The sequence below is a fragment of the Cydia splendana genome, chromosome 10 (assembly GCF_910591565.1).
Source record: "Cydia splendana chromosome 10, ilCydSple1.2, whole genome shotgun sequence".
Lineage (NCBI taxonomy): Eukaryota > Metazoa > Arthropoda > Insecta > Lepidoptera > Tortricidae > Cydia > Cydia splendana.
The window spans coordinates 12,817,004-12,935,246 of NC_085969.1; the positions used below are offsets into that span (position 1 = coordinate 12,817,004).

General features: G+C 40.0%; 4 protein-coding genes and 1 non-coding gene across 7 annotated transcripts; 2 read left to right on the forward strand and 3 right to left on the reverse strand.

Annotated features, from left to right (window-relative positions):
- The first annotated feature begins 1,916 nt into the window (after positions 1–1,916).
- On the forward strand, positions 1,917–7,004 carry LOC134794314 (coiled-coil domain-containing protein 149). The gene is made up of 7 exons (XM_063766079.1): positions 1,917–2,069; positions 2,155–2,397; positions 2,605–2,784; positions 3,305–3,577; positions 4,153–4,231; positions 4,754–4,892; positions 5,948–7,004. Exons 1-7 carry the CDS (start codon positions 2,001–2,003, stop codon positions 6,348–6,350), a joined length of 1,386 nt encoding a protein of 461 aa, XP_063622149.1. The 5' UTR covers positions 1,917–2,000; the 3' UTR covers positions 6,351–7,004.
- A 4,701-nt stretch (positions 7,005–11,705) lies between these two features.
- Positions 11,706–39,418, reverse strand: LOC134794345 (armadillo-like helical domain-containing protein 3). The gene is made up of 13 exons (XM_063766138.1): positions 38,929–39,418; positions 37,944–38,101; positions 36,721–36,888; positions 35,463–35,574; positions 33,502–33,669; positions 32,556–32,691; positions 30,728–30,807; positions 30,334–30,466; positions 29,673–29,757; positions 27,076–27,308; positions 24,838–24,964; positions 23,901–24,055; positions 11,706–12,698 (listed from the first exon to the last, which is right to left on the reverse strand). The coding sequence occupies exons 1-13, from the start codon at positions 39,201–39,203 to the stop codon at positions 12,486–12,488; spliced, it is 2,043 nt and encodes a 680-aa protein (XP_063622208.1). The 5' UTR covers positions 39,204–39,418; the 3' UTR covers positions 11,706–12,485.
- A 253-nt stretch (positions 39,419–39,671) lies between these two features.
- Positions 39,672–51,937, forward strand: LOC134794315 (smad nuclear-interacting protein 1). Of its 3 annotated transcripts, XM_063766080.1 has the most exons (12): positions 39,674–40,185; positions 40,273–40,366; positions 40,551–40,679; positions 42,218–42,319; positions 43,139–43,230; positions 43,312–43,390; positions 46,040–46,126; positions 48,793–48,858; positions 49,412–49,555; positions 49,813–50,007; positions 50,191–50,405; positions 50,832–51,937. In XM_063766080.1, exons 1-12 carry the CDS (start codon positions 39,798–39,800, stop codon positions 51,071–51,073), a joined length of 1,833 nt encoding a protein of 610 aa, XP_063622150.1. In that variant the 5' UTR covers positions 39,674–39,797; the 3' UTR covers positions 51,074–51,937. The 3 variants fall into 3 exon arrangements, with proteins under 3 accessions (XP_063622152.1, XP_063622150.1, XP_063622151.1); XM_063766081.1 differs by lacking the exon at positions 42,218–42,319 and having other exon boundaries at positions 39,675–40,185; XM_063766082.1 differs by lacking the exons at positions 40,551–40,679; positions 42,218–42,319 and having other exon boundaries at positions 39,672–40,185.
- Positions 51,938–55,664: 3,727 nt separating this feature from the next.
- Positions 55,665–117,124, reverse strand: LOC134794344 (proto-oncogene tyrosine-protein kinase ROS). Its single transcript, XM_063766137.1, has 38 exons — positions 116,576–117,124; positions 107,109–107,168; positions 80,011–80,070; positions 79,812–79,902; positions 79,294–79,514; positions 78,556–78,810; positions 77,338–77,485; positions 77,071–77,196; positions 76,655–76,970; positions 76,300–76,509; positions 75,635–76,030; positions 75,398–75,492; positions 75,137–75,275; positions 74,825–75,026; positions 74,329–74,518; positions 73,820–73,938; positions 73,366–73,561; positions 72,807–72,973; positions 72,404–72,591; positions 71,682–71,883; positions 71,006–71,275; positions 70,355–70,563; positions 68,626–69,452; positions 68,337–68,474; positions 67,992–68,226; positions 67,316–67,518; positions 66,601–66,745; positions 65,487–65,617; positions 64,295–64,510; positions 63,997–64,136; positions 63,191–63,355; positions 62,722–62,916; positions 61,742–61,961; positions 61,253–61,350; positions 61,020–61,129; positions 60,121–60,281; positions 56,684–56,737; positions 55,665–56,381 (listed from the first exon to the last, which is right to left on the reverse strand). Exons 1-38 carry the CDS (start codon positions 116,738–116,740, stop codon positions 56,020–56,022), a joined length of 7,425 nt encoding a protein of 2,474 aa, XP_063622207.1. The 5' UTR covers positions 116,741–117,124; the 3' UTR covers positions 55,665–56,019.
- Positions 63,596–63,667, reverse strand: Trnae-cuc (transfer RNA glutamic acid (anticodon CUC)). Its single transcript has one exon. It is a non-coding gene; the product is annotated as a tRNA-Glu (tRNA).
- Positions 117,125–118,243: the final 1,119 nt, after the last annotated feature.

A 118,243-nucleotide genomic window follows, 5' to 3' on the forward strand; every position in this document is an offset into this window, starting at 1 on the left:
CCCGTGGTTGACTGACACTTAATTTTTTTTTTTGGATTTTATGGCCTGGTTACACTGATACTTCATGCCAACCATTAATGTTGCCAGTATCTGCACATAAGCTGCATCTTATAGTGGTAACAGACTATCGCACCGCACCAAGGTCATTGTGCGACGCACCCATAAGTAAGAGCGAGAAAACGATATCTCTTTCTCGCTCTTACTTATCGGTGCGTCGCACAATGACCTTGGTGCGGTGCGATAGTGTGTTACGGCCTTTAGAATCAAGATTTACTAAAATGGAAATGTCATGAATCTAGTATTAAACTGGATTGGGCATGAGTGGTGGGGATAACTGACAGAACGGGATAGTTTTACGTATCTTTCAGTAGGAGTAGCAGAGAAAGCGCTATTATTGTTTGTCCTTATCACAGTCTCAAATATTTTTTGTTCCCCACCATTTTTTTTGTATGGATAATGGTGGGCAACAAATAAATTTCGACCAATCACAGTGTCGCATTTGCGTATGTTTTGTCTCTCACGGAGGCACGCGTATACCACTTCTACAGGATGATTCAGGAGACGTGAGCAGGACTTACACTGCGCATATCGTTAATTTTATTATAAGCAACTGTTTCGTATCAGTATTAGTGAGGTTAACGTTAATTTTCTAGTCGTGTTGAAAAAAAAAGTTATTAATTTTTTTACGACATGCATGGTCACCCCAAAATTAGAATACTAAACTACCGATATTCTGTGTCAAATTGAATGTCATTACTGTCATCACGGTCTGGCTCCAATTTCACCACGGTGACAGGTGCGACAATTGTAAAAGATCACTGTTGCTGACGTCACAGGCATCCATGGGCTACGGTTACCGCTTACCATCGGGCGGGCCGTATTCCTGTTTGCCACCATCATTGTTTTATTAAAAAAAACTTTATTATATCGGAAAAAAACAGATATTTCTCTTGCTAAGTTTATGACAATTGTCACAAGAAACACTACAATTGTCGCGAAATTCCGACATATAACTCATTACCTGTCAAGAATTACCTACAATTCTTCTAAATCTTGACAATTGTCAGAAACTTCGCAAAAGAAATATCTGTTTATTTCCGATATAATAAAGTTTTTTTAAATAATACAATGATGGTGGCAAACAGGAATACGGCCCGCCCGATGGTAAGTGGTAACCGTAGCCCATGGATGCCTGTGACGTCAGCAACAGTGATTTTACAATTGTCGCACCTGTCACCGTGGTGAAATTGGGGCCTGGTTACTTTTGAAAACTCGTATCTCACTCAAGTTTGACAGTTTATTTTCTTCGTAATCAAATGCCATTACGGTTAAAGAGGTTTTATGTTTATTAATTAGGTCCTGTAGGGTGACCATGATTGTTGAGAATTAAATTTGCCCTCACCAAAAAGTTAAAAAATAGGAAAAAGTGTGGTTGTTTCACCTAAATACGACGGTGATCGATCAATTATCAGTTACTGAGTGTGCAGGATTAGTCCTGCTCACGTCTCATGAGTCATTCTGTATACGATCCTACCTTCTATGGGAAATATAGACTAGTATTTTATAGACAATATAATTATGCAGGCGTTATTGAATTTTTGCGAATTTGCGATCATTTTATGAATCTATGCTAATTTTTTTCAAGGTCGCGGTGCGGTGCGGTAGTGTGTTACGGCTTTAACCACTTGGCAAGATGCGCTGAATTTGACGTTTGAATCCAACAATCTTTGAAGTTAGTCTGTGGACTCTATGGTCAAACGCAAGCCGAGCGCGAACTTAAAAAATGCAATTCGATTCGCGGGAAAGTTTTTAATCAATTTAATATTAAATTAGTCGCGATACGTGAAAATACACACGATTGGGTGTCATTAATTATAACATATTATTTTACAAAGGAAGGTGATTCAGAAAAAAGTGTGAGAACTAAATACCTACCTACTCGAACCAACTATCGATTTTGTGTACGTCAGGCTTTCTACCAAAAATCAGATAAACATACGATGTTTACTAAAGCAGCGAATTCCAAAGTCAAGTTCCAAGACCAACAACTGGATGATTACATCTTAGAGGTATTCTTTATCGACACTTTCATATAATCATGCAAATAGTAGAAATATGTTTGTGTAATCCAGTAAAAAAACGTATTTATTTCAGAATTCTGTTCTGAAAAGCAAACTGCAAAGTAAAATCGATGCACTTTCAATATTGGGTAAAGAGTTGGACAAGTGCAGTATGGAGAGGGATAAATACAAAGTGTTGGTAGAGCAGCTGAAGTGCGTACGAAGCACGACGCACCAGCAGAGCAGTACCATGTGCAGGCTCACCCCCACATACACAATCAGTGGTGGCGAGCTACTCGCCAAGACACGAGATCTCAATGACATGCTCAAACTAGAGGTAATTACTGGTTTTTAGTAATTTAATCATAAAGATCCAAGCCCTCATTTTAATTTTTTTCTTATCCTTTTTGGCCGCCAGACTAAGACTCCAAATGCTGCACTCCTTATGCAAGGGAAAAATTCAAAACTGGGAATCCAAAACTGTGATTCATGCTATGATAATACTTCATTGATACTTCAGGAGTACTTATTATAAATATTTCAGGTGGAAACCCTCAGAAGTAAACTGGAAGAAGCCTCAGGGGATATAATTGCATTGAGAAAACAACTACAAAAGACAGACTCCACTGAGAACATAGGTAATAGAAAACAGTCTACTGCTCTATCTTACACTCCAGATGATTATGAACAATTAGTCCAAGATCTGGAAAAAATTCAGAAAAAGGTAAATATTCTTAATAAAAATCATTTAGATATCTAGGCAATTTGTGCAGAAACTTATGTTACGTTTTTATAACCCTAAGTCTTAGGTAGTATTTGCACTTAACCCCTCGAGCCCAGGCATAAAAAAAAAACAAAATCCCAGGGGTTTTTGAATTTTCAAAGGTTTTTATCAATCTGCATGTGGACTCGCAATACTAACACTTATGTTGATCATTACATTATTTTCATACCCTTCCTATCTATAACATGTAACATTGTCATTATAATATTTTACTTTACAACAAGTTTAGATTTTATTTTTCAAATTTTAACTTTTAAATTTTTTCATGTAAATATTTTGATTTATATTTATTTCTAACTATAGATGGTCAAGCAAATCTTGGCAGTAGAAAAAGGCGGCAAAATTAAAAAATGTAGGCGCGAAGGGTTATCGTCCCATAGAAAATTTAAATTATGCGCCTTTTTCTACTGACAAGATTTGCTTGACCAACTATATAATCAAAATTGTTTATCTAAAACAGTATCAACAAATCCACCTCGACTATCGGGCCACTTTAGACGAAAAAGAAGAGCTGGTTGCTGACAGAGATTACTACAAAAACAAAGTGCAAAGATTGAACCACCAGATCAGCTTCATTCTAGCTAACAGAGTCAAGGCTCAACAAGACAACAGTGCACCAAAACCAGTGGTGGATTTAGACGCCCTGGTGATGGAAAACAAATACCTCCACGAGAGAATAACCCAGCTGCAAGTTGAAAAGGAAATTATTAAAAGGACACTAACAAAATATAAGGTGAAAATACTTTTATTGGCTTTAAGATAATTCTGAGGCCAAACCGCAATAAAACACGGAATATCTTTATCTGCCGGAACTTAGGCAGATATAAGGACGTTTACTTTTTCGCGGTAGGGCCTCTGATGGTACATTTACAAGCATGCAATGACAACTAACATGGACACACTTGGAATAAGACAAAGGTCATCATCATTCGCTTGCCCTTATCCCATTCATTTGGGGCCAGCGCAGCATGTCTTTTTATTCCATACCTCTCTCTCGCCGTTCATCTCATCATTCAGTCTGAATAAGACAAAGGAATTCGCACATTTAGCTTGACGAAGTTGGGTAAGCGGAGAAATGCACCATCAATAAACACTCTGTTGGATCTTCCAATAGCTGCTGCTGGTTGTGCAGAGTAGTTTTGATAAAAAATTTGCAGTAAATCATGAAATCTCAGCCTTATACGCACAATTTTATAGTTGATTTTCCAAAATTAGATTTGAATTGTATAACGGCCATTAGTGGCAAACTGATGGTTTTATCTGCAGGAAGTACCTAATGTTGGATTTCATGTTATCATTTGTTTGCAGGCATTGCTTGAAAACAGGAATAACAGTAATTCATTTAGCTTATCGAAAGGATTTGCGGATGTTATGACTCAAAAACAAGGTATGGTATACTCAATTTTATTGTTAGACAGACAGACATCCCTGCTAAATACAAAATTTAAATTCACTAAATAATTCGTCTGTACCTTTATGTACGTTCCTACAAGGTCAATTGCTCAAGAAGTTTGTGATTTACAGATGGTTTTTATTTTACCTACATTCGATTTTGTACTTTATCGTTATAGTTATTAAGTTTATAATATACCAGCAGAAACATTTTATTGGCCGGTTAATTTTAAATCTCGACTTTATATTGATTGTGATATGGTCGAAAATCACATGTATAAAAACCATTTATCAATCAGCCGGCCTAGCCAAGGTGACAATCGCTATCGCTTCGACAACGAAACGCTTTGTGTCTCTCTATCACTCCTTCATATTAGTGCGACAGTGACAGTTGCGTTTCGATCGCTACGAAGCGTAAACGATTGGCATGTTGGCTACGCGGCCTGGATATACATTGTTCATTGTATCTATGATGTTATTGCGATGGATAATTTTAAATATAACTTATTTTCTTCAGTTCGAGAATACCTGGAAGTGAACTCAAAAACTGGCCTCAAAAGAACTTCAGCGGCAGAACTAAAGTCTATTTGTTTAGGCCTTTTTGAGGCCCTCAATGATAAGTCTATAGCTCTACAGCATCAGAGGAAAACTAATCAGTGAGTTCAAAATAATTGATAATTATTTTAGTTTGGTAAGTAAGGTGTATCGCGCAACAAAGGCGTTCGCAGGACCTAAGCCTTATAAAGTGTTTGTTACCGCTCTTAGTAGAGCCGAGTCACTCCGATGGCTCGGCCACGACATTGCGTGACTTGCTACGGCGGCGGCGGCAACCATAGGTTGGAGCGAGACACAGCGATCGGACCTTTCGTTCCCCTACGGTTGCCGCCGTTGCCTGTCGCGCAATGTCGTGGCCGAGCCATAACAGTCGTCGGGTCGGGACAAGCTGAATTTCTTGCTGGATCTCAATGCTAGGCTTTAGATGTAACGAACCAGCAACAAAAATCCCATTAGATCGATTCCCTCACGACACCCAGATCAAGTTGAGCCGCTCAACTGATCTCGCTGGAGCGCAAATTCTGTAAGGGTACCTATTCCACGTGTTGGAATATACTCAGGAATCCTTCCCCCCACACAGTTTTATCGCTCTACTGCCCCACAGGTATTGAGTCCAAGTCAGGTTGAAAAAGACTTCGCGTTTCGTCTTTTCATATGTATGTACAGTCTGCGTTGGAGACTCATGTAATTTAAGCCTTGTCACCGGCTTTGTGCATGCTCCCGCCAATCGCCACAAAATGAGTCCAGGCGGCGTAGCTCGGTCGCGTTTTTATCGCTTGTCACCATGCCTGTCACGTTCTAACAACTCTAACAAGTATGTAAGTGCGAAAGGGACGCGCATAGTGATAGGCGATAAAAATGGAACCGTGCTGCGCCCGCAAGTCGTCTCGCCATGGTTGTGCTTTATAGAGCAGAAAATCTCTAAAAAAAAATGCAAAAAGTTAACTAAAAATTCGGTCATGATTCTAATCACACACAGACAAGAGGTTATAAGTTCATCAAAACTCAGCGCTTCCTGTTTGCCGTAGAGTAGAGACAGCAAGCAACAAAATGCTCCTACAGATTTGAAGCATAAAAAATGCGCTTGTTCGGGCGCCACTGTAGTGTAATAAAAATGTGTCATCATAATAATCATATTACGTTTTCCATTTTGCAGGATACTAGCAAATCGTATTACAGAATTGGAAAAGACATTGGAAAACTGGTGCGATGGACAGAAATACATACCCATATTTCCATCACAGATGTTACTTGACGAATTCTGCGCAGATGCCGACACCGCATCCGTAAAATCTCAGGACTCTAAAGAAAAATATAATGACGATGAGAGAGGAGATGTGGAAAATAAAGCGTCAGACAGTGACAATGATGCTAAATGTACTGATAGCTCTTCTGATGACGCAGGGAGCAACTATGAATTTGATGTTGGTGAAGATAGAAAGATGACTTCCAAAACTGTTTTGCCAATAGAATTAGAGGAGCTAGTTAAAGAAGCGTTGGCTGAAATTAAAGCTTCTAGTAATAGTGATAATATTGCAGAAATTCCAACTCTTTCATAAAATCATCTAATGGATTAGTTACATAAATTATACCGTGGAAAACGGATTGAACTATGCAATTATGCATAACCCTTGCCCAAGGCCTTGCCTTGTATCTTTACAAGGAAAACATTAAGTAACGGTTCAATCAAAATGGTGATAATGAAATAGTTATGGTACTTACACTTAACACATTCGACACCGCGTACCCGACTCTCGGGCACTCGTAAACTTTACTCAGATGCCGGACAACCCGCCCAGCGGGTTGTTTTGTACGCAGATATAGACGACCGGTTTCTGGGGTAGTGCGCCGTTTTTTGCCCGGTTGCGAAAGTGTTAACCCTGTTGATCGTCACGCCTATTATATGTATACAACGCGCCATTGTAAACCTTATCGTAATACACGAAGGTTGATATTGCACTGTAACCGAGCGCCGTCAAAGGGTTAAAAAAAACCTTCACCTTAGTATATTATGACAAGATTGAAAATAATTCTAGTCAAATTATAAAATATGAGCCTTTACGATACGCCAAAGATCGGAATATTAGGTAGGTATTATAGTTTTGTTAAAATTTTATTATATCATTAACATTCCTTATCTGTATATCTAGTCCAATTTTATTCTTAGTATAAGATTTTTGTTGTGTATTAAAATAAATATATTGAAATGGGCAGCCCTAGTTTTAATAAAACACTTTAGGTAAAATAATGTATTATGTATAATCATAATCAATATTAGTACAACCTATAAAAGAATATAATAAGATACACTTGGATAAGGTAACGTTTCAGTAATACGGCTCTTATTGCCATGATACATAAATTCTTATTATAGCAAATCATCATCATTATAGCAAATAGGGTTGTAGGATCAACATATTCTAAATACTTGTTGAAAATTTTATAAATGAAATATAAGGATAAAATAATTGTAAATACTTAGTGACGCATACAATATTTCGTCCTAGTGAAATATTCTGCTTTAGCATTCAGTCTTAATAATAATTTAAACAACAAATTAATTAACTCATATAGGTACTGAATAACAAATTTGAGGTTATCCCGACATATATGGCGGCCAATTCATAATTATACCACCAATCAAGATATTACTATATAAATCAGCTATAAATAATTAACCCGTTGAACGCCCATCAATCACACTTATAAGATGAGTTGAAACTGTTAAGAGTTCAAAATTCGAAAAAAGTTATCGGGACATCGTATTCTTTTAAGTATAACTATTGCTTAAGATTATTATAAAAATAGTTCCTTTACAATACATTTGTATAGTATATAATAAACTCTGGATATTTTTAAACAAGATTACACTTTGGTTTAATCTCTTTATATTGCTTCGATTTACGAAATGGAACTTGTTAGGATGGAAATAACAATGGATTTGGTATATTTTTCCAAAGCGAATAAATAAGCACACAATTTTATCTGGAGTAATATTACTATATTACTCCAGATAAAATTGTGTGCTTATTTATTCGCATGAAAAACGGTACCCCACTCGTACAGATAAAGTAATAGTGAGGATATAAAGTTCACATTTCTGGTTGTTGGCTGGTATCAAAGTAATATACTGCCTGTATGAGTTACAATATAATAGTGATTATTTCGTCTAGGACTCTAGGTGGTGATTTCATGTGGACATCCCGGATATTTAATAAAAAAACCAGGCAAGTGCGAGTCGGACTCGCGCACGAAGGGTTCCGTACAATAATGCAAAAAACGGCAAAAAAACGGTCACCCCTCCAAGTACTGACCCCGCCCGACGTTGCTTAACTTCGGTCAAAAATCACGTTTGTTGTATGGGAGCCCCACTTAAGAGCGCTCTTACAAGAAAAGTCGAAATAATGCAAAATTGATGATACTAGTCGACGAAATTCAGGACTTTGCGCTCATTATTAGAAACAATGAGTACTTGTTCCAGTAAAAGCGTCTTCTTATCTTTATAAATATCGTTGTAAATATTAGAAAAAGGACTTATTAAATTAGTAATGATTTTTTTTCTGATGGTCGTTTCCGAAAAACCCCGTGAAGCACTGAATGGCGAGCTCTTATTTGGAAATGTTGAGAATTTTACTCTGCTAAACCTGGCTATTTTGTATTACTAATACCCTGTACTTTAGGCATATCAAACTATATTTTTCCTACATACCTTTGAGAAAGAGAAAATCAAAGTAAAACGAACTCGATTTTCTCTCCGAAACAAGTGTCAATTCCTACGAAAATCTAATTAATATCGAAGTCATTTTCATACCCAAGCAATCTGCAACGTTTGCTTATACTGTTGGTATACATTAGTGTTTATGAAATTCTACTATAATTTTTTGGCAATTTTTTGAAAACTACTCTATATTACCGATGACGCGCGCTGCGCCAGCTCAGTGCCGCGGCAGAGCTTGTAGAGGCAGGACGTGTGTCGGTCGGCTCCGCACATTTTCAACGGCGACGACGAGGTTTTTTATCATTGTGTGCGGCGGGCGCCGTGTAAAACGCTATACTGTGTGCGTGTAAACCGCAACGAGAGACTTTGATCCTAGCACTGTTTTTATAGTATTATAATTTATAATGGTACAGTTTAATAAACTACCGGACAGGATTAAAAATATTTGAAACGACCTGACATTCTATATGTATTTATTTGACTCAAGATACTCAGGGTCTGATGATGGAGCCGGAAGGTGGTCACCGGTACCAATCAACCATGCAACTAAACCACATCGTGTTTAGGCTCGTTTTATTCATCTCAACAAGATCTTTGACACAAGATAGTACTCAGGGTCTGATGATGGAGCCGGAAGGTGGTCACCGGTACCAATCAACCATGCAACTAAACCACTTCGTGTTTGGGCTCGTTTGATTCGGCTCAACAAGATCTTTGACTTAAGATAGTACTCAGGGTCTGATGATGGAGCCGGAAGGTGGTCACCAGTACCAATCAACAATGCAACTAAACCACTTCGTGTTTAGGCTCGTTTTATTCGTCTCAACAAGATCTTTGACTTAAGATAGTACTCAGGGTCTGATGATGGAGCCGGAAGGTGGTCACCGGTACCAATCAACCATGCAACTAAACCACTTCGTGTTTGGGCTCGTTTGATTCATCTCAACAAGATCTTTGGCACAAGATAATACTCAGGGTCTGATGATGGAGCCGGAAGGTGGTCACCGGTACCAATCAACCATGCAACTAAACCACTTCGTGTTTAGGCTCGTTTGATTCGTCTCAACAAGATCTTTGACACAAGTTAGTACTCAGGGTCTGATGATGGAGCCGGAAGGTGGTCACCGGTACCAATCAACCATGCAACTAAACCACTTCGTGTTTAGGCTCGTTTTATTCATCTCAACAAGATCTTTGACACAAGATAGTACTCAGGGTCTGATGATGGAGCCGGCAGGTGGTCACCGGTACCAATCAACCATGCCACTAAACCACTTCGTGTTTAGGCTCGTTTTATTCGTTTCTATAAGATCTTTGACACAAGATAGTACTCAGGGTCTGATGTTGGAGCCGGAAGGTGGTCACCGGTACCAATCAACCATGCAACTAAACCACTTCGTGTTTAGGCTCGTTTGATTCGTCTCAACAAGACCTTGGACACAAGATAGTACTCAGGATCTGATGATGGAGCTGGAAGGTGGCCACGGGTACCAGTCTACCATGTAACTGAACCACTTCGTGTTTGGGCTCGTTTGATTTGTCGCAACAAGATCTTTGACACAAGGTAGTACTGAGGGTCTGATGATGGATCCGGAAGGTGGTGACCGGTACCAATCAACCATGCAACTAAACCACTTCGTGTTTGGCTTCGTTCGATTCGTCGCAACAAGATCTTTGACACAAGTTAGTACTCAGGGTCTGATGATGGAGCTGGACTGTGGCCACGGGTACCAGTCTACCATGTAACTGAACCACTTCGTGTTTGGGCTCGTTTGATTTGTCGCAACAAGATGTTTGACACAAGGTAGTACTGAGGGTCTGATGATGGATCCGGAAGGTGGTCACCGGTACCAATCAACCATGCAACTAAACCACTTCTTGTTTGGCTTCGTTCGATTCGTCGCAACAAGATCTTTGACACAAGTTAGTACTCAGGGTCTGATGATGGAGCTGGACTGTGGCCACGGGTACCAGTCTACCATGTAACTGAACTACTTCGTGTTTGGGCTCGTTTGATTCGTCGCAATAAGATATTTGACACAAGATACTACTCAGGGTCTGATGTTGGAGCAACAGAAATACATCATCTGTGAAAATTTCAACTGTCTAGCTATCACGGTTCGTGAGATACAGCCTGGTGACAGACGGACGGATGGACGGACGGACAGCGGAGTCTTAGTAATAGGGTCCCGTTTTACCCTTTGGGTACGGAACCCTAAAAACGCCATCTGAACTATGACAAATTTAAATTAAAGGTTCTTCAAGCGCCATAGGTGCCTTTAGGAAGTCTTATGGCGCATTCACAAAATCCTGACGCTTATTAAGGCTTCGTCACACCGCAGCGGGCCGCGAGCGCGGGGTTATCTGCACTTAGGCGCATCACGCTCGCACACGGCTTAGATTTGCTGCACTGCCCCGCTGCAGTGATTCGAAGAATATATTGTAACTCTTTCCTTTCTTGTTGTGTATTATAATAACTCAGTACTTATAGGCAAAGAGAATAGAGTGTATAGAGTTATTGTCATAGTAAATTTTGTAGTCACAGTAAATTTACTGCCATCTTTCGACACTTTTAGAAGGCCATTTGACTTTGATCCTATATTCGAGTAGATGGCGATGCTTTTTGATACTTAACAAATTAACACATATCTGTGAAAGGATATGGATCAAAATCAAATGGCGTTCTAAAAGTTTTGATCATCTGTCGAAAGATGGCAGTAAAACTGACTATAAAATTTCATTTGACAGTACGCCTCTATTTAAATTATCTTTGCTATAGGTAATTTTCACTGTATAGCGGTGTAGTGCACTAGCGCCGCGGCAGTGTGCCGGTGCAGCTGCGCGGCGTCGCTGGAGTGTCGCGCGTGCGCGGCCGCCACGGGCAGCAGGCGCGCCAGCAGCGCGCGGTGCGACCGCTCGCAGTAGCGCGTGTAGCACTCCAACCCCTCCTGCAGTTTCACTGTATAGCGGTGTAGTGCACTAGCGCCGCGGCAGTGTGCCGGTGCAGCTGCGCGGCGTCGCTGGAGTGTCGCGCGTGCGCGGCCGCCACGGGCAGCAGGCGCGCCAGCAGCGCGCGGTGCGACCGCTCGCAGTAGCGCGTGTAGCACTCCAACCCCTCCTGCAGTTTCACTGTATAGCGGTGTAGTGCACTAGCGCCGCGGCAGTGTGCCGGTGCAGCTGCGCAGCGTCGCTGGAGTGTCGCGCGTGCGCGGCCGCCACGGGCAGCAGGCGCGCCAGCAGCGCGCGGTGCGACCGCTCGCAGTAGCGCGTGTAGCACTCCAACCCCTCCTGCAGTTTCACTGTATAGCGGTGTAGTGCACTAGCGCCGCGGCAGTGTGCCGGTGCAGCTGCGCGGCGTCGCTGGAGTGTCGCGCGTGCGCGGCCGCCACGGGCAGCAGGCGCGCCAGCAGCGCGCGGTGCGACCGCTCGCAGTAGCGCGTGTAGCACTCCAACCCCTCCTGCAGTTTCACTGTATAGCGGTGTAGTGCACTAGCGCCGCGGCAGTGTGCCGGTGCAGCTGCGCGGCGTCGCTGGAGTGTCGCGCGTGCGCGGCCGCCACGGGCAGCAGGCGCGCCAGCAGCGCGCGGTGCGACCGCTCGCAGTAGCGCGTGTAGCACTCCAACCCCTCCTGCAGTTTCACTGTATAGCGGTGTAGTGCACTAGCGCCGCGGCAGTGTGCCGGTGCAGCTGCGCGGCGTCGCTGGAGTGTCGCGCGTGCGCGGCCGCCACGGGCAGCAGGCGCGCCAGCAGCGCGCGGTGCGACCGCTCGCAGTAGCGCGTGTAGCACTCCAACCCCTCCTGCAGTTTCACTGTATAGCGGTGTAGTGCACTAGCGCCGCGGCAGTGTGCCGGTGCAGCTGCGCGGCGTCGCTGGAGTGTCGCGCGTGCGCGGCCGCCACGGGCAGCAGGCGCGCCAGCAGCGCGCGGTGCGACCGCTCGCAGTAGCGCGTGTAGCACTCCAACCCCTCCTGCAGTTTCACTGTATAGCGGTGTAGTGCACTAGCGCCGCGGCAGTGTGCCGGTGCAGCTGCGCGGCGTCGCTGGAGTGTCGCGCGTGCGCGGCCGCCACGGGCAGCAGGCGCGCCAGCAGCGCGCGGTGCGACCGCTCGCAGTAGCGCGTGTAGCACTCCAACCCCTCTTGCAGTTTGAGGATTAGGCTGTCGTAGTTCTTGCGGACCACTTCTAGGATCTGCGGAATTATATTAAAATTGGTTGAATACAGGGCTTGTTAACGTTACCAATTCACATTATAAATTAACGTTACGTAACGGTAAAATCATAAAAATACCTAAATACCGGTAGTAAATTGTAACGTTACTTGATAACTTAACATTACATTATTATAACGTTACCTAGTTAACGTTAATTTTATCGGTAATTTTACTTTTTATTGCAGGGCTTGTTAACGTTACCCAATTCACATTAATAATAATGTTACCAATGTAACGTTAACACTATCACGGATCCCATAACTTATTAATTAAGGCTGATATTTGCTTGTAATTTCATACACAATTTTAAGGCCAGTAGACCTTATTGACTTAAATACGGTAGGGCTTCTGTCAAATTGAAATAGAATCAGTTAAAATACATTAAAGATATGTATGTTATAACATTTAAAGAAAAATAATATAAATTTAAATTGTTCACGGCTGCCTTCATTTTCTGGTCTTCGTCAGCAGTTCTACTTCAACAAATAACGGTTTGCGAGAACAAATGCACGAGATAGTATACTATTTTTTGACATAAAATAACCAACTTCATAATACAGTCTAACATTATTTTATGGTTTTCATCAACATCAGCTTTTCCATACGTCATCATCAAATCGTGGTTTCCAAAAATGAATGCATCGAGTTACTATAAAAAATACCCAAATCACTACAACTGTGCCTATAATATAATATGCAAAGAATTCCATCGTTTTCTCTAAGATCCCAGTGCTTTCAAACAAACAAAAAAAAAACAGATGTTAGGGTAGCCGTTTTCGAGAAATCAGGAATAAAGTTAAAAAGTAACATACATTAAAAAAACCCAGATTTAAAAACCTCTTTGAAGTCTGTTAAAACCCAGATGATAAACGTATCAACTGTTAACCGGACCGTTCTACTCCTAAGCGCCACTTGCACCTTCCCACTAACCTTGGGTTAACCGGTTAAACCTGAAGTTACCATGGTTACCAATACAATTTGACACTGGGTTAACGGCTTAACCGCTTAGGGTCACTTGCACCATCCCATTAACCCGGGGTTAATCGGTGCTCCGAATACCCTGGACGGCACGCCGCACTAATGTATCCATATTATAAGGTTCATTTAAATTGTTGTACTAGGATTAGGCACTATTGTATTAGGATCTACCTGTAAGAATAGTTGCTGTACTTAATAATAATAATAATAAGCTTGTGGCGAGCTGTTGGGAAGTAACGACCCCACGGACCCGAGTGCTCCCGAGAGTCGGTCAGGGTCTCCGTCTCCGGCGTGTCTTCGTCGGTCGGAGTGGACCCCAAGGGAACCCGCAGGACTCTCAGCTCTGGCTTGCCTTAATTGGCCGTCCAGAGAGGAGTCGTTAGAGCTATATGCTCCAGGGGTGGAAGTGAAAGATGCATAAGACGCGAGTTGGCACAGTGGCTGCTAACAGCCACTGGGTAGAAAGCGGCGCACACCTCTCGACACCCCTGAGCCGCTCACACCGATGTTGCTCCTGGTCGTCTTCGCGACGGCAGTTTCAGGGGCCCATCTAGTGCGCGGCAAGTCACCACCTGCCTCGATAACTTGTGTGAACATTGTTATGGCAGGTGTCCGTACGTCTTTGTAATAACCCAGTCTCATAGTCCACCCAAACTTCAATCCATAGACCGGTATACTGTTCTCTTTTTCTACAATAGTCCCAATGCCTGCTGAGACCGGTTCATGGGTGTCTATTGTAGCACCTGTGAACGGGTTCCAGCAGGCGTTCTACATGACATAAAAGCTCTCCAAGGGGCCTCTACGTGTTGGATCTGTGTCCCCACGCAAGCCTATCAAAAAGCCGGGATTATAGGCCCGTGATATCCAAGGAGATACAAATAATAATAAAGGGCGGGCGGGCGGTTCTACAAGGCCCTCATGGGACCCGATGTAGACCTACCCGCGTCGGTGAACTGGCTACGATTCGGGGACCTCTTCGGAGAAACCGAGGGTTTTGCCTGTGCAATTGCGGACGAAGTTATCATGACGAATAACTACCGGAGATATATCCTGAAGGACGGTACGGTTGACATTTGTCGGGCATGCCGCCGTCCCGGAGAGTCACTCAGGCATATTATCTCCGGTTGTTCTCATCTTGCTAACGGCGAGTACTTGCACAGACATAACCTCGTAGCCAGAATTATTCACCAGCAGCTTGCCCTCCTATACGGCCTTGTGGACCGCGAAGTGCCGTACTACAAGTACTCACCTGCGCCAGTTCTCGAAAATGGTCGTGCCACGCTCTATTGGGATCGATCTATCATCACTGACAGGACTATTGTAGCCAATAAGCCTGACATCGTGCTGATAGATCGATCGCAGCGCCGGACCGTGCTCGTCGACGTCACCATCCCCCATGATGAGAATCTCGTGAAGGCCGAGAAGGACAAGTCCAGCAAGTACCTAGACTTAGCCCACGAGATAACCGCTATGTGGGATGTTGACTCGACGATCATTGTTCCTATAGTCGCGTCAGCGAACGGTCTCATAGCGAAGAGTCTCGACCAACACCTAGAGAGACTCTCGCTGGGTGGTTGGATCAAGGGTCAGATGCAGTAGGCAGTAATTTTGGACACGGCGCGTATAGTACGTCGATTCCTCACTCTGCGGCCCTGACCACCGGCAGCTTGGACCCTGCCCCGCTGCCGGCGGCACCCTAGGTTAGGTTTTTTATAATGTGTTTATATATTTTTGTTATGTTTTGTAAGTGTTTTTATATTTTACTTTTATACTCACATTGTAAAACCCTAACCTAAGACCCTAATTGAATAAAGAGAATAATAATAAAAAAATAAAAAATAAATAAAAAAACCGCTCTGACAATGACAGACGTCTCGTAAATTTTATGTGTTATAATTATATTTTTATACGTTTTTATTGTTAAAACTATTGTGTATTTTGCCATCAAATGACCCTTCGACCTGGCTGAATATGTGGAAACATAAAATATCGGAGTATAATACGTGTAACTCAAATTTTATACACACGCCACGGACATGACATTTGTTTGACAAAACGGTCAACACAATATTACGGTAAAACGTATATATATCGTATGAAAACAATGATTACGAGGAGTCAAAGACGTGCAGCGGAGTCGACTAACAACGCACGACCACCACCCCCGCCCGCCCCGTCCAGTTCCTCGTCCACATCGTCGTCAGGCGACGAGTTCGCAACGCCGCCTGACACAGACGGGTTCAGTGACGAGGGCGAGCCGCCGCCGCCGCCGCCACGACCACCTGCGCGACGAGGGCGGCCACCGCTGCCGGCACGCTTGGGGCCTGCGGGACATCCTGCCCCGCCCACGGCTCCCGCTACCGGTGGTATAGTGCGACGCATGCGATGGACTCGAACCATGAACGAGAATGTCATGCGCGCCTATTATGGGGCTACAGAGGGAGGACACAGCTATCCCCCTATCGTTCAAGAATACTGCCTCTGTTTCAGGCTCTTGAACCCACCATCACCGTGTCGGAGCAGCGATTATCGGATCAGGTGCGCGTCATTCAGCGGCTAAAGCGCTTGGATGACGCGACACTTGATCGGCTTCGCCAGGAGGCTCTCTCTGCTCGCGCGGACTCCACCTCGGTGCGAGATCTACCCGCCACGTCGCCGGATCCGGTGCTCGCACCCGACCTGGCACCGGCGGCGCCACGGGTTGATTTCTGTACCGACGAGGGGGACTTCGCGAGTCAGAATGTGAGTACGACTGCTAATGAGCAACTGAGGAGGACTTTGGAAGAGGCGATTACGCAGTATCGCGCCACAACCAACTCTAGGCCTCGATTACCACGTCTGCCTATGAATAGACGCAATCTAGCGCTATTGGGAGCCCTAAACGCTTTACTAGAACCACATTTGCGGACTAGTAAAGATTTAGATGATACGCACTCGATCATGTACTGCGGAGCCATCGCGGCGTGCCGTGTTGCTCGCGTCAAGTTTCCGGACGCTGAACGTGCACCTAGGATCGTCGGAGGTGTCCCTGCATGGCAAACGCGGATCGAGCGACGTATCAGCTCGTTTAGGACTCTCATCGCAAAGCTGATCTGCTTCAGGGGGGGCAACAATCGCCCCCGAGTAATGCGCTTTGTGAACCAGGCGTTCGCGGGGACGGATATCAGGCCCCGCGACTACATGGCCAATGTCACAGAGCGCATCGACTTTCTAAAGCAGAAAGTCTATGCATGGGCAAACCGTATTCGCCGCTACAGAGAGCGTGTGGATCGATTCCAGCAGAATCGCCTTTTTCAAAGCGACCAAAGGAAGGTGTACCGAAAGTGGGAGGAAACCAACCTTCGTACGCCCGACACGCAGCCGCCGGATGCTACTGCCATGACTGACTTCTGGCGTAGCATCTGGTCGGTGCCTGTCGGACACACCGAGGGGAGTTGGATGAGTGTTGTCGAGCGTGAATGCGAGTCCATCGAACCTATGGGGGCAGTCACCATCAGCCCCGATGACGTGAGTTGTGCCATCCGCACGGCCCAGAACTGGAAAAGTCCTGGGCCGGATGGATTGCACAACTTCTGGCTAAAGTGGTTCCGATGCTCGCACTCGCGCTTGGCAGCACAATTTCAACAAGCCCTCGAGCTTGGTTCTCTCCCACCTTCCTTAACAACTGGTGTCACCTTCCTGCTCTATAAGTCCGGTAGTACCACGGAAGCGAAGAACTACAGACCCATCACATGCTTGCCTACACTATACAAGCTCCTTACATCCATCTTGAGAGCAAAAATCAACGCGCACATTGTTGCAAACAATATTCTGGCTTCCGCCCAAAATGGATGTAGGGTTGGGTCCCGTGGTACTAAAGAGCTCCTCCTCATAGACATGACCATCTGCCAACAAATCCGGCGGAACAAGGGGGCCCTCTCAGCCGCTTGGATTGACTACAAGAAGGCCTATGATTCGGTGCCTCATTCATGGTTGGGGAGGGTCTTAGAGTTGTATAAAGTTGATGCAGCTTTGAGAGCCTTCCTAAGCACGTGTATGGGGCAGTGGACCACAGTCCTTCGTCAACCAGGAGGCGGGGATGACCGCCTTGGTCCGCAGGATTTTATAAGGATTGAGCGAGGAATCTTTCAGGGCGACAGTCTGAGTCCCCTGTGGTTCTGCCTAGCTCTGAATCCCCTCAGCACCCTGCTGAAGGATTTGGGACTAGGTTGCCGGCTTCAGAGAGAGTGTGAAGTCATTTCTCACCTTCTGTACATGGATGACCTCAAATTATTTGCACCAAATAGCCAAGACTTGTTGGAGCTACTGAAAACCACCGAAGTCTTCAGTAGTGCCATCAACATGGAATTTGGTGTCGATAAATGTGCGGTTATGCATGTACAGCGGGGGAGGGTTGTAAATTCAAGAAATTTACAACTCTCTGAGACAATGTCTTTCAGATCTATCTCTGAATCAGAAACCTATAAATACCTTGGTATGTCACAGTCGTTGGGTATTGAGGACGAGGGTATTAGACGGTCGGTGAAGGAGCGCTTTTTCAGTCGGCTCACAAAAGTCCTTAACAGTCTTTTGTCAGGAGGCAACAAAGTGCGCGCCTTCAACGCCTGGGTAATGCCCCTACTCACATACTCCTTTGGCATACTAAGGTGGACTCAGACCGAGCTGGACGCCCTGGATCGGAGGGTCCGATCACTGCTCACCACACATCGCATGCTACACCCACGCTCGTCAGTTATGAGATTGTACATCCCACGGAAGTGTGGAGGCCGAGGCTTCCTAAATGCCAAGGATCTCCACAACCGCGAGGTGTACAATCTCAGGAATTATTTCCTTAACAACGAGTGTGGGATGCATCGTGATGTGGTGGCAGTAGACAGGAACCTTACGCCGCTCTCCTTGGCAAACGAGAACTGGCGCAAACCTGTGGTACTAAGTACTGCGGATCGCAAGGCGGCATGGGAGAGTAAGGTGCTACACGGGCGGTTCTACAAGGCCCTCACGGGACCCGACGTGGACCTGCTCGCGTCGGTGAACTGGTTACGATTCGGGGACCTCTTCGGAGAAACCGAGGGTTTTGCCTGTGCAATTGCGGACGAAGTGATGATGACGAACAACTATCGGAAATATATCCTGAAGGACGGTACGGTCGACATTCATCATTTCCGGTTGTTCTCATCTTGCTAACGGTACTCACTCACTTGCACAGACATAATCTCGTAGCCAGGATTATTCACCAGCAACTTGCTCTTCTATACGGCCTTGTGGACCGCGAAGTACCGTACTACAAGTACTTACCTGCGCCTGTTCTCGAGAATGGTCGTGCCACGCTCTATTGGGATCGATCTATCATCACTGACAGGACTATTGTAGCCAATAAGCCTGACATCGTGATAATAGATCGATCGCAACGTCGGGCCGTGCTCGTTGACATCACCATCCCCCATGATGAGAATCTCGTGAAAGCCGAGAAGGACAAGTCCAGTAAGTACCTAGACTTGGCTCACGAGATAACCGCCATGTGGGATGTTGATTCGACGATCATTGTCCCGATAGTCGTTTCAGTGAACGGTCTAATAGCGAAGAGTCTCGACCAACATCTTGAGAGACTCTCGCTAGGTGGTTGGATCAAGGGTCAGATGCAGAAGGCGGTGATCTTGGACACGGCGCGGATAGTCCGCCGGTTCCTCTCTCTGCGGCCCTGACCACCGGTAGCTTGGGCCCTGCCCCGCTGCTGGCGGCACCCTAGGTTAGGTTTTTTATAATGTGTTTTTATGTTTTTTTTATGTGTTTTTGTATTTTACTTTTATATTCATGTTATAAAGAGCCTAACTTATGAAGGAAAATAAATAAAGATATAATAATAAGCCCGCAGGGCAGCTTGTGGCGAGCTGTTGGGGAGTAACGACCCCACGGACCCGAGTGCTCCCGAGAGTCGGTCAGGGTCTCCGTCTCCGGCGTGTCTTCGTCGGTCGGAGTGGACCCGCAGGACTCTCAGCTCTGGCTTGCCTTCATTGGCCGTCCAGAGAGGAGTCGCTAGAGCTATATGCTCCAGGGGTGGAAGTGAAAGATGCATAAGACGCGAGTTGGCACAGTGGCTGTTAACAGCCACTGTCTAATAAAACATGGTCTTCCATTCCCAGAGTGATACGGGCCTACGTCACAACAACATGGCCGCTATATATAGCGCTATCGCATATTATCATATAGCGCTGTCGCATGATGACGTAGGCCCGTGTCAGTTAGGTGACCTAGAAAAGACGGGAATGGAGTACCAGGCGGAGTATATTATTATACCATGCTTAGACCGGTTCATGGGTGTCTATTGTTGCGCCTGTGAACGGGTTCCAGCAGGCGTTCTACATGATATTAAAGCTCTCCAAGGGGCCTCTACGTGTTGGATCTATATCCCCACGCAAGCCTATCAAAAGACCGGGATTTATAGGCCCGTGAAATCCAAAAGGAGACACAAAATAATAATAATAATTAAAAAATAATAATATTAGCGCAGCTCAAATAGTCCGGTGGCCGGCTGCATGAAACAAACCTCATCAAAAAATAGAATATACCTACCCTGTAGAGGTACCTGACATTTAGTAGCTTCCAACGCACTTGGTCGGCCTAGGCTTAACCTGGCAGATTTTGTACAAATGGCAAAAACGTTGGACAAAAATTCATCAAAAAAAACCTCATCGAAAAATAGAATGAAACTTGTATGGTAGTATACCTGACCTTGAGGACAGTAAAAAAAAAGTGGTCGGCCTCACCTTAGCCTGGCAGTTTTTGCAGTCCGACCAGATTTATTGGGTCACGTGAGAGCTACAATTTACCTCATCGAAAAATAGAATGAAACAAACGGATTATAATAGCTAAAATAAGCCTGTTGACGTATGTCTTGGTCGGCCTCACCTTAACCTGGCAGTTTTTGCAGTCCGACCAAATTTATAAAAAAATCATCAAAATTTTTTTATCGAAAAATCGTATCAAACTGGTATGGTACGATGGCTGCCTTTGAGGACAGTAAAAAAAAAAGTGGTCGGCCAAATCCTGTGTTGGCAGGTTCCTGTGTCCGACCAATTTTGTGGTACCACGTGGGAGCTACAATTTTACCTCATCGAAAAATAGAATGAAACAAACGGATTATAATAGCTAAAATAAGCCTGTTGACGTATGTCTTGGTCGGCCTCACCTTAACCTAGCAGTTTTTGCAGTCCGACCAAATTTATAAAAAAAACATCAAAATTTTTTTATCGAAAAATCGTATGAAACTTGTATGGTACGATAGCTGCCTTTGAGGACAGTAAAAAAAAAGTGGTCGGCCAAATCCTGTGTTGGCAGGTTCCTGTGTCCGACCAATTTTGTGGTACCACGTGAGAGCTACAATTTACCTCATCGAAAAATAGAATGAAACAAACGGATTATAATAGCTAAAATAAGCCTGTTGACGTATGTCTTGGTCGGCCTCACCGTAGCCAGGCAGTTTTTGCAGTCCGACCACATTTATAAAGAATAATAATTTCTATATTGAAAATATGGTTTCTTCGCAGCTTGAACTTAACTTAATAATGCTAACTGAAAAAAGTCATAAGTAAATGAGTCCATGGAGGTCTTAGAGGGCTTTAAAAAAAAAGAAAACATTCAGTTCAAATTTTATTCATAAATCTATCTAATATCTAAATAACGTTTTCTAACTACTGACGTGGTTTCAGAGTAACACTTACGTTGAGATGATGTCTCACAGATGTCAAAAATAAAAAGGTTTTCATCGATTTTTGACAAGTTTTGAATCGTATATCCTACTTTTCCACTACAGATAGAATGAGGAGGCATAACTGACATTTTATCACGCCAGGTGGCGCCTCCATAGTGGAGTTGCTGTCACTGTCAAATCACATACATTGTTTCCAATAAATTGTAAACATTCTCCTTTTTTAACCGACTTCCAAATCCCAAAGGAGGAGGTTATCAATTCGGTTGTATGTTTTCTTTTTCTCCACATACTGCAATAGTGTGCGACAAATTGTGGAAATATACCTATAGGATCTCCCTTTTTTCCCAAGGACCCGATATGCATAAATCGGTGAGAAAAAGCTTTGAGTACCAAAAACTAAGGCAAATGACAAAGACCGTTTGTGTAGGCTGCATTTTAATGAAGATAAATATTTTGGAAAGAGTAAATACACAGGTAAGCTAAGTTTTAACGAAGTCGTACATAATTTAGGGCATAATGGCTTGGCCACACATGCTGTATTCCATACGCATCATGACTTTGTGTACCTATCTGATGGGCGGGCGTATATGAAACGCCTTCTTGTACATGCAGGTGATCCAGGTATACACCAAAGCTTAGTTTTCAATCGAACACTTGTAATATAAGAGGAAAAACTGCACGTGAGCCTTCCAAAATTTTAATAAACGGTAAAATACACAAGATAACCTCACATATATTAAGTGATTATCTTTGCATCAAATCAGCCTTTTTTCCATCAACTGTAGCATATCTCCTTCGAAGCTCGGTTTGTAGAAAAGAAATTCCCACCTTTTACCAGTGGTAACTACTGGGAATAAAAATTCCCAGTAGGTACCACCAAACCGAGTTGGTGGTAACTACTAGGATTTTCTTTTCCCAGTAGTTACCAGTGGTAAAAGGTGGGAAAATAATTCCCAGTAGTTACCACTGATAAGAACTTGGTGGTAACTAGTGGGAATAACCCTTTTATTGTTAATAATTACTGTTAATCATAATCATCTTCGGAGTCGAAGTCTGACGAACTTTCCCCAGACTCCGACTTATCTATTGTTATTTCTTCGACTCGCAAAGGCGTTATGTGTCCTTCAAACCATTTGATCTTATACATTTCATCTCTTAATGTCCAGCCACAATGTGTTGCATCAAATTTGATGCAAGTGGATCTGCCGCACACTGCCACATTGAATTTATGAAAGCCGTCCGTAACAAGCCATACGTCAACAGGTTTATTTTAGCTATTATAATCCGTTTTTTTTTCATCCTATTTTCGATGAGGTAAATTGTAGCTGTCACGTGGTACCACAAATTTGGTTGGACTGCAAAAACTGCCAGGCTACGGTGAGGCCGACCAAGCCATACGTCAACAGGTTTATTTTAGGTATTATAATCCGTTTGTTACATTCTATTTTTCGATGAGGTAAATTGTAGCTCTCACGTGGTACCACAAAATTGGTCGGACACAGGAACCTGCCAACACAGGATTTGGCCGACCACTTTTTTTTTACTGTCCTCAAAGGCAGCTATCGTACCATACAAGTTTCATACGATTTTTCGATAAAAAAATTTTTGATGATTTTTTTATAAATTTGGTCGGACTGCAAAAACTGCCAGGTTAAGGTGAGGCCGACCAAGACATACGTAAACAGGCTTATTTTAGCTATTATAATCCGTTTGTTACATTCTATTTTTCGATGAGGTAAATTGTAGCTCTCACGTGACCCAATAAATCTGGTCGGACTGCAAAAACTGCCAGGCTAAGGTGAGGCCGACCAATTTTTTTTTACTGTCCTCAAGGTCAGGTATCCTACCATACAAGTTTCATTCTATTTTTCGATGAGGTTTTTTTTGATGAATTTTTGTCCAACGTTTTTGCCATTTGTACAAAATCTGCCAGGTTAAGCCTAGGCCGACCAAGTGCGTTGGAAGCTACTAAATGTCAGGTACCTCTACAGGGTAGGTATATTCTATGTTTTGATGAGGTTTGTTTCATGCAGCCGGCCACCGGACTAAAATTGGAAAAGGAATCTAGACTATCCACCATCTGTCTTCAACGAGTACTAAGATACTTCGGTCACATAGCTCGCAGAGACCCTGACAACTTGGAGAGACTTGTGGTGATGGGAAAGGTGGACGGCAGACGGCCTAGAGGACCAAGTCCAACGAGATGGTGTGACCAAATATCCGTCCAGATGGACATCACACTAAGCAACGCTTTCCACAAAGCAACCGACAGGGAGAAGTGGAGAGCTGCCATAGGAAAAATTAGTAAGCGGAGTCACGATCCTCAGCAGTGAGGGACCGACTTAGAAGAAGAAGAATCGGTTAAACCTGGAGTTACCATGGTTACCAGTACAATTTGACACTGGGTTAACGGTTTAACCGCTTTACCCCGGGTTTGTGGAATGGTACAAGTGGCGCTTAGTGGGCCTAAGAATGTTAGACAATCTTCGTTTACCTGATCCTCGGTAGGCGTGGACAGGCTCTGCGAGTTGAGCCAAGACTCGATCTTGGGCGAGAAGTGTTGTATGATGGCGCGGACGTTCACTAGACAGTTGGCCAGCCGTAGGGCTTCCGCCTTGAACTCGCCGTCGCCGGTCGAGTAGCGAAGTGCTGACGTACAAAAATAAACAATTTATTTCATAAAATAATTTGATTTGTTCCAATGGGACAAAAAAACTGTTAGAGTAATTCGCCAGTGACTGGCCGGTTTTTGTAACTGGCCGCCCTAAACTAAAAAATAATTCTATTCACTTATAAACAGAATTAATTTTAGTATAAGGCGGCTAGTTATTAAAGGCTGGCCAGTTATTGAAACCTTAAACTAAAATGAATTCTGTTTAGGTGGTGCATAGAATTCATTTGGTGGTCAATTACTAACAGTGGCCAGTTACTCGCGAATTACCCTCCCTATATGTGATGGAACGAAAGCACGGACTCGTTTTGTTATATCCAAACTTGGATAGGCTACGGTACTCAAATGATTAAACGCAGCAGAGGTAGCTGAACTAGTGTTGTGATCAAAATGATCTGCACATGCTCTTACTCCCTTAGCGCCACTTGCACCATTCCACTAACCCAGGGTTAACCGGTTAAACCGTTAAACCAGTGTCAAACCGGTTAACCCCGGGTTAGTTATTGGTGCAAGTGGCCCTTAGAAATTAAGTTGCACTGAAATCTTTTTCCAACTCCTCGTCTGTTTAAAGTAAGGACACTAAGCTCGAAGAAATTCGTACATTGACCAGCCATTTATTATCTCTATCGCACGCGCATAATTATATTGCTATCTCGCTGATGATGTCGATGAATGTCACTGTACGAGCAGGACAAAAAAGGTCGTTGAAAAAAACAAATTTTTTTTTCATGTTAACGTAGGTATACGAATGGCGATATACCCATGAAAAACAGGTTGTCGAAAACTTGGTGCATCCTAATAAGCTCGTAGTATAGTTGATCGTAGGAAGCTGGCGTTGGCAGGAATGTGTCACCGAATGTGATGAATAGATTGAAGATGTTCACCACCTGCAATAAATATCTCAGCATTAGTAAAGGCGAAGGTAGAAAAGGCGGTAAATTTAAAAAAATGTAGGCACGAAGGGTTATCGTCCCATAGAAAATTTGAAATTCGCGCCTTTTTCTACTGACAAGATTTGCTTGACCAAGTATACATATTATTCCAAAATCCAATAGTCAAATAGAAACCGGATATCGCAAGTGGATGGTTTTAATAGGTATAATAATATGTTTATGTGAGGGTTCTAATAAAAAATAAATGTTTTTCATCACAATTGCGAGTAAATGAATATGTATTTTTAAACAATGTGAACCCCTTAATCCCAAACACGTCAACTGACACGCGCGGCTACAGCCCAATATCAACCTTCGTGCATTCCGACAAGGTTCACAATGACGCGCCGCACACGATAGGTGCAATGTGGCGTTGAAAGGGTTAAAAATTATACCTCAACATTGGTTAATTTTGACGTAAAGTATGAATGTCAATTTAGGTACTAGCAAACAACTTACTTGTTGTGCCATGATGAAGATATGGTTCTGGTGAGAACCTGTAATTGGCTTTTTGCATAGCTGGGCATTAACTCGTTAATCCGTTAATCGTTAATTAACGAAGTTAAGTTTTCGAGTAACGGATTAACTTTTAAGTTAACTTTAAAAACCTGTAACAGACTTGTTAACTTCCGTTAACTTTTCTTAAGTACGTTAATCGTTAATACCTAAGTACCTACTCACACCAAGGCCGCGCGCTGCCTCAAATATAACACTAGTATACCATCGAGTGCTGCTGTGGGACGCCTGTTTTCGGCGGGAAAAGATAGTTTTTCTCCAAAACGGGCGTCGCTATCAGACGACAATTTGAATATGCTCATGTTCATGAAGGGGCACACATGCACCTTATGGCAGATGCTAGCGAATGATATTTTTATTGGCTATGCTATTATTAATTAGTAATGATTACCATGTTAATTAGTAGATTAGTCTTTAATAAAAATCAAAATTTATGATTATTTCTCCTAGTTTTATTTCTTATTGCGTATATTTACGATTTCGAGTTAACGATTAACTTTAACTTCCGTTAAAACTTTTGAAAAGTAACGTTTTAACGTTTAACGAAGTTAACTTTTTATTTAACGGATTAACGATTAACGAAGTTAACTTTTTGATTAACGGTGCCCAGCTCTGGCTTTTTGTATCACATTTATAAAACCTATTAACATGTTAACAGCTGTTGGATCTCCGAATAGTAATAAATAAATAAATAAATATTGTGTCTCCTAAGAAGCGTGCTCTCATGGTCACTAGAAACTTCAAGAGCTCTATAAGAGCCGCCCATAGAGGCCTCCATGTCTCTCGCTAAGCGTACTCGACACATTTTCTGGTAGCTAAATGCTCGACATACCACCGTAACTAAATTAAAAACTTACTTTTTTGTGCCATGAAAAAGATAATATGTCTCCTAAGCAACGTGCTTTCATTGGTCACAAGACTCTTTAAATGCGCTATAAGGTCTGCCCGCAGAGGCCTCCCAATTTCTCGATAAGCGGACTTGACACCGCTTCTGGTAGCTAAGTAACCACTGTAATTCTACTGAAAACTTACTTGTTGTGCTATGATAAGATATTGTGTCTCCTAAGCAGCGTGCTCTCATTGGTCACTAGGAACTTCAAGAGCGCTATTAGGGCCGCCCATAGAGGCCTCCAATCTCTCGCTAAGCGGACTCGACACCGCTTCTGGTAGCTAAGTAACCACTGTAATTCTACTGAAAACTTACTTGTTGTGCTATGATGAAGATATTGTGTCTCCTAAGCAGCGTGCTCTCATTGGTCACTAGGAACTTCAAGAGCGCTATTAGGGCCGCCCATAGAGCCCTCCAATCTCTCGCTAAGCGGACTCGACATCGCTTCTGGTAGCTAAGTAGCCACTGTAATTCTACTGAAAACTTACTTGTTGTGCCATGATGAAGATGTTGTGTCTCCTAAGCAGCGTGCTCTCATTGGTCACTAGGAACTTCAAGAGCACTATTAGGGCCGCCCATAGAGGCCTCCAATCTCTCGCTAAGCGGACTCGACATCGTTTCTGGTAGCTAAGTAACCACTGTAATTCTACTGAAAACTTACTTGTTGTGCCATGATGAAGATATTGTGTCTCCTAAGCAGCGTGCTCTCATTGGTCACTAGGAACTTCAACAGCGCTATAAGAGCCGCCCATAGAGGCCTCCAATCTCTCGCTAAGCGGACTCGACATCGCTTCTGGTAGCTAAGTAGCCGCAGTAGCACACCGACGCAGAGCTCGTAGAGTTCGCCGGGGAATTTCTTTAATAGGTGGCACATCATGAATTCTACAAGAAGATCTGGAAAATTGATTATGAATTTTAATGATAACAAAATTAGATACTTAATTTAAAAAACCGGCCAAGTGCGAGTCGGACTCGCACACACACGAAGGGTTCCGTACCATTATCTATAAAAACGGTCACCCATCCAAGTACTGACCCCGCCCGACGTTGCTTAACTTCGGTCAATAATCACGTTTGTTGTATGGGAGCCCCACTTAAATCTTTATTTTATTCTGTTTTTAGTAGGTATTTGTTGTTATAGCGGCAACAGAAATACATCATCTGTGAAAATTTCAGCTGTCTAGCTATCACAGATCACGAGATACAGCCTGGTGACAGACGGACGGACGGACGGACGGACGGACAGCGGAGTCTTAGTAATAGGGTCCCGTTTTACCCTTTGGGTACGGAACTAGACGTGCGCGCCGTTCGAAAAAAATCGGGCGGCGGCGCGCCACGAAAAAATCCGCGGCGGCGGCGTGGGGTTTTTCAACTTTTCAATATTAAGACGTATAATGAAAAGTTACGCTTAACCCTTCAGGGGCTACCCCACGCCAATGACCTTCGATCTGTATCCCTTAGTTTTCTAATGTTTTTTGTAGCTTATTATATTAATAGCAAGGCTTTAAGCAATATAGTATCCCATATTTACTTCAAAGTTCATTGTCTTCGAGATATTTGGCATCAAAGTTGAACAATTTTAGGCTAAAAAACTGGTTTTTCGAGACGTCAAAGACGAACCCAAATATGTAGATTTCGTACATGTAAGATCCTTCAAACTAGATACGAAAAAATTGTTTTTTTTTAGACAATGTTTAAAAAATTCATAAAAAAATAAGTATTAATTTTTTCAAAATCCGGTGGACAAAACCGGAGATAAAATATTGAAAAACCGATGACCGTTTGTCTTATAATTCTATCTGTAGTGCAAAAAAAGGAGATACGATTCTAAACTTGTCTAAAATCGAAGAAAACCTCGGGTAGACCCTCGACAAGGGAAAAAAATGTAAAAAAACTGTGTTAGTATCATTTTTTTGGTGTTATTATGTTATTATGTGGTTGTTTATTGTAGAAAAATCATGAAAAAAATCTATTTATAATAGTTTCGAAAAAAAACATACGTATGTTAAATATGTTGGATGTTGCCAGGTTCGGTGTAAATAAAAAGATACGCCGCATAATGAAAAGACGTCTAGTATTTTGGACGTTGCCGAGTATACATACAGTACTTGTCAAATTCATGTTTTTTTAGTAAATATAGAATAATTGCATTTTTTAATTACAAATACACTTACTGATAATGTCAACTTATGTTATGAATTAAAGTCAAAACTATTATTTTTATATTTTTCCAAATACTTAATAGCTCGAAGGTGGTAAAATTTTACCAGTCATTGACGTCATTTATGAAACTTAGCGGGGTATCGTAGGAGGACTAGGAGGCAGCAACATCTGAGCAATGGTTTTTACAATAATGCATGCAATTTCAATGCAACAATAATGTTCGTAAGAAATTTCTCAAATGATATCGGGTCTGTCTCTGGATGTCTTGATGAACGCACAGGAAAAAAAATCCGTAAAAATATTTTTTTATCTATTTGGTTTATTAGTTCATTACGTTGTAAACCGACAAGTAATGACTTTTTAAAACGTTTTGAAACACCTAACATCCCTCTGTTTAATTTATTTACAATAAAAACTACCAGAAAATTTGATAATTTTACTCTTCCCATACTTGGTAATGTCCAACATACTGGACTTAGCAAAAGTGCCGTGTAATCGATAACGGTTAAAACCCTGGACACTGGAAACACTGGACATTATACTTTGTAAATGTGTTTTTCCCATACATACAACACGTTTTTATGTAAATCATACTGCCACATAAGAAATAGTTAGTATTGTGTTGGTGCGACATAAAATAGTAGAAATTAAATTATACAATAACCAAAAAAATTCTGTACTAAATTATATCCATGTAAGTAAGTATTTTACGTCAAAAATGTGAGAGTTACGTAGGAAGTGACGCCCGCAATAATTTTCAACTATTTCTTATCGGTCTATAACCTATTACATATTTTAACGCTGCATAATACTGTCTTATAAAAAAATATTCGGCGCGAATTTTAAACTACCGGCGGCGGCGGCGGCGCGCTGACTCTTTATGGCGGCGGCGCGCCGCGGCGGCGCGCACGTCTATACGGAACCCTAACAACGCATTAAACCGATTTGCAAGACCAAAGTGCTCCCATAAGTGTTCCGTGAACAAAGTTTTGTACGGAAGCACTAAAAAAGTGCATTGTGAGAGATCAGTTAGTCTTGATTGTCAGTGTTAATTGAAGAATTTAAATATTGAGAACAATAATTGTAATTAGTTACCTATTAAAGTAGAAGCTAGTGGTTGGGACGGTGCCTCCTCTGGAACTATTTTCCTATGACGCATAGGCAGTCTATATAATTGTACCTGAAAAATATGTTCCATTACAAAACGTAGGTACATTATAAATCTATAATAGATGTCATATGCATATACTTACTAAAGGGGCCCACTGATTAACAGTCCGCCGGACGGTATCGGCCTGTCAGTTAGAACAAAATTTTGACAGTTCCGAACAACTGACAGGCCGATACCGTCCGGAGGACTTTTAATCAGTGGGCACCTTTAGGAGGATGTGATGTGAGAAATAGTGAATAATTTTATATAGTTTGTCAAATGACTGTCTCATTTCAATCATAGACAGAGAGAATCATACTATCTTTGTCTTACGTACGTACTTACGTACTAGCACCCAAAAGAAAAGGATGAGTATAGTTTTCCTGGTTCTTACTCACTGACAAATTGGTTTGACCAACTATAGGTATGTATACATGAAAGTGCTGGTTCAAATCCAGCTTCGGTCGCCGGTTTTTGGTGATCATGGGACCAGAACTAATTCCACAACGTAGATTTCGTCCAAAGTGCACAAAGACTAAAAGAAAGAAACTATGTAACCTAATAATCCATCTCAGATTTGTTTATCCCTTTACTTTAGTCCCTTACCTTAAAAGTAAGATTCTGGTCGTGCATGATGGAGTTTGCGAACTGTTCCTCGACGATGCAAGTGAGCGTGATGAAGCAAAGACTGCATTTGTTGACACTGCTCTCAGTCTTCGTGTCCGCCATCACTATTGAACTGTGCACAAATTAAAATAATTAAAGCAATAAACAATAATCGCGTCGGCAGAAAAGTTACCTGTGTCCTCTGACTCCCACCGTGAGTATATCGACACGTGATTTTATAGAAAATGTATAAATAATCAATAAGAGAAGTTAGAAGTTTTTGTCGTTTCGAATTGCTGAAAGTTGTGAACGAAAATATGGTTCTAAGTGTTCTAACACTTCAAACTTTCCTCAGTGTATAAAAAATGGTCTTGATACATGACTGTTTACATACCAATATTGGAAGAAAGTGACGAGCAGGTTTGTTGGCTGCTCGTTGTCTAGCGCCTGGATTTGGGCCGGATTAGGTGGACTCTGAAAATAAACATTTTAGATGGAGCAAAAATAAAAGGGAAAAAATATCATGTGAATCTCATGCGGTATTTTGGTACCACGCACAATAGGTATGTTTCGTCCACTTAAAATAAATTACATATATTTATTTCACATCGTGCACGAAATAAAGCACCAGATAATTATTAGAAAAACATATATAGCATTTATTTTAAAATACAATTTATATTTAATAAATTGGATTGAAATATAAAAAACAGGTGAGTTGACCGTGACATCACTTACTCGTTTTCATATAGGTAAATGGGGTTGGCCGGTCGAATTATTTAGCAGATGGCACCAGCATAGCTTGCCCTGTCAATCCCTAGAATAGTGTCAAATTTTTGATTTATAAAGGAATTTTATGCCCTGGATGCAGCCCTTTAAGCCAAATCTCATGGCAAGTTATGATGGCGCCATCTATGCAAACCTTTGACAGTTGCCAACACCATTCCATATAAGCAAATCGCTTTGACAGTTCTAAAAAAGAAGCTGATTTGACTAGAATGAAAGTAGCCTATAGCACAAACCAGGAAAAGTTCCGATCCCGCTGCCTCTATTTTTTTAAAGAAGTGGCCAAGAGTGGCCGGGGGTGAGGGCGTCATGAAGTTGCGGTTGATGCTGCTTCGTAGAGCATGCCTTCATAGTACCTGTTGCGGAGGTAGAGTAGCCGGGGGTGAGGGCGGCGCGGAGGCGGCGGCGGACGAGTGCGCGAGCGTCGTCATGAAGTTGCGGTTCAGGTGCGCCGCTTCGTAGAGCATGCCTTCATAGTACCTGTTGCGGAGGTAGAGTGGCCGGGGGTGAGGGCGGCGCGGAGGCGGCGGCGGACGAGTGCGCGAGCGTCGTCATGAAGTTGCGGTTGATGCTGCTTCGTAGAGCATGCCTTCATAGTACCTGTTGCGGAGGTAGAGTGGCCGGGGGTGAGGGCGGCGCGGAGGCGGCGGCGGACGAGTGCGCGAGCGTCGTCATGAAGTTGCGGTTGATGCTCCTTCGTAGAGCATGCCTTCATAGTACCTGTTGCGGAGGTAGAGTGGCCGGGGGTGAGGGCGGCACGGAGGCGGCGGCGGACGAGTGCGCGAGCGTCGTCATGAAGTTGCGGTTGATGCTGCTTCATAGAGCATGCCTTCATAGTACCTGTTGCGGAGGTAGAGTGGCCGGGGGTGAGGGCGGCGCGGAGGCGGCGGCGGACGAGTGCGCGAGCGTCGTCATGAAGTTGCGGTTGATGCTGCTTCTTAGAGGATGCCTTCATAGTACCTGTTGCGGAGGTAGAGTGGCCGGGGGTGAGGGCGGCGCGGAGGCGGCGGCGGACGAGTGCGCGAGCATCGTCATGAAGTTGCGGTTGATGCTGCTTCTTAGAGGATGCCTTCATAGTACCTGTTGCGGAGGTAGAGTGGCCGGGGTGAGGGCGGCGCGGAGGCGGCAGCGGATGAGTGCGCGAGCGTCGTCATGAAGTTGCGGTTGATGCTGCTTCGTAGAGCATGCCTTCATAGTACCTGTTGCGGAGGTAGAGTGGCGGGGGGTGAGGGCGGCGCGGAGGCGGCGGACGAGTGCGCGAGGGTTGTCATGAAGTTGCGGTTGATGCTACTTCGTAGAGCATGCCTTCTTAGTACCTGTTGCGGAGGTAGAGTGGCCGGGGGTGAGGGCGGCGCGGAGGCGGCGGCGGACGAGTGCGCGAGCATCGTCATGAAGTTGCGGTTGATGCTGCTTCTTAGAGGATGCCTTCATAGTACCTGTTGCGGAGGTAGAGTGGCCGGGGGTGAGGGCGGCGCGGAGGCGGCGGCGGACGAGTGCGCGAGGGTCGTCATGAAGTTGCGGTTCAGGTGCGCCGCTTCGTAGAGGGCGAGGAGCATGCCTTCTTCGCCGCCGCTATTGTTAATAATGCTACTAGTTAATCATATAATGAGACAACCATACGCAATTCTACAGGATCTAAGCTAAAGCTAAGCTGTGTTGAGCTCAGTCCACAAACATATGACCGTATACCGGAATTTGAGCCAGAGCCAAGAACTGTCCCAGCTGGTTTTTTTGAAGTGAAAACTTCTTTAGCGGCGCTGTGCACTTTTTGAGGTGGAGAAAAAATGATAAACTCGAGACAGCGTAAGGCGTACCGCGTAAGGCGTCTCTCCTCTCTTTCTACCGCACGGCGAAAATGTATGCCTGAGCCTGCTGTTTCATGTAGGCGGCGCAGGGCGCTTGCATGACTTATGTTATGTGTGACGGACAATGTCATTGTTTTTTATTTAAATGCCATCTAGTGAGTTTCCCTCAAACTGGTATTAATATAACGGTAGTACCAGTAGTACTCACTAGTGCTTAGGGGTTTCAAGTAATGCGACGATACAACGCTAGATGGCGTTAACCTCAAATATACATAGTGCTGCAGACATTTTGCACTATATGGCCCTGTTATTAATATTTTGAGTTACAATGTCGTTGAGTTTTCACTTCTGCCGGCACTCCCGGAGTGCAACCCGTTGTTTTTTTTGTAAGTTTTGGCGAATGTCTACAGATCCGCAATCTTATAACACGGTTTCAAAATAAGTAATATGAATGGAGTTGGTCATGTGCGCAAAATAGCTAGTGATCAAATGAAATAAGGGTTTTTCATGTAAATGAATTGAACACCGCTTACAAATATAAGAATTTATGGAACTGATTAAAACTATAAGTACGTACCTATTTCTTTGTCCCCTCACGACCGGCTGAGTATCGTCACTGGTGAGGAATATCCCGCCCACCATACTGGTAAGGGAAGAAAGCCATCCGCCGCCTGTATTGCCCTGCATGCCGCCGAACACCGACATTACGAAATCGTTCAGCGCTGCCGTTATTACTTGGCCGTAGCTGCAACAATAGTTATTTGTTTTACAAGGGGGCAAAGTTGTTGTTTAACCGCTCGTGCTAATATTGATACCCGAGCAAGCGAAAGATTCCAAAATTGAACCACGAGCGTAGCGAGTGGTTCGAAAAATGGAATCTTGTGCGTTGCGAGGGTTTCAAAGCACGACGGTTAAACAAAATTTGCCCCCGCGTGAAACACAAGATTTTTCACCACACCAACCCGAAGCAAATATTAAATATAAAATATCAAACAAAATCAAACCAAATCAAATCCAAATGAATGTTATTAAATATTTATCATCCAAAATCATCATTTAAAAGTCAATTCTACCAGCAAACATAAGAAAACAACTCAGAATTTGCATTTGATTACTTTGCCTCACATGTGAATAAAATGCAACTTTGCTATCAGTTTTTGAAGTGCAAAGTAAGCCTTTCCGAGCTGATGTGGTGAAAAAATATATGATTAGCTACACCACAGTCTTAGGGTCGGTGTCGGTTGCTCCAAACAGTCTGTCACCGTTAAAGTGTTCGCTAAAGTTTATTGTATGATAATTTTGAGTGACGTTGATCAGTCTGTCAATTGTGGTTGGTGCAACCTGCCCTAACACGTGGCCTTACTCTAACTTATGAGGTAAAATTACCTACGTAAGTCATACTGAACATCTTTTACTAATAAGGTGATGGTACACCACCCTAAATATTTTCGTGATTTTAGGGTTGATCTTGCATTGATGACAATGATGACTAATTGCTAAACAGGCTGTACTAAATAAGTCTTAGTTTCCCTTCTGGGTTAGTAAGTACTAAGTACCAGTAATAGCACAGTACAAGAACAGTAGGGAATCTTCATAGAAATGTGCCGCTGCCGGCTTGAATGTGTGCGTGCGCGCCGGGCGCCGTGTACGCACGCGCTGCCACGCACACATTAGCATAATATACGGGGGAATACGGTGGCGGCAGTGTGGGCCGTACCGCAACTGTGATCGCGCGCATTCGAGTACGCTGCACGCCCGCTCGCATTTTTTTTATCATAATGATAATATGTATGTTGATGACCATAAACACTGTGAATTTTTAAAAGTTTACGTCGATGTTAATCAACGTTCTTGCAATTTATAGGTGCAGAAACTAGGTACATTAATTACAGGAATTATGGCACAGATCGAAATTTCCTCAGTATTCATTTATTTGTTGCTTCCATGGTACATTTTTGGGTGGTATATACATTTCTTATGGTATCACATGGACCCTGAATAGAGTGTAGCAAACACACTTACCACCCACCCACCCGATAAAGGATGGATGGAGCAGGTATATCGCAAAGCGTTTGAAAAGGACCACATCAACATCGGCACGTCAATTTACGAAAAATTAAAAGACAGAATTTACGATGCCCTGCCCATGCTTCCCTAAAACCTTTTTACTAAAGTTATACGTAAGGATGAGAATTTACTTTACTTTAACCGCTAACAAGAAAGCGTTCCGAACATGCAGAAACCGGAGGATTTTTTTTTCTGTATGTTTTATTTATACCTCTTTTAGGAATTGTTAGAATATTTCATTATATTATATAAATAGAAACATAGTGCTACTCATAATACGCAAATAATATTTAACTAAAAATAAAAGTGACAACCCTAAGCGCCAACGCAAGAGTAGGCAAATAACTTGCCGAGCGGCCTTAGATTCACTACTGTTCTTAGTGTACTGTGGTAATAGTGAATCCAGCTATTGATTTTCTTTACTGAAATCGGCCGCAACATAATATAATCGTACACCTGCGGTATTCTTACCCATTTAGTGCCAGTTCATCATCAAGTATTGACAGTTTGACTACATAGGGATTAGTAGACTCCTGCTTTTTGTAGCTCACCAAAAACATGAGTAGCATTACCACATCGTATCCTGTAATAAAAGTAGATATTTGAACTCAATAACAACAACAAACATGATAAATGTTGCTCTAAATATTTTAGTATGTTGTCATAACAAAAACAAAGAAGCGTATGACGGCGTATTAATCCAGTAACTTTGTCGAATTTTGTAACCTGGCTCTTTTGCGTCAAATCCGGTAGTTCTGATTTTTTGCAGACTTGTTTATGATGTTGGCCCAATGAGTAATCCAAGTTTGTGACTTCGAGCGCCGAACGCAACTTTGTCAACCCTGTTTTGGGGGGGTACGATCTTGTGGCTACCGGGCCAAATCAGCTTTGATTGACCTTAGAAACAATTGTGCCAACCGGCATCGCCTGAGACAAAAGTGTATACTCACTGCACTTACTTAGCCTACGTACTATTATACATTTTGAAAGGCTTTAAAAAGGCTCTTAAAATATTAGATGTACAGAGACAATTCTAGTCTCTTATTGTAGCAAATTTAGTCTACTTTAAAAACGCCCTAGGAAGTTACTATCAAAAACTAGTACTTTAGGGTTATAATCGCCCAAATCTAAAAAAAATTGCGGTTTATTCCATTTTTGACAAAGTTGCGTTCGGCGCTCGAGGTCACAAACTTGGATTATTCATTGGGCCAACATCATAAACAAGTCTGCAAAAAATCTGAACTACCGGATTTGACGCAAACGCAAAATGTATAATTATTACTGTATTATATGTGGATATCCAGAGGGCCTACCACTTACACCGAATATTCGAAAAACGATCTCTGCCTTTGTCGCTCGAATATGCAAGAGCGATACAGAGGCAGATTACGATTTTCGATTTTTTAATGTTGGCGGTAGGCCTTCAGGCCTTATTAAGCGGGTCTACACAGAACGAACCGTGCCCCGATAAAAAATCTCCTGCTTCATTGCTGCGGACGAGTTTACACAAACTGCGCAATTCCTCACGAGGCGACTCTTTCAGTGAGGGCCAGCCTAATTGAGCAGACATCCAAATTTTTTATAAAAAATGGTTCACGGTTTCTCTGTGAAAATCTAACAGACCGATAGCTGGGATTCATTTCGCATTTTTAGTATTAGTCCTGAAGTAAAAGGTCAAAGAAGAGTAAAAGTTAAGTTGAATGAACAAATAACATAAGTATATAGTCACCGTGTTGTTGCCTCTCAGTAGAAGTGCACAGCAACTGCATCAGAGGCTCAAATAATGAATTTGTCATCACATACTCCACCAGAGGGTTGTCATCTATGTTATCTATGCCTGTCGCGACTATTAGCAGCAGCTTTAAAACCATAGACTTCAAACTTTCTGGGACATCACCTAAAATATAATCAATTAATATGAAATTATTTATAAACAGTTATTTCTGAATCACATACATAAGCACCTGGTGGTTACTGGCAGCATGATTTCTATAGAATTCTCCTATGTTTACTATATTACTGGTAATAATACCTACATACAGAATACTCTCTGTTTGTACAGTCACGTGCAATAATATGTTACACAATGAAGGACACGATTTTATTTGTAGAGTCGAGCATGTCACATATTTTTACGGGCATCAAAGAGTAACATACAGTTGTGACTTGCTAAAGAACTCAAAATCGATTTGGAAGTGGATTTGTATAATATTAAGTTTCATTAATCATTATTGTTAATTTCCGGAAAAAACCCCTGTTGCGCCATCTTGTAAAGCCCTAAATTGATGCAAATTGATTATAGGGGTGAGGACAGGTGTGATCTAGCCAGGAAAACGGATTATAAGTAGAATAAGAACACTAGGTTCTTATCTTAACTTGGTTATAGTAGTAACTGATTGCACTACACGTGAATTACTTTTTGATATGCCTCACAAAGTATGTATGTGATAAATGTGATAACAAGTATTGATTATTTTATACTAAGTCTATGAAGTATTAGTACACTTATACAGTTTGAGTATTACAGCTATTAAGGTTTTTTTATTGCTTCATATCAAATGAAATAATACTACTTAATGATATTCATAATGAATTTCATAAATCTATGCATTTTAATCACTGTAAACCTGAATTCCTTATCATACAGTAAAGAGAAATAAGTATGAGAATTCCCTTTTAAACACAGTAGATTTCCAGTAATTAAATATATGTTTTAATAGTCTTACAAGATTTATAAGATAAAATTATGAAATACTTTATGTAAGATAAAATACTTGTAACTTAATTACTCATAACTACAAGGGAGGTTTACAAAAAGGATACTTAAAAATGGTACATATATTCTTATTTTTGTTTTATCGCAAGAATTTATCTTTCTCATATCGATTAGTTAATCTTCTTGACCTGATATTAGTTTTTCTGTATTTTAAATTGCTATAAATGATAATTTACCTGACAGTGTTGAACTACAATGTTCCAGCAGCTTTTGCATCTTGGCATCTGCATTTTCTGACCCAATCAGAATAGTTTTCACATTGTTAGGCTCTGCGCCCAGCCGCTGATACATGGTCATCAACAGAGCACTTAGTGTCTGAAGTGCATACACTAACCTGAATTTGAGAAAAAGATGATGTATAACAATATTCGTGCAATAAATATAAATGATTGGGATTGAAAGGCCTCAGAATTTCAAATAGAGTCATAGTAATAATAAAGATGTTCATTCAATAAGTTTATAAAAGTAATAAAAAATGTGATAAATAATGTTAACAAACTGAGTGAGGAGGAAAGTGGCTTAGAATCTATCTGCACCAGGAGGCCCTAAGGCACTCGTCTGTGTATGATAAGGATCTTGACCAAATTTAAGCATTTTTTTTTCAAAAACGATTTTTTAAGCTCTACACAGCACAACTGAGGTTTGAACCTACGACTTTGCCCACCACACACATATGAGGGTCATTCTCTGAGAATCTGAGAGTCTGCATTTGTGTCTAATGGCCACAACTCTTTTCATACATTTTGTATGGGAATTAGACCGCACACATATTTTTTGAGAATGACCCATGAAAGGTTAATAAAAGCACAAAACCTTTGAAATTAAGGCTGGATTATCTAAAAACAGCAATCTATATGGTCCCAGTGCTTTCTCCTTGGAGGCCCTAGACCTGCATTACCTTTCAATCTAACCTCGAATTTAACTGTGCTTATTATAATTCAAGAGACAAGACTCAATAAATATTTAACTGCCCTGAAATTTCTATTTAACATTTCATACCTGTTGGCTCCCTAGGTGCTTATAATATTTATGGTCTTTTTCAAAATGACATCACAGCTTCCGCTGGGATCCAGCGGCTCCCGAAAGACTAATGTTTTAGTATTATATGCTCATAAATTGTGTAGGTTTGATAATTAGATTAGTACTGCGAACTGCATTTACCTTATATGGTGCTCTTGACCCAACATTTCAATACACTGAGCCACAAGCAGGTTCATGTTGTCCTTCATATTGAGCAGCTGCTCCACCGACAGTTTGTTTATCTCGGCTTCCAGCTGCGGAATTTTCGGCTTCAAAAGGAAGAATTCATCCCAAAAAGTTGGATTATCGCTCGTCAGGTCTTCTCCTCTGAAGAACGATTCGTATATCTGTACCACCTTCTCTTTCAAGTGCCTTTTAGAGCCAGAACCGCTACGTTTTCTCATAGCCATAGCCATTGTACAGCTTGTACTTGATAAGTTGACAAGTACGAGTTTTAAAACAATGTTGTACCTTCAAGTTACTTTATGATGTTAAAATACTATTCACAATGTTTATGTTCTTAAAATACTTATGCTTTGTTTACATAAGCTACAATTAATGAACATTTATACAAATTTACATATCTGCGGCATAAAACGCTGCCCGAGAAAATATTTTGAAGTGACACCGACATATGCGATTGTGACATGGCATGACATTGACAGTTGCCAACTGTATTTACACATGATTTTCAGTATTCCAAATCATAATGAACTTAAATAAGAATTTAGTATCAAACTCTTGCAGAAGAATAATTCTACACATTTCGTTGATATGTTAATTTAATAAAAAAGTATTCAAAAGATGAACAATGTAAAATTAATCGTTCATTCGTGTCCACTCCCTCCCCCTCCAACTTCCGTTCCGATTGTCTTTTTTTTCGTTCACTCATTTTCTTATCTGTTTCTGTAATGGCTGGCTAGTGACTATTTTGCGTGGTGGGATTTGTGATTTGTTTGATAGCATTTGATTGTCGTTTTTCATTACAATCCGTACTGAATTCACATAAAATGAAGTCTAAAAAGCGACACCAGTCATCATCAGAAGAGTCGGAGGAATCTGAAGCTAGCGTGGAATCAAAGAGTTCGTCTGAGAGCGACAGTGAAGAATCCTCGGCGTCAGAACACCGGCACAAGAAAAAAAGAAAACGTGCTGACTCCTCAGATTCAGAGAGCGATTCCGACGACCAGAGGCGTTCAAAGAAACGGAAACATAAGAAAAAGAAAAAGAAACATGGTAAAAAGAAAAGGCGTTCAGAGTCTCCCGAGGAAAATCAGTCTGTAGAGGAAGTTTCTTCCGTCAGCGAAGGTGAAATCTCTCCAAAAAAAAAGAGAAAACACAAGCATAAGCACAAACATTCTAAAAGAGCGCGCAGCTCCTCTGCTAGTGTAATAATTGGTTAGTAAAAACATACTGTGATTTTCGTTTTGTTTAAATAAGCATCTAACAAGTTTCTTAACGAATTGTAATATTTAATTGTCACAGAAGAAGAGGAGCCAACGGAACGGCGTCTGCATAGCGTCGTTAAGGAGCGCCGTGAATCGTCAGAAGAACGCGGCCAGCCTCGAACTTATTACCCGTAAGTTTATTTGTAACATTCTTCCTAAGAGTACTTTCCACCGCATATTTTAGTGCTATAAATTAATGTAATTGTTACGTCAGCACTTAAAAAAGTTATTTTTTTATCAGTTTCTCTCAGTTATATGTAATAGGTTTGTCATTAAAAGTTATTGGGCTCGTTACAAAGCTGAAATCTCTTGTAGGCGAGACTATCATCAGTCAACAGCGGAAAGTGTTGAGAGGGATCGGGAAGTGCAGCGGTTTTATCGGGGCTCCAGCAAAGAGCGCAGATACCAGGAGCACTACCGCTATACCCATGAACGCAATGACAGGTAGATCCTACAATATTTCTTTCCAGAGATATTATGTACTGCCTAGGCTTGTGCCTGCTCGGTCACTACAAAGAGCGCTCCGCTCTCGGTCAATCGGTCAAATGAACTAGTTCGGTCTTTTAGTTCCTTTAGTTCAGTCGGTCTTTGAGAGCTGGGAATGTATGAATCGATTTTACAGTAGTTTTTTTCTAAATCTTTGGCAACTGAATTACGATTCAAGTTGTATGATACTATATGACAATTAAACATCAAAAAGCTAGACACAATAAAATAAAATAAAAAACATGGAAAAATATTTGATTTTTCTTCATACTTTTCAGGTTTAGGACCGTTTGTCACTCTTTTATCTCGTTCGCACTCGTGCCAGCGCCATTGTGAACCATTTCGTTCAGTCTATTTTCTGTTTCACTCATGTCAAGCGCTCACCAATCCCACTGAACTAAAGGACCTAAAGACCGATTAAGAGTGTGCAAAAAGATTTAGTTCCTTTCGGTCCTTGATGGGATTTCATTCTTAACAGTTCTTAGTTCATGACCGACACAAGCCTAGTACTGCCCTCATATTACTATGGTGCTTTTCTGCTGACAACTGCCCATATATGAATATCCTATCACTCTTTTCCTGCTCTGCCTTTCTGGTGAAAAACATCATTTGGTTATAGCCGTTTTCCAAAGCAGATTATGATATTACTTGGTTTTCCTGTATGCTAGCTACCATGGTGCTGCCATGATCCAGTAAACATCAATTTGTGATCATTCTCTTTTCCTTATACTGTTTATGTCATAATTCATATACATAATACATACACAAGCACAAGCAATCCTAGGAAGCACTTTCTATCAAACCGCGTCGTACGCGAGTGGAATAAATTGCCAGAAACAGTGATATGTGCTCCTTCAGTGAATAGTTTCAAAAACAGACTTGACAAACACTTAAACAAAAAAAATGAACACTAATCGTTAAAAAAACAAGTGCAGTGATATACACGCATCAGCTTTCAGCTGCTAGTGTATTAAACAATATAATAATATAATAATAATACACATAGTTTAACTCTATACATAATAGATAACCCCAAGGTGGTTCAACTAGTTATTTCCATTCTGCCTGTTTCTACGAATGGAACGGCAGGCAGGCAGTAACTTCAGACAGGAGCACAACCAATTTTGCCGAGACTGTTCACCATGCCAACTATCGGACAGGCAGCTCCCATAGAGACATACCCATTGCAAGCAGCACAAATTATTTCTTGCGTATGGTATTTTCATGTCGTATTCAATGTCGTATGCATGTGCAAATTGGATTATTATTTCTCCTCTCTCGCTTCTTACGCTGGATACCATGGTTTCCCAACTCTTTGTTCTCATGATTTAGTTTGGTTTTCCAATTAAAGCATAGGCATATTGTATCATCATAATAGTTTATTTTATTTCACCCATCAAAACACTGCATTCACTAGTCATCCTAAAGTTTTGAATCATCAATATTAGCTCACGCACAATTTTAAACATCAGAGTTTATTTGTAAACTCATTGCAGATTCCAATATGACAAACATAAATATAGTGAGAAATATGACCAGACTCATTCCAATGAGGAGGATTACAGTCAAAGGCAGAGACATTATGATGAATATAAAAGGTATTTTAATTCAATCAAATAAATCTCAATGTTGTTTTATAAAAGATTGGCATTATATTATAGTAAAAGAATCAGCAAAAGAAAACAGTAGTGCACTAATGAGTGCATGCCAATTGAGTCCAGCATTTTTTTTAATTTCTTATTTTTTTGGTCAAGCTAACCAATGTTACAAACGTTATATTGAAATTATTGAAATTCTGAAATCCTGTCAAATAATACTTACAAAATATCTGAAGCGTATTTTTAAGTGGGTCGAGCAGGATTGTCTGTCTGTACTGACAAAGACTGGTAGCATTCTTCTTAGAAATAATGAGACTATCTATACTTGCACAAGTTTAAAAAATATCCAATAAGTTAATTTTAAATGATCTCAGAAAGTTCTGAAAAAGAAACTTGTTAAAAAAACTTCTGGAATGTTTCAAACTCCATAAAAAAGGGTCTCTATTGTTTCCCAAATAGTTTTAAGTCATAAATGTCATAATATATTGTTTGTCCGAATTTTCGTTAGTCATAATTGGTTTTTCTCAGAAACGCGTAACTTGTCAGGATTGCTATAAAACAAACCTAACCTAACCTATCTATAGAATAACCTTACGAAAATCCTGAAAAGTTAACGGTTTCAGTTTTATGACTAACGATAATATGACAAACAATACATTATGACTTAAAACTTTATGGGAAACAAACATAAAAAATATGAGAAGTTTCGGAAATTTTCCTTTGTTTAAATTGTGTCATTTTGGAAACATGTGTGTAATGAATGACACTTTATTAGCTATTTGAGTAAGAAGTATATTTTACCCATAAAAATGTTTTTAGGAACCAAAGGTATGAAGAACATCGGTCACCTGTAGAAGAATACCAGAAACGTCCCAGAGATGATAATTACCATTCCAGGGAGGACCCTAGAGGTAAATTAATATTTTTAGTATGAAAGAATATTCAAATGTCTAGTTTTCTAAAACATTTTGTTGATTCCCTTGTTTTTCTAGGGTTCAACCGTTACAACCAACATGAGGACAGAAGGCCTAAGCGACCCGACTACGACAATGGCAGGGATTACAGGGAAAGGTAAATAAAACTTGCAAGTGGGATCCATGATAAGACCTGCAAACTTCAACCATTTTAGACCGGGAGATAGTGACACATTTTACTGGGTCATTTGTACCAGTATGGCGGTTCGTCAGGGGTTTAAGCATGTAATGAAGGAAAGAAAATGCTATGACCATAGCGCTGGTACCGGCGGCCCAATCGCGTGGGCGTTAGTCGAACGTGTCGGATAAAATACGAGTGTCGAACGATTTGTTCCACAAATATCCTCGTATTTTCCGATAGTCCATAAAAAAGAAGTAGGCGGTAGCGTAATGCCATACTTCTCCGGTGTGACTTACAGCCCGCCATACTGAGGCGAACACGTTAATTAAAAAAAAACAATTCAACAATTTGTGCCAAGCTAATTTTTGCACAGGTGATCATCGTCGAGCAGCCATTCATGGACATCACCATGCCATACTTTTCGGATGGTTCCAAATGCCCGCCATACGCAAGGGAGTTAATTTTTTTTTATTGCTAAACGATTTGTACCATCTTGAATTTTTTTTTCAACACTTTCTGTGTGATCATAAATAGAAATCTCATAATGCCATACCTGTAGGAGGTGGCAAATGTGCACAATATTTCTTTTTAATTGTAAGATTTTATTCGTATTTTTGACGATTTGTACCAGTATGGCACTAATTTTTCCTGAAAGTTTAAGTTTTACCGAATATAAATCCAAAATTTCAAAGACGTAGGTGGCGGCAATCTTGTCTTATAACTATATATTATGTTGAATAATATTGTACGGCTACCACCGCTCGAACGATTTCTCGAATCATAGAGATCTCGGCTCATCTTGCTGTAAACCTCCATTCACCATTAAATTACATCAAATCTACCACTGTGTTGCCAGTAAAATGAAACGTTTTATTAATAGTAAATATATTATCGGCGGAAGAATGCACATAAGTAAATAACTTACTACTAATTAAAAATACAATATTTAAATGCTAATTTTTCAACACTAAAAAAACCCTGTAGAAAATAATTTTTTCGAGGGTGGCACCACCTTGGCACTTCACCATAAGTACGGTGTAATTTTCCCAAACGTTTTTTTTCCAACGTTCGTAAATTTAAAATGCCATACTGTAACAATTCGTTCCATTTTTTTTTTAATTCATATCTTGCTTGAGTGTGACAATCTTCCGCCCCATGTGTTACCATGTATGGGATATTTTTTTTTTAGGTAGAATTTTACCCAAACGATCCGGATACAAAGATGCCATACTGTAACAAATGATTTTATGTCTTGTACTTTGAAAACCTGTCGAAATATCAACTTTTTCAAGTATGGTGCCCCTTTTTCCCCCTATTAGAAGTATGGCAAATACAATAATGGTCACATTGCATCATCTAATTTCCAAAAATCCAAATGCCATACTGGTACAAATCGTCAATTTTTTTTTTATTTTTTAAGTCTTGGCTTAAGTCTCACAGTCGTCCGCCCCGTAGTTATAATCCGGAATAAATTTTTTTAGGTATAATTGTATCCAATCAAACAGAATATGATGATGCCATGCTGTAAAAAAATATTTTACGTATTGTATAGTCGTATTTTTGAAACGTGTCGATTAACACATTCAACACCAAGAACCCGACTGTCGGGTACACTGTTCGTAGCGACTACGCGCTACATACGACGAAACCGTGGCTACGCGCTACGAGCGTAACCCGTAGCACTTAGTGGTATTGAATGTGTTAAATAAGTTTTTCAAGTATGGCAGCACTTTTTCCCCCTACTATAAGTATGGCAATTATAATAACGGTCACATTTTATCAAATACTCTCCAAAAATTTTAATGCAATACTGGTACAAATCGTTTAGCAAAAAAAAAATTAACTTCCTTGCGGCGGTATGGCGGGCATTTGGAACCGTCCGAAGAGTATGGCATGGTGATGTCCATGAATGGCTGCTCGACGATGATCACCTGTGCAAAAATTAGCTTGGCACAAATGGTTGAATTGTTTTTTTTTAATTAACGTGTTCGCCTCAGTATGGCGGGCTGTAAGTCACATCGGAGAAGTATGGCATTACGCTACCGCCTACTTCTTTTTTATGGACTATCGGAAAATACGAGGATATTTGTGGAACAAATCGTTCGACACTCGTATTTTATCCGACACGTTCGACTAACGCCCACGCGATTGGGTCGCCGGTACCAGTGCTATGGTCATAGCATTTTCTTTCCTTCATTACATGCTTAGACCCCTGACGAACCGCCATACTGGTACAAATGACCCAGTAAAATGTGTCACTATCTCCCGGTCTATTTGCTCACATTACAATCTAAGATGTTCAAGGTTTAAGCATATTCATAATGAATGGTTTTAAGTAGTATTTTTTATTTTTTTTCTGTCTAACTACAAAAATATTAAAATAATATATCTAGTGTTATTGTGTGGGTTCGAATCCTGGTAAGGGCATATATTTGTGTGTTCATCACAAATATTTGTTCCTGAGTTATGGATGTTTTCTATGTATATAAGTATTTATATATATGTGTATATTATATATATCGTCGTCTAGTACCCACAACACAAGCCTAGAGCTTACTGTGGGACTAGGTCAATCTGTGTAAAATTGTCCTATAATATTTATTTATTTATGTATGATGTTTCCAGGAGACCGCCTCCCGAAGAACGCTACCGCGAGAGGGAATATCCGGACAAGAGGGAAAGGTTCAGGGAAGAAGGATATGTCTCTGAAAGGTACGTATTCACTATTTACCACCAAACTGTTTATCTCGGAATAATTACTCATATTGTGTCTAATAAAAAATAAATTTAATTTATCAATGTATTGAATTTATAAATGTAATAAAAATTGTGCTGTTTAATGCACCACAGCATGAGTTTACGAACTGGCCAGTGTATATTCGCGAAGTTAAATGACTATATTTGTTTTTACAGTGACATCTCTACAGAAAATTATAATGAATTAAATCAGAAAATGTTGGTGTTGCAAAGATATTTTAATATTTGCACATTACACGATACATACTCTAGGCATGTGTGAGTCGGTTGTTATAGATTGTTTGATACATACTTGATATGCTCTTGGACCATGACGGATTGGAATCATTGACTATCCAAGCTCTTAGATGCTCAGGAGATCAAGTCTGATTACGACTTAAAACACAAGGTACAACTAGATATGACCACTAGTTGCGTTTATCTATCACCATGTCTAAGTCTTCCATTCACTTTGAAGTATATATTCAACTACTTGTACGTATAGCTCAATACTCTGTTTTGTATAATATTATCTAAATATAATAAGAAGAGTTTTGGATCATACGGCAAGAATTATAAAGAGACAGAAGAATAGATAATCTTTAATAGATTGACTACTGAAAGTAGCAATGTGGAAAACTCTTTGTTAGCTTTAAGAAATATAGATAAATGAAGGATTATATATGAAGTTTATTGATTTTGACATCCGCATAACTTTCTCCAGACTAAACAAAGTTTAGAGCTAGAAAACTTTGTATACCGTCAACAGCAGCTGTACAAGCGAAATCTTATTATTGGAGAATTGAAAATTTCAAGATATTTTACTCTGGAAACACAGTTCTGGAAGTACTAATAGAGAAAAACCATAAATAAATTTACACGCACGAAATCTTCCCGAGGGATATATTTTTCTTTATACATAGATAGTTTTGGATTGAGAGGCCCGGGAGAGATACGATTAAAAAAAATGGGACAAAAATATTTAATGGGAACCTCAAGAATGGAATATTTAAATGCCACAGAAACCGTCTACATTCGAATATGATATTGCTGATGAAATAGAACTACACACATGTGTTAGCTTGGATTGTTCTTATTTTATCCGATAACAATGAATGAAACTTATTTCTGGAACTCTTCAATCAATTCACGGTGGGAAGAACTCTTGTAAGATAATAATAACCAAATAAATAATCAATACCAGTGAACATAATAAAACAAAGACTGAGTACTATTTAGAAGAAGAAAAATAGATAGTAAATTTATAATATAAGAAACCTATATTCATAAAAATTAAAATGGTGATAATATTTCTTCGATGCATAATAATGGAATGAATGAAAAGCTGCTGATTGATGTTCAAAGAAAACTAACTAATATTGGATTTGTTTGAAATGACAGAAATACATAAAGAAGACAGGCCCTGGGCTCCCAAGCATTAGTTGAGGATGCAAACGGTATAAACACTATATTGAGAACGAGACAAAATAAAGACAGAATGGATTAACTCAATTGATGAACTAAACTCAATAGCATTAAATCCATGATAGGATCTGCATAGTAGGTATATCATCGTCAGATCAGGATTTTTGTTGGGAGTCACGGTAAGTCTATAGGAGTGCCTATTGCTTCTTGGAGTTGGTGAATTTTTGTTCGTTATGTTACAGATAAGATAATGCTGACTTGTTAATACTGAAAACATTTTGAAGTCCGGGCTCTTGACATTCCCAAATAACCATACTACATTCATAGTTTATAAAGAGTTTTAATTATACCTCCTACCAAAAATTAAGATGATCTTTTTTATATTTAGCGCAAATTCTCTTATTTACAAAAAATATTGTTTTTTTTAATCAAAGATCACTTTGATTATTGGTTAATACGTCTGAATATACTTGAAGTCATTTATAAATAATTTGGTTTAGATTAAGGTCTGAGTGATTAATATTACATGCGTGAACTATGAAACCGTCCCCAAAAATTCCCAAGCGCTACACCTTGTAACCTGTACTCAGCATTTTTGATTCCTCGCATTATAAATCTTAAAACCAGGAGAATGCTTAAAAACAAACAACTTAATTACCTTTACTGCTGGTGAATTGTCTGAAAATCCGTTAACTACCTATTGAATTAGTAATACAATTGTGTTTAGAATTTAGAATATCACAGTAGTAAAAAAATTGTGAATTTACACTATGATCCTAGTAAATTTACACCGTATTTCTAAGAAACTATAGATCTCCAGGAATAAATGATATAATTCTTGGAGGTAGACAGGGTGTGATGTTTAGAAATAACTTATAAGAACATATCTACAAATATTGGAAATTGAAGGCCCTTTGATATATTATATTAATAGGTAATATTACTACAGATAAAACGACAACAATTGGCCAGAACGAACGCTGTTTAAGAATATCACAGCCTTTCCGATCTCTGATCATTGTAACTTGGACCTTAGAAAAAAGTATAAAATACGTATGTCTGAATCGAAGGTGGTCACTGGTATAGATTTTGCGATAAAATTCATTAAGTTGTTTAAATGATCACAGTGATATGTCTTTACACCCCGTATGTATGTTGTCTTGTGACATAGTCGCTATCGCAAGAGTACGAGGAGTCATGAGTCCGTTTGACCACAGGCCCCGCGACGGACGCCGCGACCGCCCCTTCCGGCCGGAGCCGAAGCCCTTCCCTCCGCACCACAGGTACATCTACAATAACTATGTACACGAAACACAGATCACTAATGAACAAGTTATGTTTCTCTAAGTGCTCATTTAACTTTTCATTTAATGGAGTGTATACAATTAGCAAGTAGCTCGACCCCTTTTTAAACGTTTGGACTAGGTAAAGATTTTTAGTAGTTCGCTCATTTGTAGCGAGACCGAGACCTCGCGTTAACTTAATGGAAAGGGAAAATGATCTCTGAGTGGGACTCCCGAATCTTCGACCTGAGCCTGTGGTCGTGTCGACAGTTTGAAACAAGGAACCTAAATAAAATTTAAAGCATGATTTTCCCACATGATGAACGTTATATCGGTTTTTTTTTCTGAAGCCTCAGGCCAGGCCCCACATGCTAATGCTCAACTCGATGAAAGCATTATTTTATTTTTCGAGTCGTCTCGGGGCCGTACTGTGTTTCCGCTACTACCCTTACAGTTGTTTTTCGAGTTAAAAGCTTTATTTTTCATATAATACTGCCGGTAAATTAGGGTTCGGCGCCTACCTCGCAAACTCATATCTATTTCGATCAATCAGGGAGCAGTCTCGATCCCGAAGCCCGGAGCCGCGCTACAAGAGCCAGGAGCGGCGCCGGCCCGACGAGCGCGCCAAGTCCGGCCTCCGCGACGAGCGCCCCGAGCGGCCCGCCGACTCCAAACCTCCCAGGGATAGGAAGTCCAGGTACCGTCGTATTATAGGTACACCATTATTTTTCGGCCAATTAGAGATTAGAGAGCAGTCAAGATTCCAAAGCGCGGGCCCCCGGTCTAAGTAACTAGGTAAGTTGTTACTTGTTACCTAATGTTACCGCGTTGCACAGGATGACTTATATTAGTTGTATTTACTCACCTTTGAAGTATCCATCTATAACTTAACTACTCTAAGTTTATAACAATTTCACATAATAGAGATAAAACCTGCGGCTAATATTCTTCTAGATTCACAAACGTCGACGAGAAAGATTACACGTGGGGCAAAGCCGAAGCGGGCAAGGAGGCGGCCGCGCCCGGCGACAAGGAGAAGCCCAACTTCGGGCTGTCGGGCAAGCTCACGGCCGAAGCCAACACCGTCAACGGCGTCGTCATCAAGTACGCCGAGCCCGATGACGCCAAGCAGCCCAAGAGGCGGTGGAGGTGGGTGCCATGAGTGCTACAATTACTTTAGTCGTTTTTTAGGTTCATTAGCATTCAGTGTCTAGAATTGGTCAAGCTATTGGTGAGTTCAAAAATTTGCGCCAGACAGCAAGACGGTTGTCGTTAAAATGTTGCATTATTTATTTTTATTTAACTCAACACATCTGTACGAATCTATTCCAGATTCTACCCCTTCAAGGGCGACAAGGCTCTCCCGATCCTGTACATCCACCGGCAGTCGTGCTTCCTGATCGGGCGCGACAAGAAGGTGGTGGACATTGCGCTGGAGCACCCGTCCATCAGCAAACAGCACGCCGTACTGCAGTACCGCTGCACGCCCTTCACGCGGCCCGACGGCACGCAGGGTCGCCGTGTGAGGCCCTACGTCATAGACTTGGGTGTGTAATATTACATTGCTATTAAATATTTACCTCTTTAATGAATTTCTATTACTTCTCCTCTTAGAATAAACGACCTTGTAGAAAGACGTTACGCTATTTGTCTGGAAAGCGATAATACCCGCACTTCTTTTGTTATGAATGTGCTTTTCGAAATCCCTTGATCAATTAAGTTATTCGTGATGATGAAGTTTTTCTACGCCTCTATTTAGTCGTTTTTGAAACTTTCTATCTTTTCTAAATATCTCTGTGTAAAAAAAAACTCTGTGTGTGTGTGTATCTCTGTGTAAATAATTGAAAAAAATATTAGTATGTTGGAGTTGGTACCGAGTCTCGCGCAAGGCGGTGCATTTTTCCACGTTTTGTTTACTTTAAAAACTCCGCCGACCGCGAATCCATTCATTAATGTATAAAATTGTACCCCAGACTCGGCAAACGGCACATTCGTGAACAACAAGAAGGTGGAGGCGCGGCGCTACGTGGAGCTGCTGGAGCGCGACGTGGTCAAGTTCGGGTTCTCGGCGCGCGAGTACGTGCTGCTGCACGAGAACAGCAAGGACGACGCGCAGGACGACGACAACCAGGAGCCCGCCGCCGCCGTCGCCACCACCGACCAGATCAAGCGCGAGAAGCGCGTCAAGCAGGAGGTGGTCGAGGACGGCGAGTAGGTGAGCCAAGCTACGTTACATGGGTGAATCGACTTTTTCTTGTCGTCGCCTAGGACACTCTTTCAATTTCTCGTTTTGTGGCATACACATAACATGTATTTGTGTGGTAGTTATAAACTAAGTTATAAGCCCTTTCCACGATGGATAGAGGTAGGCAGATAGCTACCAAGCACGATAATACATATACAGATGTAGTGCATAATTGTTTTCCATCGTATTTTCTCGGAAACGATCGTATTTGTCATGCTACTTCAGTCAACGTCAGTACTTTTTGTACCGAGACTGACTGAAATAGCGAGACACGTTGGTACGTTTCCGTGAAAATACCATAGAATTAGATGACAAAGAACAACTGTCAATCTTCAAAAGTGTGACCAAAAATGAAATGCAAGTGTGTGCGCAAACTGTCTATGTGAGATCAAAAATAGTGATGTCATGTTACAACATATTAATAATCTGTCGATGTTTGATTGCTTTATCGACTACTTTTTCAAATGTGTTATTTTTAACATTAAAATTCTACGACATTATGGCGTATAAATAACACTTGCACTGCGTTTGCCATCAAAATCGTTGCAGACTTATCTTAATGTAACTCTCACTGTGACTGTGTTGCAAAGTGAAGTTATCATGACACGCTAAACATGAACACCTTCAAAAAGGTATAACAATCGTTATTATCTGAAGTCTGTTATAAAAGCTAATATCTTAATGATGTCTTGTGAAGAAATAATTACATAGCTATTAATATACCGACAAGTTATCGATACTGTCATATGAACATTTTGTCAAGCCCTAGCGTAAACTAACAGTTTATGTTTTTACACAAAATATCCTAAATTATTGACTAATATGATAAAATATTAGCATGGAACGAAAGAAAAACTTACAATGAAGTGTATAAACCGGCTTCTTACACTTTTTACGCTGTTAATTTGACAAAATATCGTGATGAAAATTTCGCTCGGAATATCATAAATCCTCTGAAATGAGTAATTGCTTGGATTATTTGGCCCTGTGACACTGCAATCCGGCACACTACAAGACACCATCTTCACTGAATTACTTTATTTAATACTTTTCGTCCTAATCCGTGTATATTTTAATATTTTTCAATTTGAAAATTACCGTGATACGCTCTTGGTCGTCCGCGGCCGTCGTCAAACTCAAAAGTGGTTACGTTTTCTCATTGGTAGTCTGACTCTTTCGCACTCATGGGATGTTCATATACGTGATGGCTTCCCTTTCGCACACTTAAGCTGTCTGTCAAGCGCGAGCGGATTCTAGGTCTATGGAAAATACAATAGAAAATAATTATGTTTCACATCTGTAACGTGGTATAAGAGTTCTTCTAATAAATGCTACTATACGTCTGGCTAACGGAACAGAATAACAACAAAGAATTGTTGATTCACCCATTTGCATACTGTATGTTACTGCCTCTACCGTAGACGCGAACAGTATGACATAAAGTACGATTTGACGAGTAATGATGTGAATTGAACGAGAATCGTGAAACCCCAAGCATTGATACAAATCGCCACTTCCATTTCCTGAATCTATTTAGATTATTGTCATGTTCATGTGTCATTGGCGTGTTTCATTCACCAAAATGTTTAAGATTAGTGTCAAATAGTTTTAATACACCAATCTCACCTATATGCAATATTCCTTGTAACCATAAATTTGTTTTCTCATTTTCCAACGTGCTATCTATACTAGGTCGAAGAGGCATAAAATACTGATTTTTAAGAAGAAAATACAGATTCCCTTTGTTTAGGGTTTCACATCTTACAACTTTCGTGTTTGAATTGTATTTGAAAGAACTATTTCTCTGTAAGAAACGCTATCTGTACAATATGTTGCAATATAAGAAAATGAAGGGATTACACAATACATACCTATACTAGTAAACTTCGTGCCCAGAGATTATAGGTTACAACTGTTTTTTTTTAGAACTCTATTGTTCATATAGTACATAAGGTCACTGTGGCGAAGTCCGGCATACTTTATTTATTTTTTACTTTGGAGTGATCTAGTTCCGTTAATTATTCACCTATGTTACTGCTTGTAATCGCATACGATGAAGAATTTAATAATTAATAGTTTAGCCTTAGCGACAGATCATTTCAAGGACAAATTAAGCAAAAACAATGGCATTTTTTAAAATTCGGCGAGTAGACGGACTTCCCGTGCAGTTTAAGGGAAGTCCGTCTAGTTATGATATCAGCCAATCTATGGGTGTGTATATGTTCGTAGTCAAATTCCTAAAAAGAACGGATCAAGACAATGAAAAGTGTATTTTAAACTTGTTAATATACGGTTCAGATTCGAAATAAACACCATTTTTCTAAAACAAAGGCAAGTCCGGCATATACTACCAAAATGGGGTGGTAAACCTTTTTTGGAAAATAATTAAACATAATTATTTTTTTGATTTCCGAAATAAATGATCAATAGTAATTTTAAAATGAATTTTAATCGTTTCTTTTAATTTACTGATATCAAAATTTAATTAAGTAACATCATGCGCAAAGTCAGGAGGATTTTTTGATACCTTATCAAATCGTTATAATATTAAAGTCGCACAAACAGTTGGTAATCTCTGATTTAACGAAAGTCCGGCATATGACGGACTTGCCTTGAACATAATAGACGGACTTTCCAACTTAGTCAAATTTTAATATGATAAATTGTGGAACGTATAATTACAAAACTAAGCTAATTTCTGATATTTTAAAAATAGAATAAAGACAACTGGTTCTTATGTTACCTACGTAGTTACTTTTTGATGCACAATCTTTTCAAAAACTATTTAAAAAAAATTTTTTTCGAACGGCTGTCGCACTATGACTTCGAGTTCAAAACACAAAATGACTTGTTGAGGCGGATTGCTCTGAAGTTGGTTGTCACAGCGCCATCTGTTTTACAGTGACGGAACTAGCGCGAAAAACTGGTTAATCGACTGGACTCCAAAGTCGCATACACCTTCAAATTCAAAAGTTATAACGTGTTGACTTGCCTTGTAGACGGACTTACCCACAGTGACCTTACATAGAAAAATATTATAAAATATAAATATAATAATCAAGTCAGAAGCTGCTGAAATACTTTAAAATGTACAAGCGAGCATACAAAAATGTAACTAAATTGACTTTTAATTAAAAAATATTAAATTTAAAAAATGTATGCGTTTGTTACTTTATTTCTCACCGAATTTTTTTCTCTTTGCTGAAAATTAATGATTATATACAGTTAGTTGCATAACTGAGTCAATGTGCATCACTTTGACATGCTTCTTTCATTATTTCAGAAAAGGCTAGTTAGTCACTTTACTATTTTATTATTAATGGTTTACAACACTGATAAACTGACTGAACCATTATGTTATTGCAGATAAAAATAATAATTTTATCCATTAGATACTATTTAGTACTGAATCAGTTTTGCACCAATGTCGTTAAATGAAGATTAGTCTGATAAATCTACAGAAAAATATAAAACTTTTAGGTGATAGGTGTTTGTCTCGGTGTCAGCAATCTATCCATATGTGAAACTGATTCCTATTAATTGCATTCACAATCTTGATTTTTTTCGTTTATCCTATATTTTGACGGAAAAACTGTTAAACTTTTTTTTTTTAAATCTGCCTAAAATTTATATTTTTCTTTGACACGTCCATGTAAGGTAATTAGTTAAAATAGTACATTACATGCTCTTTATAATGTGGTATATAATTAATATTATATCTAACGTATTTTTATAGTTATCCCAGAATGAAGTTCACTCCAAAATTGAACTAATTACAAATTTGTTAGGCTATTTGCCTTGACTCAGTTTTGCACCAGACTATACATCGCCAGTAACTAAATACAAAAATAAGCCTGATTGAAATGATTAATAACTATTACAATGGGCATAGAATTCCTTACTTTAAATCAGATACTGAATTGAGTATGCCTAAGAAAAAAATTAAGTAATGCGAAAAATAAGTTAGGTCAAATTTTACAGTTTTCAGTATGAAATTAAGAAAAATGTATTAGACGGAAGAAAATCATTTGTAATAGTTTTGTAGCGGCACTTAAGAAGTAGATATCCTGCATATAGTTTTTTCAGGCAAATTTGTTTGTCATCATATTATTTACATTTTACTGAAGTACTGATATTGACTCAGTTATGCTACTAACTGTATAATGTTGAATTAACAATCAAGTCCGTGATAAATAAATAATGTCCCACTCTGTACGTGTCTATAGATTTACCGGATAATGTTAGAGTTTTCCATAACGTTTTTGTAACTGGTAATTTCTCAGATTTTATGGAAGGCTCAGCACTCCAGTCCTATAGCACCGTTATTTAGATTTAAGAAAATCATAGGCTGTGCTGAAGCAGTACGCCGCTCCTATTTGATTATTATTGGTCGAGGAGCCTGTGACATTTAAATTAGTTCCATTATATTGTTATTTACCTACTGGTAATTGCTGTACATATTTATATGTATAACTACTATACCGTGGCCAACTATAGGCTCTATTGTCGTTATATTTATCGTAATCAATATTTTAAGTAAATTCTAAATAAAATAAACGTCTAGACGAATTATTGTTTTATTACTGTGTACAAATAAAACTTTGACATTTCGACGCATTCAATAATTAGGAATGGCTAGGAAACTTATTATAAATGCATATTACATTCTAAACACCACATGAATCCCATGCTAAAATAACCGTTGTCTTAATTAATATGTACAACGTTTAGACTATTTACAGCTTAACTAAATAAATAAATAACATTAAATACTACCACTAAAGCGTTCAGATCGGTGGAATAATGTACAGTAAGCAAAACTATTTTAGTAATTTTCTGCTTAGGTACAAATTTCTAATATGCTTGTAATAACTTTGCTGACTGTACACAAAAATAAAATGTCCTAATATCACAGTTCAAAAAGAAGTCTTGAAATGATCGTTAGAGTCTATCGCGTCGCTCGGCCTCTCTCGAGTCAGCGCGTCGCATAGCGAAGCTCGCTTTACCAAACCGTTCCGTAACGGAATAATAGTTGCATTAGGAGGCCTAGTATTCGCTCGCAGAGAATGAGTCCGGTATATCGGTGGCTTTATCAGTCTGTTAGGGGCGACGCCTATAATGCTATGTCTGGTCGAGGGGATGTTGGGGAAAGGTGTCCTCGGTATTTCGTAGCCGTCGCACACGCCCGCCGAGTCGCTGTCGTACATTAGCTCAAGGTACTTCGGGACGCGTTCGGGGAGTAAACGTGATGGCTCCATTTGGTGCTCGGGATCCTCATCTGTCAAACGAGTCAGGGGTTATTGAACGATCATGTCTGTGTGGCTGATCGAATAGAATATATAATCAGGTTTGTCATTGTGACTGTGTGTCAAAATACATCAGCGAGCTGCAAAATTGCAATTGTAAAGGAATAAATTCCATCTTTTGCAGCTAAGACTATATTTTTCAAACAGCACGGGTACGGTGACAGATGCCATTTCAGTACTGTATGGAGATGACATCTGTCACCGTGCCAGTGCTTTGAAAAATACTATAATGTTAATGATAATGAAAACATATGAAAGCATGATGGTAACGAACCTAAGCAGGCGTTGTCATTCTCATCCAGCAGGTAGGTGCGGTTGTCCACGGCGTCTGAGCATGCCATGCGGAAGACAACGGAATGTTAGTTGATGAGTGAGTTACAACATATATTAATCACATTGTTACGGTTCGTTCGTGTACAAAACAATTTTATACCCTCCTGAGACTAAATGTACATTACAATGTAAATAATCGTGCAATCTAATTTGAACCTTTCATGAACCAAATAAAGTAGCATTTCTTTTGTTTCATTGCTTTTGAAAATAAACTAAATTCGTTATAATTTACTTATAGAATAAGGTTCAAATTAAAAATATGAAAACTTTATATGCTGGGTCTTACGAGAATACAGTTAGATATCGACTATGTATGACACAGTCATAAACATATTAGAAATGCTGTAGCTACACTGTGTAGCTAATTCTAAATGGCTACAAATATAATGACCACCAAAAAATACGTTGGTACCCTAAATAAAAAAATCATGCTTACCAAAAAAAATATCTGAACACCAAAAAAATAAGGCCTAAAAATAAAAAAGTACCACCGTTTTAATTACGACTGCACTTCAAATTGTATTCAAATACCAAATATATTGAATGATCACCAAAAATCATTAATGATCACCAAATCTTGAAGACCAAATTAATGCGATATTTTCACCTAAATAAACCACCATGATTACCAAAAAATGTATACATATTACCAAATAAAGTAAATTGATGCCAAAATTACTAGCCCCTCCCGCTCAACCCCTCGTACCCCGCACCGCTTACCTACCTAACCTAACCTACTTTTCTAGTAGCATTTCATTATGCTACTAGAAAAGTAGTGAATTGCTATCAGTTAAGTGGGTTAGGTTAGGTTAGCACTGCGACCCTTACAGAAACGAAATAGTACAAGAAAAGTAGGTTAGGTTAGGTTTGAACTGCGACCTTTACAGAAACGAAATGCTACTATAAAAGTCGGTTAGGTTAGGTTAAAACTGCGATCCTCACAGAACCGAAATGCTACTAGAAAAGTGGGTTAGGTTAGGTTTCAACTGCGACCCATACAGAAACGAAATGCTACTAGAAAAGTGGATTAGTTTAGGTTTGAACTGCGACCCATACAGAAACGAAATACTACTAGAAAAGTGGGTTAGGTTTGAACTGCGACCCTTACAGAAACGAAATGCTGCTAAAAGTGGATTAGATTAGGTTTGAACTGCTACCCTTACAGAAACGAAATGCTACTAGAAAAGTGGGTTAGGTTAGGTTTGAACTGCGACCCATACAGAAAAGAAAGGCTTCTAGAAAAGTGGTTTATGTTAGGTTTGATCTGCGACACTTACAGAAACGGAATGCTACTAGAAAAGTGGGTTAGGTTAGGTTGGAACTGCGTCCCTCACAGAAACTAAATGCTACTAGAAAAGTGGGTTAGGTTAGGTTTGAACTGCGACCTATACAGAACCAAACTGCTATTAAAAAAGTGGGTTAGGTTAGGTTTGAACTGCGACCCTTACAGAAAAGAAATGCTACTAGAAAAGTGGGTTAGGTTAGGTTTGAACTGCGACCCTTACAGAAACGAAATGCTACTAGAAAAGTGGTTTATGTTAGGTTTGAACTGCGACACATACAGAAACGAAATGCTACTAGAAAAGTGGGTTAGGTTAGGTTGGAACTGCGTCCCTCACAGAAGCTAAATGCTACTAGAAAAGTAGGTTAGGTTAGGTTTGAACTGCGACCCTTACAGAAACGAAATGCTACTAGAAAAGTGGGTTAGGTTAGGTTTGAACTGCGACCTTTACAGAACCAAACTGCTATCAGAAAAGTGGGTTAGGTTAGGTTTGAACTGCGACCCTTACAGAAAAGAAATGCTACTAGAAAAGTGGGTTAGGTTAGGTTTGAACTGCGACCCTTACAGAAAAGAAATGTTACTAGATAAGTGGGTTAGGTTAGGTTTGAACTGCGACCCTTACAGAAAAGAAATGCTACTAGAAAAGTGGGTTAGGTTAGGTTTGAACTGAGATCCATACAGAATAGAAATGCTATTAGAAAAGTGGGTTAGGTTAGGTTTGAACTGCGACTCTTACAGAAAAGAAATGCTACTCGAAAAGTGGATCAGGTTAGGTTTGAACTGCGACCCATACAGAAACGAAATGCTACTAGAAAAGTGGGTTAGGTTAGGTTTGAACTGCGACCCTTGCAGAAAAGAAATGCTACTAGAAAAGTGGGTTAGGTTAGGTTTGAACTGCGACCCTTACAGAAAAGAAATGCTACTAGAAAAGTGGGTTAGGTTAGGTTAGAACTGCGACTGTTACAGAAATAAAATGCTACTAGAAAAAGGTGATGAAGTGGATTAATTAATTTAATAGGATAACGATATATTAAATATTTGCACATTTTTAATTAAAATGTGGTTACAATTTTGGTGGTCATTTGCTTTAATAAGATAGCAAGATTTAAAAATTTGGTTATAATTTTACATTAAAATGGTGTTCTAATTTTGGTGGTCATTTACTATTTTTGGGTTTATAATGATTATTTTGGTGTCATTTTCTTTAATAGGATAGCAAGACGTAAAAATTTGGGTATCATTTCACATTAAAATGGGGTTTGAAATTTGGTAATCATTTACTATTTTGGGGTTAATAATGATTAGTTTGGTGTCATTTCCTTTAATAGAATAGTAAAATGTAATAAAATTGGTAATCATTTCACATTAAAATGGTGTTATAATTTTGGTGATCATTTATTATTTTAGGGTGGTAAAATAGATTTTTTTGGTATTAAATTTTACTAAATCTGGTGATCAGTTAAATAGCAGCCATTCTAAATTACGTCAGTAAGATGTCGGCCGTCTGGTATGAATGTACAACATGCACATGCGTGATACAGGAGTTATTTAGGTAATTAATGTATTGCACATGTAAGTAAATATTATGCAATGTATAAAAGGTGATCCTGATTGGCTTCTGATGCACGCGTCACGTGACACCTCGTTTTATAACCTCAGTGAAGAAGCTGCCCAATACAAACAATCTTTCTTCATAGTCATATGTAACTTAATACAGGACTGATAGTCTTTGAGCAGCAGATAGGTATAGTTGAATTATCGAGAAGATGGAATTGCATTTGTAGTGGTTGTATGCTGATAGTACAAGAAAATAGAAAATTCAAATATAGAATGCCTGTAAACAAACAATACTACTACATATGCAATTCCACGCTCTCGATGATTCAACTATACGAGCCTTAATTACACAAATTATAGTGTTACCAGTGTGGGAGGACACTTCTCCTTTCGCGCTTTCTCGGCTCCGTTCGGCTCAACATTGCTCCGAGCAATTATTAGGGTTGACACAACTTCACGTCCCTTTGCGTGCATGACCACATTCGTAATGACTTGAATTATGATAAATAAAAAAAAAGAGGCATGTTCCCGTAACTGACCGTCGCCGAGCAGCGTGAGGTAGTGCGGCGGCGCGGGCGTGGCGGTGAGCGTGATGTTGGGCGACGTCTTGTCGCGCAGCGCCGTCACCAGCTCCAGGCACTGCCGGAACGACGGCCGCGCCTCCGCGTTGTAGCTCCAGCACTTCTGCAGGAGCTCGTAGCTGCAATCAAAATGAAACCATTAAATTTATTACTATGAATAAAATTGCTAATTGTTTTATACTATTGGCGGGTGGACAATGACAGGTCTTGGGATTTTTTCCAATGTGAAAGTATAGGTACATTTTTTATGTCTCCAGTGGTAAATTCAGTAAATTGCTACATGAGCTCGGCTGAAGGCAAATACATCATAAAGTCATGATCTAAATTCAGGGCAAGCATACCTGAGTTTCTTCCGAGCCCTGACTTTTCGACTCTCAGGGGGTCTAAAGTTCCCAGAAAAAACCGGGCAAGTGCGAGTCGGACTCGCGCACGAAGGGTTCCGTACGATAATGCAAAAAACGGCAAAAAAAAAAACGGTCACCCATCCAAGTACTGACCCCGCCCGACGTTGCTTAACTTCGGTCAAAAATCACGTTTGTTGTATGGGAGCCCCACTTAAATCTTTATTTTATTCTGTTTTTAGTATTTGTTGTTATAGCGGCAACAGAAATACATCATCTGTGAAAATTTCAACTGTCTATCTATCACGGTTCGTGAGATACAGCCTGGTGACAGACGGACGGACGGACGGACAGCGGAGTCTTAGTAATAGGGTCCCGTTTTACCCTTTGGGTACGGAACCCTAAAAATGGCGTCGGTGGGAATTTATACTTCTCATTAACACGGTTCACCAAACACTCCAGACCTAATCTCATACAAAGTATAAATCTAAAATGCTAAGTAGAAGGAGTACGTACAAGAGCGAGGGGCAGTTGGGCGGGCGGTCGGGCGTGCCGCCGGCGCGCACGTAGCCCAGCACCTCGCGGTTGGTGCGCGCCGGGTACGGCTGCTGGCCGAGGGACAGCACCTGCAAATACAACACCAACATTATTTACGAGTAGGTACCACCTACTTAGCGGCACCTGCATCCAGTCCTTATCCAAAAAACACTTCACGATAGCTATTTACATTTAAATAATAGATGACGTACCTCCCAGCAAAGAACGCCCCAAGCCCACACGTCGGACTGGCACGAGAACACCCCGTCCACGAGACACTCCACCGCCATCCATCGCACTGGCAGCAAACCTAGATAAAAAGCATCACATAACATGTCAAGCTTTCATGAAACGGGCCCCAAGGTTAGGTTTTAAACAGTCGTGTTTAATTCGCCGTCATCCTCTTTTCTCTTAGAGGATATAACCAACGGAGACGCCATGTCTATAATTTTCGGTACAAAATAGTCTGCCGTTTTTTGCGGGGGAGGGGCACATCAAATGTATACGTAACGTAAACATAGCCATGTCAGATAAACGTCAGTCCATACATGTGGTTGACATGTGGTTAACCATTGGCCGCCTATTTTCGACAGAGGGGAACGCCTGTTAATGACCACTCCGAAGTCTTTTCTATAATAATCATTTTTATAAATTTAGGTTAGCTTCGCCAAAACTCACTAATTACAAGTAAAAATTCTCACCTTCACCCTCTTTCCTATAGTAGTCATTCTTATAAATGTCCCTCGCGAGTCCAAAGTCGCCGATCTTCACGACGCGGCCGTTAGCGCGCGTAGCCACCAAACAGTTGCGGCACGCGAGGTCGCGGTGCACGAAGTGCATCTCCTCGAGGTAACGGCAGCCCTTGGTCACGTCCACGCACATATTCAGGAGGTCCAGGAGTGTCAGCGATTCTGATGTGTACTGCGGGAATTAAACAATTGGTCGACATTAAACGATTTTGTCTTTACTTGTGCACTTTTTAGGGTTCCGTACCCAAAGGGTAAAAACAGGACTAAGACTCCGCTGTCCGTCCGTCTGTCACCAGGCTGTATCTCATGAACCGTGATAGCTAGGCAGTTGAAATTTTCACAGATGATGTATTTCTGTTGCCGCCATAACAACAAATACTAAAAAGTACGGAACCCTCGGTGGGCGAGTCAGACTCGCACTTGTCCTGTTTTTTTAGGGTGATTTTGGTTGTCATGATGAAGGCAGTCTGTTATCGACGCAGTCACGCAGTTACTCTTGAGATTGAGAATTTTCGCCGCATAAATATAATTAGGTACCTACCCAGTTGCCTTGATTGGACTAGAATTTGATGGCCACACAAATGGCTCTGTGGCTGATTGTGGAAGAAGAGCGCTGTACGACGATATAGGTAATTATATGTTTTGTAATATAATAACTGATTTGTTAGACTTAAATTTAGATAACCAAAGTTACCGCCACAGAGTAAGTTACCGCATAATATACGTCTGTACCGTCGACGTCAAAAATATGTTTACACTTTTGCACCTTACTCCTTTGTAATAAGTCGAAAAATGTAAACATATATTTGACGTCGACTGTACTTAATGTCGAGCTATTTGATATGGCTGTGGACTGTGTACATTTAACTGTCAAATTCAAAGCACGAATTTACACATCTAACACAATCAATTTATGATAGATAGGTGCTCACCAATGAAGCCCGCTTGGCGCGCAAGTAGCTCAGCAGGTCCCCAGCTTCCATCAGCTCCATGATGATGTAGTGCGGGTCGTTGTCGAGGCACACGCCGAGCAGCCTCAGGATGTGTTCGTGTTTAAAGTTCGACATCAGCGCCGCTTCCTTTAAGAATTCGTTCTTTTCTTGCTCCGTCGCTCCTTTGCGCAGCGTCTGTAAATAATATTCTTTACTACAAAACTCAGAAGTCTTCGACTTTTGGTATCCTAAACGTGTACCAGTTTGGCAGGGCTCGCCTCTCCTATCGCTATCGTATCTATCGTAGAAGTATTCTTATGTCTTGCATGTATCTCCTAAAAGAGTTTTGTTTTTTGGAACGTCCGACTTCAATCATATTCCACTCGCGCTGGGCGTGCAGCAGACTATAGCTACCTTTACGTCCGATAGGTAGTGATTGCGTATTAGATAAATCTTAACTAAAACGTACCTTAACAGCGACTTTAGTGTCCGAGTTGGAGCCGTCAATGTGCCGCGCTACGCCCTCGAACACCTCCCCGAAGGCGCCGGATCCTAAGAACTTGGTCAGTGTGATCTGTTCGCGTCTGATGTGTGGTAGACTGGCCAGCTCCGCGTCCGACGGGCAGTGGACGCCCTACAAAATAACGTGAATTAAGTTCCGAGCAGAAAAAACAAACAAAAAAACATAATAATCCTATTGTTAATATTGTGTTATACATGGTGTATTTATTATGTCTGTGATGTCTGTTCATATGACTCGCCAAAACATATTGTACTTACGTAGATAGCAATCTTATTCTTTACATTTTCAGGGTTGACGTTCATATAAAAGTTCTTTTGTGCATGCAAAAAAAAAAAAAAACAAAAAAGATTATTCCGATACCGGGAATCGAACCCGAGCCTCCTGGGTGAGAGCCAGGTATCCTAGCCACTAGACCATATCGGATGTTGAAAAGCAGTGCGAAATTTGCTCTCTGGTAGAGATACCTAATCGCTATTAGATAAAAACTGGATAAAAATAAACTGTCTCATGCCAACTCATGCCGAGTTCATATTACTTTGCAGATAAACTACTTTTAGCTATTTTTTATTTGATAATAGTTCAGACCGAAAGTGACCATTTCAATACACATATTTTATTTATTATCAGTTTATCACCACATTCGATTAAATCAAATGTCATTAATTTAAACCCATTAAAAAATATTTTAACTTTTTAAACTGGATTAAGTTGACTGAACATTTTTTTACAACAGACTTTGGCAGCTGGCTCACCTGATTGTACAGTATGTTGGTGGAGTGTCGGATGGGCAACTGCCTCAGTGTAGCCAGTTCTACATCCGGACCCCGTCGCGGCACCGTGTTCAGCATCTGATTCTCCAAAGCAGTTTTCTTCTCGTTGCGTTTGTTGTAAGCTGAAATGAATTAATTTTGTAAGTTCACAAGGTTCAAACTCTTACGAAAGCGTTTATATGTGACAAGGAAACATGTTATATTTATTTATGGGACATAGGCCTAGGTAGCTTTAGAAGCTCCACGCATATAAGCGCTTCCGACAGAACCAGGTACTTACTATAGAACACACAGGCGGCCACAGCCAGAGCGAGCGCGGCGAGTGCGGCCACAGCGACAGCGAGCGCGACAGGGTGGGGCCGCATGGCGGCCGCGAGCGGCGCGGCGTCCAGCTCCGCGGCCGGCGACAGCGCGCCCCAGCCGTAGCGGTTGTGCGCTTGCACCATCGCAGAGTAGCCTTCCGATACCTTGCCCGCGCCGATTATCCAGTACGTGTCTATAAATACAAAAAAAAATATCAATCCTCAAATAACTTCACTTATAAATATCGTTGAGTGAAACATGTCGTTTAAAGAATTGAAGCCATTTTGAACGTGAAGGGTGTTTTAATATATTTAATACAGTTCTACTAACAGTACTTTTAAGTACTCTTAAATATCCGGTTGGCGACTTTGACCGCCATGAAACTTTGCTGTAAAATTTCAGCAACCTTTCTAAGCGGCGCCTGGGAATGACAACCTTAAAAATAATATAAATAAAAACCGGGCAAGTGCGAGTCGGACTCGCGCACGAAGGGTTCCGTATCATAATGCAAAAAACGGCAAAAAAAACGGTCACCCATCCAAGTACTGACACAGAATAAATAATAGTACTACCGTACAGAAAGGAAACTTCCTACAAAACCGAAGTTTGACAGCGGTTCAGGGTTGAATTATGCTATCCCTTTCTAATACATGGCACTATCCCTTTCGGCTATTTAGGGTTGTCAAAATTCAAGTGATTATCTTATCTGTGGTCGTGCACGCAAAAGGAAGTCAAGTGGTGCCAACCCTAATAATTGCTCGGAGCAATGCTGAGCCGAGCGGAGCCGAGTTTGGCCGAAGTCAGGAGTTTCGCACCCCTGGTACTGACCCCGCCCGACGTTGCTTAACTTCGGTCAAAAATCACGTTTGTTGTATGGGAGTCCCACTTAAATCTTTATTTTATTCTGTTTTTAGTATTTGTTGTTATAGCGGCAACAGAAATACATCATCTGTGAAAATTTCAACTGTCTAGCTATCACGGTTCGTGAGATACAGCCTGGTGACGAGCTGGTGACAGACGGACGGACGGACGGACGGACGGACGGACGGACGGACGGACGGACGGACGGACGGACGGACGGATGGACGGACAGCGGAGTCTTAGTAATAGGGTCCCGTTTTACCCTTTGGGTACGGAACCCTAAAAAGAGGTGATTTGTTTGTACTAACCTGTTCCGTTGTGCAGAAGCTCCAGACCTTCTCGCACGATGCGGGTCCTCAAATCATCGTCCAGGTCGCTCGGCAAGTCTTTTAGCAGATCCGATATATCCTTCGTCATGCTTTCGTTGACCTGGTACGGCCTAAAAGATTGCAGTATTTTTTACTAGTGTTAATAGTACATTATTGTCGAGGCTCGGAAGTAGCTACTTGCAGGCTGAGGATTCGTTTTAAACGGACGACCTTGGGAGTCCGTTTAATTGAATCCGAAGCCAGCAAGTAGCCTTCCAGCCGAGTCATATATAGTGCTTTTCTCAAAAATGGTGCAAGAAATATAAATACCATAGAAATATTTTACAAAAGCAACTTTCTTACGTACTTATATATTTTCACAGAAAAAAGTAGAAACAATTGAAAAAATTAGCTTTGCCGCCTTTTTATTTTTTAATAAAAAAATAGAAGTGTATTTTTCTGCCGAAAATACGCCAACCTATTTGAGACAGCTAAATAGTCGCGGTACTAATCATCTGTTTGGCTGTTTAATGGGCTTGTGCCTTCATTTGATATGGCCATTTCAACTTTTAAAAAGTTTGGAAAATTAGCTGTATACTTTTGGTTTGGTTTGTTTGTATGATTCTACTAGTTTAAAGTATTATTTTTGTTGACTAGTAGAAAAAGTATTGTATACAATAGTGATATAATCAAGCTTTTCAATCTCGTACCTTTAAACACGGTACTCGACTGAAAAACTCTCTATTATATCACGATTGTATAAAATACTATTTAAATTAGAAAAAGGCAGGCCATCCATAAGTATATATCTACGTAGGTATTACTTTCTACTGGCTAATATTATACCACGAATAGCTAGTAGTCCTTGCTTTTACATATATCTTATCCTAACTATAATGACACCCCCGATTTGTCATTTAGGTACAAAATAAGCAGTAACATGGTTAGTAAATTGACCTATCGAACTGTCTATTTAGGGTATTAGGTACAATAGGTACCTATTTAGCCTGACTTATACTGCCATAGTGATGACGGAACGCGGTCGCACTGCGGCAAACGCATTCGATGTGAAGACCAGTAATAAGACCACGTTAAATGGTGGGTCTGTAGTTACCTGTGGTGCGGGCGGCCCCACACGCGGTAGTGGTCGACGGCGGCGCCGCGCGGGTCGGGCTCGGCCCACCAGGCGCGCGGCACGCGCGAGCCCAGCGCGTCCACCACGTCCACGTGCAGCGCGCCTACGGCCGCGGGCACGTCACCTGTCACAATACATCTTTTAGTTTCCTGTCCCGTATTGCATACTACACCAAAGGTCATGAAACGTGATGTGTGCGTAATGTGCGCAGCAGAGTCACGGAAAGCACGCTCGAGACTCCCACCGCCATACATTTTTTAACATATTCACTGCCAAGAACTGAGTCCATTTTATACTGGAAACGGGGCGCCCGGCACCGAAAGTGTTAACTGTGTATGGCGGTAGGCGTAAGCGTCGAGTGTGAAGTATGCGATTCGTGGCCGAGACATGGCATAAGGCATCAATCAAGGCCTATTTAACTTTTGATTCATGTTTATTCAACGATATATAAAAGCAGCGAATTACAGTGATACATAAATAAATGATATCTCTGATGAAAATCCGGTTAAAATCCCAATTCAGATACAACGAAGAGCTAATAACACATGAAATCCTCTTGTAAGAGTCCTGATGTGCTCAGAAGTCGGTAATGATTGTTATTGGATTTTAGCGCGGTTTGAAATTGATGCTTAACTTTGTAGATATCTCGTTAGACAGGCTAAATAAGAACTTATTATTAACCACCGTAACTTACCTATAGTTTCAAAAATGAACCGCTCGTCGTGTGGCCAGTGATACGGCGGGCCGCCGGGCACGTACTGCAGGCGGAGGCGGAAGCGGTAGCGGGCGCCGGGGCGGAGCGGACTCGCCGCCCACAGCCCATTGCCGTCCACCGAGATCGCGTCGTGCCACACGTTGCCACCCGACTGGTTCATTTCTGCGTATTCCACTGCATACCTAGATGAATAATAAAATACAATTAATCATATAAATCTATTGCAATTTGGTAATATTATTTGTGGCAACATTTATCAAAAATATCTAAATATACCTGCTGTAATATTAAAATGTAAAATAAACAACAACCATCCTACCGACTGCGCCATGTAATATTAAGATTTGAAATAAACAACAAACATATCTAGTTTGGTCTAAGAATGATTTATTCTTCTATTCAGTCATAGACACAAAAACATAAAGGTCAAAGACAAACTAAACATACCTGCAGTTGTCATGACGGACCTTTCCACGTGGATTGGATTCGATCGGTCATATAATTGCACTAAATATTTAATAGTTATACACCTAGGTACCCTTTAATTCAAACGTAAAAGCCAGCAGAGTCCGTAAATTGAGGGATGTGGTTGGAAAGCACGTGTACCTTTGCTTATGCTATTAAGAGATTAGATACTTAGTAACAATTGTCTTACTTGTGCAATTTATACGACGTAGGGGGTGGCCATAAAACCAGCAGTCTATAAGCTTCAGCTGTCTTTAGCGCGATGGGTGCCGGCAAAGGGTAGGTCCTCAGTTGCAGCGGCGAGGAGTCCGTGGACTGAGAGCTGTGGTTGGACAGCGCGCGCACCCACACGGTGTATAAAGTTGAAGGCGTTAATCGTGTCATGTTCGCGCTGCCACCCTTCGATACCTCGAATGTGTTGTGTTCTAAAAAGGTAGATATAAAAGATGAGCTTCGAAATGAGTTGAGGTATGTAAAAGGAAAAAAAAAACATTTAAAATTTATACTGATTCCTCTTTTATTAAAGTTAGTTTACCTTTAAATTTGTGTTGTTCGGAGGCGTCTTCGGTCCTCCAATGCAGCTCGTACCAGAAGCCCGGGTCTGGCTTCCATTCCACTCGCGCCAGCACCGGACTTAACACTTTAAACGTCACTCCTTTTGGGGCCGAGGGAGCTACAAGTTGGTAAACATGTCTCTCATTACACTGGTCGTTATAACATTAATTAAAATAAATGTTTATCTTTGTGTTATGAATTATTTATGCCTAGGTAAGTAAGGTATGAAAGTACTATATACAATGAGAATAATGTAAAAATTGCCTTACCTTCTGCAGCAGTTTGGAACACGACTGGTAATCCTGTGATAGGTTTAACCTCGTATAGCTTCTCATAATAGTTGGTCGCCTCCACTGTAATCGTGTACTTTGTAAACGGTTTTAAGTTCGGTATTGTTAATTCCGTCTTAGTGGTCGTTATAAAAGGACAGAGCTCTTTATTACAAGTCGCTTCATTTAAAGTGGGCAAGCGATAGTGCACCGTGTATTCTGTTGAGGGCATATTGTACATATCAGTACAACTCGTTGGTCTTCTTATAGAAGGTAGACGTAGAGTTATACTACTCGCGGTAGTCGATATTACTTGCGGTACTAACGCTTGCGGTTCTGCCTCAGCGAATAGACACTTATTTTGAGGATATTGCTGCGTTCCTGGATCTAACGCCATTATCTTGTACCCGTGCGAGGTTTTAACTTGCTCAATCTTATTTCTCTTATGTTTATTAGTGTAGTAAATTATCTTATCTGTGGAATTGAACCAGTAGATATATTTGCTGTCGACTGTAATGGACATGGGGATAAAACCATACTTTTTCTTGTCAGTAGCATAGACGACAGCTCTGCAGCGACAGCCTTTCAGATCGGCGGCCATGATGCGATGTACCCAGGGGTCCACCCAGTACAGCTCGTGTTTATCGCCGGTTGTGTCGAGGACGAAGGTCCTGGCGACTTGGGGGCTCTCCGGGCAGTCGCAACCGTCTTTCAACTTGGTTTCTTCAGACAAGTTGAAGAACTTTCGGATGTTCTTCCCGTCTGTCGTTGACGTCATTAATGTTCCTAATCCTGGATAGTTGCTTTCTTCATACCAGTACAGTGACCTAAAATAGAAAGGTAATAAGTAAAAAATAATGGCTGTGGATTGTACGAATTCCAAAGGCAGACGAAGACTCAGGAAACATTGATGTAGTCTTATAACGAATAATTAGAGTCATGTCAAAAAATTGTGAGAATTGTCCCTAAGGAATTGGGAACACAGTTGCCAAAGTAAAGTGCCACAACCGGAGCACTAAATACCGACTTATTTCTCCTATAGGACCGGCCATGATAAGTGTGACGTTCAGCATAACTGCACGTACACGGTGTTAATATGCTTAAACTTTGGGAACAGTCATTATTATTTTATTTTCGAGCCCTAACATCATCTTACCTCTGCGAAGGAACGACCTGTAGACTGTAGATGGGGTTCTTGGAGGCGAACAGCCAGCCAAGCCTGGGCCTAGTGTTTATCATGGCCAGGTCGGCGCGGTAAACTACGTAGCTCTCGGACACGGAGGTGATCTCGGCCTGCGCGTGGTACACCGAGCGGCTAACCCAGTCCGAACCCTAGACATCTTACCTCTGCAAAGGAACGACCTGTAGACTGTAGATGGGGTTCTTGCTGGCGAGCAGCCAGCCAAGCCTAGGCCTAGTGTTTATCATGGCCAGGTCGGCGCGGTAAACTACGTAGCTCTCGGACACGGAGGTGATCTCGCCCTGCGCGTGGTACACCGAGCGGCTCACCCAGTCCGAACCCTAAAAGCCATCTTACCTCTGCGAAGGAACGACCTGTGGACTGTAGATGGGGTTCTTGCTGGCGAGCAGCCAGCCAAGCCTAGGCCTAGTGTTTATCATGGCCAGGTCGGCGCGGTAAACTACGTAGCTCTCGGACACGGAGGTGATCTCGCCCTGCGCGTGGTACACCGAGCGGCTCACCCAGTCCGAACCCTAAAAGCCATCTTACCTCTGCGAAGGAACGACCTGTAGACTGTAGATGGGGTTCTTGGAGGCGAACAGCCAGACAAGCCTGGGCCTAGTGTTTATCATGGCCAGGTCGGCGCGGTAAACTACGTAGCTCTCGGACACGGAGGTGATCTCGGCCTGCGCGTGGTACACCGAGCGGCTCACCCAGTCCGTGCAGATGCTGGTCGCTGTGCCGTTTATTGATGCCAACTGGAAGATAATATGGAGATCATCAATTGTCCATGATATTGTTTAGAGTCAGGAAATGCTACGTTTTGGGGTATGGGATATGTATGCATTGCCCAAGTCAGTGCAAACGTATCGTGGTCAGAGCTTTTCCTACATAAAAAAAGTCAAGGTAGTGAGTTCAAGCCTCCTTGGCCTTAAATAGTCCTAAGGTTCTGGTTAACAAAATATATACAAAAACAGGTTCAAAGGTTATGGTTCTTCAGGATGCACATTGACAAATTAAGGGTTAACTAATGCGCATTAAACAGCGTGCATGAAAAACTTCAACACATTAATGCTAAGAAATTGATAGTAAACTAAAAAGCAGTAATGATGGACTGCTTTTTTAAAGTTAGCTGCAGATGTAGCTATTTCCTTACTCAAATCAAATACCAAAAGCATACCTAAGCTCAGAATTTCTTACCTTAAAATGACCACTAGCGTTGATCCTCGAGGAGAATATCTCATCCAAATTATTCGCCCAATAGACTACGTTCTCTTCAATAGAAACAGTGAAGTCCACAGGCGTCCCTGTGCTCTTCGGGATCGTTTCGCTCTCGCCAGAGTCCAGGTCGACGATCTTGAGGAACTCCTGGGAGGAGATCATCACCTTGGGGATGGGGCTCACGTGATTGGGGGAAGCGGAGGCGATGCTGGAGTAGTCGCCGAAACCGGCGTCGGTGTATGCACGGACCTAAGAAAATAAAGCAATGGTCATTTTAGTTGTTTAAGATTGAAATATGAGACAACTTTGATTGACTTGCAAAAATCCGGACAAATGCGAGTCGGATTCGCCCACTTCCGGATTCCGTCAGATTCCGTACTTTTTAGTATTTGTTGTTATAGCGGCAACAGAAATACATCATATGTGAAAATTTCAACTGTCTAGCTATCACGGTTCGTGAAATACAGCCTGGTGACAGACGGACGGACAGACAGAGAGACAGACGGACAGTGGAGTCTTAATAATAGAGCCCCGTTTTTACCCTTTGGATACGGAACCCTAAAAACGATCCGAAAGAAAAATAAAAGATACTGAGTACTGAGCTTCTATTGTCAGGTTTATACTCGACCGTCTATACGCCATTAAGCCGTAATACCTGGAAGTAGTAAGTAAGTCCAGCGGCCAGCGGTACGACGAGCTGCGTGTGGGCAGGCGCTTGCCGGGCGCCGCACGGTGGCGCGGCGGCGGCGGCGGCGGCGGCGGGCGGCGCCGTCCAGCAGCGCGCCTCGTACCCGCGCACCACTCCGTTCAAGCGCGCCGGCGCCTCCCAGCGGAATATCGCTGATAGAGCGCCGCCACTGACCGAGAAAATGTTATAATTTGAGATATTTCATCGAAAACTTCATTTTTGCACAACCACATACATAGATTATTACACTGGGTCAATAACACGGGCGTTTCGAAAGCCTGATTTCTTTGGACACATTTTTGAAGAAGTTTCTTTACCTTTTGAATATTTCGATTATACATCTGGTTGTTTGGATTCTGAGACCTCTAACAGACAACAAAATAAATAATATCATCAAAATGTCAAAAACAAAAATTAAAAAATTGTGCCCAAAGAAATCAGGGGAAAATTACACTCTCTGATATTGACCCTACTTCGCCGAGGTGATTCGAAGGAACAGGGAAGGAAAATGCGAAGCGTTTTGAGCTGCTTGCGTGTTCACCTGGATAACAGCGGGCCTACCGCGAATCATGTTCGACGTGTTGCCTCTCTGTCACACTTGTAAATTCGTACGTAAGTGTGACAGGGAGGCAACACGTCGAACATGGTTCGCGGTAGGCCCTCAGGTGAAGGTATGAGTGTGACGTCACCTGGTGGTCCGCTGCGTGTAGACGCGCGGGCGGCGCGGCGGCGCGGGCGCGGCCTGCGGCGAGTGCCGCGCCGCGCGCGCCGGCGCGCTGCCGCCCCAGTGCGTGTGCGCCCGCACCGACACCTCCACCGAGCTGTACGGCGGAATGTTGTTGTTCTGTACTTCGAGCCAAGGTACATCGATGGTTTTCTAGACAAGAACATACATTGAATAAACACGCCGATTTAAAATGAAATCTGGCAATTTACCAATTTTAATGAAGATTTAGTACAAAGTTGTACGTCAAACCAATTATACGTCAAGTACCTATAGCGCTTCTATAGGATATGTATGCATTGTCACTGCGAACCGGGTGCGCATACATAGCGTGATAGGAGTCTAATAGTATGTACCTATATATTTACCTCAATTTTGAGTAGCCCCGAGAAGTTGAGCCCGACGTCGTAGTAGACGCGGCTGTTGTTGACGTTGACCTCCGCGGCCGGGCCCCAGGTCACGTTGAACCGGTCCCACACACCCGACACAGCGATGGATGACGCGTTGATGGTATCCGGAATGGCTATCAGGGATTCTGTGAACAATAACCATGGGTCATGGAATATGTTTATCCGATTGCTTCTCCGCTCCGAATATACTTAATGAAAAAAACCATTCAATTGTCTAACCCCCGTACACTTACGCAGGGCCTCTGTGGCGAGCGCCGGGTCCCATTCGGCGGAGCGTGTTGCGAGGCGTAAAGCTTCCACAGGATTTGTGTAGCGTGCACTGAAGCCGCCCGCACTGCTCGCATACGTTTGCATTTATTTGACATGGGCACTACGCGGCACGCCTCATTTGAATGTCCAGCGTCCACGGAACACGGTCCAAGCATGCACGCTCAATCGCATTGGTTTTAACCAGTGTACGACGGTCGGCGTTTCGTGACCGAGGCGTAATACAGAATGCAAAATTGCACACACTGACCACTGTCTTTGTGCCGTGTGGGGTCACGCACGGCGATGACGTGCACGCGCGACACCAGCTCCGCCGTGTTGCGGCCCTGCAGGTCCGACACCACCGCGCGCGACGCGTCCGCCACCCACACCAGCCGCCCGCTGTAATAGCAGAGTGAGCCCCGTGTGGCTGTACCGTCGAGACGGGATACCAGCGAGCCCGAAACCTGACAAAGGAGACATAATAATGAGTTAGTGAGCTTTAGATTTTGCGTATTCTAAAGAAAGGCGAACGTAACGTCAAGTGTGCGAGAGATAAGGACAGAGTTAAAAATCGCTTGCCACAATGTAACTATAACGGTCAGAATCTCGATTCATTGGCATAACTTTTCTTAAAATCAAGACTCAAGAAAAATCTGACATTAATCTGAATTAACCTAGTCCCACATTAAACTCAATAAGGCTTGCAAAAACTATCAACAAACCTCATTAACACTCTGTGAAATTTGGTCTGCAGTTCTTGCGCGATGAAGTTCCGATCCGTCGTAGCTTCGCACCAACCAGTACAACCATTTCTTTTCCAAGTCAGCTGTGAGGCCCATCACTAAAAAAATATATACCAATGACATAACACGGGCTCCATTACTTATCCATCCAGCCAGCCAGGGAGGCAGGGTATTTTGAATCCAGCCAGTTGCGCAGAATACGCAGTTGATAGTTTAATAGAAACCGGGCTTGGGCTATAAGAGGCAATACATTGAACTTTCAAGAACTTGGAAGGCTTTTAAAAAACATGAATACGAGTACCGAGTACGAGTTTGAAATGGCACATTTTTTTTAAATCAACCAAGTCCAGCCAATCAACCTACTTTCGTTCTATTGCCCTAGCCATGATGATTATTTCTGGGTCATTGGAGACAATGGGGACTGACACTTCATTAGAGTGCTGTTGAGGTTTTCCTTTCCTGATTTAGACAAGGAGGCATGTTCTTACCCTGTTTCCCGCTAAATAATTGAGCCGGATAGTACACCATCCGCTTCTCGCCATTGAGCCGTGCAGCTTCCACGGCGTGCCCCGTGTTCCAATAAATGTACGCTCCCAGTGAATCGATGGTCAGTTCTTTGGCCACTGTGACTATGGGGACTGGTTCTCGGTTACTGCCATCCAAGTTTCCTCGAGTGATCTAGAGGAAGAAATCAAATATGAGATAGTTTATTTATTGTTGCTTGCTGATCAATTTGAACCTCTCTCTCTAAATAAATATTGAGGAGTTTGAATATGATATTTTGCCATGCGGAAGTCACCGATCGAACTCGAAACCGATCCACGATTTTAAAGTTGGAAGTTATTTTAACCCCAATCAGTTCTGAAGCAGTCCCTTCCGCTAATGTAGTGCCTACCGTAATCATAAGTCAACCTCTGTTGTCTTTAGAAAACAACCGAGAATATGTTGAAATGAGATGAACTGACCAATAAACAGTCGACTTACCAACTGCTGCTTAGGATTGGACCAATAAATCCTCTTGCCGACCCAATCCACGGCCAGGCTGCCGACGTTCTCCATGTTGTTCATGAAGCCCTTTTCGTGGGACGTAGTATTGTACCACATCACAGTTGACACGTTCGTCACTAGGTACAGGATGTCTCGGTACCAGGATATATCGATTATGTGGATTTTCTTCAGATGTTCCCTGGATAAACATGACGTGGAGTTATTGTATTGCAAAGGCGATTTTATACATATAAAATAGAGACAACTGAAGTCTAAATCAGGCATTTTAGATACCGGCTGGCATTTTACCTGTGTATCAATGTTTGTAAGTTGTCGCCAGTCAAATCAGTTTGCAGCAGACCATCCGGACCAGACCATACTAACGTGCTGTTCAACGTTGTAGGGGAAGACGCTAAGGTCTTACCAAAGAACACTGATGACCACGGGCCTGTAAAATAATTTATAAGTCTTTGTATTTCTCAAAATAAAACTATTTACAAAATCATATATTCTGAGGGACTAATCACTATTAAAATACATAATTGATAGTTTAGTTAGGTACTGATTTACCTGTGCCCGACTGTGTAACCGCTGCAACTTTGATGGTATAGTTAGCGTCTTGCTTTAGATCTTCAACAACAAACATCGATCCATTTATGTTTTTCCTGAAATAAAAGGCATATTTGGAACGTAATTTTAATATTAAATTTACAGAAGCATGCATAACCATCCTATGTTACGTTAAAATGAGTGCTTGAGAAAAAGGGACAAATCAAATGAGATTATCGAGAAAGTATAAGTACTAACCTGTCTATAATCTTCCCACTGTCCACATGCTGTAACTGCAGATGAAAGGCCCACTGTTGCCACGCGCCGCTGCCCTGGTGTCCCAGCAAATGCGGCGGAGACCAAGACACCTTCGCACGAGTTATCCCCATAACACTTTGGACTCCAATCGGAGGATTCACAGGCACTGGAATCGGCTGACAACATGCGACCAACACTTGCCGTGTTGCTATCTTTTTAGTGTTAAACACTAATGGATATTCATTGTGAAAATAATTGTCGCTGCCTTTATGGTATTCTTCTGTTAGCATTTCTTTGCCGTTGGTCCAATAGAAAAGGCCGTTCACGTACGCTATGGAGCGCGTTGACATGAACATCGGTTTTTGCATGTTGTGCCGAAAGTCCGATATTTCACGTCTGTGAACAAGTAAAAATGACTTGTTTTATATTTTGATGTAGGTCTACAGATATTAAATTAGATTAAGTACAAATAAAATACCTAAAAATAATACTACCTACAAGAAAAAGATATTATTAGGTATATCAAGTGTGAGTTTTGTTGTTCATGTTGGGCACTTTGAAGACTTATTATAAATTCGACACCGATTTTTTTTCTCACTCACAACTGCAAGCGTATTTAAAAGACATATAAACAAGATTGCTTTGTCCATACTGAAACGACTTACCCGTCGAGCGATACAGCTAACACCGTGTTTTGCCTAAGATGAGCTACTAGCAGCCTGAAGTCCTTGTGGTCCACAGTGAAGCCGCCCAGATGTGCGTCCGGCACTATCCGCTCGGGCGGGGACTCGTGCCTGACCCCATTCGATATGTCTGCGAGGTCCAGTCGATATAGACCTCCGCGTTCTACGCCTCGGAGAGCCCAGAAGAGATACCTACAAATGTAACAATAAATGTAGCCTATTTCTTATTTTCATCGCAATCCAAAATCCAGTGTATTCTGAGCTTTTATGTAGCCTTTGGGCACTATGATTTGGTTTTAGTTTACAGTGATTAAGCTTTTTTTATTTTTATACTCACCCGTTGTAGGCATCCACCTCAAAATGAATCGGTGGAGAAGTGAACCCAGACAACGCAACCAACTGGTTCTTCCCATCGAAATCGCATCTCAAAATTTCCCAGTGTTCCGACCACTCCTCCTTCCCATGGCGCACCCTCCCCAGCACATATAGGTGTCTGTTCAACCAATCGACCGATAAGTCTAGAGGTTGGTAAGCCGTGGTGTCGGGTGTGAGGATCGGTTTTGGAGTGGTCTTGTTGCTAAGAGAGCTTCGGTAGACGTAGCCGCTGGATACGGAGACGAAAAGGTAGTCTCTTGAAACGTCGAGACCGACACCTGAAATATAAACTTTTTAGTTCCTCCATATTATGTATGATAGATAGTTTTAAATGATATAACCGAGTAATGAAAGCACAGCAATATAAGAACAGTTTACCAGTTATAGTGTGGTTAGAGTCGGTACTGAAGAGCTCCACCGGGTCGGATAGCATGTCGTTGGCAGGTGCAGCTAAGATGTTCTGCTCTCCGCCCAAAATCAATATGGGCTGCTGGCTAGTAACAGCTGAAATCAAAGAACACTTTTAATAATATAGAAGGAATATCCTTAATTGTGGTATTGAACCAAAACAATACGGTGTATGGTGACCAACCGGCGGACCTTACAGGTTTTGTATGTAGGTATTGTAGGTACGTATGCACTTACATGAGGGTTGAGTTGGTGTGGAGACATTGACAAAGGCCGGAGGGCCCTCGCCCTCGGCGTTGGCCATGGCCACTGACACCTCGTACATACGCCCCGCCGCCAGATTTTGGAACATGTAGAACAATGTGTAGTTGGAGGCTGGCATGTCCTGTGGATTAAATGTCAATTATTGGGATTAGTTGTCAAGCGGACCCCAGGCTCCCATGAACCGTGACAAAATTCCGGGACAACGCGAGGAAGAAGAAGATGTCCTGTGGATTAAACGAGTCATCCTTATCACTCATTCTTTGTGCCAGTTGTAACAATCACAATTGGCGGACCGATCAACGTCAATCGGTAGTGATCTATGGAACTTGGCATACTATAAAAAATTGCGAGCGTTTTAATGGTGACAGACGATGTAGTGCAACCGATCCTTAATGTATATTTCTTTAATATACACGACGTTACACTGATAAAAAGCTTCGTTTCATTTTGTGAGGGCACTTCAATTCAATGTTACCGGTTTACTCAAGGTAGAGGTAAATATTGTATTCCTTACGACCAAGCCGATAGGGCCTTAAGGGAGCCATGTCGATAAATAAGAGCAGAAAGAAAGCCATGTTGACAGAATGTGACGAATCTATCACTCAATTGTTCCGGTAGGCTCTGTTCACGACTGCTCCGAGCAGTAAGTAATCAAGGCACAGTCTATGCCAGCGATAAAGTCTTTCGAGAAATGGGAAAACATGATTCTACTTTAAGCTGGCAAACTTCACTTTTATTAGAGATTCTTAATGGTAAAGTTTTATCTGTTCATTTTAACAACATACATGGTAATTATAAGACGCCGTTAAATCAAAGTAATCAATTGAAGAATATAGTGTTAATGTCAGCGAGCTAACCGGAACTACATACACGAGGCGTTTTCAGTTCGATAATGTGATTATAGTGGGTAATATGCGCGGTGAAGTTTTGACCTATCGTACCCTTAATAAAGTTATATGTAGGATAAACATGTGTAGATCTCTAGATAATAAACTAGGTAAGACATTACAGTTTATAAGAACTTTAGAAAATGTGGCAGGAGTGCAAATTAAAATTAAAATTTGGAGGAAATAACGAGTCAAAAACAGTGTTGATTTAACGTCAAATGTAGAGGAAAAAAGAAGAAGAACTCACTCCAGAGTATAGCAAAAGTTTAAATATAAACCCGAAAAATATCGTTAATTAGCTCACCTCCACATAGAGAGTGTTGGGTAGACTTGAGTTGAGATCCGAAAGCCGCAGCACGTACGAGATGAGCGGTCCGTTGGGGAACGCCCCCGGCTCCCAGGAAATGGCGATCCTGCTCGAATCCGGCGCGGCAGCTCGTAAGGCAGACGGCGTAGAACTTGGCTTGCCACTCGAGAGTGTTGAGATGACGACTGACGGTGCGGAGTAAACTGGCTCGCTGGCACCGCTGCGGCCCGAGAGGAAGATGGCCACTCGGAACTGGAGAAAAGTTGTTTCATGATGTTGTTAATACATGAAACAAGTCTAGAGCGCGATGCGAGCCACAAGCAATGTTGCTATCCGAATAATGATAAAATAATTTAAAATGGCTTTTCTAGTTACACAACCTCTTGGTTTATGAGATATATCGGTCATACGAGCGGATCATTAAATAAAAAAAATTGGGGACAATCTTACACACAAAAACTTAATAGCCCCAAACTAAGCATAACTTGTAGATACTAGTGGGCACAAAGCGACTATGTACAAAACGTAAATAGATAAATATAGATACATATATACTTATGTCTATCCTCTATCACTGATGTTTCCACTTAGATACATAGAAAACATTCACAGCTTAGGAACAAATATTTGTGAGAAACACACAAATAAATGCCCTTACCGGGATTCGAAGTCAGGACCTCAGTCTTCGAAGGCCGAGTCACTACCATTTATTTTGCTCGCTAAAAGAAAACTTACCCTATATTTAGTGTAAGGCCGTAAATTCTCCACATGAATAATAGAGCGGTCCGAATGACTAGAATTGGAGTAGTACTGCCAGGTTCCGGGCAACTCTTCGTAGCGCCACTGCACCAGGTAGCTCAGGTTGCCGAGGGTGGGCGCCTCCCACACGAGGGATAGTGACGTCGCTGTTAAACTGTCTGCGACTAACGCTGGGGCCGGAGGAGTGCCAATTAAGTCTGAAATTTTAAATAAAGTTAAGCAACTTTTATTTAGGTATACAGCAACTGTCGCGAACGACAATCGGAGCGTACAGCGTATAGTGTTACGTCCAAGGGATTTAGGGCATGTACTGAGGCAACTAGTGTAAGTTTTCATTTGTTTAACATTTAACTGAGATGGGTAAAAAACTGGATGGGACATAGCCTAATAGCGTAGAAGGATAAAATATTGTCTATTCGCCAGTTGTAGTCATTTAGTAACGTCGTATAACGTATAAGCAACGTATTATGCTGTTAAGAGATATGTGGACTCACCTCTTAGCTTTTGGAAGTACGAGTTAAGAGCTTCGATGCATCCCATGACACAATATAGCTCACTGGAAACTACCGTTTCGGATGTAACATTCTGAAAAAAAAAACATTTATCAAAACAGCAATTCCTCAGCCATTTAGTGTCTCATGAACTCATGAATCAATATCCGAGAATACAAAAATAAACAGTACATTAACTTACGCATATTGTTTGGCAAGAAAGCTCCAACCCTTGTCTCCACAAACTGCAGCCCAGCGTGCACTGAGACAAAAACATATAGTTATTATCATAACATAAGCAACACAAAGAAATAACAGTGTCTTTTGAAAGGTCGGGACTCGGATACGATCGGGCACACTAACTTTGCACTCTTGTTGTACAAATAATCATTGTGTATTTTTTAACAAATACCTTGGGACGACATAATACAACACAACATTAAGCAATTAAAATCTGAATACCGGTACCTACCGGTGGATTTAAACTTATTTTCCACTCACCTAAAAATGCACGAATACAAAATCGTGGAACATAACTAATATTTAAACAAGCTAAAATAAATGTCATGGTTTAATAGTGCGTGTAATAAGGGTTGTCCAAATGAAGGAACGGGGTTGAAAAGGCAAAAAGTCAACAACCGTGACCAATATTAGATTAGAGCCATCAAAAAGTTCCAAATTGAGAAGATTGGCTTTAAACGCCCAAAATCCTTGTAATTTTAACAATTATTGCAAACTTTTTAATTAAGTATCCGGGTACCTATGTTTTTCTTTGGCACACTTAAAGTCAATCTAGGGATGTACTCAATGCTAGAAAAAATATCTTGAAAAATTAACTAACGTGTAACACACATTGAAGTTCTAACTATTATGTAGTTTTAAATAAAATTAGCGTCAATTTTGAGGGAAGATAAATTTGGACGATGTGTGTAGTTTACACCAATTAGCTGCTAATGGTACGGGCTCTAACACAATTAAGCACCGCCCACCGATGTTCATTATTTGTTTAAGCTATCGAAAATGCTCATTTTAACTAAACGACAAGGCAAATAATATGATGGTTCCTATTTTCTGATGTCATGTACATAGTTGAAAAATGAGTAAAATGACCACATGTTTTTTTGTGTTAATTGCGACATGAGTTTAGCGTAGTTGATAATATCCGTATATACACGGCGGGAAGAAGTTGATATCTGTCAAGTAAAAATTGAAGAAATTTGAACCTTATGAAATTTAATTTTAAGTTCAAATTTCTTCGGTAGAATATCTCGAGTTATCAACTTCTTCCCGCCGTGTACGGATAAAATAAAGTTAAGCAACTTTTATTTATACAGCAACTGTCGCGAACGACATTCGGAGCGTACAGCCTATACTTACCTGCGGGCTCAGCACGGTTCCATTTTTATCGACTATCACTATGCGCGTCCCTTTCGCACTTACATACTTGTTAGAACGTGACAGGCATGGTGACAAGGGATAAAAACGCGACCGTGCTAAGCCGCCTGGTAGCTACAGGTAGGAAGAAATAGGACAAAGACTAGAATTGACTAGATAGCATTGGGGGCTTCATAGGCATAGTTTGATTCAGGGAATGATAATGCTGAGAGGTGTCGCCTAAGACAAAAGTGCAGGGTGTTGCTACTACTGTTTCCTCTACTATTTTATCTTCGTTTAGTATAGTAATGAGTATCTTTTATTCTGTCCTTTCCTGTGAAGTTAATTATGTAGTTCTAAGAAATCTGACAAACTAAAACGCTCAGATGAAACTATCAAAAGATCATGAACTTAACATGTTTGGTTTGTTTATATTTACGAATGGATGCTTTCATGAGTTTCATGTGTTTTGTTCTGATTTCGCGTGTTTATGTCTCACACGTGTTCATGTATGTCTGTTAAACAACGGGCCCGGGACCAGACTCAAGTGCTCAGCTAATTCACAAAACATTTTATCTTAACTGTTGGCTTGTCTCCAGTTAATCGGCTTGAAGATTCGTAAGAAGTATGGAGCATGTAAGTTTCACTTGAAGCAGTGCGTATGGGCCGAAAAACTTAAAAAGTCCCTTCTCTATGAATAGATGAGATACGTTACGTCTATTTTGAAGTAATTTTTTATCAGTTCTGTAGACAACTACATCGATAAGAGGCAGTTTTTTGCTTATATCCTTGAATTTGTTTAAGTTTACGTATTTCTCAAGTTCGTACCTACCTATTTCTCACGTCTCTCGAGCGTGAAAGTAAGACGTAATAATAAAAGGAGTTCGTAACGGATTTTCACGGTCGGGTGACGTCCTTGTGTTGCACCGGACGCAGGTTCACTATCGGAATCTTGGACGCAACCTATTATTATATGCACCTGACCGAGTCAAGGGTTCCGTAAATACAGTCATGGGTGAATCCTTACAGATGTGTGGATGTGACAATCTTTAACCCTATCATTAAAGTTAATTCAACATAAAAGGGTGTTACTGACTGATGTTAGGCATAGTGAATTGTGTATGATATGGCCAATTTAAGTAACAGTTTACGTATTTTAACTAAATGTTTAATGAAAAAAAGGGCAGCAAATGCAATCCGTGGCCACTGTTGCATTATGTTTTATATGCTCTTGGGATATCATTAATTGGGTTGTATCTAGTGTACGTTGTATTGTAGTATACATTTGATCAAAGTAACGATATGACCGCATATAATCATAACTTCGAGATTTTTCATAATTGGTCAGATCCGACATAATGGTAATATATCGTAGTTCCACGGTGGCCAAGGGGTCGCCCCAAATTAGGTTAGTGTTGAGATGTTGAAATGTAAAGATAAATCAATTAGCATCTCAGTGGGTGGCGCTCTTATAATTATGTTATCATCAAATGTCATTGGGCAATTATTCAATTTCACAATCCCTAGATAAAAACGCTAAAATGTAGATTATTTTAATAGATGCGTGTCGAGTGGTTAATTTAACGTTAATTAAAAACACACTAATTACTGGCTACATAGTAAATACTATATACGTATAAAATAAACACGGTCGTAAAATTGTAGTGATAAATTATGTATAACTAGACTAGCAAGATTAAATCAATCAGTGACAAAGTTGAATAACCCGAAATGATGCAAAAACATTTTTGCTATTTTGCTAATATGTATTTTGTTAATAATATAAATTATCCATTTTGCTATTTTTTTAAGTTATGAAAATCGACTTTCGATTTCGACTTTCGATTTCTAACGGAAATAAGGGATATACGGTCATTAAGTGTGTGTAAGAAAAACGGGTGAGTGTAATCGAGGTAGACAAGCTTACTTTTGCTTTAGAGTTTAGAGCGCCGAATTTTGGCACCTTATGTCAAAAATATGTTAAAATTTGGCATCAAAAGCGGTTGTTGTAACAATCATTATGTTCAAATAAACCAAGTTCCATGTAGCGTAATGACGACAATTAAAGCGCGCATGGCAGATCGGTCTGCGTTTGGGCATAATTGCGGGTCGCGGCCCCGCGCTCTCTCATCAGCGAAGTGGGACGCCAATCAGGACCGGGAGCGCGGGATTAGCGCATATTCGTTGCTTCGTCACCACTTGTAAAGGCTTACCTTTTGTTTGAAAAAAAATTGTCATAGGGACTTAGGGAATCGTGGCGTTAAGGAATGAACGTTGACGCCTTATTTACGTGCAACAAAATATAGGATTAAGAAGCAACGAATAAGGAGCATCATTGAGTAGCATGACTGTCGTTTTTATGTACTTATGTATATCGTCGCCTAGGACCCATACCTAGTGCAAGCTTTGCTTAGTTTGAAGTTAGGTCGATCTGTGTAAGATTGCCCCAAAAATGTATTTGTTCATTTATGTACCTATTTACATATTTACATAGTGATTTTGTTTTAAAAAAAATGGTTTATTTTCAGGTGATGATAGTCATTATTTCATTAAAATTATTCATAAAATATTAGTTTTTTTTTGTTTGTAACTTAAACTGACACATGACAAACGATACATGACAATTAAGGTAAAATATAAAAACACCGTTCTTTCATGTGTCCCTGCCGACTAAAACAGGAGAAAAAAGAGGGGAGACAGAAAGAAACAGTGTGCAGTTTTGTTTGGTACGGGACACTGAAAGTCATTCTCACATTTTGAAAGTTTTCTAAGAGGTTGCGACTGCGTCGGTTGGCGCGGTCGGCCTGTGCCGCTAACAGGTCTCTTCCGCCATGGCTGTCACAACACGCCGCCCAGAGGCACCCTCCGTCAATTTATTGATGCCCAACGGACGAGCTCATTCGACATTCCATATTGGCAGAGACAAATAAAAGTAGACAACCAACCTCCATGCAAAATGTAGATGGCGTCGTATACAAATAATACAAATATCAAGGTATAAGTGTGAAATATTTTGCATAGCACTTTATTACAATGCCATTTGTTCAAACTTTCTCAGTTATCTCACTTGCTTATAATATTAGGGAGATAGTATTAAGGATCGTGCTAACTCCTTAAATATTAGTTATTATTATTCACTCGTCTCTGTATTTAAGAACCTGTCAATCTGCCCAGCGACAGAATTTATAAAACGACCAATAACCAGTATAAAGATAACGCATTGACGTTAAGTGAAACGATTTAAGTGTTTGTTTTTATTGTGATTGATAATTTATAGACGTTTTGTTTACAATTTTATATCGGAGTAAAATACCTATAAAATAAATACGTTTACGACCGAAGATGCAACTTAGTATGAATCTGGTAATACAGATATGAAAATAGAAAAATTGTCTTGCCCTATTGCAGAAAGATAAGAACCGTGGGAAGGAGCTTATAAAATGTGTAGTTGTACAAAATCGTCTAGCAAGACCAATTACCTAAGAAGATGCAGTTTGTAGCTGCAGAGTTTTTATTCAAAGTGTAGTGTACCATTACATTACTCTCGAGTGTATACATAGCTACTGAACATACTAATAATTATAAAACCCGACTGCTGCGTCAAAAATTTGCAAAGCGAGTCACTCAGTGGGATAACGTCGCGTCGGTGTCTTTGTCTCAATCTGTTACCGGGGTTTTTCCCAGGGACTGCTTAACTGAGAGGTCTGAGGGATTGGTACAGTCACAGTTACTTTATGTTCGGAGGCAAGGGTAGAAGGGGTTTATTGATTAAATGTAAATGTTGGAGTTTGAACTTCCAAGCACTAGCTAGAGATGAGGAGGCAACCGGTATAAATGCATAGTCAAAAGGGAAAGAGAGATCATAGGTATACAATCTGAGAACTCCACGCGTGCCCCTAAATAAAATAATTATCTAATTGTGCATTAGACACGGGCGTTAAGCGGGCACGCGCCGCTCTCCAAACATTCATGTAAAACTAATAAAACAATAGAGTAAATTATCCTAATTACAGCATCCTGTCTCGTGGCTTAATAATAACAAAACAATAGCTAGGCCCTTCAGTCATCAACGTGTCGCGTTCGGAAACTCAGTCGGAAGTCCAATTGGGACCAGACGCCGGATGCCAGCGATGTGAAAGCACTCACATATAATTTGTTGGTTAATTGCTGTACATACAGTTTTGCTTATTAATTATATTCATGGACTCTGGTTGCCGGAAGAGTCTATTGCGCGAAGGATATTGCAATGGCATCTGAATTTAATTTCTTATATATCAGGCATCATGTTACAATACCGCAGAGCAAATAGAAGGAACATCCAAGAATTGAGAATAAATATTCGTTCTTAAATATTTTGGGGCCCTAATTCCGAAAGGGTTATTTATCCTTTGGCCTGAAAAAGGATATATGAAATAACCTTTTATGAGAAACTCGTTGTTGTTGTCTGTTAAATCCGTGACACTAATTTGATACTTATCATTCCTAAGCTAAACTTTATCAACGAGATTGAAACAGAAATATTTTGAGTCCTCGTTGGCAGCTAACCTCTGCCCTGGCCCGATTGACAGCTAGTAACACTTATTGCTGTCGTGAAGCGATTGAAATGATAAAAATTAGGTAAACTGTAAACGTTATTAATATCAAGTTTTGTTTAAATTAATTGATTGGCACCATTCACTTATCTGGACGTATCTTCCAATAGCATACCGAACTGAAGCGATTACTCGTAGTCTCAAGCAAACCAGGATAAACTATGACCTAAAGACCCGTATCAAAACATTTACATAAATATTAACATAGGTATTGGGCACCATACCCAGGAACTATTAGGGCAGACTTTTTAAGAAGTGACACGCTCTGGGATGGGTGGGGCGATTTCAGTTAACCAGCTACGCAGCCTGCAGCTAATGTTGAAAATGAGGAGAGTCAGGATAACGAAGAGGGTGAAGCGTTGGTGAAACGATACCTTTTCTCTTGCGATACGTTTCATGTATACGTAAATGGAGAGTGCACTTTATACTGGTTTATTAGGCGACTGGAATATCATCCATATTGAGGCGCCAGTTGCGAAACCGCTTTGTTGCTGTTTTTCTAACTGCTGGACCGTTACTGACCTGAGATAAACCCTAAGATTGCGTGCATTCACATAAAATTGTTATTGACTTAGATATTAGTGTTACATAAGCGTCTAATCTAGTTAATAGTACTGTGAGAATCGCATGTCTTGGGCAGGCAGAGTTTAAATCGGAGGTTGTGATCGGAGATGGGTTGAGTCAATTGGCAATGATTCATGACTTTATCCCAAATGAACTATCATAATATGAAAATAAATTACTCATCGAACTATAGATATGAATACTTACTCATCGAATATGAAACATTCTCAATACAACATGTATAGGCATTTTATAAGTAGGTATTCCTTTAAATTTGGTACAAAAAATCTTGGAAATCCTGCAACTTGAGTCGGAACAAAAAAGTCAGCACAGCATATTGGTTTATTTCACAAAGATTTTGTAACAGAAGATAACTCGAGACGATATAATACAGAACAACGACTAAGGGAGCCAGCCTCGTAATAGAAATTGGACAAAGTCTGACGCAGAAATCGGACGTCTTAACGCAGGTACCACAAGATGTATCGTGTACTAAATAAAATATTATCCGTTTTTAAGTATATTCGTTACCAACTGATATGTTTGAAGTCGGTGCCAAGCCAAATTTGAAGCATACCATGATTTTAGGGTGACTCGATAAGAATGTACGTGTAAGAATGTATGTGTGTATGTACGTTGGATTACCTACCTTACACCACACGACAGCAATGATCATACTTTCTGTAGATACCTAAGAACACACCGTCAAGCCACCTTGGCGCAGTCCGTACCATGTTTGTCGGTACTAGTATAAAACCAATGCGATTGCCGATATGTTTTTTAAAGAGCAATTTTTACAAATTTTCGAACTGTCCATCCATAGTACTCTGGTGTGGGATTAGGACTGAGTTATTTCCCGCCTCTTATCCAGAAAACTTGATTTCAAAATATAAAACAATCCAAGGACCATCTACAGGGCTTTAACTTTTTGCCTGCATGGCAAATTTCACCAGTTTACATGGCAGTTGTTTAGCCGAAAAGGTGACAAAGAGACAGACAGAATTACTTTCACCATTATAATATGTATTAGTAAAGTTGTAATGTGAATTATAGACATAAACCTGATTATTTTTGACCGGTATTGTTACTATTTGTCGTGGCACCGACTTCAAACATATCAGTTGGTAACGCATATACTTAAAAACGGATAATATTTTATTTCATCCTTTTTGAAGTCGGTTTTCTTTTTTTTTTGTAAAAGTTTTTATTTTTAAATTTTTAGTTTTAAGGCATTGTTAAAAGCTTATGAGTGACGTGTGACGCATGAATGAAAAGCATAATAATGCGTATCACTAAATTCGAAATTATTCCTGTCACTACACAAACACAAAATCCATCCTCCGCCCCGCCACTGACCCAATCCCTCAACCCCCCAATCCCTCAACCCCCCGATCACTCAACCCCTGATCACGGAACCCCTCGACCCTGAACCACCAACCTTTCAACCGCCATTTCCCGACTCCTCAGTAGCCTTACCATAAGTCTTACACTGACATATTCGCTAGCGTGTGCGTAACTTACTTTCTATGCGTCGTGCTGGCATCCTATTAGTGCGAACGAGATAGTTACGAAGACGCTAGCGAATATGTAGTAGTGTCAAACTCTTGGTAGGGCTACAGTTGTACTTCATCAAATTGGTGATTTTCGGGGGGAAAGGCTTAAGTTACTATAGAAAACAACGATGTCGCCATACTCGTGCCTTTAAAAATTGAGGAGTTCCCTCATTTCCTTATGAATTCCGTCATCAGATTAGAACCAACAATGTTATGGGAACACCTTAGAGGTAACTTCGTTCAAACGAAAAAAGAATTACTCAAATCGGACCACGGGTTTCGGAGTAATCTACATTTATAAAATCATCATTATTATCATCAACAATCATCATCATCAGGTCCACTCTATCAAATTAGTGATTTTCAAGAGGGAATGCTTGATTTGCTTAAGACAATACCCAAATTACCATACATGTGCCTTTAACAATTGAGGAGTTCCCTCAATTCTTCATGGATCCCATCATCAGAACAGCACCAGATTAATGTGGGAACACCTTGGAAGTACCTTCTTTCGAACAAAAAAAGAATTGCTCAAATCGGACCACGGGTCTCGGAGTAATCGCTGAACGTCCTACATTTTAAGAAATCGTCATGATTATCATCAAAACAATCATCATCATCAGGTCCACTTCATCAAATTGGTGCTTTTCGAGAGAAAATGCTCGAGTTGCTTAAGAAAACACCCAAATCACCATACATGTCCTTTGAAAAATTGAGGAGTTCCCTCAATTCCTCATGGATCCCATCATCAGAACAGCACCAGATTAATGTGGGACCACCTTGGAAGTACCTTCTTTCGAACAAAAAAATAATTACTCAAATCGACCCACGGGTCTCGGAGTAATCGGTGAACATACATAAAAAAAAAACAGCCACAACCGAATACAGAACCTCCTCCTTCTATGAAATTGAAGTCGGTTAAAAAGCTAACTCGTTATCATTTTATAGTAACAAAAACAACAAGGTTGGAGTCAAACTCAATTTTCTGCAAGAACAGACCCAAAAATACGCTGGCAGGTCACGCGCAGGCCCACGCCAACCACTTGAGTGTGACAATTGGATAATGCTGCCACAAATTGGGGCCCGAGCACTTCCGAGCTCTTCGTTCGAGGGTTCTCGCCTAAACATGCAGTCTGCTGGCCTTCTGGTCGCCAACCCACTTGTACCACTTGTAGAACGCGTGGCCGTTTAGCGTTCAACGACGACTAAAAATGAGCAAATGTAGAGTTTGAAATAGGAATATCTTGTCGACGTAGATTTTGGCTTGTTGAGTTGGGAGCTGTCTACTATATATTTTGATTTGTTTGTGCAATTGCTCACCAATACCCGTAAGTAGTTCCACTTTTGAAAAGTCGACGTTTTCGGAAGGTGGAACTACGAGTAAATATTACAGTGCAATGATAGAGCTCACAAGACCAATCACCCATAGTCCAGATTAGGTCTATGTTATGCTCAATAGTGTAGTTATAAGTATAAAAAGATTTTGCGGAAACGAAAGTTTAATAAATAATGCCCCATTACAGAGCAGATGACAACAGGAAAGAGAGTTATTCTATTTTTGCTACATTGCATTCGTTGAGCGTCCAATAAATGGACAATAAATCAAAACACTTCACGTTGAGTGCAGCGCGACAATTCGCTCAGCAGAGTCTGGGAGTGGGCAGATCCTGAGGATAATGGGCTGAGGGGGTGCGGAGTGCGGGGGGTCGTGAATGGGCGCAGAAGCGCGCGCGCAGCGCGGGCGCGAGCGGTGGTCGCCTAATGAGGAAATAGGAATTAGCGGGCGTTGCCGACTGCACTTATCATAAAGAACGGTCGCATAACACCGCTTCTGACCATACTTTGCCGGAAACTCGGGGTAATTTAATCATGCTCAACAGAAAACCTGCATTGATGAATCTATGATGACAGTGAGACACGGCAGTGGGTCACGAGACCCACAAGTAGGTAAATTGCAACGAAGGACGAAGGTTTATTTATACGTACAAGAAATATGCTCCATTAAAATCTATGTACAGTTACAAATTGATATAAGTACCTAACTATGTATTGTTTTAAATATTTTGTTTCCTAAGCTAACATGGAGGGTAATACATATACGGAGGCAAGTATTACAGTTCGTGATAGCTAGGCCACATCCAGGCAATAACTAACAGGAAATGCCTAGTAACCCTCGTTCTAGGAATGGTTTGAGCCGTTTGTTTGGGTGCTCCGCGTCTATGGTATGTAGCCGTCTGGGTCCTAATTGACTCTAGGATTATTTGGGAAGATGAAATAAGAGGTAGGCCTAATGCGAAGGTTAAGCAATTGAAGACAGCCCAAAAATAGATTACCGACCAAGACGGAACAAAGACGTTACTAGGCAGGCACACGTATAACATTTTAAAATGTTATAGGGGTTAAAAGATTTTCGGAAGATAATCTTTCATAAACTGTTCTTACTAGAGTTAGTCCAAGATAAGTCCGCAACGGTTTTGATAGCACACGCAGTGCAAGTGTTATTTTTTTAAACGTCAAACTCCTATGAAATTATGACATACCTATTAATAAAAGTTCATTTCATACATGGAATACTAGAAATGGCAGGGGGCCAAACTAACTTACAAGTTTTGATTAGGTAGGTCTACAGGGAAACACCAAGACTGATAATTTTATTTTAAAGGTAGATAAAAACTTATGTTATGTTATCCCCTCGTTAATATGCTAACATTACAGTCCGCTAAGACAGTTGAGTCATAGACCAGCGGTGGAACAAAAATGGGTTTTGATAACATTAAAGTTTTTTCTTTTTTGATATGTTATTGCATGCATGTTAAATAACATTTATGTAAAATATTAGAAAATTATAGGTGGAGCGTTCGGCCATATTTAAATATTTCAATTTTGCTAAATAACTATGTAAATATAAAATTAAAGTTACAAAAAACTGTAACATGTTCAATAACACTTTAATTTATTCACAATATTCGGTTTTTAGAAATCTGGAACAGCTGCTTTCTGGTGAACGTAAAAACACGAATTACTTTGTCAATAAAGAATTAAAGTAGCTGATATTGTAAAATTACGATATTATCTATCAACTTAGTATACTTGTAAAAAATTAGAAATGTAGACAATGTGCTTGTCTAGATATTGATTTCTGGTTAAGCAGTATAGCCAATATTGAATTAAAGTTTGTAGAGTTAATATTACACGGTCATAATAAAGATCTTAGTTCCCACACAAAATATTAGAAATATAAAATCACGGCGACACTAAATACTGATACGTAAGTATGCATTCCGCGCTTATATTGAGTTACATTTCAAACGCGCGGCGTTTTCGCGCGCCGCGCTGTGCGCCGTGGCAGGAGGCAGCGATCGACGGTGGCGGGCTAGCGATTAGCGCGGTGCCCGTAAAAAATACGCAAAACGTTTATAAAATTATTATCAATGGTAAATAGTTATATTGTTAATAGTAGGTACACTAATGGAAACTTACCTACACTTATTTATTTCTATATGTACTAGGGATTGCCCGCGGTTTGGTTTACGTAGAATTCGTTATCGTGTTAAGTATAGAAATAATAGATACATTTGAAAATTATTTTAGGTGCATTGTCATACAGATAACCACCCTTGTTAAAGTATTCTTCAAATTCAATAGACAGGTGTCATTTCAATATAATTTTGCGTAATTTGGCGCTTTTAGGTTATAAATGACTAGCGACATATATTTTTTGTTTAAGAGCGATATCCTATATATATATCTCCTATAATATTTACTTTATCATTTAAATCAATTTCAAACTAACGTTATTCAATATTTATCATTTTAAAGTCAATTTCACCAACCAGCTTTACGAGTATACCTACGGAAACAACTCAAAATTTGCATCAAATTAAATGCCACTCTTTTTATCCGTTTCGAACAATCAAGAGGGCCTTTACGAGCTGATGTAGTGAAAATTTTATTTAACCCTCGTCCCTTGAAACCTTCACTACGCTCGAGGTTCAACTTTACGAACCACTCGCTACGCTTGTGGTTCAATTTTAGAATGTTTCGCTTGTTTGGGTATCAATATTAGCATGATTAATCAACAAATTTTCCCCTTGTAAAACAAATAAATCAGGTAGGTGAGGTGCAGGCATATGAGGCCCGGCGGGTAACAAGGCCCAGCATTCAAAAATAGCAGTTGCTCCCTATTATTCTGAATTTGTACTTGTTGCTAAGAAGATCCACTGTCAGTGCAGGTAAAAAGGTCCAGTCCCGGGCCTTATTGAACGTATGAGATGAAATAATAGATTAAAATATTTTAAGATAATTTTGAATATTTTTAATCTCTCATTAATAAGGCCGATTTGAAGAAACTTCTATGAAATTATGACTTATAAATAACACCTTCACTGCGTGGGCTGTCCAAATCGCTGCAGACTTTTCTTGGTCTAACTCTAATAATTTTTCACTTGCTTTATTGACCTAAAGACGTTTTAAAGAATCAAAAAGTCTAATAACATTTAGACACTTATACTTTTTAAAGGCAGTAACTACTTACTTATATAGGTAACTTTTTTTATTAATACATAGGTAGTTATTTACGATAGAAGTGCGAAAAATTGAAATTTTGCAACGAATGACGAATTTTAAAACACGGCCAAAGGGAGTGTTTTAATGTGCTTATTATAGCGCCGGTGTCGTAATGTAGCACCAGGGCCCTATTTCACCAACGTGACATTGTTGCTGACGTCACAGGCATCCATGGGCTACGGTTATAGCTTACCATCGGACGGGCCTTATTCCTGTTTGTCACTATCATTGTATTATTAAAAAAAACTTTATTATATCGGCAAAAAACAGGTATCTTTCTTGTTTATGATGATAATGATGACAATTGACACAAGATTTCAAAGAACTTTCGGTAATTCATGACAGTAAATGAGTTCTGTGTCGGAATTTCGTGACAACTGTCGTATTTCTTGTGACAATTGTCCAAGTGGGCCCCCCCTTTGCTACAGTCCAACCCGAAAGGCACCTTAGGTCGGCGCTTACGTCATTATTACAGGCGCCCTATTAACTAATGAAATGAAAATGAAATGAAAAATATTTATTTCGAGCAACTATGGACTCATACAGATTTGTTAGTAGACTTACGTTCCTAATGTTAGTACCTAATTAACTATTACAATATATATACACTGCTGGAAACATGCATTTCGCAGCAGTGTCTCATATACGGGCAGTCAAGTCTGTCCGCTATCACACACAGGATAGGGTTGGGGCTGGCCCGCACCCGGCGCACCAGGGATGTGCATCGTGCAAACTAATGCGGTGCTACGCGACGTAAGCGCCGACCGCCATATTCAACGTGGTTTGTCACATAGTACCCTGTAAAGGTATGATTCCAGGGATAAAAAATATGTTATAACGTTATCCAGCGTATAATGGAATTCATAAAAGTTTTTCTTTATAATTACTACAAGTAAATTTGTTCATATTTGCATATTATTAAAAAGGTAAATGAAAAGTAATTGAGTAATTAAATTACTAATTAATGTAATCACAATTGCAAATTACACAGAAAAATTAATTACATGTAATTATTTTTTATGTAATTAAATTACAAACATTTTAATTACATGTAATTAAATTACACGAGTAATTAATTACACGTAATTAAATTACACGAGTAATTAATTACATGTAATTAAATTACACGAGTAATTAATTACGCCCAACATTGGTTGGTGGCAAACAACCACACCGCTCGTCTGATGGTAAGTGGTTACCGTAGCCTATAAAGGCCTGTGACGTCAGTAACAGTGATGTCGACAAATGTCGCACCTGTCACGTTGGTGAAATAGGGCCCAGATGTGCAGTAAAAATCATGTTAAAAGATAATACTAACTGTTACGAAGAAATATTTATAATGTAAAAAATTATCCCACCAAAAACATTTTCATGTAAAATGTTGCTAAGACGAAACCATAAGCCTAAGACTCGCACTGTTAAAAAGTTATCAGATCTCTTGTCGAGCCAAGCTTCAAACTCTACAAGCCCCTTCACTAACTCTACACCTTAGTCAAAATATGTGGCTTGGCTGTTTTGCTACCGCCACATGGGCATAAGGTGAAAAACTTATTATAATCATTATTTTCAGGGTTCCGTACCTCAAAAGGAATAAAACTGAACCCTTATAGGATCACTCGTGTGTCTGGCTATCCGTCTGTCACAGCCTATTTGCTCCGAAACTACTGGACTAATAAGTTGAAACTTGTCTATATAACCCAAAGACATACATGTAATGTAAATATGTAATATAAATTTAAATAAAGGGGTCACTTTTGAGATGAATGATAAATAGAAGAAAAAAAACTATATCTTTGTTATATATCAAATGAAGGGGCTCATTTTAGAATTAGAATCTCAAATATATTTTTTTCATAATTTTAAAATAAATAGTTTAGAAGTTATTTAAGAAAACAGGCAAAAAATTAACATTACCCTTATCTCCGAAACTACTGGGTCTTTTTATTATGAAAAAAATACACATATTAGCTCTTTACCTATAGATGACAGGAAAACCTATTAGAAATGTGGAGCTAAGCCTGAGCAGGCCTATGGAACTCTCTGCGCGAGCTCGGATTAATACCTACGAATCTGCTCCCGTTCACGGTAGAAAAGCAAGCCAGTTGGTTGCCACACGCGCTCACGTACGCACGTCACCGCGCGCCGCACTGTCAATTTTTACGATAGTTACACGGACGGCGGGATTCGGGAAATGAATTAGAGATGCACTAGATAAGAAATAGTAAAGATATGTGACGTTCCACGGCAAAAGGTACCATTGCCCCGACTGAATATTGGAGTGGCGATAATAATAAGCGTAAGCGCCAGCCGCCATAAGGTACCTTTTGCCGTGGAACGTCACATATCTTTACTATTTCATATCTAGTGAAGTCTAACGGCGCGATATCTTAAAGTTCGAATCGCGCGGGTAGTAGGTACCTATAGGTAAACCAGAACTTTGGGAGTATTGTCAAGAGGGCGCTCGTTTTGAATTTTATATAGCAACAATTTGTATAGTGGGGACAATGGAAATTGGCAGATGATTTTTGTTTTATTCCGACAACTTTAATAAGTGCGAAGTTTGATGTTTGGATATTTCTTCGGTTTTTACGCTATAAAATTCGTGAATTTTACGACGTATGACACATAAATCAAAATCATCCAAATCTATTTTCTTTTTTTGTTTTCTTTTTTTTAGGTTTGGTCGTTTAATTCCGCCCTTACGCCCTTCGCTAGCAATCCGTGATACCGATGCATGCGATACACCTAATACACAAATCAAATTATTACAAGACATCAACCAAATCGTGACGACCTGACTATAGTGACATTTGTCCATAAGTTTGAAACTTACCCGTCAATTCAGGTGCTAATTTCGTTATGTTTTCTAATGGAAGAAATTTCTCTCCCGCACGTTTTTTTCCCAATGAATAACTATATACACTATTTACAACTTTTTTCTCTGTAAAATCTAAAACTTTCGCCATGATTATTGCAGTCTAATAATAATTCACACGAAACTAGACAAAGCAATGTTTACATTGTCAATATTGACAACTATCATAGAGGGTAGATGTTGTCTATTATTAAAATTGTTGCCATTGCTAGAAATTAGTACCAACAAATTTCCGTAACATGGCGCACCCTCAATAGATCCTGGTTCACCTATACCTACTATTGAATTTCTTTAATTAAACATGTAATGTTTAATATATGTGACAAATGTATAGATTTAGATATCTATCTATTTGAAATAGGTAGTAAATTTTTAATTTATTTTGGTAAATGTTTATTTTAACGACAGTAAGTTTACACCGGAAAGTGCCTACTCATTTTTGCTCTGGTTAACTTATAATTAATTACCTTTATTCATGGGGTTTCTATTATTTTTCTTTACTATGTAACATTAATCTCTATCTGGTTTTAAATTACACGAAGTTTTAAAACGAATTCTTGCTGGGATTATTGCGCGGTTTATAAAACGGCGTAAACACTGCGGTTACTGCAGGGACATATGACCTTTTAAAATGACTATTTCGCAAACACTAAAGCATAATCGGAATATTAGGTATAATTTAAGATTTAGCTTTCCTTTTATTTCACTCCTCTGTTTAAGTGGGTATTTATTTATCATTTCTAAGCGTCAGCAACCCTAGCGTTGTGCCGGTGCGCGCGGTGCGGGGAGCGGCGCGTTGAAGGTCACTCCATTGTATTTTTGTGTAGGTATCAAAACGGTAGGTACTTGCGTTTTGTTTGAGAGATAAGTATCAGTTCGTAAGAACTATTGTATAATCTGTGGCGTGAGTCGGACTTAAGTACTTAGTTTTTGATCCGATCCCTACGGGTTTTTAAAAGACATTTTACTCACTTTTCACTAAAAAAACATATTGTTAAAAATTGTGTAATGTACGGAACCCTTGGAACGCGAGTCCGACTTGCACTTGGGCGGTTTTTTTATTATACATACAATAGTTCTTGTAGAAACGAAACGGCCGAGCTACATACTTTGACTAAGGTGTAGAGCTAGTGAAGTTAGGGCTTGTAGAGTTAGAAGCTTGGCAAGAGATCTGATAACTTTTTGACAGTGCGAGCCTTATGGTTTCGTCTGGGCAACATTTTACATCAAAATGTTTTTGGTGGGATTTCACTTCTTTTTGTAAGTTGCTTATGACAATCTTCCATCCCCTAATTTAAAGGGTTGGGGGTGATTTACTATTAAAAATCCTGAAATAAGTATCTGGGGGAATCTGTTACACAATGTACTTCTTACTGATTCCCCATATAAACCCTTCACCCCGTAAGGGTAAACTTTGGGGTTGAAATCTGCCTTCAGCCCGTAAGGGTAAACTTTGAGATTGAAATCTATTCTATATCCTTCCCCATAACAATACCTATCTACATACCAAATTTCAACTAAATCGGTTCAGCGATTATTGATTCCCCATACAAGATTAAACCCCCTCATCATCCCCTTAAGGATTAAAAAATTCAAGTTTTTGAATTTATTTGTTGTTTGTGTACTAAAACTATCTTACATATCAAATTTCAGCTTCTTAGAGGACTTCAGGAAGTACCCTAAAGGTATTGATAATCATCAAGTGAGTGAGTCAGTGACGAAATCGAAGTTTTTAGATATGAATAAAATCTAAAGTATAAGAGCTATGCAATTGATATGCTTAATAAGTCCGAGAACTTTGTTTATCTAGTATAATCCAACCCCAAGTTATGAGGGTTCCAAAAAACGACGAAGCGCTTCGAGAAAAGGTAGATAGTGCCCTTGCGCTTTGCTCGTCTTGGCGGGGGCACTGCCGTGCCCCCAGATGTTAAAACATAATAATAATAAAGCTTTATGTTTAGTGACTTTAGTTACCTACTATTTTCGCGTAAACTAGACAATTTTTATATCTTTAGTTAATAAGGCCCAAAAGAATTATTTTTAACTTATTATAAATATCCTCTTGTTGTGAAGTACCAAATATTGTTATTTGTATATGTATAACTCTTAAGTTAAAAACAATAAAATCTGTTGTTTTTTTGCGGGATTAAGTAATACCCTGCTAGTGTTCAATAAGGCCCACAATAGGACTTTTATAAAAGGTATATTTTCCAAGAGTATCGTAATATTTTTATAACTATTTTGGTATAATGAAGAAACTTCAATAAATAAGATACCTATTTGAGTGAGTTTTTCATACTTAATATCCTGTTTATTAAAAAAAAAAAAATATTTTAATTTAAGGTGGGCCGTATATAGGCATATACGGCCGACACGGAATATACAATAAGGTGAGGTCACTTACCTTATAGTATATTCAATATGTATACGTGTAATATTGAGCAGTTGGTTTATAATATACATAATATGATATTGACGTTGAATAGGACAGGACATGACAATAGGAACCAGAAATAGGTATAGTCGGTCAAACCAATTTGTCAGTAAATAAAAACAAAAAACTATATTCATCCTTTTCTTTTGGGTGCTAGTACTAGTGTAAGTCAAAGATAGTATGATGATTCTCTCTATGTTTGAAATGAGACAGTCCTTTGACAAACTATGGTAAAAAATAGTTGTGAATATCATGTACATTTTTATTACAATTTCGAAATTCAAATGTTCTTCCTAATCAACTCGGCCACTAAACTAACTGATAACTTGGTATCCGATCCGCTAACTCGGCGAATGAATCGCCAATTCGCCAACTCTCCGAGCCGAGTCAACGCTATCAAACTGCTACTAAGGCCATTCAAAAATAAACCTTAATTCGAGAGCCCGAAGGTTCTTATATGACAAACAATACATTATGACTTAAAACTTTATGGGAAACAAAGGGACCCCTTTAATTTCACGTAATGTCCGCATCTAATTTATATATGTCCACAGTAAACAAACAAATGAATGATAAGAAAAGACAGATAGTGCTGTGAGCGGGAGGTGGGGCGAGGCGAGGGGCGAGGTATAGGCAGGCTATGATAGGCTTTCGGGCGGCGCGCCGGCGACACTGACTGACCAGCGCGGCGTATGTATGAATTTCGCGCCTTTTTAAATATATTTTACTATTACAATGCAAGCTACACACCGAAATTTCTTATTTTCCATAATATGGCTGCGTATATTATTTTATAGTAATAGACTTATTTTTACAGACTCTAATTCAATATTAGATATTATAGGACAAAAAACGCATATTAATTCTAAAGCATATATCTTATTCTTCTAAATTTTTAGCTTGCCTATTAACTTAAGAATTTAGATATGTTGTTGTGGATTTATTAAACTTTAATTCAATATCGACAAAATAATAAGCTAATTTGTAGTTTGACTAAGAAGCACGTTAAAAAAAATTCTAATAATTTTACATTATAAAGCGTCATACATATTATAAACGATGGAACTTAAACATTGCACTTTAATTCAATATTAAAAAATCATTACTAAAAATATATAAATACCTAATTTATATCTAACGCTCGTTCTAACTTTTCGTCATATTTTACAAATATGCTTAAAAATATGTCCCATGTCAGATAAGTATCACTTTTTCATCTTTAGAATTATCAAAACTTTTAGTGCAAAAATCCGGTCCCACTATTGGTCTATCACGGCTTGGTCGGCTTGCAATTGGTAGTAGGTAGGTACTGTGTCAAAGGATCTGTCTGAGACTGCAAGTAATCTAGGCGCGAACTAAAAATAAACGTTATAATCAGCGTTGATTAGCTAATAGAAATGGAAGGGGCATTTCGTCTGCATGCCTCACTGCAGCTAATTGTCGCATACGCACATTACACGCTTCATTGGTGAAAGTTCTCGTGAGAAATGCTATGACGAAATTATGACAGACAAGTCGGACAACTGAACAAAATGTTCTGATGGATATTAGTTATCTAGTAGGGCACTCTGATGAAAGATTGCCTTTGAAAATATGAAAAGTAGGCATGCAAAACACAATACGCGACTACTGTGGTCGAATTAGTTATGTAAGACTATAACAGTTCATTACCTATTTTAAGTTTCTTAAATTATTGCTGAAAGTAATTTGCTAAAGTACAGGGCGTTTTTGACAACACTGTATACTAATTAGAGTTATTTACTAGTGCAACGCGGAAATAGGCCTCGCTGTGCCGTTGCAAGGTCAATTACCATGAACGGTAAGTATACTTTACAACAATAGGATTTACCGAAATACTCATAAGTGGGTCCTTTCTTATGTGGTTTACCACTCCTATTGTTGGTAGAGCCTATTATGAGTCTCATTATTCTACAACTAAAATGTCTAATTTATTTAGTGGTCACAAAGTTCAGTTAGATCATTAATATTCTGAATATTCATGCATGCACCTGACGCCAGTCAATGTCCGTCCTCGTTTTAGTTCCACCACAATACCATAGAAATCATTGTTTTGATGGTTTTGCTCTACTGGCTCTTTGAATATTTTATTCAAATACGCACTGACTGTAAGCTCGACGAGTTTCCCACGTTAACATTTAATGATTGAAATAATCACACTGCTTTACTTAATACTTAAATATTCATGTTATGGCATTAAATTAAGGTCCAATAAATTCCAGCGGTGAATATTATGCTTGTCGGTATATGGTGGACACCGAATTCAAAACGAAAAGCAAGTAAGTATACATTATGTCAATTTTACAAGCTTGTTAACTCCCTTACATTACAAGTTTGTAGTTTTCAATACAAGACTTTTCCTGTAATTTTCTTTACTTTTTCGTCTCTCAGACTTATATGTCAAGCCCATGGTGGCTGGAGTTGATGGTTGTCGCGTAGCGTGGTATATTATGGTGACAATTTTCCTTCTTGTCTTTTCATACTTTATGTACTTTCAAATTTCAATGCAAATTAAATTTCCCCATAAATCATTAATGCAAAAGTATTCTGACAGGTCTCGTTACAGAGATTGCACTCGTCATAGCCACCCCGCGGTTGCCTTTTCCGTTGCACAATTAATAGTCAATTTCACACATAAATTTCACAGGTTAACCTTCGACCGGTCATTACTTCCTATGGTGATTGTTCACTTCCGAACAAGGCATCGGAGCGTGAGTGGATATGGATTGAATTCCGATAGAACCGTCCGGTGATGTCGTGTTCTGACACAGTGAATTTTACGCATGATAAAATTTTATGCCTCGGTTGGTCAGATTTGGGACGGTTTTGATTGTAAAATGGGGTGTTGCCTCCTATGCATCAGAAACTCCAAAGATGAAATCTGTGGCAGCAAGAACGTTGGCAAATAATAACGCATATTGTACAAATGCACATTAACACTGAGAGAAAAATCATCACCAGGAATTAATAAACAGTTCTGTACTGGGGGAAAAAATGAAGTTTTAGTAGTAATCATGGAAGTTTCACTATTTCTGTAAAATTTATTTATTTCTACAAACAGCTCAGTAATACTAAATCTAATTTCAGCAAACAGACTTTAGTAAATGGAGCATTAAACAAAGTTCAGTATTTGTTACAATCCATTTTTATTACTACTAAAATTCTCCGATTTTTACTAGTAAAGTTTGTGATTTTTGGAAAAAAGCATCTGTGATTTCAAGTTATGATTTTAGTAAATGTCTCACTTACATAGTTTTGTAATATCTAAAAAACGAGTTCGCGGGAATAACATTACCCCATTTAAAATAACAATTCAGTTGTGACTATAGCGACATTACAAAGTTTACTGGTATTTAGTAGATAGACTTGTTGTGTTTATGTTCATTGTTGTACCAATCACTAAACGAGTTTTGTAATACCAACACAGCGAAACGAATGATAGTGATTTTAGTAAAATTTACTACTTGCTACGTTCATTTGGTTAGAGTTAGTATTGTGTCGGATGTCGGGCGGGCGTGTCTCGTGTCTTCTTTGTTTAAAACATACTTAAGTTAAATAATAAATTTAGGATATATTGTGGGCCATGGACATATTAACTCGCGACCTACTGTGTAGTTGGGGTCTACAGGAATATATTGTTCTGCAACTTCGAGCTAGCTGTTGTTATTCTAGTGATAATGACATCATAGGTAAATCTAAACTGTTTGCAATTCCAACCTCCCTAGCACAGGTGCGCCGCGAGAGCATGTTGCGCGCGTAATAACTACTAGTCTCTTTCTGACTGTATGAATAAGAAAGGAATGGGTAGAATATCTCGACAGGCTTTTATAGTGCCTCTTTAGTACAGAGATATACTACCAAATGCTTTTTTATTCATACAGACAGAAATAGAGACGGGTAGCTACCACGCGCGCGACATGCTCTCGCGGCGCCCGTTTGCTAGGGGCGGAGGAATTGCAAACAGTTTAATTTTTGCCTGTGACGTCATTATCTCTAGAATAACAACAGCTAGCTTGGAATCGCAGTACAGTTTAGTAAAACCTATGACGTCATCGTCTCCGATATTGCTAAAGCACGCTTAGAATTACAAAACGGTTAGTTTTCACCCATGACGTCATCACCTCCGATATTGCTAAAGCACCTCTCGGAATAACAAAACCAAATTTCTGAAATTACTCTAGCATACTTCAAATTACAAATATAGAAGTTGTATTTCCTACTAAATGGAAATTGCAAAAGTCAATTTGTTTCTATTAGTTGACTCTCCTTGTCCCCGGATTAAGTTTTATTTTTGTAATTCTAAGTGTGTTTTTGTTAGTTTTTTCTCTCAGTGAAGTATAGGTGATTTAATGTTAATTTGGGTTCCGTACCCAAAGGGTAAAACGGGACCCTATTACTAAGACTTCACTGTCCGTCCGTCCGTCCGTCCGTCCGTCCGTCCGTCCGTCTGTCTGTCACCAGGCTGTATCTCACGAACCGTGATAGCTAGACAGTTGAAATTTTCACAGATGATGTATTTCTGTTGCCGCTATAACAACAAATACTAAAAACAGAATAAAATAAAGATTTAAATGGGGCTCCCATACAACAAACGTGATTTTTGACCAAAGTTAAGCAACGTCGGGAGTGGTCAGTACTTGGATGGGTGACCGTTTTTTGTTTACTTTTTTTTCTTTTTTTTTGCATTATGGTACGGAACCCTTCGTGCGCGAGTCCGACTCGCACTTGCCCGGTTTTTGCTTCTTTAGAAATTAACCACTACGTAAAACAGATTCACGTAATGATGGTACTGACTATATTATTTTCTGTATTCATAAAATTGACGTGAGTAAGTGATTCACGAAACCATCATCATCTGTAGGTACTTATATTACCTACTCTTCGTTCGTACTCGCGAGTACCTGCAGATTCTGTAGGTAGGTACTCGCGAACTACAGTACGAACGAAGAGTAGGTAATATAATTATCCATACAAAATCAGGATGTAGTACGCTCTATCTGTCGAAAAATGCGTTATACATCTAATCAGTCTAATCACAAAGGGAAAAGATATTCCATTTCTTTTTCGATTTATACCACTTAAGCGAACTCTTGAAGCTAACAAGCCCAGCAACCCTAACATCCTGGGCGCAGCAAGAACCAGGAGAGCTACAACAGAGTTGAACTCTAAAATAGATCCGAGGGGGAGCAACTAGCAGCTTCCTTCCTGCGCGCGCATCCGGCGGTGGCTCTCACGCGCCCCTCGCACCATGGCCTATGGCATGGTCAATGACCATTTCATTTCACGCCAAATACAGTTACAATTTTCAGGTAGGCCTAAGAACACTAATCTTACAACACCGCTTTGCTTAACTAAATAGATACATCCAATTTTTAACATAATTTTAGTTTTAATTAAGTATTACAATCAATTTTTTTTTCACTAACAATACCTACATTGTCTGTACTATACATATTGAATGTAAGTATGCGTCCAAAGCGTAGGTACTGGAGCTTTTAATTGCCGTTGCAAATTTAACCAGAATTCATGACCACAAAATGAACAATGCACCGTATGAGGGCCGCTTAATTGAGAGCCCTTGGTTTATTTCAAGTATTACGAGTTACGAGTATACGAAGATTACATTAGATATTCTTGTTTTCAGAGAGGTTTAACACGAGTATTACTGTCTTTAAGAAATTGCAATATTTCAGTATTTTATCGCCCACTGCAGAGCATTAGGTATATACTTAGGCTCTTTTTAAGAAGGTATAGGCCACTCGTCTTGGTTCTGAGTTACTGAGCTAATTAGCTAATTAGACTGAAATGACCCAAAAACTTCCAAATGCAAGTCACAAGCAATGAAAACTAGTCAGTTACTTTGATGTGAAATTAAAAGTACCACATTTGTTTTACGTTGAGACTAAGAAAGAGGATATTTATAATTGTTTTATTCCAAGAACATATGAAGTGTTTAGAGTAGACCACATCATACGATCCTAATAATCCATGGTTTTCATATCAAAGCGGTGAAATTCTGAGAAAGTATTAACATGTTAAGTCTTAACGACTTGCCACAGAACCTCTTAAGCCGCGCCAGCGGGAAAGACCAAATAATTATTAAGTTTGTTAACCCACACTACGCTACACATACCTAATAAATACAATAGGTATTACCTAATGTACTATTCTCTAAAATATAAAGAGTTTGCTGTAAATGGCATCACTTTTAGCAAGGTCAGAGTCTCAATCGCTATCCCAGGGGTCACCAGGCGGACCGCGATCCGGATTATGTCTTTTATTTCTTTGCTTATTTTAATAAACTAAAGGAGAAACGGACCGCGATGGTTATTTTATTTTAAGAACCGGACCCCTGAAGAAACTAATTGGTGACCCCTGCGCTCTATAGGTAGATATTTTGTGCTGAGCTTAAACCTCCGTTCCGTTCATGGCAAAGCAAAAAACACCTACTAAGTAAAACTTTCATAGGAACATTTGACTTGCTAAGAAAAATGTATAGCATGCATCAGCAGTTGCATTCTTTATTTTTACTCCTCTCTGGCGATCAGTAAAGTAAACTAAACACTCATCAGGTTGTTACCGATGTCTGAAGGAGTGCACTGTGTATGCATTTTGTTTCTCTCATGTTCACCTACGCCGGCGTGTCGAGTGACGTTACCAGTGCAAACTATGGCAGGTTCTTCAATGCTCGTACGTTTGGTTTTAGTTAAGCGCTGTGGTGTCTGTGTCCCATCACGAAATATAAGTTTATTAGTAGGTTCCTATTTGTATCTCAAAAAAATATAATTTTTATCAACCTTGTAGGCCTTAACTCGTAAGGGGCTTTAATTAGGTAACGCTTTTAAGAGTTTTAAGTAAACATACCCCAGTTATCGATCAAAATTATGACTTATGAGAGTTATGAGACGGCAAACAGAAATAACGGCACAATGTTGACCATTACAAAGGCGTAAGCTATAATAAAATATGAAATTGGAAACAAGTCAATTGACTCGAATGAATGCGGAGGGGTGCGTTTGCGCACAGTATTCCCATTGCGGACCAAGAAAGGAAAATGAATATTTAGGCCTACCCGGTTATGCTGGATCTCAAGAAGCAGAAAACAGTGTGTGAATGAAAGTCAGTGTGACATTATGGTTTTATTTTATTTTACTTCAATACTAAAGGCAAAAAATAAAGCTTTTCAGGAGAAAGAGATTTTTACCAAATTAAGTGATTTTGAAATATAAAGATTTGATTTTAGTTAAGTTAGTACTTATAATTCGACGATTAACGTACCACGGTACCATAATGTAATGTAATGACATCTTGTTTTTTAACACAAAAGTAATTTACAGAATGCCATTGTCCATCTAAGAAAACTTAGTACCGGCGTGGTATAAAAAATAATAGTAATAATTATTTTCGGAGTAGGTACAATCAAAATGATAATGATTAGTGTTAGGTACCCTGTTATACTGGTTTACCGGAGCGATCGACCTCCCTAAGCTCGGTAGGCGGTTGAAACAACACCCTGCGTCTCGCCCTGAGGTCTCGCCACTCAAAACTTTTTTGCGTTAGGGCGTAAATTGGACGCGGCTGATAATTTCGACATTAACCAGTAGCCGCCTGTCAGGGCTTGGCGGGAACAGCCCGTTTTATGTCAGTTTTTGTGCACTCCAATGATGGATAGGATAACAGAGTAGTTAAAATGAATGAAGTGTTTGTATTTGTACCGATGTGATTTGGTGTAGGTACTTCCCTTCAGAATTAAATCACTCTTGCTGGGTTTAAATTGATCTCAATTTCAACAAAATGTTTTTTAAAGAACCAGACGTTTTTTGTCTTAAACTTTATAATACATACTTACCGTCCCTAGGACGAGTTTTATGTTGACATATTCCTTTAGGAAGTTCACGGCAGTGTGACAAATAAGGCCCATTTGAATTCTGTTTACCTTGGTATTTTAAGCCAATTCTTCGTAATATATTTTCTAAAATAATATTTTTGTAGGATCTGTTCGTAAATGAAACTTATCACTAAACTGGATACTTAAAAGACAAAATTTATCTTATGGTAGTTAAGAATTCAAAATTATTTACTTTCATCGTCTTGGACCTCATAAACCTACGCCTCGTTTAAATAAGTGGTTATATAAAAATCTACGGTGTATAATACCTATAAGTACCTACCTAGTAATTTCCGCATTGTTACTATGATGATTTTAATTAGGTTTAATGAGATATAGATGTCTGGACTTAATCTCAGTCTGACACGAGCTGCACGAATGTTGCTCTAGGGCCCATATTCAGAAAATAAATTGTAATATTATATACCAATTTAATATGAATACCAGGCGAGCCGTTCTCACATATCTAGGTTATTAACCGAGCAGAGCAGAGTTAATCAATTACGTTTTGATATCATTTTAAAACCTAAATTACACATTTCAGAATAAGGCCCCGTATCATCAACGTTCATATGTCAATGCGTATATTATCGATTGGTAGAGATTCACGCACATACATATTAAAAACACTATATCGCATTAAAAGGCCATAGGTCCTCGATACGGTAAATATCAGCTATTAGATAAATTTTAAAGTAATTATTTTTGTATGGCAACATATATTCCACCAACAGCATGTCGCCACTTACTGTGAAAACGAGAATAACACCTGATAAGCTGTCTTTTTTGTAATTGATTTGTGTTATACCTATTCGTAAGTCAAAATAGTAACTCGTTCGAGACACAATAAGAAGGTGATCTTTGGCTGGTATTGATTTTGTAACCGAAAAGGTTCGATGCATCTGCATCAGCAAAAACACAACACATTAATGGCATTACGATTACACGAAATAGATTGCCGGGACAGTTTCCGTTTACCATTAAAATATGTAGTTTGCCCAATAGTAAAATGGTCTCAGAAAATATATAAAATATTGCAGTAAATTCGGCTTATCGAAGTTAGGTATGTTTTACGATCGACTGCGTAACTTACGATGATACTGTGTCTTGTATAACAATAACAAAGTTGTAACAACTAGCGTAAATAATAAAAACGTGTTCAGTTTTCTCATGTAAATAGATACATATCTACGCAGTGCTTTTTAGATAATATAATGATTAAAAAGTAAGTATTACGAAACCTACAAAATGCAGTATATTGTTCAATTGAATTAGTCAACTCATCAGTGATGGTTGTTTTTATTAATAGTTTTTATTTTATTTTATTATGCGCTAAGCGCAATTGACCTATCAACCCGTGATCTAGATACAACATTTCAGAGGCAAGACATTAGTAATGTTGGAAAACTACATGTAAATAAATAAGTGTTAATTACCTGCTGGACGCTGCATTCGGCACCACAGTTGACGTCGAAGCGGCCATCTCCAGTACGGTTCTGAAACAAGCCATAACATTTAGTAACAAGCTTTGACAGATTAAATAAAATCATTTGATTAAGTACGGTCGGTGTCCATTTGTCCAAAGATGATAAGTATTGATAACGCACAGAGAAAGCACATGTTGTTGAAGAACCTCATACATATGTAACCTAATCATAATCATACCTATGCAAGATCAGCCACGGCGATACAAATCCAGATTTAAAAATAACCTCTTAACAATAGGTTCGCTTGAACACTTGGCTTTTACCTCTATAGGTATAGGTACCCTGCAGTACAGTCGCCATCATATATATCGGAATGGTGAAGGTGTTCACAAATACCTGAACGAAGCTTCTAATATTATCAATGCATTTTAGGTGCAGATATTGTTAAGCACCTTGGCCGCTCCGAAATATCTGATTGCGACGTCTTCTTTAGCCCCAACGGATACTAAGTTCCTCAAATCACCGGCATACGCCCATGCACACGACATTTTTAATTAAGGTCCATATTTTTTTAGATATTGTCCACCGGAGATACAGTAGCGATTCCTTCCGGCCGCGCGGGCGCAGCGGACCGTGCTGTACCTGTGTACGTGCCTTAATTGATGCGTTTCTGACGGTTACAGGTTAAATTACTTTAGTTATATATGTAATTTAAAATAGGTATGTTGGATTTGGACTGTAATTAGGAAAATTTTAGAGAAAAAAATACCATTGTCTGTCCGTAGGGTCCTTTTGTTCTCGTTGTAAATAAAAAAGCCGTATAACAGTGTCATTTAGAATAGAATAGAATAGAATAGAATAGTTTTTATTCGTAAACACACAGACAACAGACATACATTGAAAAAACATAGTGAAAAATAAAGTGTCACGAAATGGTTCCATCTCAGCATGTTGCTGGCGACTTCCAGCGCTGATCTTCCGATTAGACCATCAAGTGAGAAATAACCACGGAAGGTAACAGACAAAAAAATAAGTAAAGAAACATAAAATAAACCGAAAAATTGATTACACACATTTTACACAGCTAATACAAAAAAGAGATGAATTAAGTACACGGATTAACCGATCGAACTTGTACCATCCGGTCGGGTCACATCGTGGCGCGGCATTAGGCGCGCATAACTAGCGCCAGCGGTAGCTACACGAAATTAAATTCGATGACAGATTTGACAAACAATAAAGTGAGTGAATCTAATATAATATTATGTAAAATCTCAATCAGTTTTAACTTTTTAGTCATGAAAACAATGTTACAAAGTTGGCTAAAATACATAAACAAAAACAACACCAAAGTTAAACAAATAGAAACATAATGAATTTACACAGATAAAAAGGATGGCGTGTCGGGAATGGTGTCGACTCCTATGCGGAAGGAACAAGAACATTGTGGTAAGTAACAAAATTTACAATATAATACAACAATAGCAAGAGTCTTGACTACAGGCAGCTGGTTTCTAATCTGCAGGTTTCCTGGTTAAGCTGGTGATTGAGCATATACTGTTTGAGCTTTGTTTTAAAACTATATATACTTTGCAGGTTTCTCGGAATGTTGTTCCAACAGCGGGACGCAGAATATTTAAAGCTTCCTCGGAAAGCGGCTGAGGCATGACGCGGCGTCAACAGATGAATCCCACAATCACGGCGTTCGCGGAGCTTGATGCAAGATAGCTTGTTGAAGAGATATGAAGGAGTTTTATAGTTCAGTACGCCAAAGAGCAAACAAGCCAAGTGTAGTTTACGGCGGTGTTGCATTTTGAGGATGCTATGGCTATTCAGATATGGGGTCACGTGAGCTCTCAACGGAATATCGAAACAGAAGCGAGCACAGGCATTTTGAACACGCTGTATGAGTCGTTTAGTTTTTGCAAGAAGTCTTGGCCCAAACACAACATCCACGTAGTTCAGCTTTGATAGGACGAGTGATTCAATTAATTGAATGCGCAGGTTTTCACTTAAATATGGCCGAATTTTATATAGTACCTTAAGTTTATAAAAGCAACTCCTAATGGCCTCAGCGGTATGTTTCTCATATCGTAGTCCGCAGTCCATTATGAGACCTAAGTTACGCGCCTCATACACCCTCTCAACTGGTTTGTTCATTAGCAGAACATCCACTGAAATGCTGGCACCGGCCAGTTGCTGCTTGCTGCCAAACACAAGGTATTTTGTTTTGCTAGGGTTAAGTAGTAGGCAGTTTTGTGTAGCCCATCCAGCAATGCTGGTGAGATCTTCATTTAGTTTCCCTATGGTACTGTTGATATCGGCGGGCTTACATGATATATATACTTGTATGTCATCTGCGTAGATGTGGTATTTGCAATGCGTGATGTGAGATGTAATATCTGCAGAATATAATATAAACAGGAGCGGGCCAATCACGGATCCTTGCGGAACTCCTCTAGTTAGCTCGGCTTTCTCAGAAAAAAGTGAAGAACCATCACTGAGATGCACTTTTACAAATCGGTTAGACAGATAGCTTGCAAACCACATTACAGTTTTATGGTCAAAACCATAGTAGCTCAACTTCGATAATAGCAGGTTAATATTCAAACAATCGAATGCCCTCGAAAAGTCGAGGAGTACTAAAAGTGTGCACATTCCCTTGTCTTGAGCATCCAAAATGTTATCAGTGACATCCAATAGAGCAGTCATTGTACTACGTCCTTTGCGGAAACCTGATTGGACATCTGGCAAAATATTGTTTTTTTCTAGGTAGGTGGTTAACTGTGAGCAGACAACTTTTTCCAATATTTTAGATAGGCAGGGTAGTATGCTTATGGGCCTAAGGTCTTTAGGCATGGTTGGGTTTGATACTTTAGGCAAGGGGTTTACTAATGCTAACTTCCAGATATCTGGAAAGGTGGATGTAACAATAGAGGTATTAATTAGGCTTGTAATATAATGTGCTGATAGGTGGACTAGTAACTGGAATGAAAAGCTTCCAGTGGATGTTATTTACCTGGACTACGAAAAAGCATTCGACCGCGTCCCGATAAACAGACTCCTTGTCAAGTTAGAGCATTTTGGGATTCGCGGAAATTTGCTGAATTGGATAAAAGACTTCTTGACAGGGAGGAAGTTTCGTGTGCGAGTTGGAGAGCACCTTTCGGATCCGTACGACGTCTACAGTGGAGTTCCACAGGGTTCTGTGCTCGGACCAATGCTGTTTGGAATATTCTTAACGGACCTTAAGCAAGTTGTACACTCGGGCATGTATTTATTCGCTGACGACACAAAGATTATGGGAAACCCGCTTATCAGTCAGAACATCATACAGCAGGACTTAGACCGCATTCTACAATGGACGAAAGATTGGCTTATAACCCTCAACGCAGACAAGTGCACTGTACTTCATATTGGCAAAAATAACCCTAAGCACACATATAATATTGGCTCCAAAAGTTTACAGAGTGTTGCTTCCCAGCGCGATCTTGGTGTAGTTGTAACTAACAATCTTAAATGGGAGGAACATATTTTAGGGTTTACCAAAAAGGCAAATTCGGTTTTATACATGATCAGGAAAGCTTTTCGTTACATAGACAAGAATCTCTTTATTAAGCTATATAAGACATATGTAAGACCCTTACTGGAATATGCCTTCCAAATTTGGAATCCATATTTAAAAAAAGATATAATTCTTATTGAAAAAGTCCAAAGAAGAGCCACAAAATTGGTACCGTCTCTTCGTAACCAACCATATGAAGATAGACTAAAGGAATTGGGCCTGACAACCTTGGAGCAGCGAAGGCAACGCGGTGACCTGATAGAAACGTATAAAATACTCACAGGACACTACAACGTACCCGGGTTAAGCGATATTTATACTCGCAACATAAATGACAGACTGAGAGGACACTCTCTGAAACTGACACGGACGCAGAGTAGTAGCAACCCCAGACGACACTTCCTGTCTAACCGCGTAGTGAAAGTGTGGAACGGTTTACCCGAGTCAGTGATCAGTGCACCTTCGATAAACTCTTTTAAAAACAAACTCGATGAACACTTTCGTAGACTACAAAACACAAGTGGACATTGATGTGCACGTATCAGCTTTAAGCTGCCTGTGCATTTACATATAATAATAATAATAATAATGATGTCAATTGTGTATGGGAAAGTTAAGATAAGCATATTCAAATTTATCCCATCAAAACCCTCGGCGTTAGATTTTAGACATTTAATTATTTTGATAATCTGGCTAGAATTAATAGTGTCTAAGTGGAAAACAGAGTCACTGTGCTTATGGAACTCAAAATAAGTTAGCTGTGATATAGTGACACCTGTAGTTCCCGGCAGCTCTAGAAAATGTTTATTTAAGATATCGGGGTTATTGAAAAAAGTAGGTAATTCTTTATCCTTTTTAGGCAAGACTGCTGATTTTAAGTTTTTCCATAAAGTTTTAGGTTCTTTTATTTTATTATTTATATTTTGTTTGAAATATGCAAGTTTTTCTAAATATAAAGCTTTATTTACAACAGATTTAAGATCTTTGTAGTATTTCTTTTTAACATCACTCTGGTTTTTGTGGAAGTCTGCCGCAGCACTGTCACGCAGCCTCATCATATGTTTGATGGTGTCAGTAATCCAGGGGTAGGATTGTGTTGTAACTAGGGACGTCTTTACAGGGGCATGTACATTAAATAGACTAAGTACTTGTTGATAAAAAAACATTAATCATGTCATTTACATTTTCAAGATTTGATATTAAGTCCCATCTCACGCACTGCAAGTCCACATCTAAATCTTTGTCGCAGATATTTTTAAAAGGCCTGTAGGTAATGTGGTAAGGTTTTAGTTTCTCGCGCTTAATATTAAAATTACAGACAACAAGACAATGACCATACAGTGAACCCACATGATCTATGTGAGTGCTAGCAGCCCGCAAGTCAGAGCAGACAACGTCGATCAGCGTCTGGCTGGTGTCAGTGAAATGCGTAGGCTGTGACACCAATTGAGTTAATCCAGTACTTGTTATGAAGTTATTGAACTGAGTGGTTTTTGTGTCGGTGCCATTCAATAAGTTAACATTGAAGTCACCAAGTATAATTAGATTATCGTAGCCACGGATTGCACTAACTGAGTCAGTTAAGGCATCAAAAAATAATTGCAGATCCATCCAAGGTGGTCGGTATGCCGTTCCGATTACCAGCTTCTTTCCGTTGAGAGTAAATGTGATCCACATCTGCTCCACCAGCTTATGCAACGGGTCAACGGGATGAGGCCAGGTCCGAGCTTTGAGATTACGCTTAATATAAAAGCCTACGCCTCCACCGCGCGACCGGTCGCCCTGCGGTCTAGGAATATGAATTTGAATTCAAACCTATCTAAGATCAATCAATCCGTTTAGGAGATATTCGGAAACAATTATTTGATTGAACAAACAAACAAACGACCTGACATTCTAAATGCATATAAGTACATTATACCGTCTCCGTTCCGTCGGGGGTAAAATAAAAACACCGCAAGCATCAGGGTGCCAACTCAAGCTAAAAGAAAAAGCTTGTCTATGTCTAATATATGTACCTAATCATATATATAAAATTGAAAAACCAGAACGGGATAAAAGACGAGGGAAGAAGCGAGCTGGCGCCTTACAAATTTCTAAAAAAGTTTTTGACACGTTTCTCGAATACGACGCACGTATGATAAGAAAAAACTGTTCCAATCTATTATCTAAATATGAGAATAGAACTAGACCATAAAAACTATCGCTTTCGATGCGTATTTAATTTATAATAAGCAAAAGAAATTTTCATAACAATCTTTATTTTACGACGATCGGCCATCTCTCGGCAACTCTCGGTTGTTTTCGTTTCGGTCGTGCTACAGACTAGACCAAATTATTCGTAAGTTAAAGTAACCTAAATTATGTTTGTCATGTTGGTATACAGTTATTTCGGCGTTTTTTTTACACGAAGTAAAATAAAAAGTGCTGTCAACCTCAACCTAAGTTTATAGCCCATACGAGTGACTTATGCCATATATGACATCAATCAAATTAATATTATCATATTATTTATAATTTGTATTTTGTTGTTTATTTCTTTTTGAGTTATATTATTCAGATTGACTTTCACGGCTTCGGCAAACATTGCCATGCCGGGGAACGGGCTGCCGAAATGGGCCAGAAATACAAAGTGTATAGTAAGTTATAATGTAGGTAGATAAAGTTCATGTTCAGATATTTTTGAGCGACCTGATGAAAATAAGCAAATGTACAGTCAGCAGTCATCCAAATATCGTAATATAACTTTGTTGCCATAGAAATAAGGATGTGTTACGATATAGTGGCGAAATATTGAGAGACCAAAGCGGCAGCTTCATTGGCTCGGACACTTAGAGATAATGGGAGAGGACCGTGCCGTGAAGAGAGCGTACTTGGGACAACAAAATGGGAGACGCCTGAGTGGACGTCCTAGGTACCGCTGAAACGACGTAGTTGCTCAAGACCTGCTCAACCTCGGCCATGGCGACTGGCGAGAGCTATTGCAAGACCGAGAAACATGGCGTGATCTGGTGTCGGAGGCCAGGACTCACTTTGGGTCGTTGCGTCACCGTAGCCGTAGTAAGTACCTAATGTTAATATCCAGAAAGGGAAATGGGGACTACCTACGTTTGTATGAAAAGGCGATTTATGGGCGGTGGTCGTCCATATTTGTCTTAAGGCGGAAATTAATCTAATAAATGTTTTTGCAACTAGGCTTATAAAAATAAATTATATTTTTTTGTTGAAACAAGTTTTAAATAAATACCTACGTAGATGAAAAAATACCATCTTGCCTTTTCGCAATGAGAAATTTGCGAATTAAGTTATCCAAATAACGGCTACAAATAAGAAATCCCTATCACAGTTATAAACCCTGGTAGGGTTGAATACATAATAATATCGGTATTTAACTAAACTTAAGACAAACTCTTTATTTCATTTACGCGAGCGGAGCTGCGGGCCCGTCTAGTAAGTAATAACACGGGTCGCACTTCAAATTACTTCACACGATCATTCATCGTATTATTTATAATTATATCAGTAGCGCAATCGTCTGATTGTGATTGTCTCTCGAAACTTGAAGCGCGTCTATACTACCGCAATCTCTAGTTTTGCTCATGCTGATTTGAACTCGGGATTTGAAGTGACATCAATTTCGATTTAATTTTTATAGTATGTCCATGGTATAGTTTACCTTCCCTCGACCATCGTAAGCCCGTCGGTTCCCTGCAAAACAACCAGCGTGAGACCGGAACCAGTTCGGCAGCACCTCGCGGGCTTCTCGCCGAAACTTTACACCTGCGGTTTTGTCGTACGAGATTGGTGGTTACACCCTGTCCCATAACTTTCACTGAGATATTGGATTCGCTATTCATGGCTTGGGAATAATTTGTTTTGTTTTTTAAAAGGTACATTTTATTTCGTCTTGTATCATACAACCATTGTATGTCAAATTTCTCATCGAACACATTCCTCATATATGTAATATAATATGTAGGGTTTAAAAAAGTGCTTTCACTATTTTGTGATTTGTGACCCACCACCGGTCACCATCAGGTGGCCCGTATGCTCCGTATGCCTTTTTGCCACAGACGAAACTTTATGTAAATAAATCATAAGTTATTGGCAGCACATTCGTTACCGAAGCGCTTGTCATAAGAATTACTTACCAATCTTCGTAGCACGTCTACGAGACTACGAAGTATGAATAGATACGAATCTCAAAAAAGTCGGATTCTAAATGCTGATCACACTAACAAAACCAAGAGTGGTATATTGAAATGTTAAGTCATCAGTTTCTAAAGGATCAAGGACAATCCCGACTGGAGGTAAACAAAAGATAGAGCGGCAACGCTATATTTAGCGAGAAAGCGTTGATTACATTCGCTAATTGTCACAATTAGTTGTGCGTTGAACCTTTGCTGGCGTCGGCAAACTGACAGACGCGGTTTGCAAAGGGGGTATGATACCATGAACACTGGTGGGATTCCAAATCGGTAATAGATTGGAATCGAAGAATAATTCTTGCGCCCTCACTTGACGCGTCGGTGGACCTTATATATTACATCAGTAAAGTTAACGAATTCAAATTCGACGATACATATCAATTAACAATTAAAAACACCCGATTTGCAAGACCGAACTGATCCCATAAGAGTTCCGCGGACAGTTTTGTGCGGAGCTCTAATTATCAATATGGATGTCAATTAACATTGTGCACGATGGTACATCGCATTTAAAACAAGCATAGTTATTTTACGAAAAATAAAAGTATACAATTATGTAAAGTAAGTTTTAAATAGAAATGAAACCGATGAATATGATGTTAGATCGGTGTTTAGTAAAGCTTTTCAGCAATGTCTGTATAAGTAGTCGAAAATGCCTGAACCTTCGTCATCGGTGACGTCGGTGTACTGTTAACGTGCACATCCCTTACAAGTTTTAGCTTGGGGAAGTTCAACTGTTTCAATCTTAACAACGACCCCGGTGAACAAGATATATGATCTATGATAAAAAGAAACACATTTTGAATCAGCCATTTGCAAGATGGTCGTTGCATCATCACTAGGTAAACGAAGGATCATCCCCTATTAACCAACACCGATTGAAATGTGATATTATATCTTCTTTTATAACTCCTAACAGATCCAAAGCTAAGTATGATCTAAACTAAAAGAATGTAGCCGGTTTAACGTTTTATCCTTGAACAAATTGTTAAGTAGGTTAGTGGTCGACTCGCGGCCCTATTATCAATTTTGGTGGCCACACCGGGCCAACTGGCAAGTGCGGCACCGGCTTGTTGAATAACAGTTAGCCTTTTAGTATCATTCAAGATTGTTCATGCTATAATCTACTTAGTCACATTTACATACATATAAACATAATACAAATAGTAAACTAAGCAAGGTTTATTTTATCTAGACATATCAGTGTTGTTTTGAAAGACGCCTGTTTCCCAAGTTTTTGACCCATAAAAATAAATCAAGTTTTGTTTACATTGATAAAATACGCAAGACAGATTTACAATATATATACTTATACATATATATACCTATAAATCATAGGTTAGGTAGTATAAATCATAGTACCTAACTACCTACTTATAGAACAAATATATCTTATATTGTATATTACATATAATAATATAGCAAAAATAATACCTTCAATTGTTGTAAATAAATAGTTAAGTGTAGTTAAGTCGTTTGCAACTTGCGGACAAAAGTTCCGCATACCTATATACATTTTTGCAGGTGGGTATATTGCACTTTTTCTGTTGACTGTACGTAAACAGTAGGTATATATTTGTGATAATTAAATAATTATCATAAGTACAGGATACATTAGATTAATAGTCAGGGTAAGAGTGTGTATTACATAATTGATGTTTACATACAGCAACTGGGAACCGGTATATTTTCGCAAAACAAACCTGGAAAGGACATTTCTCATTGCACCGATCCACAGCTTCCGCTCCAAATTTCTCGACGATGGCAGTGTAATCGCAGCCAATTGGCTGAGCGGACAAAGCCAATCCGAGCAGAGCGAGCACTAGCCATTTGTGCCAATTCAGTGGCGCACTCATTGTGAACACCATCACTCGGCATATCCTCACAATCACATCACAACATAGTCCCAAACGTCAGTCAAAAACACTTTTCCTTTTTGAGATCAATAGCGCAAGCGACGAAGTTGGTCCTTCGGTCGGCTCGGCGGCATATCGCGCGCGTTTGAAAGGAACGGTTAGCGTAGGAGGGTGCGTGCGCGCCGCGAAAGCTACTTGCGGACTGAAGCCGCGCGCTACGAAGCTACGGTTACGACTATTCTGTTGTTACGGTTGGACGCTACTATTATGCTACCTGCCGGCTTTATTATGCTACAGTTATGTTGCTGTATATGTGTTTACAATGATGAATTATATGTTTATAACTTTATATATGGATTTGAGAGCATTATATATTTTTTATTGTATGTATACAATAAAAGTAGAGTATGTTGGCTAACAAAAGTTGTTGCGGAAACTGAAACCTTAACCTTTTTAAATAATACGATATACCTATGCATCAAACTAACAATAACACATAAGTATGTAATCTGTACATAATTAATGATTATAGTATGTAAATACTAAGGAATATGAGTAAACTAACAATTGTAAGAGCAATAAATAAAAAGTAGGCTGCAAAGCCTGCAAATTACTATTATGCAAATGGGGGAGGGGGCACTCAATACATGTAACTTTTTATAAAAATTTATATAATAATCAACGTGTAGTAGGTCTTTAAAAACAACTTAAAGATATGGTCGTCGGCAGGGTGTTCAATTGTTCATCCTCACACCCTAATAGAACCTAAATGTTCGCGCACTGTGCGGTTTAAGAGGAATTTCCTCCCGTGGATCCCAGATATCGTTTTTAAACTTATTAAGTACCTAGAGCGAGATGCAAAATTGCATGGACTCATTATAAATGTTTTTTTTTTTCATTCATAGTAGGCATGCAATTATGCGGCTGAGTGTACGGTACACCCCTTTGTAAGTAAGTACACCGTGTACCTACTTACAAAAAGGTCTTGCGTTTAATACGTTATGATTATGATTATGATGGTATGGTATATTTGTAACAGGTTTTACTTATTTTTATATGTAGAGCTATGGACTATAGGGACCGTGCACGTTGGAGGGTCTGCCATCTTGTGGCCTGAATCGGAAACATATGTGCACATGTACATTTCCAAAGCAAGTGCTACCATCTACCGTTGTCGTCGGTACGTTTCCTTGTGCATAGTAGCAGGCGTGGCTCACTCCGCGATTTCGTCGCTTTGCTACAGGTATAGTATGAATTATCTCAGGTGATTTTTTCGGGCTCGGGCCCTAATCTGTTAAACAAAAGGTATTGTTTGCTTTATGCAGTGGATATGTCGCAGTCGGATCGTATAATCCGCCGTATTACATTACGGCTAGCCGTTTTCAAAAACAGGGGCGTTTTGAAATGCGGCGGTTTAACGATTAGCCGGATTGAATGCGGCTGAATGAGAATCCGCCGGAATGTATTCGGCGCCATACGTTCTTCAACACGGCTAGCCGTAATGTAATACAGCGA

Coding starts and splice junctions, on each gene's coding strand:
- LOC134794314 (XM_063766079.1), top strand. CDS start 2,001: ATGTTTACTAAAGCAGCGAATTCCAAAGTCAAGTTCCAAGACCAACAA. Junction 2,398..2,604: donor ATGACATGCTCAAACTAGAG/GTAATTACTGGT, acceptor TAAATATTTCAG/GTGGAAACCCTCAGAAGTAA. Junction 2,785..3,304: donor TGGAAAAAATTCAGAAAAAG/GTAAATATTCTT, acceptor TATCTAAAACAG/TATCAACAAATCCACCTCGA.
- LOC134794345 (XM_063766138.1), bottom strand. CDS start 39,203: ATGGCTATGGCTATGAGAAAACGTAGCGGTTCTGGCTCTAAAAGGCAC. Junction 33,670..35,462: donor GATGAACTGGCACTAAATGG/GTAAGAATACCG, acceptor CTATTGTTGCAG/CTACGGCCAAGTAATAACGG. Junction 32,692..33,501: donor GTGAGGGGACAAAGAAATAG/GTACGTACTTAT, acceptor TATTAACAATAG/CGGCGGCGAAGAAGGCATGC.
- LOC134794315 (XM_063766080.1), top strand. CDS start 39,798: ATGAAGTCTAAAAAGCGACACCAGTCATCATCAGAAGAGTCGGAGGAA. Junction 46,127..48,792: donor GAAGGATATGTCTCTGAAAG/GTACGTATTCAC, acceptor GTTTGACCACAG/GCCCCGCGACGGACGCCGCG. Junction 48,859..49,411: donor CCCTTCCCTCCGCACCACAG/GTACATCTACAA, acceptor TCGATCAATCAG/GGAGCAGTCTCGATCCCGAA.
- LOC134794344 (XM_063766137.1), bottom strand. CDS start 116,740: ATGGTGTTCACAATGAGTGCGCCACTGAATTGGCACAAATGGCTAGTG. Junction 69,453..70,354: donor CAGGTCGTTCCTTCGCAGAG/GTAAGATGGCTT, acceptor TTTCTATTTTAG/GTCACTGTACTGGTATGAAG. Junction 68,227..68,336: donor CGAACAACACAAATTTAAAG/GTAAACTAACTT, acceptor CTACCTTTTTAG/AACACAACACATTCGAGGTA.